At 31.8% G+C, this 144,179-nt stretch overlaps 5 protein-coding genes across 6 annotated transcripts in view; all 5 read right to left on the bottom strand.

Moving 5' to 3' along the window:
- The window catches only part of LOC140044017 (uncharacterized), a 10,612-nt gene extending 6,023 nt beyond the window's left edge, over positions 1-4,589 (bottom strand). The window contains exons 1-4 of the mRNA XM_072088498.1: positions 4,415-4,589; positions 3,650-3,825; positions 1,326-1,470; positions 178-519 (exon numbers count right to left, since the gene is read on the bottom strand). Coding sequence (XP_071944599.1) covers positions 178-519; positions 1,326-1,470; positions 3,650-3,825; positions 4,415-4,589 — 838 coding nt within the window. The remainder of the gene's footprint in view (positions 1-177; positions 520-1,325; positions 1,471-3,649; positions 3,826-4,414) is intronic.
- A 12,779-nt stretch (positions 4,590-17,368) lies between these two features.
- On the bottom strand, positions 17,369-20,157 carry LOC140044016 (histamine N-methyltransferase-like). Its single transcript, XM_072088497.1, has 4 exons — positions 19,983-20,157; positions 19,477-19,652; positions 18,209-18,350; positions 17,369-17,733 (listed from the first exon to the last, which is right to left on the bottom strand). The coding sequence occupies exons 1-4, from the start codon at positions 20,155-20,157 to the stop codon at positions 17,369-17,371; spliced, it is 858 nt and encodes a 285-aa protein (XP_071944598.1).
- A 7,579-nt stretch (positions 20,158-27,736) lies between these two features.
- Positions 27,737-30,719, bottom strand: LOC140044015 (histamine N-methyltransferase-like). The gene is made up of 4 exons (XM_072088496.1): positions 30,545-30,719; positions 29,760-29,935; positions 28,647-28,788; positions 27,737-27,990 (listed from the first exon to the last, which is right to left on the bottom strand). The coding sequence occupies exons 1-4, from the start codon at positions 30,717-30,719 to the stop codon at positions 27,737-27,739; spliced, it is 747 nt and encodes a 248-aa protein (XP_071944597.1).
- Positions 30,720-31,169: 450 nt separating this feature from the next.
- LOC140044013 (piggyBac transposable element-derived protein 2-like) lies at positions 31,170-31,676 on the bottom strand. The gene has a single exon (XM_072088495.1). The coding sequence runs from the start codon at positions 31,674-31,676 to the stop codon at positions 31,170-31,172; it is 507 nt and encodes a 168-aa protein (XP_071944596.1).
- A 6,747-nt stretch (positions 31,677-38,423) lies between these two features.
- LOC140044830 (neuronal acetylcholine receptor subunit alpha-9-like) lies at positions 38,424-133,934 on the bottom strand. Of its 2 annotated transcripts, none has more exons than XM_072089507.1 (6): positions 133,300-133,934; positions 58,366-58,502; positions 43,980-44,024; positions 43,437-43,546; positions 42,171-42,718; positions 38,424-41,463 (listed from the first exon to the last, which is right to left on the bottom strand). In XM_072089507.1, exons 1-6 carry the CDS (start codon positions 133,502-133,504, stop codon positions 40,802-40,804), a joined length of 1,707 nt encoding a protein of 568 aa, XP_071945608.1. In that variant the 5' UTR covers positions 133,505-133,934; the 3' UTR covers positions 38,424-40,801. The 2 variants fall into 2 exon arrangements, with proteins under 2 accessions (XP_071945608.1, XP_071945609.1); XM_072089508.1 differs by lacking the exon at positions 133,300-133,934 and adding an exon at positions 63,370-63,722.
- Positions 133,935-144,179: the final 10,245 nt, after the last annotated feature.

Raw genomic sequence — 144,179 nt, 5'->3', positions numbered from 1 at the left:
ATTGCGGAAGAACATTGGTTGGTTTTAATTAAACCATAACAAGTGTCATGAATTCTGTTCTTAAAAATATGAATGGAGTTATTCAATACCCGTAACAAATATAGCGCTTGCGTTATTATAACTCATTATAAAACAAATATGTAATAATATTAGATTATAGATGTGTGTTCCGTATACTAATTCCAATTGAATCTACAGGAATATAAGTTTTATCCTTATACACAGCCCGCTGTTCGGTTGTTGTCAGCATATTTCGTATTTTAAGAATCAAATTATGAGACGACCTCTCAACAAACATCTGAACGCTGGTTATAAAGTCCCACAGAAGACCTCCCGATTCAGACGTAAGGTCTAAGCATTGGCTCACATCCAATGACGCCCGTATGTTATTGCTATGGTACTTGTATCCGAGTCTGTTCATTTTGAAGAGTAAATGCTCACCAGAGATTGTGTTAAGTGTTCCTTGTAAACACAGTTCATTTGCGAATGCGTTTCGTATACATACAACTCTGTTTGAAGCTAGTGGGGTGTAATAGAAATAATTAGTGTCTTATAATAATGCATAATGATACAAATGAAATCCTAATTAACACAAAGTTCAGGGTTCAATCATGACCTGCTGCAAGTTTTGTACAGCGTGGTTCCCACTAGGACGCAACGCAACGACGTATTGACGCAAAGTGCTGTATTGCATAATCATGACAAGTGGGAACCGACGACGAAACAATGCTGCAAACTCACTCCCTTAAGCTTGGTTCCCACTTGCGACGCAACTTAACGCAATTTACGCAACGTAAGAAAACCTGCGATGTTTCCAGCACTGTTGCATCGTCGGTCCCACTTGTGATTACGCAATACAGCACCTTGCGTCGATACGTCGCTGCGTTACGTTGTAGTGGGAACCACGCTAGCCTTAAACTCAAAGCACGCTGCTGCACGTAAGAAATAAGGATACTCATAAAAAAAATGATTAATTATAATTATAATTATACTACTACTAATACTACTATTACTACTACTGGTGTATCGAGATCTAGTTGGCATGGGTGAGTTTATTACTAAAGCGTGGTTCCCACTGGCGACGCAACACAAGGACGTAACGCAACGCAAGTGAATTGACCAATCACAAGCGATGGCTTATTCGCTTGTGATTGCTAACTGTCTATAACTTCGCTTGTCATTGGTTAAAACGCTTGCGTTGCGTTTACGTCGTTGCGTTTACGTCCTTGCGTTACGTTCTAGTGGGAACCAAGCTTTAAGGGTGTGATTGTTCAAGTTGTGGGAGTCTTTTTGATACGGTTATATACATGGAAGCAAACTTATACCTGATCCTTGGATTATTAGAAGACGTCCACCCACTTCTAACTGGTTGAAACATTGATGAATGACGTCATCGATTTCATTTTCCTCAAAATAGTAGAGTACATGTAATAAATGTATGATGTGAAATCGTTTATCTGGAGTTTCTTTCTGTAAAGCAATAATTGATAGTACAAATTTTCCAACAGCAATAGTTATTAGCTATATAATAAGACTTATTGTAGAAGTAAAGGTCAGTTAATATTTCTAGAAAACATTTTTGAACAATCGTGTGTATATTTAAAAAAACTGAATTGTTTGTTAACCAGAATTAGTGTCCAACCATAATTATTTTTAATTTTATATTTAGACATTTATTTTACAAGCATTATGTAGGCCGATTTATTTAAGATGTTTTGTAATCAAATTTACCAGAGTGTTCCTTTAATGAAAACGGATGTAAATGAGGGTCTAAGTTTATGTTTGTGAATAGCTTAAGATATTTGTGAATAAGTACGTTCATGTTTATTTGTAAGTTCCTGGTATTAATAATTAAAAAAAACCATGATAATTGTTATTAAAAACTAGTTTTTAATGTTATGTTTAAGTCACATCACCCTGTCCTATCAATTCAGAGTTAGTTACCGACCCTAATTGTTTATTTCTTCAATAAAAATACACAGATATAGCGGTTGTTTAGGATTCAACATGTAGTTTATTATACACTTTAGTTTTAGTTTATTTTCAGTACCAGTAAACATATGATAGCGTGAATATTAATATTGACCCATCGGTTCCGTTCATGTCACCTAATAGATTGATTCAGATTAGTGACCGACCCTTTATTTTTATGACTGCTTGAGAAGTAGTAGATAGATAATAAATAAAAAATACCTCATAGTAAAATGATACAATTATAATGGGCCAGTAAATACAAATAATGACGATTTTACAAAGTTTATATCAATATTAAAATATTGATATAAACTTTGTAAATTACTTGCATTAGACTTTGAACGGCATCTGACCATATCTCTTTCAGATTTAATGATCATGCTTTATCAATAAATCGAAAAGTTTCTGAATATAATCGTTAGGGGCGCTATTTATATGTCCACAATAAAGTACTTGTTTCTAGGTTGTTCTTATAATAATAATACAGGAAATTTATGTTTTCGGGCCGGGGCTTTAGCCAGCTAAAACCCCAGAGGACATAATCAATAAGAAACTGTATTAACACGATGCTATATATATAATAAGGCCGACAGTTTAAAATTTTGTAAACTCGAATAATTCATAGGTCCAAGCTGCTGGACCAAAAAAGAAGGACTGCTGCAAACACTCTTTTTATTTAATAAACATGTAATATTACATTTGATTGAATTTTACAATGTTGATATACAAAATATATTACTAAAAACCGTAATTTTAAAGTTCATACAATTGCCTACTGAGGGCGCAAGTTATTTACTTCGTTCGTGGCTAAAAAAGATTATTTTCGGCGATGTTTTGGACATTATATATTTCGAAAACTACAAGTCAAATTGTCATAATTCTTTCTTTATTTTAATATTGATACAAAATATTTACAGGCAATGAATGCTATTAACTTCTAATGTTGCATCGTTATCCCTAGGTAGTAGGCCTATATACTAGTAGTAGTTTGTGTGTGAGCCGGGTCAATAGGGAGTTAATGCTCCTACTTTGGAATATGTACATATACTGTAGCTTAGTTTATGATTATATTTTTGTTCTGTACAGTAAGCCAGGCTATATTTACACAAAATGTTTACTACTGATTGTTAAACAAAAATAATAAATCATTATATCTGAAGAAAGAACAATGAGTAAAAAAGTCGAGTGGCGGTTTTTGTAAGAAATAATTTTTTTTTAACAAAGGTTGATATTGATAGTGATATGACCCAGGCCATAACCTGTAGTATTACACTCTTTATTTAAAACAATCAATACAAATCAATAATTTGCGAATATAATTTGAAATATAAACTGAAATATTACATTTACTACATTCACAGAAAAGGTACTCATGCCGGAGAGCAAACGGCAAAATGCCAAAAAACAAGTCCTGCAATTTGGCAGTCGACTTGTGCATGTATACGGTATATCATTAAAATTACGGTATATCATTAAAATTACGTCATAGGGCAGCAGTCGACATAGTGGACGTAAAAATCTAAAAGTCACTATTATTATTTTCAGTGATAACAATCATTTTTAGGATTATCGAACATAAGTTGGTTGCTGAAAAGTTTATTTTTCAATATTAGTATCAATATGTTGTTAAATGTCATAAACGATCTTAAAACAATAAAAACTACTTTATACATACAAAGTAATCGATAGCATCTTCTTGACGCCAGTCAAATCTAACCACATCAAAATTTGTGTTAGAGCACACCTTTGCTTTGAAACGATCCATTTCAATGGCATTTGGTTCCAATACACGAACAAAAATATTCTTCTGTTTTTTCTGGAGATTTTCAAGCATAAAATAGTCCATCTCACCTGATAGCAAGAAAAAAACTGAACCTAAATTAATTGAAAAAGTATAGGCCTAAACATTAAAAATTACCTTTAACAAAGTTTTAAATTCAAATTAAATATACCGTACTTTGTTTATGCCATTTGTATAAGTTAATCAATGTTTAAGTTAAATATGTAATAAATAACAAAACAGTTTACATTTCTGTTTTTTGTTCAGTTTTTCATAAATATTGAATTGGATTATAATGTAGACATTCCTATTCAAAATACTGGTACTATAACTTTCAATATAGCAAAATGTTGCCAAAATCAGAACAACAATACGTAGCTCTAGAATGGAAACACATTTTGATATCAAGGCAACTTCCTACTACTCTTTTAAGAGTAGTAGGAAAAGGTCTATGTTAAAACATCTTTTGCATAGTATTTTATAAAGTTGTGTTGATCTGGACCTCTGTGAATAAATAAATTTAAATTTTTTAATTTATTGTAGCCCTAGTTTTCTTTTTATCTAAATGTTTCCGAGATGTATGTCAGTTACACTAAAAACGAAGAAATGTGAAGTAACATAACCTGATTAACACATCTGAACAAAGTGAAGTTGACTTACCAACGCCACTGCCAACTCCAAGAATCCTACACTCATCTTCGCTTTGTAAGCTGTCGTTTTCCACAAATTCATCCAATTTTTCTTTTAACCAACTTTTCATTTTGTCATTTTGATCTGACATTCGTCGAAACTCTAGAAACGACGATGCGTACCTGTCCGTACAAAAAATAGACATTTTGCAATAATTTAAATGATTACAAAGACGGTTGTCTTTTAAAAACAAGAAATCGTGTTGCGATTGATGTCAAATATAGTTATGCATGCTTCTTTAATAGTACTACTACTATACCGTACTACTTAGTACTACTTTAAATGGTTTGATAGAGGACGCTCTCTACCGTCAATCATGCAAATATTCAACCAAAAGCTTAGGAATTTGACTTTAGTAAAACATTACTAAACTGAAGGAATGATTACAATTAGGTTTAACTGTAAAAAGATATGCTCCTTGTTTTGTTTTCAAGTGCAATTATTCTATAACAGTCACCAATACTCGCAATCGCTTTAAGTAGTGTTATTACTATGGGTATTAGTCTGTGTAAAATAATTACTACAATCTCAAGCAACGTAAATTGTTTTGAATAGTCAATACAATGCTACAGTAATACGTCAATCAAACCGTATGAAATAACTTGTAGTACATACTAGGTTATCGTGCTGTGTCAAAGAAATAATTGGCCTAAAACGTTATAATACAGAGGTGCAGAGAATTGCTCAATAAACTTTGACCGATCGTGTTAAGACTACGATACAAAATAAAAATGCATTTTCGTCTTCGTTAATATCCCGCCATGTTCACTGAGAGATAGTAAATTTTAATTTCCTGTTGAAGCCCTATTTAATCTATTTCAATAAATCATAAAACAAATCGATCTTTAATGAAACAAACCTGTCATTTGCTATTATCGACGCTTTCAGATCTGTGTGCTGTAAGGGGGAAACTTAGTTTCTACTAGGCGAATTTGAACGTCAGCTTATACGCACGCATATTTATTATAGTTTCCATATTCCAAAAATCCCTTTCTGTTGCAAATTCTATTTCTTTGAGTTTCTCTTCAGTAAAATTGGTAGGTCAAATACTTTTCTACTTTGTGCGAAGCGAAAAAATGACAAGCAATTAGAGTTGTCACGCTATTCACTCTTGTAATGAAAAGTGTAGGTTTTTAGTCGCGATAATCGCGTGCAACGTTACACTCCATGTCGGTTGGTCGGTCGGTAAACACTAACTTGAGCACGCGACTGCAGCCATCCATATGGCTGAAAATTCGCTTTAGTGGAAAACAGGCTTAGAGAACGGGTTAAATATAGCACCAAGGAAAAAAATGACACTGCTGTAATTTCAATGATAGACTATGAACGGTAACTATGTTACAATCACCAAACGAAGAATTAGCGGCGGTTGCGTTCGTTTACCTGCATGATACAGTATTATGTAAATAGCTACGTAAAACGTTATGTCTGAAACGTTACGTTTGTTACATTCAGATCTGTTGTAAAGAACGATTCATTCAGAACGCACAGAACAATCGACAACACGTACTGTCGTCTCGGCTTACATTAAAGCAATTTACTAGCATTATCCTCAGTTGAATCTACCGTTTTAAACAGTTTTTGTACACCATTCTACAGAAGTAAAGTAAATGAGTCTCAGTTTTACGTATGTCTCTACGTAACGCATGCAAGAGAAATATTTTATGGCGATCCTGCTATTTATGGCGATCCTGTTATTTTATGGCGATCCTGTTATTTTATGGCGATCCTGTTGTTTTATGGCGATCCTGTTGTTTTATGGCGATCCTGTCTAATGGTGATCCTGTTTTGATATTTTTCTCTTTACACTGTTGGATCTTGAATAAATAAGAAATAAATAAAAAAATATTCACTTTTTTCGAAGCCGCACAAACTTGAAAAGCCACCCTAAGTCAGACAAGCAATACACGGGACAGATAATCGTCGTCCATTGTTTTATCCAACGTCTGTTGTATTGTGACAATGACAATTACATTGTGTTGCTTTGAATTTGTGTGTGTTCGTTTTATAACTTACATGTTTGAATCTTTTCCAATTTTAATCACGTACCTAGACTACCGTTCTAAGAAAAAAGAAATCAAACTTTACGATTTCTTGACAGACTCTGAAGCTTAAATATAAAGCTACATTCAATCATTTTATTTTTTATTTTTATTTTATTCAGTCAAAACCAACAGCGATAAATACTGCCACTAACAGGTTTGAAACATAAAACAATACAACATAAAAAACGGTTAACAATAAAATACAGATAATATATATATATATATATATATAAATCCAAAACATATCACCTGTAAATGCTAATTCTACAAGTAAATGTGCTTATAAGCAACGTTGTAATTGATTGTTGTCATTATAGTCTCCTATATATATATATATATATATATATATATATATATATATATATATATATATATATATATATATATCATATATATATATATATATATCATATATATATATATATATCCAATATATCCAATATATATCCAATCTGCAGACAGTACTGTTTCGATCTTATTAGATCTCGTCAGTGCAGCTCAGGTTTCGAAATGAAATGTACCGCAGAACTGGCACAATATATAGGCTGAGCCAGGTATGCGGGACATGGTACACCGATTATGAACTATATATAACATAGATCGGCATGCCATAAACAATTTCAATTTAAAATTTATATTAATCAAACAGACTATGCAGGCTGTTCAAGAAGTGAACACATAATCGTCCTCTTAAAATAACCAAGTCTATCATTAAAAATATCAATATGATTGCTATTTAGATTATTAAATGTATATGGTAGTCTATGAAAAATTCGCCTCTTAATACAGTCGACACGGCTAAAAGGAATATGCAATAAATGTCTATTTCGTGTACGACCAGGGACATTTAAACTAAATAGTGAAATTAATGAACAGTCATATTTAGAATTTAAAATATTATATAAAAAAACCATATTAGATATCGTTCGACGATTGCTGACAGAATCAATGGAAAAGGCAAAATTAACACAGTTATAAGACAGGAATCGTACAAACTTCCGTTGAACAGTGTCGATTCGACGGGCCTGACGGAACAATATTCAAGATAATAGATTTGTATAAAGATAAAAGTGCCCTGCCGTCGTTCATAAACCTACAATTTCTCCATATCAAGCCCATCATTCTATTAGCTTTTGACAACACATGATTAATATGTGAACACAAATTTAATTTACTATCAATACAAATACCTAAATCTTTCTGTACATAAACCATCTCAAGATCATGTCCATTCAAATTATAATTGAAGAGCACAGGCCTTTTTTTAAGTGTTATAGATAAATATTTGCATTTAGGCCTATTAGCATTAAGTTTTAGCCCCCACTTCTCCGTCCATTCCACGAGACCATCCCGATCCTCCTGAAGTAAAAAAGCATCCTGTGGAGTGGTAATCACTTTAAACAATTTCAGATCGTCAGCAAATAAAAGAGACTCGGAATGATTAAATTTTAAAGAAAGATCGTTGATAAATAAATAAAATCGGGCCAAGGATTGAGCCCTGCGGAACGCCCGATAACACAGGGAGCCAATCAGATGTCTCTCCCCCAATGACAACAAGCTGTTGTCTATTAGTTAAATAGCTTTTAAACCAACTTGAAAGTGAACCGGATAAACCAAATTTTGAAAGTTTAAAAATAAGCAAATCGTGGGAAACGGAATCAAAAGCCTTAGAGAAATCACATCGCACTGCTTCTTGCTGTTAATTGCATCGTATGATGTAGCAAGAAGCAGTGCGATGTTGGTTTGACATGATCTCCAAGAGACAATTCCATGCTGCCTAGGACTTAAAGCATTAGAAACATGTGATGACAAACCATCATGCACAATGCGCTCATAGTAGGCAATAACGAAATAGGACGATAGTTACAAATTAGTTTTTTGGGACCACTCTTGTGAATTGGGACAATATTAGCGTGTTTCAAAGATGACGGGAAAACCCCAGAATTAATAGATAGCTGAAACAATTTGCAAAGCGGATAAGAGAGTGAGGAGGAGGCACCCTTTAAGACAACGTTACTAATCTGATCAATGCCAGTAGCTTTATTTATCAATGTTACCAAGTGCCTTTTCCACAGAATGCTGATTCACAGACAGAGAACTCAAGTTATCCACCGCATAGTCAGGAAGACCTGGATAGTCCCGGGGAACGTCCGGAGAAGGCTCACTGAAAAAAGAATGAAAATAAGAATTAAAATTTAATGTGGTAGCTTTATCATAATTAGACTGGAATGAAATGTTATCGTGACTCATGATAGAAGGAAGATTATTTGACTTGTATTTAGTTTTCATCCAGCTCCAAAATCTTTTATTGTTAGTGACAATTTGCTTAGCCAAAGAGTCCAAGTAATCTTTATACTTTTTATTGCGCATTTTTTTAAAGGACGCGCGAGCAAATTTGAAATTACTTTGGGCTAACCGATTATTATGTTTTTTCAGATATCTATAATACTTTTCTTTGAGTTGAAGCGCACTTCTCAACTCATTGTCAAACCACGGAGGAAGCTTTCTGCGCTTTCTAATTTTAGGCACTGTGTCATTGACGGCAGCATTTAACAAATTATAAAACATATCCAAAGCTTCATTTAAATCACCTTCAAAATCAATTAAGACACTCCATGGAACACAGTTAAGAGTATTACATAGATTATTGACATCAAGTGCTTTAAAATTATAAATTTACGATTCAAATTATCATTACTACAATTACCATCAAAATTTAAACGGAAATCAATTCTCACACAGCAAAATTTGAAATTCTAAGCAAGAAAAAAAAATCTTGTTTTAAGAAAAAATTCTTAAAATAAGTATTTTTTTTCTTGTCAAGATTTAAAATTACTTAAAACAAGAGATAATTTTCTAGAAAAGACACATTTTCTTAAATTAAGTTTTGCAATTTTCTTGAAAATGCTTATTACAAGAAATATTTTACTTAAAATAAGAAGTCAATATCATTCTCTTCTTATTAAGAATAGTTTTGCTTAAAACAAGATTTGAAAATACTTAATTTGAAAAGTATTTTACTTAAAATAAGAAATCTATATTATATTTATCCCTATCAAGAATAATTTTTCTTAAATCAAGATTGATGAATTATAAAAATTACTTAAAACAATAAATATTTTTCTAGGTAAGACAAAGTTTCTTAAATTAGGTTTCGCAATAGTCTTGAAAATACTTGTTTTGAGAAATATTTTACTTAAAATAAGAAGTCAATTTCACACTACCCTTATCAAGATTATTTTTACTTGAATCAAGATTCGCAATATTCTTGAAAATGCTTATTACAAGAAATATTTTACTTAAAATAAGAAGTCAATATCATTCTCTTCTTATTAAGAATAGTTTTGCTTAAAACAAGATTTGAAAATACTTAATTTGAAAAGTATTTTACTTAAAATAAGAAATCAATATTATATTTATCCCTATCAAGAATAATTTTTCTTAAATCAAGATTGATGAATTCTAAAAATTACTTAAAACAATAAATATTTTTCTAGGTAAGACAAAGTTTCTTAAATTAGGTTTCGCAATATTCTTAAAAATACTTGTTTTGAGAAATGTTTTACTTAAAATAAGAAGTCAATATCATATTATCTTATCAAGACTATTTTTGCTTAAATTGAGATTCGCAATATTTTAAAAAATACTTATTTTGAGAAATGTTTTACTTAAAATAAGAAGTCAATATCATACTATCTTATCAAGACTATTTTTACTTGAATCAAGATTCGCAATATTCTTAGAAATACTTATTTCGAGAAATGTTTTACTTAAAATAAGAAGTCAATATCATACTATCTTATCAAGACTATTTTTGCTTAAATTGAGATTCGCAATATTTAAAAAAATACTTATTTTGAAAAATGTTTTACTTAAAATAAGAAGTCAATATCATACTATCCTATCAAGACTATTTTTGCTTGAATTCAGATTCGCAATTTTCTGATTTTGAGAAATGTTTTACTTAAAATAAGAAGTCAATATCATACTATCTTATCAAGACTATTTTTACTTGAATCAAGATTCGCAATATTCTTTAAAATACTTATTTTGAGAAATGTTTTACTTAAAATAAGAAGTCAATATCATACTATCTTATCAAGACTATTTTTGCTTAAATTGAGATTCGCAATATTTTTAAAAATACTTATTTTGAGAAATGTTTTACTTAAGATAAGAAGTCAATATCATACTATATCCTATCAAGACTATTATTGCTTGAATTGAAGTCAATTCTATTTTAATATTCTTAAAAATACTTATTTTGAGAAATGTTTTACTTAAAATAGATTGTCAATATCCTTATATTCACACAACGGTAGAGCAGTTAGCACTTCAGTTTCAAGTGATGAAAGAATCTGGGTAATCAAACTGTTTGTGCTTTGAATAATCGATTGCACTGCAACCTAAAGAAAATAATATTGATTTAATATTTTTTATATTCAAGTTTTAATATGTTTAAAAACTAAGTTGTGCTTTAGTTGGGGAGCTATGCAGCCTAACAAAAAAAATGTTATTTGTAACAATGAAATTGGTCACAAAAAAATGCAACATAAACTTAGCGTGTATAATGCCTAGGCCTAGGCCTAGTACCCAAGTCCTATAGTTACTATAGCTAATAGTCCTGTATAATAACAGTACCAGCAAGGCCTAGGAAATCGACGTATTTCTCTAATAAAAAATAGTTTAAAATGCATAATTGTTGTAATTTTAAAGCAAAATGGCTTACCTGCGGAATCTTGTTTCTCTCCTTTAATTTTAGTAGAAAGACATCAGCATTTTTTATACTATTATCTGCTTGTTCATCCTCTAATTAGTAGGCCTTCTTGCTAGCTGAGCATCAACAAGATCATTAATATTAAACAATCATTAACAGTATAACAATACTAGAATTATCACTACTACTATCGTCAGTTGATAAATCATCCCCATTATAATAGTTTTTTTCTTCATTAACTTCGTCAGTCTCCTAGTCTAGGCCTAGTTCTACTTCATCCTCAATTGGCATCCTCGTTTTCTCCAGGCATACTTATACTGATGATGTTTCCATCGTCAACTGCAGGAGGTTGCCGATTGTTATACTCGTCCTTAAAATGGCGTCTTATGACATGCTTGTAAAACGAATTGTAAATTCCAAAGCTTGCCGGGCAGCGAACCACCAATTCCACATGTTACTCGAAAATTCGGAGTATTTCCATGAATTGAATTATAATGCCTTAGCAAATAGGGTAGCAAATACTGTACCTACTTCAGTTTACTGGCACCAACTTATCGCTTTTTTTCGGACTGCAACAAACATGTGTCATTATTATTGTCTGTCGTATTACTGTTGGTCCAGACGTTTTATAGATTTGCTTTAACCACCATGGAGGTTTATACCTCCATGCTTTAACGTTGAGCAGTATAATGACCTTATACATTCTGGGTAAAAGGCCAGCGATAAATTGTTGGTTATAGTTGAAAAACAACACTGTGTGTGGTCGATGACCTAGCTCCCGGCGGGATCATGGCCAACGGTTTTTTAAAGTAATCATTCAAAATCTAGAGTTTGTAAGTAAAAGACACCTTTCATCGCAATTTATATATTAAATGCTTCAATAGGCCTAGTAAGATTAGTCTAATATAATGTCGAAGGAAGACGCTTTGTTGAAGAAATAGATGAAGAAGTGGCCAACATTTTAACAGGTTCGTAGGCCTAATAATTATATTTTAATCTGCCAGCAGTCTAGGCCTAGCCTAGGCTCCTTCCTAGTAAGTAATACTGTAGGCCTGGAACTAGTAGGTCTAGGCTAGCCTACTATGCCTGTACTGACGGACCAGGTGTATAGGTTTAGCTTAGCATTTTAGTTCAGACATTGACAGAGGGGACAAATATTGTCGGACCTATTTCAGCTAGGTATAAGGAAGGCCTAATAATAGATAATACAATTATAATGTAACAGTTATTTTGTAATGTAGCCATGAAATATCTACGAAGGATTATATTATATACACATATTCCAATGAGAAATGTAATGACATTTAAAAACACTTCTTTATATTTAATTAATTGTACACACTAAGTAATCCCCGAAGTGATCACATCGATATTGAAACTTAACGTTTTTAACTCTAAATTAAAAAAAAACATACTAAAAAAACAAACAAAAAACATACGTACTGCATAACTAAAATTGTTATATTAAATTTCTTTTTAAAAAACTGTGTTATTTACAATATCTTAAATTATTTGTTAGGTAATTGAAGAAGTTCGAAGGATACTAATTATTACTAGGCAAAGAGGAATGAAATACAAAAGAAAGCTTTTTAAACAAGTGCTTAGCAAATTTTTCCAAAGAAGAGAATAATATAGTTTATTTTGGTATTTTAAAGAGAAACACCAGTCCTCCATCTGGTAAGTACAGTGTATGTTTTTGTACTTTTATCTATTCATAAATAGTTTTATAATGGACCAATGGTAGTGAGGAAATATATTGTGTACGTATTTTTAACAGCTTGGTTCGACTCAAGCTAGTGTCATGCACTCCTCCCTTTGACAACTAAAATTAAATAAATGACTTATGAATATTAATTTTTGACATATTAATGCTCTCCTGGCCAGCCCACCCTTTCCCCTTCCTTTTACATTGACCACCTACAAAACTGTAGGCTACATTATTAAAAATTTGAGCTACAGTATATCAAGTTTATGTCCATACATTATTCCACTCATTTAAATAAATTTATATAATATAATGTTTTCAATTTGTTATTTTTGGTTAGGTTCAAAGATAACCCATAATATGTTGTCAAATCTGTCAAACATATTTGTTGGGAAAAACTCATCAAAAAAAGTCTGCCGACCTTGAAGGTATTTTAAATTTAAAATACAAGTAACATTATGTACATTAAAAAAAAATATCTTAAAGTGTTTTTTTAAAATCAAATTTATCTTAGCTTAAAATTCGAGGTATATACTATGTTTACAATAATTTATTAAAATCAAACAATTAAACAAAATTTACATTTAATTGTATGATTGTTATTATAAACATTGATACGGAATAAAAACATCAATCAGGATTGAGCACCGTTTTGCGTATTGTCTTCCTAAATAGTAATATTAAAAATAAATTTAGACCCTAATAATTTAACTAAAAATAATAGATACAGCCATGCCTGTCTTTGGGATCGGTATAAACAGGGCAAAGTTTGCGATTAAAAAGTTCAAATGCATATTCCACCCACCTTATAATGTAAAATTATTCTTACCACCGTTCTAATATTGCGTCATGTTTTTGTGTTTACCGCCCCAGATATAGGACTCTAAAACCACACCGTACCAAATTAGTTGATGATGTTACACATATTTTAAATACAGTAATAACTAAAACTATATTAATCTCTTTTCATTTTTAGGAACATGAATAAAGATCCAGAATCCTGGTCTTCACGCCGATCAGGTAATATGCCGGTATTGCTTTTGGACACAGAAATGGCCTACATTAAAGTTTAGCAAACAATTCTAACTACAAAGAAAGCAAAATTAGATGAGGCTCTAGTTACTCTCCTCTCCACTTTTTACCTTCTGGATTTCGATTATCCAAAATGAAAAGAAGTAGGCCTCACTATCCTTTAACAGTTAGTGATTTGTGATGAAAACACACCTGTACACTTGACAAAGGCTGTTGAATCATCATTAGTATACATTAATAAATTTAAAGACACCTCTAATAGTTTAAAGCCCAGGTGCGGGAGAAGAATTTTACGAAATTTGTATTTTACCATTTTAATGTTTTTAAGTTTTCTTTTGATGGCATTTTATTATTAATAAAAACAAGTTTGTTTTAAAGAAGTTGTATATATTATTGTACCTAATGTCATGTAAATTGTAGTTCTTAATGAAAATAACAGTATTGTTAATATTATGTTTTATAACATTCTTGAATTTATTTGTTTAAGTAAAATATTTCTTAAAATGAGTATTCATTTATCGTTCTTAAAATAAATTTTTAATGATTTATATTTTATAGAATTCTTGTTTCAAGCAATTTTTTTCCCAATATAAGTAAGAATTTACGAATTTTAATTTGATAGAATTCTTGTTTCAAGCAATACTTTTCTTAAAATAAGTAAACATTTACTGGTTTTTATTTGATAGACTTCTTGTTTACTTATTTTTAAAAAAGTTTTGCTTGAAACAAGAATTCTACAAATAAAAATCGGAATATTCTTACTTATTTTAAGAAAAATATTGCTTAAAACAAGAATTTTAAAAAATACAAACCGGAATATTCTTACTTATTTTAAGAAAAATATTGCTTGAAACAAGAATTCTACAAATAAAAATCGGAATATTCTTACTTATTTTAAGAAATATATTGCTTGAAACAAGAATTCAAAAAATACAAATCGGAATATTCTTACTTATTTTAAGAAAAATATTGCTTGAAACAAGAATTCAAAAAATACAAATCGGAATATTCTTACTTATTTTAAGAAAAATATTGCTTGAAACAAGAATTCAAAAAATACAAATCGGAATATTCTTACTTATTTTAAGAAATATATTGCTTGAAACAAGAATATTAAAATTAAAAATCGGAATATTCTTACTTATTTTAAGAAAAATATTGCTTAAAACAAGAATTCTAAAAAATACAAATCGGAATATTCTTACTTATTTTAAGAAAAATATTGCTTGAAACAAGAATTCTACAAATAAAAATCGGAATATTCTTACTTATTTTAAGAAATATTTTGCTTGAAACAAGAATTCAAAAAATACAAATCGGAATATTCTTACTTATTTTAAGAAAAAAATTGCTTGAAACAAGAATTCAAAAAATACAAATCGGAATATTCTTACTTATTTTAAGAAAAATATTGCTTGAAACAAGAATTCAAAAAATACAAATCGGAATATTCTTACTTATTTTAAGAAAAATATTGCTTGAAACAAGAATATTAAAATTAAAAATCGGAATATTCTTACTTATTTTAAGAAAAATATTGCTTAAAACAAGAATTCTAAAAAATACAAATCGGAATATTCTTACTTATTTTAAGAAAAATATTGCTTGAAACAAGAATTCTACAAATAAAAATCGGAATATTCTTACTTATTTTAAGAAATATTTTGCTTGAAACAAGAATTCAAAAAATACAAATCGGAATATTCTTACTTATTTTAAGAAAAAAATTGCTTGAAACAAGAATTCAAAAAATACAAATCGGAATATTCGTACTTATTTTAAGAAAAATATTGCTTGAAACAAGAATTCAAAAAATACAAATCGGAATATTCTTACTTATTTTAAGAAAAATATTGCTTGAAACAAGAATTCAAAAAATACAAATCGGAATATTCGTACTTATTTTAAGAAAAATATTGCTTGAAACAAGAATTCAAAAAATAAAAATCGGAATATTCTTACTTATTTTAAGGAAGATACTGCTTAAAACAAGAATGAAAAAAGCAATTAAATTCTTGGTAAGAATATTGTTCTTAAAGTATTATTTCTTGGTAAGAATAATTTTCTTGATAAGAATTTGTGTGATTCTTGTTAAGAATTTTACGATTCTTGGTAAGCCAAAAAGTATTGAAATACGGACAAGTCAAAATTTACTTGTTTCAAGAAATATTTTGCTTGAAACAAGTTTTTTTTTTCTTAAAACAAGAATCAGAATTTTGCTGTGCAAAGATGAGTGGTCAGATAAAAAAATATCGTTAGCAGTATAGACTTTGTCGGAAATGTTTTTACTACAAATAACAAGATCAAGCATTTTATCCAGTACAATACGTATTGCATTGAAATAGGCCACAGTTAGAAAGCAATACATCAAGTAAGTGTTCTCCCATGGACTGAGCTGGAGCAGAATGAGGGTTGCCACTCCAATTAATTTCGGGCAGGTTGAAATCTCCAAGAATGAGGAATTCACTGTTTTTATAGTAGAGCATAGCGATTTCCACAGACGAAGTATAACGACGGAGGACATCGAGTGTAGCGTTCGGTGGTCTATAAAATAATCCAACAAGAGGCTTTTACGCCGCTTTAGCTGAATCTCTATCCACATGAACTCTGTTGAATCACTTTCTAGGCGTTCCACTCGGTTACAGGTAAATTTGTTGTTCACTAGCATCAGGATACCACCACCACGTTTATCAGTATATCTTATACTTTATTTACAATTGCAACGAACCTGACTCCCCATCTTACTACCAATGCATTACGTCATTCATTGCACACTCATAACGGAGTGTAACTAGCGCCATCAAAGTATATTAAATGCAGTGCTACCAATTATTATACTTACTGATAGCGTAATTTAAACAAATTATACTTTTACTATTATTATAAAACAATGAAATACTTCACATAATCACATATCATATCACATAACACATATCTATACACTTATTTTATATATAAAGAGATTATTATGTGACGAAGGCCGTGTTTCGCAACCAAAACAAAAATTATCGGTTAATTGTTTAACCATTTACGTAATATTAACAAATAAAATGCGCATGATCAGTCATTACCGAAGAACGAAGTGGCCAATCACAACACAAATATTTTTCCTTTAGGTCAAAGGTTAAAAATTATCGCGTGTATCCGATAATTATCCGATTTGAATTGTTTTAGTTTTTCTCGAGTGGAATCAGTTAAACTCCGTTCCCACAAGCTATTTATCGATTGGTTATCGGTTAATTTTTATCGGTTAATTTTTATCGGTTATCGGTTAGTTTTTGGATGCGTAAACACGGCCCGAGTTTAGTAGGCGGTATAGGCATTCAGTACGTTATATATGATTGTTACTTTTATTGTCAATTAGTATTCGTCACCCAGAGTTTATGATAAAATATTGGTATGGCAATAATCACGTTTAATGTGAATCATAGATGTGTTTTCTGAATACTAATTCCAATTGAATCCATGGGAATGCAAGTTTTATCCCCAATCACAGGACGTTCGAGAGTCAACATGTTTCGTATTTGAAGAACCAAATTAGGAGATGTTTCAACAAACTTATCAACTCCAGTTAAAAAGTCCCACAGAAGGCTTCCTGTTTTAGATTTTGGGTCTGCTAAACATTGACTGACATCCAGCGATGAACGAATGTTGTCACTATGGTACTTGTATCTAAGTCTGTTAATTATGAACAGCAAATCTTCACCAGAGACCCGGTTAAATTTGTCATCTTCTAAAGAACACAGTTCTTTAGCGAATGCTTTTCGGATACTTAGAAGTCCATTTGAAGCTATGGGAATGTATGTAATATAGAGTGTAAGTAGGTTACATATAATATTATTTTCACATTATTACACATTTATATGAAAATTAACCAGCAAATATATTATATACTTATATTTTGACATGGAATAAATAAACTTGTTCATGTTTTTTGTATTATTATTTTTTATTTCATACGCATTCAACAGCGAGCAATTCGCCAATTACAGGATAGATAAACTGTTTTATAACTGATCGTGCTCATAAGTCCCGTTTGAGGTTTAAGGAGTGAAGTTAATAAAAGTCGTAAGTTACAACCCTGGCACTAGGTCATGAGGATTGGATTGGAAAGCAGGCACTTAATCACCTTATATTGTTAGTTAGAAATATCTCCAAGTGCCCATAAAACTACATTGTTGTCGTCGTTGTTGTTGTGAATATTATTTATTCAGGGTGGTGTGATTGATCATAGCTTAACTGTCTGGTTATATATTACATTGTACCTGATGCTTGTATAATTAGAAGACGTCCGCCCACTTCTAATTGGTTGAAGCATTGCTGAATGACGTTCATTTCATTTCCTTTGAAGTAGTATAGTACGTGGAATAAATGTATGATGTGAAACCGTTTATCTCGAGTTTCTTTCTGTAATGAAATATACATTAGTATTATTCCTATGTTGACTTGGTTCCTATAATACTAACACTTTTTGTCTTTTCTTCTTTCTTTCTGGCAACATTTTAAACGACAAATAGTATATACCCCCACTACCACTTTTTTTAAAAATAAATTGTGCCTCCTTACTGTACTTTATAGCCACAGGGTGAGAAAATAACTGTGTTCATATAATATTATACATAATTAGTTACAGTAATGTTAAAACAAGTTGTCAAAAAATGTATATAATATATTAGCAAGTAAAAATACTTTGGTAACCAATTGTTTTTTTCTTTAATAAAAGTTTGACCGATATATTATTACAATAATTGGTTTGTTTATTAAAATTAATTTTAAAAGTATAGTAAGTTTAGGTTATTTTCGCTACCAGTAATTATATTACATAGGTTTGTTTCGCACAACCTTGTCCACAAAAAAAATAAAGAATTAACGACCGACCATATTTGTTTATGTCTGTAATAAAATAAAAAATAAACGTATTAGAAGATAATGGTTGTAAAATAAAATTAAAGTCACGATGTCAGTTTAGGATAAATGCAATTAAATACCAGTAATTCTAAAATATAAATAGCGCCGATTCACGAGTAATATAAAGTTGGCACTAAGGTTTATATTAATAAACTTGACATTAATGCTGATGAATTATGTGAGCTTATATTATTATGTTGTTGCTAATGTTGATAATATTATGAATATAACTGTAGGCCTATTTACCGGTACTACTCTTTAATACAAAAATGGAGTGACCTGCTGGGAGATTGAAGCTTTTCTTTATACATCTGTACCATGGAGGGAGTGGGGATATTTTCCTCCATGTGTGAAAGTAGGGTGTTGAAAGGGTTTTTTTTTAGTGAAGGAGGGGCGTTTCTTCGAGTAGGTTTAGTTTATTTTGTTGGATGTAATATGGTAACAAAAAGATCCCTTCTTGCTAAGTTAACATGGTCCGCTAATATTATATGCAGATTAACCTGCTGCGAGGTTGAAGCTTTTCTTCATACATCTGTGCCATGGTCGAATTTCCTTCAATGTATGTAATTAAGTACTGTGTATTTTGTTGAATTATCTAAGATATCTAATAAAAAGTTACACATACAAAGTAATCGAGAGCATCAACTTGACGCCAGTAAAATTTCACGACATCCAAACATTTGTTAGAACACACATTTGCATTGAAATGATTCATTTCAACAGCGTTTGGTTCCAATACACGAACAAAAATATTCTTCTGCTTTTTCTGAAGGTTTTCACAAATGAAACAGTCGATCTCACCTAAAAGCAATACAAAAATAATACATTTAATTTGTTTACAGGCCGGATGCCGATTCTAAAATAATATTTAATCTATTCTAGCCTCAGGTAGATGTTTTTGTTGAAAGCGTTCTGTCTCATTCATTCTAATCTGTTCATCCAATTTCGTACTTTCTACCGTTGATTTTATTAGTTCACTCTTCCCTGGTTTTATAAAAGAAATGTCTATATTCATCATTTGTTTTTTTTTCAACTATAGTCAATTCATACTACTGGACGTAGTAGAAAGATTTACAATGATATATGTCAATAACACAAAAAAAACAGACATTAAAAAAGAAGTTGACTTACCAACGCCACTGCCCACTCCAAGAATCCGGCACTCCTCTTTGCCTGTTAAACTGTCTCCTTCTATACATTCATCCAACTTTTCTTTTAACCAGCTTTTCATTTTGTCATTTTGATCTGACATTCGTCGAAATTCCATAAATGATGATGCAAAGTTCTCAGTGGATGAAATAGACATTTTGAAGTAGTTTAACTACTACCGAATTGAAAGAGGAAAATTGTGTTGTGTCATATAAAGACCCGACATTGGATTATAGTCAGGTGATAGTCAGGCAGCATTTGTATTTTACTTCATATATTTAGCCAAGTTTGATTTTTCACTTTTAAGTGATCAAGGACATCACAACGAACAACTTCCAACTTGTTGTCCAAATTCTAAACGCGTTTTTCATTCGCTGGGGGCGCTTTTTCAAAATGGCCGCTTATGCTATCAAGTACTTATATCTCGGCAACCACTAATCGTAAAGACTTGGTTTTAATCTTAAAATGTTTGTAATGTACATATTTCTATTTACTCTAATGGAATATTTTGACCAGAAATGACGGAAAATGCCATTTCTGACCATTTGACCTTTGACCTTCTATCATCATATCTCGGTAACAAATGGTCACACAGACTTGAAATTTGTTTCAAATTGTTCGCAGTATGCCTTTTTATATTTACTGTAATTAAATGTTTTGTTTTAAAGCAAACAGAAATGCCATATCTGACCTCTTGCCCTAATGCATGTAACATCCACAACTGAGAGACTATAGATTTGTCTAGTATTGTTTATAACTTGTACCTGTACTTGTGGTTTTGTTGATGATATTCCTTGTTCCAAAATCAATATTTCAAATCACCAATGGAACTGTTATAATACTAAATAAATACATACAATAAAGTTCATCGATATCGTCTACTAGCTCTACATTCCAGTCCTTTGTATTCTCACATCCATCACCACACTCACATGCATCAGTACAGAGCAAGTTGTTTTTCTTACAACTACAGCGATTTATTGAACATGAACCATTGCAGGTCCATCGACGAATTTCTAGAAGAGCTTCTGTTGCTGGTGGATTGTTGCAAAATACCGGCTTCAAGTGACCATCTTCTAGTTGCCAGGAGTAGTCAGTTGCTGGCGGAATAGATGGTGTTGGCTTGCATGATGAATTCCATACAATAGACATGTAGTATGCTCTTTCCACGTGTGATCTAAGAGTTCCCATGGTTGGAGGTAACTGTTGTCCTTCCTTGCCTTTCTGTGCAAATAACATCCATCTCAAGTCTGTGACATAATCTGCCTTGATCTTAGAAGTACTGTATAATATGCAAACATATCTTTCCATTTGCCTGAAAATCCAATTTGGTATTTCAGAGGTCAGTCCATATACAGCAAATGCATCTAGTATTTCATCGTCACATTTCATAAGTGCTGGGAAATGGGCGGACACTCCTTTTCCAGCAAATGTACCTGTGTTATCTGCACCTTTAAATGCGTACCATCCAATCAGTGCTGCTGATATTTGTTTTCAAAGTCGGTAATAGCATTCCCATATAGGTATTTTTCCCCTCTTTTCCTACAAAATGTGGTCATTGGAGGAAGTAGAGGATAGCTTCCTGTTAAAAAGATAAAGACATCAGTATCTACAGAAAATATGTCAACATTGGCACTTGGGTCTTTGTTCATACAATCAAAGGCATACAATAAGACCAGTTGGTCCCCTTCTTCCAATGTGTGTTGTCCGTGCGTCATCTCTGGCATCATGGTAACTTCTGAGAGATTGCAGTTTGCCATGGACGTGTGATGTGTTACTAGGACCTTCTTCGTGTTGTTCTTGAAGTGATTAGGTATCTTCTCTGACAGATTTTGTAAGTTCAGTTTTGGTCTCTTTGTGCGATAAAAATGTCTTAATGTTCTTAATCTCAGTGTTGTCATTGACATGGTAGTGAATGGTAACTGTTTTCTGTGTTCTCTTATCTCGTGTAGATTCTTTTAAAGATCCTGATAGATATTGATCAAATAAAAGACGAACTTCATCATATGGTTTGCTCATACCAACAATCAGGTTAACAAATTCAGATGCAAAGTCAGAAGCATTGAACTTATCAGACACCTTCTTTACCATATTGACGACACACATTCCATCAATAATGCTGCTTTTTATCAGGCCTGCTGACATTATCTGGTAGAGGGAGTTCTGTTATTGACTGCAATACCTTGGATTTTCCAGAAAGCATTATCATTTTTCCATCTGGATGGAAATTTGATGGTGGAGTGCAATTGAACTCATAGTTGCCTATGACATCCTTTAGAGTGAACTCTGGCCTGCTCTTCACCACAACTAACAATCTAGACAGCAGCTTTCTCTCTTGCTTAATTGAAACTAGTTGACCTTTAATTTTGGTTTTCACCACTGCTCCTACATGCTTGAAATAAGAGAAGTTGTTTTTCTTTTGAGGGTCCCAAAATGTTACGGTTTTTTCAACCATTCGTGAAGTCACAAATTTATCCAATGCTTCTTTTCCTAATTGGTCTCGCTTTTCAATCGTTTGACTAACATCATCGGAGGTTACCATGCCAGGCACTGAGTTGGCTTGTCACTGAGTTCCACGGGGATCTCACCAGGCTAGCATTGTTTGCTAGGTGTTAGCGACAAGGCCTAGGCTGGAACTATAGTTTATAACTATTTAACTAAGGCCTCTCTGTACAACATTTATATCAGCATAGGTACATTATTATACAAGTAAATGTATATGTACTAATAATAAGTATGATTTCCCAGCAAACACTGTTTAAATCGGTTTAAAAAACACTTACCATTTAAACTAATGAAATCTAATCTGCTTGAACTTTCAGCCAATCACAGGCTAGGATTATGTATGGAGATAATGAGTGGCTTTTATTTATTTTAAAACTTTAATTTCCAAGCTTAAGTGAATGTTTTAAAGCATCAATAATTGAAAAATCAATAATGTGTTACAAATATGGATGTTCTGAGCAATCTGTCGAAAAATGTTATCTATAAGTAACCAACATGTTGTGGATATCACACATGTTATGGTCAAAGGTCAGATATGGTTTTTCCGGCCATCTTGAAACAAACCTTTGCATTAAAGCAAATAGAAACATGTATTTTCTGAACAATTTGGGATACATATCAACTCTTTCTGACCAATAGTTATTGAGATATGATAAGATCAGGTCAAAGGTCAAATGGTCAGAAATAGTATTTCCGGTCATTTTAGGGCAAAATGTTCGATTATAGTGAATAGAATTATGTACCTTACGAACATTTTAAGACTAAAACCAAGTCTCTACGATTAGTGGTTGCCGAGATATAAGTACTTGATAGCATAGGCGGCCATTTTGAAAAAGCGCCCCCAGCGAATGAAAAACGCGTTTAGAATTTGGACAACAAGTTGGAAGTTGTTTCTTGTGATGTCCTTGATCACTTAAAAGTGAAAAATCAAACTTGGCTAAATATATGAAGTAAAGTTAATATAGTGACAAATGCTGCCTGACTATGATATACACATAAAACTGTGTCAACAATAGACACGTTTCTCGCTCGCGATCAATTAGAAATAGTGGGTATAGATTTGTAAACAAACCGAACACCTCTCGCCTAGTGCGTGTTGAAGCATAGCGAAATGGCGACTGCCGAATGCTTTTGTTGCAAGGTGCATCATAAATGTTGTATATGTTGGATAAATCGTGAATTTAACTACACAAAATCACTGAATAATATTCCTGTTTTTAATTTTCAAACACTTGCTGAGTGGTTTGCGTCGGCTCCAAAGGATAGTGGCGCAAAATCTTGGAAATTTTTCAAGGAAAGGTACGTCCACGATGTGCTCGTGTCTCTCCGCCCGCCCGGTGGCGTTGCCTGATGCGGTACTTCGTCTACTAGGCCTAGGAGGCTTGGGTGTCTGTTTAAGCGCCGAAGAACATCACATAATACATGGAAGATGCAATAGGAGCATGAAGAAGAATGAAAGATAATAATTACTATATTTACGCAACATTTGTAAATAAAATCAACAGTTAACATGTATTAAATGCACCGTAATATATATGTGTCAAACCAAAAATGACAATACATAAATAAAGTGATGATTCCGAACCAAATGCCCAAATAATTCTACAGTGAATATAAAACATAAGTTTAGAAAATAAATAACATCCTTACCATGCCATTCCATCAAAAGGCTAGTTTTGACGATTGCTTTTTAAGATGATCATCTCTCAGTTCTCCCATGCTTTAACATACCTCTCGCTGTACTGTGTTTGTTTACCATTGTATATACCCACTAAAAGGTCAAACTGACGGTGACCTCGCGAGCGCGAAACGTGTCTATTGTCTCTGTTAATGCATTTAAAGTATAGGAGCAACAAACTACTTTCTACGTTTTCTAATATTTAAAACAAAAATGTAACATTACGGTGATTTATCGATGTGCAAAGCGTACATAAGTACTTGCGGCAAAGCATAGTTGCGCGCGTGTTCTGTACGCTAATACATTATAAAATTCGATTGACTTTGGAACGAAACTTCTCATAACTAAGAGTAAGAATTAGAGTGCAATTTCACCCATCCCTGGTCAAAATCAGCAGATTAATATAAGCAATATACTCAGAATTAGTTTCCAACCATAACTGTTTTTTACTAGCATAGATGCAGGCCGAATTATTTATGATGTTTTGTAATCAGATTTGCTTGAGTATTCCTTTAATTAAAACGGATATAGGCCTAAATGAGGATCTAAGTTTATGTTGGTTATTAGCTTCAGATATCTGTGAATAAGTCCATGTGTAAGTTCATGTTATTAATAAAATATATTATTAAAAAATCAACATGATAATTGTGATTTTATTAAAACAAGTATAATATTGTTGAAGTCATAAAATTCAGAGTTAGTGACCAACCCTAATTGTTTATTTCTTTAATAAAAATACACTGATATAGCGGTTGTTTAGGATTCAACTTTTACGTTTATTTTCAGTACCAGTAAACATATAATAACGTGTATATTAATATTGACCCATCGGTTCGGTTCATGTCACCTAATAGAGTGACTCAAAATTAGTGACCGACCCTTCATTTTTGTTTTGTTAGTGCAAACACACTAATGGAGAAGTAATAGTTATAATAAATAATAGTAAAATGATAACATTATAATGAACCATTCATTAAAAATAATGACGATTTACTATTGATATAAACTTTGTAAAGTATTACTTGAATTAGATTTTGAACGGCATCTGATCATATCTCTTTCTGATTTGATGATAATGTTTTATCACAAAATCGACAAGTTTCTGAATGTTATCGTTTGGGGCGCTATTTATATGTCCACAATACCGTACAGTAGAGAACTCATGAATCGGCTTTACTATTATCATCAGTTAAATATACTGGTTTAAACAGTCATTTTACACGTGTTATTCTACAGAAGTAGAGTAAACTGGTCTCAGTATGCGTATCCGATAATTATCCGATTTGAATGAGATTATTTTAACTTTTTTTCGAGTGGAATCTGAAAAACCTCGTCTCCACAGGCAATGTATCGGTTAATTTTTATCGGTTAGCTTTGCATGCGGAAACATGACCCGAGTTTTGTAGGCGATGTAGGCAAAAGGCCGAGCGGTTAAGGCAGCACCTTTTTTTTTTGATAGGACAGTGATAAATTTACTATTGCTAATCATTGGCCACATTGCCTAAAGACAGTAAACAATAAAATAAAAACAATAAAATAAATACAGTACGTCATTTAGGATTGCTAATTTTATTGTCAATTGGTCTTCATCACCCAGCGTTTATAATAACATATTTGTATTGCAATATGTTATATCGTACATACAAATTGTAAGTAGTAGTTGTACTAAGATGACATCGGGTATGAAACGTCTCATACGCACATAGCTAAAATCGCATCTTGGACTTCTACAGTGTATGGACTCTAACCTTACGGTTGTCATTAAGTATATCAATTCATTGTTTGTAACTACTGTGAAGTAACTTTGCGCCAGGGTGTTTAGTAAGTGGTCAGATGTTTTGCCCTACTCTGACGTAATTTGTACTTCATACTAAGTACATTGAGAATACTTGCGAAAAAATACGCAAATAATTCTCGGGTGGGACTCGAACCCACGACCTCCAGATCATTAGCCTGGCGTTCTTACCTCTAGAGGCGCTATTTATATGTCCACAATACCGTACAGTAGAGAACTCATGAATCGGCTTTACTATTATCATCAGTTAAATATACTGGTTTAAACAGTCATTTTACACGTGTTATTCTACAGAAGTAGAGTAAACTGGTCTCAGTATGCGTATCCGATAATTATCCGATTTGTATGAGATTATTTTAACTTTTTTTCGAGTGGAATCTGAAAAACCTCGTCTCCACAGGCAATGTATCGGTTAATTTTTATCGGTTAGCTTTGCATGCGGAAACATGACCCGAGTTTTGTAGGCGATGTAGGCAAAAGGCCGAGCGGTTAAGGCAGCACCTTTTTTTTGATAGGACAGTAATAAATTTACTATTGCTAATCATTGGCCACATTGCCTAAAGATAGTAAACAATAAAATAAAAACAATAAAATAAATACAGTACGTCATTTAGGATTGCTAATTTTATTGTCAATTGGTCTTCATCACCCAGCGTTTATAATAACATATTTGTATTGCAATATGTTATATCGTACATACAAATTGTAAGTAGTAGTTGTACTAAGATGACATCGGGTATGAAACGTCTCATACGCACATAGCTAAAATCGCATATTGGACTTCTACAGTGTATGGACTCTAACCTTACGGTTGTCATTAAGTATATCAATTCATTGTTTGTAACTACTGTGAAGTAACTTTGCGCCAGGGTGTTTAGTAAGTGGTCAGATGTTTTGCTCTACTCTGACGTAATTTTTACTTCATACTAAGTACATTGAGAATACTTGCGAAAAAATACGCAAATAATTCTCGGGTGGGACTCGAACCCACGACCTCCAGATCATTAGCCTGGCGTTCTTACCTCTAGACCACCGAGCTTGCTCTGATGGCTAGGGATTAGATTCGAGCCCAATTAATCAGCGCGTACTGCACCAACAGGATTTTAATTGTTTGTAACTACTGTAGAGTAGCTTTGCGTTAGGATATTGGCTAACAGAAGTATTCTCAATATACTTAGTATGAAGTAGAAATTACGTCAGAGTAGGGCAAAACATCTGACCAATATCAATTCTAAATATCTAACTTTCAAACTTTTGCATTCCTCTTTTTTCATTTCATCCCTTTTGTCTTGGTGAAAATGGAGATTCCTCTCCTGAGTTTATAGCCTCTCTACTAGAACACATTAATAAGAACACAAATAAGATAGTTTAACAAGAATTATTTTACCGCCATCTTTAATTTGTTACATTTTAATTAACATCGTATCTAACATTTTTTGATGAAAACAAATATGGTTAATACTGAAATCAAGTATCTTATTATGTAAATATACCTGTATTTTAAATACTTTAAACACTTATTTTAATTGTCACAAATGCACTTATATGTATACAATATATTCATCACTGAGAATTTTAATAAACGTGAGATGAACTCACAAAAGACAAAACAAAATAGTGTTATGGCAACAATCACATTTAATGTGCAGAATCATAGATGTGTTTTCTGAATAGTAATTCCAATTGAATCCACGGGAATGTAAGTTTTATCCCCAGGCACAGCACGTTCGGAAGTCATCATATTTCGTATTTGAAGAACTAAATGAGGAGATGTTTCAACACACTTGTCAACACAGTTATAAAATCCCACAAAAGACTCCCTGATTCAGATTTTGGGTCTGCTAAACATTGACTGACGTCCAGCGATGAACGAATGCTGTCACTATGGTACTTGTACCCAAATCTGTTAATTCTGAACAGCAAATCTTCACCAGAGATCCGGTTAAATTTTCCCTTTAAGGAACACAATTCTTTAGCGAATGCGTTTCGGATACATTCAAGTCTACTTGAAGCTATTGGAATGTAAGTAATATAGATAATTAGTGTAAGCCGGCCTATATTACATATGCTGTGATATGTGAATATTTTGACATGGATTAAATAAACTTGTTCATGTTTTTTTATTATTATTATTTTTTATTTCATACGCATCCAAGAGCGAGAAACTCACAAATTCCAGGATTGATAAACCTTTTATTATGTATCGTGTTAATAAGTCCCCATTCGAGGCTTATTGTATTATACTAGATAGTAGGCTCACTTTTCTCGCGTACCATCTAGGTCGTGCCCACAGATGGTTCTCGATTACACAATGATTTCAGCCTTTAAAAAATGGCGATTTCAAATGTACGTACCGCAAGACTATAATACATTGTCGTTTACAGAAACGAATAAATACACGATGAGTTATGTAGTCAACTAAAATTAGTACCCTGAGAATTATTCAAAAAGGAGAAACCTGTCACAAAATGATTCCATTTTTTTTCTTTTCTTTGGACTCATTTAAACAAACCCAATGTGTTTTTTTCAGGGATGAGGAAGAGGATGGTACATCGAGGAATAATTTTTAAATATATTCTTTATCCACTCAGTAACGAAATATATGTTTCTTTTGTATAGGCATAACAAGAATACACCAATGAATTCAGTAGAACTGTACAACTTTTACCTGATGCTTGTATAATTAGAAGACGTCCGCCCACTTCTAATTGGTTGAAGCATTGCTGAATGACGTTCATTTCATTTCCTTTGAAGTAGTAGAGTACGTGGAATAAATGTATGATGTGAAACCGTTTATCTGGAGTTTCTTTCTGTAATGAAATATACATTAGTGTTATTCCTATGTTGACTTGGTTCCTATACCAAATTTACTTTTTGTCTTACACAGCTACCCTTTCTTCTTTTTTTCTGGCAACGTTTTAAACGTTACTTAGTGACAAATAGTACATCCTCACTACCACTTTTATTATAAATTGTGCCTCTTTACTGTACTTTATGGCCACAGGGTGAGAAAATGATTGTATTCATTTAATATTACACATAGTTACAGTAATGTTACAACAAGTTGTCAACAATAAAAAATTAATTTGGTAACCAATGGTTTATTTCTTTCATACAAATTTGACCGGTATATCATTAATATTAAGATTGTTAAAATTAATGTAAAAGTATAGTAAGTTTAAAGATTACACAGTATTAACGTCCGACCATATTTTATTTATGTCTGTAGTTAAACATTCACGAGTAATATAAAGTTGGCATTAAGGTTTATATAAATAAACTTGACGTTAATGCTGATGAATAAGTGAGCTTATTATTGATTAATTAATTTATTAATGTGTTGCTAAAGTTGATAATATTATGAATATATACTGTATACCGGTACTCTACTCTTTAATACAAAAATGACCTGTTGGGAGGTTTAAGCTTTTCTTCATACATCTGTACCAAGATGGAATTTCCATCCACGTGTTTACTGTAAGTACTATGTAACGGTTTTTTAGTGGAGGAGCGGAGTTTATCCGAGTATGCTTTTATTTTGTTGGAATTAATATGGTAACAAAAATATCCATTATTAGTAAGTAAAAATGGTTCACTAATATTATATGTAGAGGTCACGTTCCAGCTTGGACCAAGCTTTGATACAAACACAAAGTAACCTGCTGGTAGGTTGAAGATTTTCTTTAAACTTCTGTGCCATGGTCGAATTTCCCTTCATATGTGTAAATACTTTAGTATTTTGTTGAATTACCTAAAATATTTAATAATAAGTTACACATACAAAGTAATCGAGAGCATCAACTTGACGCCAGTCAAATTTCACGAAATCCAAACATTTGTTAGAACACACATTTGCTTTGAAATGATTCATTTCAATAGCGTTTGGTTCCAATACACGAACACAGATATTCTTCTGCTTTTTCTGAAGATTTTCACAAATGAAACAGTCGATCTCACCTAAAAGCAATAACCAAATAACCCATTTTAATTTGTATACAAGCCGGATGCTGATTCTAAAATAATATTTAAACAAACGGGTGAATTTGAAAAGAAATAGGTTTTTTAAAACTACTCGTATCAAAAAACCTGTACAATAAATAAAATTTTGTTTTGAAAATTACAAATCACAATTTATAACTCTTGCCACTTGTTCAAAAATAAGGTTTTTAGTAGTTCTCGAGAAAATGAGAAAATGCAATTTTCAGTTACTTTAAGACTGCTCTTGGCTTTTGATAATTGTCTCCTATCTTTTAACACTAGCCGGTCTGAAAATATATCATTTTTGTTATTTGTGAAGTTATTAATAAACCAATTTGTTTTATTTTCAGTAGGCATGATCTGAAAGTAAATAAATATCTACATAAAAAAAAATCAGAATGATAACGTTAAAACTGTAGGCGCTACCGTGCTAAAAATCAAACAAACATACAAACAAAGTAAATACTATACTTAGTAACATTTTATTTTTGCCAAGTAACAAAGTAAATTATATACTTGGTAAAATGTTATTTTTGCCAATTAACAACGTAGATTGTGTGCAACAGACAGCAAAAAAAGTTGACTTACCAACGCCACTGCCCACTCCAAGAATCCGGCACTCATCTTTTCTTTTTAAACTGTCTTCTTCTATGCATTCATCCAACTTTTCTTTTAACCAGCTTTTCATTTTGTCATTTTGATCTGACATTCGTCGAAATTCCATAAACGATGATGCGTAGCTCTCAGTAGATGAAATAGACATGTTGGAGTAGATTAATGATTACCGAATTGAAAGAAGACAATTGTGTTGTGTCATATAAAGAGTTACGATATTGTTTTGGATTCAACTTTTACGATTATTTTCAGTACCAGTAAACATATATAAATCCCATCAAGGCCCAAACATAATTTTATTGTTAATAAAAAATATTTACCAAGTTTGTATTACTTATTACACATACAAGAATCAGTTCCATATGTTAATTTGAGCCCTTTTGAACTTTGATCCTGTTTTGGGTAATGGGTCATATATGTCCTAATGGGTTATAATAGAAAACAAATCATTTTTTAAACAGCAAAATATTTATTGACATTAAAAAAAAAAAGATCAGAAAATCACATCATAAGCTTTAGTAAAAAGATTTGTTATGCTATTTACAATTTTACACATCCAAATTCTGATTAATAAACAAAAATTGTGATTGTTCTATTGTTATAATTGTATTGATACAATTATGAAAAGTCTATTTTTGTGGTATTCTCTAAAGCAATTCCTCTTCTCTGTAAAGCAAAGAGCTACTTTGCATTTTTCAAATGTTGTATCTGTCTTGTTGACTTTACAGATAGCACAACGACGGCGTTTTTCATCTTTTAGTGGCCAATGGGCAACTTTATCCAACCCTACATCGTCGTTTGCAAGTGGGCGTTTTTGTTGACGCTTTACAGGTTGAATATTAGCTGCAACTGGAGTTGATGGTCTGCCTGGTTTTTTAGTGTTTATTTGAATGAGTGTTTGTGCAACTATTGCTTGAAACTTCCTTTGATTCAAAATTGAGTTCTTTGCAACGCCTACTTCTTTGCATTCCCGGCGATATAGAAGCCAAGCATTCACAAGGGCTATGTACACACCTTGCCAAAACAAATACAGATACCAACGCTTTGAAATGATGTGATATTTGTATCTGGCAATGCAAGCATCCATTACGTCAACTCCTCCCATATGGGTATTATACCGGCTTACAATAGATGGTCTTGTAACCCTTGTAACCTCTACAAATTCTTTTTTCCCTTTGTCCCAGCAACGCGCCTTGTCTGTTGGTTCAACGCCAGCATAACTTGAAATTAAAGTTACTCGTTTTGTGTCCAACCAGCTAACAACTACATTACTCGACTCTTCTACTCTTCAGTCACATGCTCCCCTTCCTTTTTTCTGCATTTCCTTTTCTGACATGAGATTGCTACCGGCAAGACGATTTCCGCGCAAAATTATGTTGGCGATTACTATAAAAAAAAAATATAATAAAAAATGACAATTATAAATTAGACACAATAAAAATAATAATTTTATAAGAAAATAATACTTTTTGAAAATGAATAATATGGTGTAGTATTTTTAAAGTCATAATAAGATCTAACATTCTATAAATTATTGACATATGAACTTGGATAATAATAACACAATACAAGCATGGTGACCCATTGGGACATATGACCCATGTTCTACAACATAGAGGGCCATAGGGACATATATGTCCCCATTTTTTAAAACGCCTACCAAATAAAAAATTAAAGTAATATAACTTATTTTTTGTAATAATCATGATCTATAAACTCTATTGATAATATCTATCTAGTTTTTAAAACAAATAACACAATATTGTAGGTGTTATAGGCTTTAGAAGATCCAAAGACAACAAAGCATGCTTACCTGCTTGAAGAAGCCATTGTGTAAACACTGTAACTAATTCTAGGCTCAATTGACTTCCTGTTGATCTCAAACTGTGCCTTATCTGTCCCTATGGGTGTTGCAGTGATTTTTTTTGTTAAAACCTTTGCCTAGTAAAATCACATGACTAAGACATGTGACGGGTCAAATATGACCCCATGGGTCAGTACCAGTAAACATATATAATAACGTGTATATTAATATTGACCCATCGGTTCGGTTCATGTCACTTAATAGATTGACTCAAAATTATTGACCGACCCTTTATTTTTGTTTTGTTAGTGCAAACACACTAATGGAGAAGTAATAGTTATAATAATAATAGTAAAATGATAACATTATAATGAGCCATTCATTAAAAATAATGACGATTTACTATTGATATAAACTTTGTAAAGTATTACTTGAATTAGACTTAGAACGGCATCTGACCATCTCTCTTGCTTGATGATCATTTTTTATCACAAAATCGACAAGTTTCTGAATAGAATCGTCCACAATACTGAGTAGAACGTAAGGTCAAAAATCGCGCGTTATGTTTACTCGATGGTATATAAAGTTGGTTCGTACTTTCGGTACTGATTTTAACAACCTGAAGCAAGGGTGTCTAGAAAACTCAGATCTCAGATATATCTGAGTTTTCTAGATCTAGAAAACTCAGATCATCAAATGGTTGGTTGGTAGGTCATTTGGATCATTCCATTATTAATCAGAAGGTAGGTCATTTTATACTAGAGTATTATTAAAACTGATTACTGTGTACGTTTTTTTTACTAATATTGTAACATTTAGAAGCGGCTTAATGATAGTAACCAGTTATGTCAAAAAATAATAGGATCGAAAATTAAATGTTTTTCGAAAATTGTCCTGTACAAGTACAAGGATTATTTTTAAAAATGGACACATTTTGACCTTTTTAATTTTTATAAAACTGGTTACTATAGCATAATAAACGTGCACAGAACCCAATATTCGAATCTACGATTATTTATTGTACTATAGTAACCATTTTTATCTAAAAATAAAAAGGTCGAAATTTGTTTATGTTTATTATGCTGTAAGTGACCAGTTACGTCAAAAACACATTTCGACCTTTTCATTTTTACAATAGTAAAATTGACATGCGCATGATACATTATTCGACTCTGCGCATGTGTGTTACTTTCCTGTACTATATTACTTTTTATTTTTCGATAAAACTGGTTACTATAGCATAATTGACATGCGCAGAACAGGTTATTCGACTCTGCTTTACAATAGCATAATTGACATGCTCATAACTCATTATTCGACACTCCGCATGTTTGTTATGCTATAGTAACCATTTTTATCAAAAACTAAAAAAGTCGAAATTTGACCATTTTTCGAAAATTTTCCTGTACTATACTACAGGGTTTTTTTATATAAAAATGGCCAAATAACGACCCTTTTGTTTTTCGATAAAACTGGTTACTCTAGTATTATTGAAATGCGCAGAACAAAGTGGTTACTTTTGACATAAATGGTTACTATAGCATAATAAACATGCGCAGAGTCGACTAATGGCGCATGTTAATTCTGCTATAGTAACCAGTTTTATCTAAAAATAAAAAGGTCGAAAATTTGCAATTTCCGAAAAATGACCGATTTTTTACCCTTTAATTTTTTGACATAAGTGGTTACTATTGCATAATAAACAAGCGCAGAGACGAATAATGGGTTCTGCGCATGTCAATTGTGCTATGGTAACCAGTTTTGACATAAATGGTTACTATAGCATAATAAACATGCGCAGAGTCGACTAATGGGTTCTGCGCATGTTAATTGTGCTATAGGAACCAGTTTTATCTAAAAATAAAACGGTCGAAAATTGGCCATTTTTTCCCTGTACTATAGTAGAGGAAAATTTCCGAAAATTGGCCGATTTTCGACCCTTTTATTTTTTGACATAAATGGTTACTATAGCATAATAAACATGCGCAGAGTCGACTAATGGGTTCTGCGCATGTTAATTGTGCTATAGTAACCAGTTTTATCGAAAAATAAAAAGATCGAAAATTGGCCATTTTTTTGAAAAAAATCCCTGTACTATATAGTACAGGAAAATTTCCAAAAAATGACCGATTTTTGACCCTTTAATATTTTGACATAAGTGGTTACTATTGCATAATAAACAAGCGCAGAGACGAATAATGGGTTCTGCGCATGTCAATTGTGCTATGGTAACCAGTTTTGACATAAATAGTTACTATAGCATAATAAACATGCGCAGAGTCGACTAATGGGTTCTCCGCATGTTAATTGTGCTATAGTAACCAGTTTTATCGAAAAATAAACAGGTCGAAAATTGTCCATTTTTTGGAAGAAATCCATGTACTATAGTACAGGAAAATTTAAAAAAATGGCCGATTTTCAACCCTTTAATTTTTTGACATAAATGGTTACTATTGCATAATAAACAAGCGCAGAGACGAATAATGGTTTCTGCGCATGTCAATTGTGCTATAGTAACCACTTTTGACATAAATATATAAATATATGTTATACAGAATAAAGACACCTTTTAAGAAATGATATATTATAATTAATTCATTTTTGGAATTGTTTTTGTAGGCGCGCCTACAGACACTACCGTATATACATTGTAGTAATCACATTTCCCACATTTCTGTATATATTTAGTGTGTACATAGATTTGTAACTAAAAATAAGTTTAAAATATTGTTTTTCATGTTCCTTGTATGTTTACTTTAGTTTTAAGTATTAATTTAAGAGGGAGAATATTCAATAATAATATCATTACGGTGTTCACATAGTCTCTCCTGGGTATTTAATTCTAAAAATTCCAGAAATAAAATGACTAAACAAGTTTAAGTGAGTATTGAATAAAATAATTATTGACAATTATTCGTAGGGCAGTACCAAATTATTTTATGTTTAAAACAACAACATTACACAGCTTGCTGTGCAATTAACACCATTGTTGTGCACTTGAATGGGTTTCCTTTGACATAATAGGTGTTAACATGTCAATTGAGTGAATCTTTCATGACATTTGTAGTTGAGTTAGTCTTTGGTGAATAGTAACACACACTTGTAATTGAGTGGTATTTTGATTTTTAAATTTCATATTTCTAAAAATTTGAATAAAATTTTGAATATCTGAATATACCACAAGGTGTATCATTCCCTAAATATCCTAAAAGAGCTAAAAAAGTGATTTTTGAAAAAAAAGTTGAGTCGTTCTTTCATAACAGGGCAGTATTATAGTACGGGGATTTTTTGAACAAATGGCCTAATTTCGACCTTTTTATTTTTCGATAAAACTGTTTACTTTAGCATAATTTATTATGCATAGTAACCAGTAATGTAAAAAAATAATAGTGTCGAAAATTGACTATATTTTAAAAAGCGCAACATTTCGACCTTTTTATTTTTCGATAAAACTGTTTACTTTAGCATAATTGACACATTATTCGACTCCGCGCATGTTTGTTTTTTCCCTGAGTACTTTTTGATTTTCTATAACTGGTTACTATAGCATAATTGTCATGCACAGAACCCATTATTCGACTCTGCCCATGTATACTATGCTATACTAACCAGTTTAATCGAGAAAAAAAAAAGGTCGAAATTGGCCATTTTTCGAAAAATTTCCTGTATTATAGTACAGTACAAATTTCTCACTTTTAATTTTCGATAAAACTTATTACTATAACAAAATTGACATGCGCAGAACCCATTTTCGGACTCTGTGCATGTTTAAAAAATCCCTGTATTATAGTAAAAACATTTTTCGAAAAATGGGCAAATTTCGATCATTTTATTTGTAGACATAACTAGTTACTATGGCTATATAAGATGATGATAATATGCACATATATGCCAATATTATCGCATAATTATTGAATTTTAGACAGTGTATATTTTGGTTATTTAAAAAGAAATCCCTGTTCTTAATAATATAAGGATTATCAAGGAAAATTGCCAACTTTCGAATATTTATTTGTTGACATAACTGGTAATTATATCAATTCAATACATCTTAAATTTGACCTGCGTAGACGATTAATGCTTTGTATTATTTTTTATTGTATTTATATGTTTCATATGGACAGTTTGTCTGAAATAAAGTTGAATTGATTGATTGATTGATTGATTGATTGATTGATTGATACAATAACCTATTTCAAAAGTCGATATTGTTGATATCTTTTTTAAAATAACTTTAGTATGAACTATTACAGGGATTTTTAAGTAAAATAGCCAAATTTTGACCTTTTTATTTTTTCGACATACATTTTTCGTTGACACAATAAGCAATTCGGCGATATACATGCACAATAATTATTGCATATTATTTGAATTTTATATACAGGGATTTTGTCGAACAATTACAACATTTGATGATAATAATATTAGTACATATTAATTAAATGGTAAAAACCTAATATTTTTGGTGATTTGCGAAACAAAAAAAAGTGGTCCTGTGACACCATAGTATGTTATGGTAAGATAATTATTAGTTTGGAAACTATTAGGATACTTTGGACGATTAATGCAACGTATTATTGTTTTTTGTTAGGAGTATTTAAACGCAATCTATTATAAAAAAAGTTTTGTCACAATTGGTAAGTCAGAAAAAACAGTTATTCAAGTCAACGTTATTATTTAAGATAAAAGGAAATTTACAATTTTACACAGCACTTAACTAAATATGAATAGTTATGATTATTATAAATCAGTAGGCCTACTATAGCACTACCAATTTATCCGAACAAGTGATAATTTCATTACTGTATCAACAACAGATAATTGGATTCTAAACTGTCGTGATAATGTTTATGCATTTATTTTATAATCCTCTTTTTAGAAACAAAAACCCAAACAGTTATTCTTCCATATAGGCCTAATATTAATAACGCGCATTGATTAAATAATTCATGGTATTGGGAGTACAGTATATGCAATTAACACTTTGAAAGAAATAATGCGCGACAGTTTAGTTCGAGAAAAAAGATTCGCATGTAGACGGTCAGTAACAGGACTGCCAGCTATTTACAATATAAATATATGTTTAGTTTTGTTTTTGTTTGGAGGACGGACCAAAACAAATCATTGATTACTTTGCTAAATCTTAAATTGCATCACAAATTATATTGAACTATTTATGGAATAAATTCGCATGCGCATACACCGATTCTTTCGATTATGGTAAACAAATTAGTTTAGTGAAAAATGTACTTATTATTCCCGATCACTGTTTAATTCAATTTCCATTAATAGACACAATTATTAATCTTTACTTGTTCATAGATTAAATACTATTTAATTTACTTTAAATTGTGTTGGCTAATTGGGAAGACATGGGTAATCTTGATTAGGATGATCTTTAGCTCATGATTTGTTATTGGAGATTGTAAGGGAATTATTCACAGACGTTCAATTTGTTCCATCATTCAAAACAACCTCCGATTGAATAGTTACGCCAATTTAAAATGAGAAATGCATTTTTCATAGTTAGCATTGTTTTCAGCTTGTTTATAAATAAGTTTAGCAATTTGTTAGAATTAAAAAAAAAATGTTAAAAATTGACGTTTGAAATTAAAAATACGTCTCTTCCTCTATTTTTAAGGAGCAAACTTCATAGTTGGAGGCTACTTCTCCACTAAGGGTCCCATTGTGACATCGTCAGCCAACTACGGCGCCAATACGTCTGTCCACGACAGTGTGTGTGTGTGTATGAATGAACTAGTACATCAGGGTAACCCCCTACTCGTCTCGAAAGATGTACTAGGTTCTTTAAAGTGCACATAAGCTATGTGTACACTGGACCTACGGTTTATAGTCCTCATCCGAGAAGACGTCTAGCATTATTAGTTTTATAACATAAACATTGAGAGAACATTGTGTATTAGGATAGGCAGAACATGCAGCGCCCCAAACTTGATGCACAGTTTTAAAAACGATTTTTCTCTATTCTTCAAACTTAATTTTTGATCACAAACAAAAACAATAATATCGGCACATTATATTACAATATTCAATTTTCTCTACTATATTTTAACCTGGTTTAATGTAATACACAAGGCTACTTAACTAAATTCCATGAGTAATAGAAAACAAACGAAATAACCATCTCTACGCATTGAACAATAAAACATAGTACAATTAATAGTCACCATAAGTAAGTTTCAACTTGTCTAGATATTAAGATAATATGCCTATACTTAACTTAATATTAATTCAAGTCATGCTTGAATGACATTAATGAATATACTTTGCATAATTATACTCTCTCAGGCATGGTTGTTAAACATAAATAAAGAATTATCATTGGCCGTTGATTAACTGTTCTCAAAATTAAGTTGATTATTAATATTTACAAGATGACAGGAGTATCGAAACTGCCACCATACCTTATAGCCTACCGCAATATAGCAATCTCAAACTGTAGCAATCGGAGAAGCTAACAATTATTAACTTCAGAAAAACTTTTCTGCGTTCATCAAGCACATTATATTTTTCAATATAAACTTATAGAGGACGCTTATTTGTACTTATTCTGAAAATCGTATTTTAAAAACACGAAAATGTTGACTTGTATATTTTTAAATAATTGTAAACTATTATTATGACGGTTATTATTCCCGAAATATTAATATTGATTTACATGTAATACATACAGTAGTAGTTGTTTTAATGACGACCGATTCAAAGAAAACAACATCAAGAAACCTCTGAATTGTATAAACTAATAGTATACTAAAAGAGCAAAATCGTACACGATTAAAAACAAAAAGCTGTACCATGATTTACAATATTAACTGTTCGATCATGTTGCTAAGAATTATTGATTACCAATCAATATATCGATTACCATTCAATATAATAACAGCTCGTTCACATACTCAGACACGATGTCATTAAATGAACAATTTGGTAATAATTTAAACATATTTTTAAGTAAATATTAATGCTACATATATATGAATAAAAACAAATAGTTTATTTATATATTTTCGTTCAACGAAATCATAATAATGTGCAGTGTACACAAACGATAACGACCAGTACATAGAAACCCTCCTTTGCGGCGATACTCCTATTACGGAGACACCAATGTCTCGTTAAGGGAACGAATGGTAATTTATGTCTGAATACCTACGGCTAAGGGTCCAGAAGATGTCCCCTCGAGGGTTCTATTGCATTTAATCTAATCTAGTTACAAGACTATGAAACATTTATTAGCGAATGTATGTTGGAAGATATCAATTAAGCATTACGTAACCATGTACGATATTATAAACCAAAATATCACATTATTACGCCACTTTGAGGTGGGATTATTTACAGGAATTACTTCACAACGAATGACGTAAGACCCTTACAAAATAAACTTTATAAAGACATGTGTTATGTAGACTTTAACAGGCTCTAAGTTTATGTTAAAGAACACAAATTGAAACAATTTTCCGCTAATGTATATACAGTTATTTAGCAAAAATATTTAATATTGCTAGTGATTTACAGGCATTAAGCACGAGTATTTGTTATATATTTACTCATGGTACTATTGCCCTACTAATACTTGGTTGATATTCTAATTAAACTATTAGTCATGCATGACGTATACTTTGATATCAACATGCGCATGTGCAGTTGTGTCATCACTCTAGCTGGCAAGAATCACAGGGTTAATACATGTATGATAGAGTGTGCGTTTTTCTTCAGCTGCACAATTACTTGGAAAAAACAAAAATAGCTAAACATAGCCATTTGATTAAAACTATACTATTATTTAAATCTAAAACATTACATTACGGTATGTTGATACAGAAAGTTCATAATTGGCACAGTTATCGCTGTGTTGGTAGCAACCAACTTACCCGGGAAAATAAATATTCTTGAACAGGCCCTATGTGTGTATGAACACTTTGTTTGGTCATATTCATAGGAAAAAAGTCATGTAAACAGTTATCCCGAAGGTGCAGATACGTCTATGATCATTCGACGTAATGTCGCTAGCTTGTCTGCGTTTTCCGGGCTGCATACAGCCATTCAATATTTCCAATCATTTTACCCAACAAACATATATACTTTTTAATTTAATAAAAAAAATAAACACAGGTGCTACTTCGACAGGCGTTGACCTTTCACACAATAAAAACTGAGCACATTCAAAACAGTAATAAAAGAATACATACCAATAATAGGCCTATGTATTATTAGCATTATAAGCATTAGTTAAGTCCATAGTTTAAAAATGCATAGTTTTTGTTGATTTTTTTTCAATTATCTATTGAAGTTCTTATACTAGCAGAGGAGATCATAAAATAATCAGAATGTCACCTCTTTTGCGTAACGATTAATGTGTATATCCGTCTATTTTAATCTATAATATTGATAGATGCCATAATCTAGCCCAATTCTTCTATCGTTGTGTCATTGGATGATGGTCTTTCTCTGTCCGGTATGCCTTGTGTAAGAAGAATAATTGAAGTAACAACGGAACTCGTGAGGAATAGTATGAGAAGAAAGCGATCGAGAACTCTTGCAACCGCGCTCCATTCCTGTCGCAAATGACTGCTTTTATCCTTCTTACGTTGTGCGTTTTTCATGTGTTTTAAAATACCATCTACTGACCTCTCGAGCTTAATTAATCGATTATCTCCATGATCCTCTCCTCCGACACCCCCAAATGGTCCTCTACCTCCTGGACTTCCATTCTTATCTTCTAGTAGAATTTCATGTTCTGGGATTAAATTGCCGAATCGAATATTTCTACTGGCCATACTATGAGAACTTCCATCGCGTTTTACAATTTGGCTCGTACTTCCACGATGATGCTCAACATACGAATTTCGAAAATCAGATTCTGGAGGACTTTGCTGGTTACGTTTACGGCACCCGGGTGGATCACATTGAATACACAGTGCCGAACCAAGGAAGTCTACAACAATGACTTTGAGCCAATGCGGAACAGGTGCGGTGCCATTTCCACGTCCGTTTATGTTGAGAACCACCACGTTCATGGCAGTGGAGAATGCAATGAGGAACATTGTCGCTGCGTAGTATTGGCCTGTTGGAAAAACACACATATGTATTACTAATAGCTTAAGTCCAAATGTCCATGTATTATTTTCTGTTGCAACGTCCATATTTTCATCTACGTGGAAAAAAACATAATACAATGCAATATTGTATATTGGTTTATGATAGACCATAATTATGATTATACATCTGTTTACTAGTGGAAAATGAGTAAACATATTCCAGCGTTTTCAATGTTTATGGGTACGTATACAATATATTCGAATTTATAAGTTTAATCATTGGTGGAAAACCGTGCAATTGTTGTTTATGATCATATGTTTATTGTATGTTGATTGGTGGAAACCATATTGTAACGTATCTATTAATTAGGTTAATACAGTATATGTTTAATTATTGTATTATAACATATTGCAAATATATTATAATGTTATGTTAAAATGAAACTAAAGGTACAGTTGATGTATGATGTATCGTTAACGATAAGTTATTTAGTATCCATGTTTCATGAGACACATTTCTTCTCTTTTCATTCGATTAAATGGTGATAATAAAGTTATTACCGAAAATCTACCTACAAAATCGTTTTTTAATTGGCATAACTTTGATGAAAAAGAGTTTTGGCACTACTATTCTAATATATGTTATTGTTTCTTTTATGTAGGCTATATTAATGTAATGCTGGTCTTAATAAATGAAATATATATTCACGTCGTTTAAATGAAATAAACTTACTAATAACTGGAACGATTTCCGACGTCCGCGGCATCATTTCTGCTACTAACAATAGGAACACGGTTAACGATAATATCAAAGTAACACTGAGAGATACTTTTACAACTCCCACGGCATACGGCATACAGAACCCTAAAAGTGACAAACTTGATAGAAGCATACACGGCATTAATAAATTATAAATGTAGTACAACGGCTTCCGTTTGAGACCAAAATAATATGTGACATCCGGGTAGGTGTACGAACAACATGGGTACCTGACGATATTGCGACGAGCGACTGTGTATTTTAGGTCCCATTGTTCGTTCTGTATGTAGCCGGACATATCTGGCAACTGTTTCTTTTTCAGTAGATTCATCTCGTAGCTTGTGTAAGTCCATGAACCGAATTTCATTTTACATTCTTGCATATCGAATGGGAAGTATTTAATGTCAATTTTGCAGACACTACGCACTAAAGTTGGCTTTGACCAAAGTGAAACACTTCCGGTGAAGTTTACTAGTGCGTTAGATCCTCGACTATTCGAAACATAGTCCGCAGAATCGGCACTGAAAAATACAATAGGTCATGATTACTAAAACTAAATATATGGATAAAAAAAAACATCTGTATAATATTAAAACACATAAGTAACTAATCTTTGATTTAGAAATCTTATTTTAAAAAATGTAAATAAAAATAAAACGTAATGTGGGGAAATAACATGCGACTCGAAGCCTGGTGTGTCGTGTCGTTTTAAATTCAATTCAATTCAATTCAATAAATTTTATTGTTAAACTCATGAATGGCTTGATACTTTGGTTGAATTCTGCCACTAAACGGTAGGAACAATCAACTAACTAACTAGTTTTTTAAGACAATTGAGGCTACGTAGGATAATTATATTTATAGACTGAATCTTCGGCCGTTGTTGAGTACACATGTACTGGTAAACTTTATCATAGACTTCAATTCTATACCCTTAACTTAATCTATGTTTTACGTTACGTTATTATGTGTACCGCTTAACCTAGATAAACCGAAATTAGCCTATACTCTATAAAGAGCAATATAACTCAGAAAGAACACCCCTCATTCATAAATGGTAAATCAAAGCCATTATAGGAAATAATTGTGTGAAATAAATGTGTGAAATATTATGTGAACCACGCCACCAAGTGGCAGCATTCTAACACACAACATTCAGACAGGTCTGTGTTACCACACGCCACTCACATTACTACGTATACGCACGCAAATATGTAAACAAACCCAGTCGTCACTTACTTGTTATAAAGAGTAATGTCAGGCATCCACAGCTCCGTTGCAGGAATGCGTAGAATTTCAATACCATCGTAGTCAACGGGGTCCCATGTTAGTTTTAAATCATCCCAATGCTATACATGAATACAATAAAATGAACACATTTTTTTTAATGCATTATAATGATGTATTGTTAATACACAACGTTTATGGTGTATAGTGCAAGATGTGAAATCAAATGTTCGTTACAAAAAGAATTCAAACGTCTCAATTTTTATTCGTTTTCTGTTGATTGTAAAGGGCGTTTTTCAAAAATAAATGTGAGGCATATTCATTGTTATTAGTAAGTCTAACAGTATGATACTGGCCCTGTAAAACGATCCTAACAATATATGGGATTTGAGGCCATTTTGCTTGGTGAAACCACACTTCTGAACGCCGTAAAAAGTTTTACTATATAGTGTTATATACTTGGTTGTCTTATTTGAAGTAATATGACAGCGGTTAGATAATGTATTTGTAGCACGTTATGACATTGAAAACAGAGTTGTGAATACATCTAATTACCTGTTCTATCCATACATTTGTCGTCAAAACTTGATTTCGTTCATCCTGAAAGATAACAAAAAAATCATGATCCAAAATGTGAACACATCAAGAATGTATTCTGTGTAGGCTCTCCCTATTGAATCCCTAAGAACGTATTCACACGACACGTTTCCTATAACATAGCGATACTAACACTATTATCTCTATTTTACAACAATCTTGGGAACACAAGAAAAGTCATATGTGAATAAGAAATTATTTGTAAGTAGTTATAACTTAACGGACGTAATTTTCATGTCATTTATATAATAAAGATATGTTTGTTAAGGGATTGAAAGAAAATTGAAAATATCAAATAAAGTTCGCTACTGTAAATTTAATTTTGTTTTCCAAGAACTGACGTAACTATTACTTCAGTTCAGATCCAATTTTGTATCTCTTTTTTTTTTATTAAGATCTACTTACAAACCTAACTCAGTGGTAAAGTATGAGGTGTAAATCCCCTGAACACCAACAGCACCGCTTCCCTACAACAAATTACAATTAATACAACAAACAGGCAGTTTGTAATATTGTTACTCTTTAGTCTGAAAATTTAACATGGTTAAAGTGTTGATACCATCATCATAGGTTACTCATTTCTATTTTATATCTTGTTACGAGTCTATATAATACGATTGTCTTTAATTCTCCAGAGTGTAATTCGTTAAAAAAATCAATTAATAGCTGAGATTGTGTTGAATTAAAATACAAATTAAATGCAATAACTCGCTCAGTTCCCGCAATTCAATGCCAATTTAAGCACTTTAAATTCTATTAAAGTCATAAATCAAAATAGACTTCAAAATATGATTAAATGTAAGTGATCTGAATAGCAGAACGATTTTTCCTAGTGTGTAATATTCTATACACTGTTCTTTTTTTTCTTTGGAAACACATTAATGTTCGGTCCACGTTTATTCCATAATATCAATAATATTCCATTTAATCTGCAGTGACTACTATGCATACGATTTGTTTTATTGATGTATACTATTATTGAGAAAAAAAACTAAATATTTAGAACATTAAAAAAAAATAGAGGTTACAATGGACTAAACATATATTTTTTAAGTGTCCGTACAAGAATCAATCAAGAATGGAATGAAAATACCTCAAAGCTAGTTATTTAATCTAAGTAAGTACCACCTGTAAACTTTAACAACTCTCTCTTAATCAGCTGTACAATTCAACACGTTTGGAAAAGTAGGATGCAGGTATTTTAAAGTAGTTTGATTGATATCTTAGATAAAAAACAGCGCCCCCTAACACAATTATTATTATTTTCCCCTTTTTTTTCAGAAGTTATGGCCAAAACCGATATTTTATTTCTTAAATGAGCTAATACAGACATTGTTTAATATGTACCTGCACCATATGAGGATTTGACAAATATTTTATTAGGTAGGCCTAAATAGGTTAAATTAATAACTGCAATTCACAGCATCTGATATTTGGTGTATATTTAAATACAGTATTTTTTAAATGTGTATGTCTGAATGCAATCGATCAAGGCCAAAGTAAAGCCGCTGACAACAATCACTGGTTGTTTCAAAAGGATTTAAACATTCAGACTTAGCCGACCGAGGATTTGGTAAGTTCAGTGGCCATACAGTTAAAGAACGATAAAAGTGCACCTTTGGAATAGTTAGCATATTATATCTAAAATAAACTTACTATACATCGGTTTAAGTATGTGATAGAGATATTATAGCGATATTAATAATATTCTTTATGTGTTTTTTAAACTAAAAAAGAACAGTTAATGTACCATTAATCCAACAAATATACAAAACGGATCTGAATGTGAGGGCCTATTTGACTGTGGTTTTATCGCAACACGTTCAAAATAAAGCCCTCTGTACTGTGATCTGAAGACTGCATTGTATCATCCCTCGTCTTCATTTTGGAATATAATTATTATCTCTAGATTACCCCTCACCCGGGTAAACAATTACCGTATATATCGACATAATGGAACAAAATTGAAAAGGTTATAAACAAATTGTCATTGAATTATAAATTAATTCCATAACTTCTACACTTCTACTAACAACATTCATCTCATTAGTCCCTTACAACAACTAATTAACAACATATCTCTTTCGTTTCTAACAGCATTTAATCAATTAATGCCCTTTCGAAGCATTGTTAAGCTTATTACTCTTCTAAACAATGTGTTAACAGGCAACCAACGTAACATCTTAACAACATTTAATAAAATATTCTCATCAAGAACGTGTTATCTCACAGTCATAATGTTAAATAATTGTATTATATATTCATAAAATATTGTTATACAATATTCAACAACCTATTTTTTTTTTCATTTTATGTCCATCCTGCCCGAGAATCAAATCTATATTAATGTGTTAATTGTTCATTGTTTCGTCTTGCGAAGAGATGAAATGAAAACATGAATTTTGTCGCGACGGAACTGAAACTCAATTTTTAACTGAACACAAACTAAATTCGATCAATGATTGGTATAATAATTCAATAAATCGGCGACAAAATCAATAACGAAATAAATTTAAAGTAACAGGATCTTCATTTCGTTTATATATTTGTTTATGAGTTCGTTCTTTTCTTCGTACACGTATGTTCTTCATTAAATGCTTATATTGTTATTTCTATTGAATACATTTCATTATTATTTCCTATATGTTGTTTAGTACATCGACCCACTTATTCATTAACTAATGTATTACTGCTTTCACCTATCACTAGAATATTCGCAACTTATCACATTACCCTTCGATTAGCATACATGCACAAGTCAGTCACTAAACTAGTACTGAAGAAATTATAACAACTTTGATATTATTAAAACTAGTCATCATGCTTAATATACGCAGAAACGTGCGCTGAAAAATTGGGTGAACGTTATCGTATGACCCGAAGTTAATGTATGTACACAGGGAAAAGTGCTCTTACCTGATATACCGTAACTATTGTATTTTATCTATTAATGTGATACGATAAAAGTAATAATATTGATAATACGTTATTAGTATTATTAATTTTAAGAATAATCGATTTCTCACTATTATCAACAAACCAACGGCATTTCTTTTAAAACTAACAAACTGGTTGAATGCGTATTATAATACTCATTAGTTTTACGGTACTTAAATAAATTGAGACAGATGGACATATGAAGTAAATGATGACAAATACGAAAGTAATGTGACAATAATTAAGTGAATAACGGAGACTGTTTAAAGAAGGCATATTTATTTTTCCATCCATCATTTTCTACCAACCACATAGCGATTTCTTTTTCCTGTTACATACATCGGTCATTAGTCCGTACTGTAAAGATAAGCTAAGAAATAAAAATGAAAAACGAGTGACAGAGCTCAATCAATGTATTGACAGTAAAACGACAAGCATAATTCAATGCTCTTGTCAAAAAGGCCTCTATCAAAGTAATACGTACGTACTCAAGATAGTATATATGTTAGTCTTTTCTAAACTTCCTGCATCGTGACTGAATTTCAAAACAGAATTTGCAGAACAAACATTGTCACTTTAGTACACTTGCATGTGTGTGCTCTCATTATATCGTTATATTTAATAAAACATTAAAAACTATAATTATTTTAGATTAATATTATTATCTATTTTAATACCTCTATTAATTTTAGTTTAAAGATTGCAGAAAGTCATATACCATCTCCTGCACTAATGAATACAACTTTTAATATGACCTGAACACAGAATATACAAATCCAAAAAGTTGGTCTTAATGTAATACTTAATGTATAATATAAAATACTTTCTTCGTTGTTCCTATACGGTTTTGTTAGTTGTGTTTGTTATTGTTGTTCGTACATACAGTATCTTACACATATGGCTAACCTAACAAATGTCACGTACAATTGGTAAAACCCATAGGCTATAATTGTTTTATTGCTACTCTCTAAAACTGCGTTTATGACCAATATTCATTTTGTCAATACTAATAAAATAAAAGATCTCATTAAAATGATCTTGTAATGAATTTTACAGATACCATCAAATTGTCTTGCTAAAGTTTTTACAATATTGTAATGATTATGTGTTTGAAAAAAAAATATAATAAAGTACAACACGACTTTGAAAAAAAAAACAGTTTGCGCTTTTAATAAATTGAAAACAAATAAAAATCATGTATTGTATGGCAATTATATTTAGAAACCATGACGAGTAATATTAATTAGAACAACTAAAGCAGATTACGTGTTGTTTTTTTGTACAGTGCCCATGGATCGTATTTTAATCAGGCATTGAAGAGTCTTACTTCAAATTGATGCATAAATAAACTATACGTAAAATATTTTAGGGAATTTACTGTATACTGAAACCATAATATAATGAATATTAATTAAAATAAGTAAAATTATAAACGACCATTTTTATTTTAGGCATAAAATTAAATTGAAAATAAAAGCATAAAATTACATTGAAACCATACGGTAACGATTATTATTAATGAGTTATAGCATTAAACGATTTTACTATTACATAAATGTCTTCGTCTTTATATCCATTATGCTAGAGGCCTACTGTCACGCCTATACATTTTTAATATTGATAATAGATACTAAATGATATGTAGGACCCGAACAGTCTGAAATAAAACCTATAAATATTTATATTTATTTACATAATGCCAAAAGCATTGTTTAGCAATTATAGAATTGCTACAAGTAAGATTGTGCGTGTTCTTATAATGGATGTTCATTCACAACATTTCCATCAATCATCCTTTTGTTGAAACGTACTTTTAATAATATAACTTATACTGATCAAGTAATTAAAGAGTTTTATAAAGTTAGTATAGCAGTATGATATCAGTACGTGAACAATACTTATTTTTAACTTATTTAGATAATTTATAAACAAAAGAAAACTTGAATGCACGATAGTAATATATTTTACAATATGAAAGGTGCCGGATGCATTATTTTTTTTCTATTAGGTTAAGGCAGAAACTATAGAGGGCGTATCGGATACCATTGTTTGTTGACCGAAATAATTGATACATAATTATGTTTCTTTATTATTAACAAAAATGATTAAGTCAGTAACCGGTTGAATTTATATTTAAGTAAAAATTAAAACATTTAAATATTTCAAACATATTCAGGGCAAATAAAAAAAAACAAACGCTGCAGCAGATGCAGTAGTTGATAATTATTATGGAAAAAATGAAAGTATATAATTACCATTTTTGCCTTTAATTCTATGTACTATTGATCCGCTTACATTAAATAAGTGCCCTAAAGCATTTTAAGTTTATCGACATCGTACACGAATATGTTTTTTTTATTGCTGCACTGAATAATTTCATAATTCGTATATACACAATTATTGTTGTTTTATTATTTTAATTAGCCGATAACCACGGCGTTGGTTATCGTTGTAATACAAAGCGTATGGTTATTATCATTTTTTACGATGCGTTACGTGTTAGTGATGGTTGGTTACAACAATAACGTGTTTTTATCGTTCGTTGGTAAAATAATGGTAATACATGTAGTTGGTTATAATGTATTAGTGAGTTACAAAACTCATTGGTTACAATACATAACTCATTGATTACAATACATAACGCGTTGGTTACAATTCATAACGTGTTGGTTATCGTTGTTAGAATTGGTGACCGGTGGTTACAATGTATTGGCGATCGTTCATGGTTACAATTTTAAACGCGATGGTTACAGTACATATGTGTTGGTTATCATTGTCAACATAAAATGTTGTTGATCGGTGGTTACAGATTCACAATGCGTTGGAAATACATATACACGGCGTCCGATTTACTTAGTAATACGCACGTAGTAATAACATTATTTTAATGTTACGTTATAACAAAACATTATATGACTTTAATTAATGTGGCATAAAAATAGGAAATCAAACCATGGGGAAATATAATGTTATTATTATAACACTACAACCACCACAATGCAAAGAAAACCCATATTATATACACGGGGTTTACTTTAAATAAAACATAGATCATCATTTGAATTTTAATGGAATTTCAATGTATCACTGTATTTTCTGTCAGGGGGTTTTCTATCTCTTTATTCTATTATATAATAATGATAATTTATTCGGAAAACGCTTTCAAAACAGCGGCACACATAGTAATGGTACATCCACACGTGGCTTGCCAGCAGTATAACATATCAATGCAATAGAATTATGAATGACAATTCACAAATATACAACAGAAACATGTATGTACAGATGGTGGTAAATAAATATTAGTACTGTTCATAATAATAATAATATTGTGTTTCTCCATAAGCGGCCGGTTCTGCTAAAGTTATTTACTGAAACTACTATAATGAGAGGAAGGTAAATATAACGCGAAGAAAATTTGCATTTGAATTTAGAATAATCTCTTATTTAACAGAGTGTGTTGAAATTATTCGTCTTGGTTGAGTGTTTCTAAACTGATCAACTCAACAGCTCATACGTTTGGCCATTAAAAATTCATTTTCTATTTCAATTTTAACACCCTGAATCTGAAACTGAAATGCATTCCTGTATTGCTCCACATTGAATGCCCTTTACGCTTCACAGAAAATATCCACGTAAGGCTGGATTGCTGAAGTTGATAACATTTAGTCGTTGAATATGTATGTCAACGCTACCGGTGCATTACAATTTACATAATTCGAATAATAAACGCAGTAGAGGTCTATCGTAAAATAAAAATAATATGATGAATTGGTCGTCGGTAGAATTTATGACTTCAACATAACAATGACTGTATACACGTTAAAACGGCTCTTTCTGTTCTTAGAATAACGTCAAAATGGAATAAATCAGTTAACACGGTGGTTTCCCGGAGAAAATCAATTAACTTGTTTTAAATACAAGAAACGTTAATTCGGACAGAATCTTGGCTAACAGAAGTCACTCTGAATAAAAAAAAGTAATGACTTGCGTTGTGAAAAGAGTACATCTTTGGATTGAGGTGATGCTGCGGCTAACATCGGTGGTTACAGTTATCTTTGAAACCAAAGAAATGATTGTAAGGATGATGGATAACTGCAGACATAGTTGAAGTTCGGCTAACATATTATACAGATAGGAAAGAATTGTTGTGACGACAATAAAACAAAATAGGCTGTTCTTCGTTAGAACGTTCTTTTTCAAAAGAAGAAAGATTAAACATTTAATCATGAAGGATAGTGTGGGATGGAAGAAAACTAGAGAGTAAGCTTGGAAACCAGGATGAAGAAGAAGTGAGCTCATTACACCAAAAACGTTCCAAACCAGGAAAAAATAAGATCAATGAAAATGAAAACTTATGAAAGAGGTTATTACAAACAAGGGAGGAGTAAAAATAAGTCAGGGAACATGGGTCACACACCAGCAAAAGAAGGATTACACGACAGAGAAGATGGTTATATTCACACCTAAGTGAGATATTTCCCTTAATTTTAAGTATTTTCCTTAAATTTCATTCACTTAGGTAGGAGATTTTTTCTTAATTTTAAGAAAAAATGTTTCTCTTACTCTAAAGTGTGATTGGTAAATACGGCCACAGGGCTTTAGCCAATACCAGTTTGTGATAGTGACTTTTAACTTTTTTTTAAAGTATTGAATTTCATCAAAACTGATAAGAAGTTATCTTACATACATGATTGTTTAAAAAAAAGTACCGACCGTGCCATAATTAGTAGCTTTCTAAAATCGCATAAATTGTTCAATATTATCTATGTAAATTACTCATATATATCCTTATTAACCATAATGTTGGTTTTGTATGTGGTAGATAAATATATCATAGAAGAACTTTAATCTTTATTATTAATGCATGCACAGTGCACATTACCTACTGCAAAATTAAATTGTAACTTATGTCTAACATTAATGTTTTAGCAAAAAGAAGAAAGAAATTACGCTTAGTTAATAAATGAATAATTTCCTAACAATTTGATTTTATTAACATTATGAACAATTATGTTTAAATTACTTGTTAACGATCGATTTTTAATTGTAAAAAAGGTTTATTAGTTGTCAATAATAGTATGTGATTGCTAATAAGTCTGGATAATCGTTTTGTAATGTCTTTGTACGGTTTAAAGAATCACAAAATGAATATCTATAAATAATAATTTTACATCTTTAAGTGGACACTTTCCAGTAAAACGAACAAGGAGAATATGCATTTTAACACTTAGAAAACTACAGAAAACCTTTATTCAGTGTATACCACCTATACTATAGAGATATTTTACTGTGAAATAAATAAGAAGAAATACATTATTTTAACACTACGGACAACCCTTATTTTGTGAAAAACTCTCTCTGGTTCCGAAGGCCTTCCTTTATTACTGTATAGCAAAATCAAGATACCGCAGTCATACCAAATATCTACATTCAAACATTCAGTTCTCTCAGTTGTACACACGACTAGGCCTACAAAATAAATCTTACTTAAAGACACCTTCCCTACAATTTGTGAAGTTTTGTAAAATAATACATATATATTACTTTTATAGATAAAACATTAAACCAGGTCATTCCTTGTCTTAAATGTACGTTTTATGGTAAATTATGATAAAAAAGTGATAAACAATGCACTACCTAAGTAGCTCGCGGCAACTGACCTCTCGTGGACGGTCTTTAGGCCTAGCCTAGCTAGGCTTAGTTTTGTAGGCCTAGCTGGTAAACATCGGTAACGTACGAACATCGTACACGAGCTATATATCTAGCCTGACGTTGTATAGTTACTGCATTAATTGTCTTTCTATTTTTGCCAGACTCCTTTGATACAAATTGGGGAAAACCCGGTATTTTCTCTGAAAAGTTAGGAGTCTTCCATTTGATTTGGCCTCACGACCGATCGAAAAGTGGGTGAATTACAGAAGAAAAATATCAATGCGCGCGCAATGCATTTTGGGATTTATAGCGGGCCGCTATAATTATTATAATCAACTTATTTTTTACATTTTTAACCATTTAAAGACGAAAAAGTTATCGCAATAGGACCATATAGTATTATTTTTAGATTAAATATAGTTTGTGATCTTAAATTAGATCTAAACGGTGTCTTTAAATACATATTTATAAAAACATTGTTCGTGTTCATTGGTTTATATTTCTTGCTCCAACAGCGTACCCGCCCTTTACCGTTATGTTTACAGAACGATGATAAAAATATATTAATCGAGTAAAAATCGATTTCTAGAAAATGTATTTAAATGCTGAATACCCGGGGCGGAGCCCAGGGGTATCATCTATAGTGAACGAGACGAACACGTACTAGATTTCAGCGCGTTTTCTAATTGCGCATAATGTACTCGGCTTGCGGTTTATGTAATATGTGAAAGTTAATTCACTTGCAATGTCCTGAAGCAGTGGCAACAGATCATTACGGATTACGTGTAAACGTACAGTAGCTTTTTGAGTAACAAGTTGCGTAATACAAATCCCATCAAGGCCTCGCATAATAATATATTAGAATTTTGAATGTGATGTAGATCATGATAGTATATTGGATGAACGATTTATTGTGTTAGTATGTGCGTTTCTTTTTACTTATTGACTGTTGGAATATACAAAAAAAAAACAACTAACATATTGAAATAAAGAGTTAAACATCACACATACATCAACTACAAAACAAAGAAGCAACAATAATAACATAAATTTGGAATTTAGAAAATTACAATTCATTTATGTACCTACAGTTTACCGATTACAAACTACAAACTATTATACCTGTACTATAAAATCGTATAATAAAGTAATTTAATGTATAAAATATGAACAAAATATAAAAAAAGTTACCAAACATTTAATCATATTAAAAATTCCTGACCAACAAATACAGATTTACAACATTATTAAATCAACACAAAAAAAGAGAGCTTATTTGTTTTTTAATTCATTTTCTAAGAAAAGGAAAGGAAAAAAATGAAGACGATTCAAACTGTAATAAACTCAAAGTAAAGTAACAGTGAAATCACGTAGAAGATTATGTAACACAATCATAAGTGTTGACACCCTTTTCCACTTTTGCGCCCACCGCACATGTGAAATGTGTGGCTACAGACACTTGTCCAGACACTAATGCTCGCCTCAGTAAGATTTTCTTTAATAGTTATTCCATAATTATGTTTTTCAACCAATTTAACCCATGCATCAGATACTTTCCTCGTAACGTCCATCCATCTAATTAGGTACAACATTCAACACAGCAAATAAAAAATAGGAACACAAGTTGCCAGAGGGAATTTACGTGTATTATAATATTCATAATTATGATTTTAAAACTTCTTTAAAAAAAAACTCTTTTCTCAATGGACCACATCATCTTGGAAACTTAATTAAGGTTGGATGGATGTGTAATGTAAGGGTCTTACACAACATATTCTCAGTGCAAGTTCCTTTTATTTATATTATTCAAACATGCATGTTGAAAGTTTAATCAATGTGAATTGATCTAATATAAAATAATCAATTTCAATATTTCAAATACTATATATGCATACATTTATTATTTTACATACGACTAGTTTGGCTACCAATCCAAGGGCATTGGCTTCAATTGTCTGCTAATATCGCAATTTTTCTCACATGGCGCGACGCATAATTCATCACACCTCCAAGACGCATAAGAAAAATTTGTAAAGCATATTGTGTAGATGTTGGTTCTAAATAAAAATAATAGCATAGCATAGTGAAAAACAACAAGGCCATATACATGGCTGCAGTCGCGTGCTTAAGTTAGTGTTTACCGACCGACCGACCAACCGACTGATATAGTGAGTGTAAAAATATCGGGTAACTTCCATATACAACAACATTAATAAGCAAAAGTAGTATAAGAGTTCGGCAACATTTCGTTTTAGTCGTTGTTTTTGCTTTGTTTATACTCCGACAGACACGCGTTCAAAATACAATGGGAAACAATTCGATTCCCACAGTTTCTTGTATGTTAAATGTTAAAGTTTAGAAATAAAATCTATACACTTATGTGTTACGAAAAATGAAATAACATACATTTTAACTTTAATGGTCGTCCGGTACCGTATATTCCCATAGTGCCACTATTATAATTCCTTATATAATTATACTAATCTCACTCTCTCATTGAAATTATTTGCCGCTTATAATAGTGATATTATAATTTATACATTTCAATTAAAACATTTGTTTGCCGTCTTTATAGTATTAGTTACACTACGAAAGTAAATTTTACAATAATGGAAATCATAATAAATTGCTACTTAGATAAGCTTCATTTTTATCCAAGTTCCAATCCATTACGATAAAATTGTCTGCATTCCAAATAAAAAATTAACGATGACAAACACTTTTTGTAACTGTCAATAGCTGTTGGAATAAAATGATATTTTCCAATTCATCGATGACCTCGGATTGAACACGATCGCGGTTTTTCAATTTGATTTACCAGGCAAGAGTAAGAGAATGCTGTTTAAGATGATATGATACGATATCTAGGCATATTAGTCCAATTTGTTAAACAAATGAATATTGATTGGCATTGTAAAACGGTTTAAAACCGGTCAAACCATTCGAATATAAAAATAAATAAAAATTAAAAACACTATTGCATTATGAACATTATGGGAATACTAATGTTATGACGTATTATGCCATTGTAACCCAATTGTACCCTCTGTGGCATTTCTGACACTGGGTTACTTACTGGTCTGAATCTCTTTTGAATGTTTTTCATTTTAAGCAAGCTTTTTATCCTTTATAGGTATCGGAAAATACTTGGGGGTTAAAACCACGTCGATGTGTTTTTTAAGCTTGGTTCCCACTAGAACGTAACGCAAGGACGTAAACGCAACGCAAGCGTTTTAACCAATGACAAGCGAAGTTATAGACAGTTAGCAATCTCAAGCGAATAAGCCATCGTTTGTGATTGGTCAATTCACTTGCGTTGCGTTACGTCCTTGTGTTGCGTCGCTAGTGGGAACCACGTTTAAGTGCGTAAGGAGATTATTTATGGGAGGTAAGTTAGGAGTTACGGTACGGTTGCTTGCCATGAAACAGCCACGCAGTTTATTGTTATTAGACATGACACAGTAAGAAAATAGAGTTGTACAATAATATTTTACAACTCCCTGGTAAGAATTGGCTTCTATATGACATACATAATATTTCCTCTTGTATTGTTTATTTAATTGGTGACGTTTCAATAATTAAAATTTTATCATACAATAATAATGCGTCGATCTTATATAGCGCTTACTGTACAAAGTCTCCATAGTGCTTCGCATTACTACCCCATTCATTCAGTAATTTTTTTGGATCAAAACACGAATGGAAAAATAATCCCATAATGCAGCTAATAATCAGCGCAGTCGTATTTTGGTATATGTCAGGTACCCATTTGTATAACTGGGTGGAGAGAGGGAAATGAATGAATTCAAATGTGTTGAATTAACGTTCCGAGGTAAAAAAGCGTCAGAGGACATGTTTTGCATGAGTATGTTACATTCGTTTCGATAAAATATTATACCCAAACAGTATCGATTCCCTGAATCGGCGGAGTTCATCGACCGTCCGTTTTCATGACATACGAAATGGTTGGGTCGAACAGCCTTATTAATTTATACTTTCGAAAACCATGGTAAGAGAAGAATGATCAAATAGCTAGCTGCGTAGTGATCAACTTACACTATAGCTACTTGTTAAAGTAACTGGTGCGTTTTTGTTTTGCGTATTATTTCTCCTGTTTACCATCTTGACCAGAATGTCAGAATTTAACTTTTATACAATCAGAATTTTTAACTTTTATACATTTATAATTTTTAACTTTTATACAATCAGAATTTTTAACTTTTATACAATCAGAATTTTTAACTTTTACACAATCAGATTGTTAGATAGCAATTGCATTTTTATAACACTTTTGTTGACATTTTATTATACCATATTTTTCTATGTATTTTTCTAAATTTGTTAAATGTCGGTTTTATTGTATCGTTCAAGTTGACAGGGGCTGGTCAAGCACATCACAAGATGACAGTTTTATACTTTTGCTTTTCCGCTACTCCCCCCTGTTATACTTATATGTTTGTTTTTTTGCTATGTAGAAAGATTGAAAATAAAAAAAATAAAATAAATCTTCACTGCCATTTGAAAGAACATTTTCGTCTCATCAGGATTCACTTCCACCTGATCCCATTTATTTATTCGATACAAGCGGTAAAGGGGTTCCGACAACAATACGTGTCATTCGTAAGTGTCCGCAACCATATTAAGTAATATCAAATATTGTTGTTCAATATAAACTAAACAAAGGTTATTATTCAGACAAAAAAAATATCATTCTTCATATTTTAAGTTGAATGAACAGTAACATATTTTGGCTACATTAAAAAACATATCTCAAATACTTATTTATAATTTATTATAACTTAGGTTATTGATGAATACGAACACTAACGTAGTTTATTATAATATAATAAAATTAATTTTCTTGGAGGATTATACACTATTAATCATTATAGTCGCTTGTGTGGAATACTGTAGATACAATTAATAGAACATTAATTTGATAAAGTCACACTGACTGATATTATTAAATTACTGGGTGTCAATAAGGATAATTGTAAATAATTGTTATTAATATCTATTATATTATTAGTCCAAAGGCAAATTACTGAAAAAAATGACAATGCTGTGGGTATCAGTGGCTGGATCTCAATGGAGATACAAAAATAAAAAGCAAAAAGCTAAATCAACACGATAAAGTAAACAGCCAGAAAAGTTAGCAGAGCTTTCGGGCAACACTAGCCCTTCATCAGTGCAAGTGATTATATTATTAGTCTATAGATAACTCGACATCTGACAGTGTCAATGGAATAATTAATATGTGCAATTAAACAATAATCTTAGTGTATTCAATTCTTTATTTTGCTTATAATAACCAAACCCAAATTGATACTTGGTAGTTATGCCCGCTTGTCCAGAGACGACCGGGCGCTCAACGTATATTTGGCAATGATAACAATAGATACAGGACTAAATTCTATGTTGCAGAAGAATTGCTTTGCAACATATGTTCACATTTAATTTTCTTATAATTACATTGAACGGACTAGCCCATTTTACGTGGATATGAAGAAGGTGTTTGTTGGAGATTTAAAGGGTAGCTCTAACAACATTGATAATTACTCTACTTATTTTTCGTCAGCAGTAAAAGAGAACGAGCATCGTAAAATAAAAGTGGTGCTTTATAACTACTTATCTTATATCTTTCGAAAAACAGTGGGGTAATTATCAGTGTTTGTTGGCAAGGTTTAAAATGATTAAACACATTCATACCCGGAGCTACCCTTTAAGTGAAAAAAGTAAATGATTTACTTACCATCTCTACGATTTGGTAGATAGACAGGTCCATAGAAACAGTGATTGGGTGTGATGAGTTCCAGACTGGCCTAACTTTTTTGTTGTAATCCCGGAACAGATCATCGTACAGTTTCTGTTCATTCCCGCCATACATTGCTGAAGACAAAAAGAAAGACATTCGGTAAAATGATGATTCTTTTTTCTTATTATTATTTGTTTATATTAAACAAAAATAAACAAGATATTACACATAATGTAAGTGCTTAACTGTAATTATTAATTTGTGTTAAAGTTATTTCAACTGGTAATGTTATTATTATTCTAAAATTCTGAATTATTGCTAAAAAATTATTCCCTCTCCTTCTCAACAAGTTGTTCACGTGAAAAACAAGTAGGCATATGATTTCTTTTTCATTGATCATTATTATATTTGAATATTAAACAAATATTATTAGAAAATAAACATAGTGTGTGCTGAACTGTACTTATTAATTTGTGGTAAAGTTAGTTTAACTGGTAATGTTATTATTTTTCTAAAATTCTGAATTATATTGCACAAAATATTCCCTTTCCTTCTCAACAAGTTGGCATCGGGCCCTGTTCACGTGAAAAACATAATTTTCTACACAAACAAGCCTGAGCTAAATCGCATAGGATAGGACGATAGTACCCTGTCATCTAAAAAATCAAGTTATGCATTCAATATAGCATTCAAGCGATGCTTTAAACTAAGTTACTGACTCTACAAGATCGAGTGACATTTCTTTTTATTTTTTTTATCTCTGTGTTTTGCTATCATTTATTGGCATTTTAATTATAACCTTTTTTAAAACAGCTGTCTGAAATTCAGAAGATACAATATAATTGAAAGTAAAATGTATCTCGATAAATTCGTTTTGTGAAATCACTTTATAGAAATTGAATTATCGCTAGGTATTATCCGGTGGTCTAGATTTTTGCTTGACAGAAATAATTTTCTTGAAAGAAAAATTCTTGAAATGATAAATGATGTCATAATTCGGAAGAACTGACGATAAACGATAAATTATATATCATACATAAGCATTTTCTACCTTTCTCTTTTGATACAAAACTTAGAAGTTAGAAATATTTTCTAGACTTTCTTTTGACAACTTAATTCCTAAAAATAAAAGATCACGTGGTTAAAGTTACTGAATCTTTTCTGTACAGTACATATGCATTATCAAGATTATGAATCTTATTAAACTGTAAAAAAAAAAATTAAATTTACTTATTCTGTCAATATATAATATTTTGTAATAATTTAAACGATGATTGGTCAATAGAAAAAGACATCTTTGAACCAAATATTCCACATTCTGACGTTTTAATATTTAACAAAATATTTGTAAAAAAAAAGAAAAACACTACAAAGTATACAATATTACCAGGGAGAGGTAAAATTACACACAAAAAAAAGTTTTTTTTTCTTGATATAGCCTAAAGTACAGTAATTATAGTTGTTAACAGCAAAATACAACGTAGTGGGTTGACATTTTATTGTACTGTCAATCCTTCCACTCTTACATGTTTCTTTTCTTTTCCTTTCGAAATTAGTAATTGTGATACGAAGTGAGAAAGTCATTCAGTACTGCTTATGCAGGGATTTTAGATACTGATCAGTTATTCTGATTGATTTTTGTTTTTGATGCTGTTAATTGATTGTACTTGCCATGTTATTTCATTTTTTCTGAATAAATTAACACTATAGTAATTTTCAAACGGGATTAAACTTTAAGTTTGCGGTAAACCGTCAAAAACAGAAATGTTTTCTCTTTTGTAAGGATTTCCCCCAGTTTTATTTTTTTGATAAATACTTATATCCCTTTTTATCATACTTAATAACAGTTTAACTAGAATATATCTTCCATGTCTTATACTTTCTTTTTGACATTCCTTTGCCATTATACATATTTATACAATAGTTAAAACTGACATCTAACAGAAGTCATTCTGAATAAACGGGATCAGAATACGCACTCATTGGTGTTAAGATCTGTCTACACTATCAAACTAGTTTGATAAAAAAGTATGATGTACCCAAACAAGGCCATATACATGGTTGCAGTCGCGTGCACAAATTTAACATAGTGTTTACTGACCGACTAACGGACTGACCGACTAACCGACTGACCGACAACCGACCGACATAGTGAGCTGTAGAGTCGCGTTTACACGCGACTAATAATGGTAAGGATATGCCAAAATATGGTAGTTATATGATGACATCACCATGTTCATATATGGGCACATCACATTTTTTTTTTTGTCACATAAAGTTTGATAGTGTATTTAGCTTTAACACTGTATATACTATGTGAGAGTGTTGTGTTATACCGTTCTAAACAAGTAACTATTCGATAGAAGCCATTGCCATAGCTGGTGATTTAGAACCACAGGAAAGTCCAATTGTCGCATAAGCATCACGTCTACGTACATACTTTGTTCAATGTTAACATTACCCAGGAGAACATAAGTGTGCATCAGGGAGGTTTCAAATGAAAATGCATTGATTACTATCTATGCAAAATTATTTTGTATCTCTTTGCTGCAGCACATGTGTTCGTATTTATGTGTGTGCGTAATTCACTAAACTTTAGACACAGTACTAAACGTTTTTATTTTGCATAAACTTTCTTTTTCATCAAAAGCATGCTTTAATCTGGTACACAATTCCATAACAAATATCAGACATATTACTAAACATAATTAAGATGGCATTCTGTATTATATTACTATTAATCAAATTAAATATTACTTTGTTTACAAGTTTTAATCAAGAAAACAATCTGGTATTACGGGAAACTTTCACCTAAAATTAACAAAACAAAAAGAAGGTGGAAAGAAATCTGAAAATTGTCTCCGTGTGCATGTATCATACATTTCGATTTAATTTCGTGTTTCAAATCTAATTCTCAAAATGAATGCTCATATCACTTTCTGACCTTTTGCATGGGACAGATAAGTAGCCCATGTAAACATAATACAACAGCGCTATCCAACATTTACTTCGATACACATTACACAGACAGTATGATTCCTCTGAACGCTCTGTGAACATAGGCCTACATAGTGTATTACATTCCTTATGAAACCCTATAATTTTAAGCTCTAGAAGCGTCTGTGTACTTATCTTTACTTTTAATTACTTGTATAATGATGTCAACAAGTATTTGATGCGTGATGTACACTGTGTTATATAATAGAATAAATCTATAACACTAACAATTCCCTCTGCGCCACAATAATTTAAACATAAATATTATTCACGGGACAGAACTGCCGCAATGATTAAAATGGGAACGATTGTTATTTTGTAGGTCACTGTCCAATGTATAATGGAATGTTGTTATATTCTACTAAACAACATGTGTTGTTTTGTTTTGTTGTTAAAGAAATACATAACAGTGAGAAATGTTATTATAAAAATCTTACTTTGAATTGCAATTTTCTAGTTTTTATAAAGTTGAACTTAATCAAAAACAATTAAAAAAAATGTCCAGTCCAGTGGGACAATATATCAGATACGTTAAAATTCCCCGAGAACAATGATGTACTCAGGTGGTAATTAAATTGTTTATTGCAGATTTTGTTTTGTCTTAACGCTGCGTAGGTTCTTATTTTGGTATACTAAGAAATAAAAAAATAAAAAAAGTGAGAATGGTTAGGTATATACAGAATTATATATTATTTAAAATGTTCGGGTGGCTTCCATGCATGCGGCTTTTGGCCTTAATGGAAGTCTCCCTGATCCTTTTGTATATTTTTTGCTTTGTATTTTTGTTTTTTTATGGATCAAAATAAACTGATTTGTGATTTGTGTGTGACTTGTGTGTGTAACATTTTTTTATAGAAAACATTATTATCCAATTTGTTCCTGATATTTTATGTGAGCTATATAAACCATGGGTTAATGAATAGATTTATTCATTAACCCATGTATAAACGTAATCATATTTTCTCCCGTTCACGTTGACAATATTCCGGTGACACACATTAATGGGCCTAAACGAAGAAGACATTATATTCTTGTATTCTGTGTTCGAAGATTGATGTTTGTATGAGGTTGATTTTTTGCAAAAGGCATCCGTCACTGGGTCTACTCTTTAATACCTTACCGTACAAATATAAATTAAATGCATTTAACGTAACGTTATAAGAAACTATACGCCTAGAATTAAACAGAATAAAATAAACTAGACGAAACTGTCTTGATACACGTACGTTTTACACTGGATTATAATGTATGAATTCTTGTTATTGTATTACATAAAACCAAGTATCAATAGCAATATACAAAATCATAGTAATAATCATATAACAAATATCATTATATAAAATAAGCTTTCATATTAATAGTCATAAACTTATCATACTACTAATGAGGTATCTTGCAAGAATAAATATTACCATCAATGACTAAACATCAACGTTACTATGGTAACTATTCAAATTCAATTTTGAACTCAATTGTATTTTTTTAATTTGAATTTAATGTTCAAATCGTCAATAATATCTAGGAAAATAACAAAGGCATAAATATAATAGCTTACACACGTATGTCGGTTATAATAGTGGTGTGTTCACAGGGTATACAACTTGCGTAAGCATACATTATTCACGTCTACACGATGTAATACGTAAACGTGCTAGCCATGCACTAATGCATTTAGAGCATAGAACGCGTAATGTGTGAACGTGTTATTACGTCCAACTTTAAACGAGTTTATTTCTAGTTCGCAACATCCTTGCTTCTTCATTAAATCATAAGTATGGCCATATCAAGCGCCTAATTTTCAATATTTTGAATTATTACATAAGCTGTGGTAATATTACACACAAATATCAATGCAAATTGAACATTTAAAATATTATCTAGGCCTAATAGTTCGATAGATACATTTTTTACTAAACATATCGAGTGACTTACGGCACTATCTTGAAAGAATACTTTTGCAAAGTAATTATTCGACGTGGAAACTTATAAATAAAAAATACTAACCAAATTCATTGGATTCGTTTAACGAAGATACTTGGCCGAGTATCACAAAGACAAGTGTAAAAACACCCACGTTCCGTACCGACACGGGAGCCATATCTTCGGCCTTTGCAACTACGGACCACCAGTTGGCAACAGCTTATTATTGTAACAACAATAGAAAGTCGTAGTAGATATGATAGTCATAAGCCTCAATGTGTTGGTTTATACCGGCCTGGCATATACCATGAAACTCAGTGATTGAGTGATGCACACGAACGAAAGATAAAATATTTGTAAACACATAGAGAGCGCCGCTACTACAAAAAAATCATGAACATAGGGAATCCTTCACCAGACGGAGCGCGACGAATAAGCATAGACCACGTGCTATACAAAACTAATATTGATTTAAGAAGTTTGCATCAAAATAGAAGAGTCACGTGTTGTCAATTCATTACAATTGGACGACGTTTCCTAATTGGGGAAAACGTATTAGCTAGGAATACTATTAAAGATTCATTTATTGAAAACTATCTGTTCCAATTAATGAAAAGTACTTTGATATTGACCTTTTATTGTTCTCATTGCATCAATATGGAATTCATTATTATTTTATAAAATTGTAATTTACGGTATCTATAGTAATAATTTCACCTGGGAATGGGAGAATGTCAATGCATCTAAACATAACAAGTGGTGTTAACTGTAGGCTCAAAGAAATATAATCATCATGGATGGATCAAAATAGTGTACGGCATGTGATACGTAATCAACCCACAGACTAGGTGTGTTATTAAATAATATTGTTTATTAATATGACATTATAGGTTATTGATATTAAAAAGTGGTGTTTTGTTCATGGTAAAAAAGAACCCGCAATTCTGACATCTAGTTCTACAGCGATTTGTTGACAAATCATCGTCGATAAACACGTAATTAATATCTATTTCGACAGTTCTATGATTAATTTACAGCTAACAGGGAAAAACACTCGACAAACGATTTAATTTAGCAATAATAATTTCCTCTAGAAATGATAACCTTAATTTATAGTCACACCTTGGGCAAATATAATTAAATTGGTAGCCTAACTGTAATTAATTGTGTATAGCTAAAGGGACACATTTGATGCTCAGTACATCTATTGATTGGACTACATCAATTATTTCAAAAGTTTCGTATTTTTTAAATCCGTAGAAAAAGTTTACGACGACCAGGACATTCATTGACGCCATGTATAGACACTTGGCACACATGATGAATTTAGGATTACACACTAAATTTAGCAACCAAGTATCGATCTCATACCACCATAAAGATACTGCTTTGTTATCATAAACATATATGTCTATATCAACTACACTCTCTCCATCAACTGATCTGTCTCCGACATTATCTTTCTCCATTAACTGCTATATCTCCATCAACCACTATTTCTCCATCAACTGCTCTGTCTACATCTACTCTTTCTTAGTCAACTGCTCTGTTTCAATCGACTGCTCTCTCTCTCTCCCTCTTTCTCCATTAACTGATCTTTCTACATCAACCGCTATTTCTTCATCAACTGCTCTGTCTACATCTATTCTTTCTCAGTCAATTTCTCTGCTCTATTTCTCTCTTTTTCTATCAACTGTGGTCTGACTCCATCAACTACATTTTCTCCATGACTGATCTTTCTCAACTTCTCTTTCTTCATCACGTTCCGTGACTCCGTCAACTGCAGTTTCTCATCATCCACGGCTCTGTATGCATACTACTGTATTCGTTCTCAATTAATTGATCTGTTTCTATCAATTTCTCTTCTCCACCAACTGCCCTGACTCCACCAACTAAAATGTCAAGTTTCTCCATTAAGAGCTCTGTCTCTATCAAGTGCTCTTCGTTACATCTGTTCTTCGTCTATCAACTGATCTGTCTCCATTACCTGTTTTGTTTCCACCAACTACTCTTCCTTTCTCACTGCTCAGCTCTTTGAACAAACTTTATTTTAAATTTGAAATATATTTACTCCACTACAACTGTATTGCAAGTTCATAAACGGGTCTTTACTTCAAAATATCACATGCATAAATATACGTTTACATTAAAATAAAATATTATGAGAATGTTAAAAATAATTGGAGTAGAATGAAAAGTAGTGAATCTGCGTAACAAATCAACGATCCCAATATCAATAAAACAAATCTGAACGTCACAGAAATATAAGACATCTAGAATAATATTTTGAAGGACCATTAAAACATCTTGCTTATGTTTCTAATACCACTATGATAATAATTGAATTGGTTATTACCAAAAATACCATGTATATTAGGAGAGTTTTAGTTAAAGAGATTCTTCGTTTCATTATGTAAGATAGCCACACTTACTATTACTATTCGTAGTGCATACACTATTGACAACCATTATTATTCATTTTGATTAATGATCAGCGTGAAGAATTAAATTTAATACAATGAAATGAATTTCAATTTATAAAGAAATTAGAAAATAATTTATCATTTAGACTGTTTGCATTTACTACCATACGTTTTTTTTTTCTGATAATGGTATACGTATTATCTCATAGAAGGTAACATCAACAATTACTATGTTAAAAACGTGCAGAATAGTTTAAATTATATACAATATTATCAACAGGCAGAACTAGAACAACTCAAAGTTAAATGCATAATTATTTATCAGAGTAATGATTTGAATATGACATGCTTTCTTCATTTTAATGGACTATGGTATGGGACCAAGAAGAGTTGTTGTTGTATTAAAATGATATAAACATTAGGTGCACATGTATTTATATGGTAAAGTAAGTATGTCAATAGACTTCATACTATTCGGTTTTTTTCTATATCCATACAAATATAAAACTAGATAACTGATGGGATTCGATAATCCGCAGTTAAAACAACTGAATACGGTCGTATAATACGTTCATTTACGTAGGTTTATCCGATAGCTGATGTGATGATAAGCCACGATTGAATGTATATCAGAAATTATGCTGGAAACTAGTTTATAAATCTACTGACTGTAAACGTTTTATGTTAGGTTCTCGTAGCGGTAATATTTGTTAGGTTACTGACATAAGGATTTGTTGGAAGACGACCATGATAACGTTGACAATAGGTTACGTTCCAAATACTGCCAAAATGTGTTAGTTGTTACAGTAGGTATGGGTCAGAGTGTTAGGAAATGGTACTCACTTGATAGTTTATTCTTATTTGTACAAAAACTAAATGCTTTTATTGTTGGAAACCCTTTTGGCAAATTGATAATGTAAAAAAAAATAGTAAAGTAAAATATAATCAAATAGAATAAATAGAAAGTAATGAAACCAAACCACTCTAGCGATTTACAAAGATAATTTATATTATTTATTAGTTAACTATCACAGAGTTTTCTCATTTTTATTAGAAATAATAAAGAAGAAGAAACGCATTCAGAAACAAGAAAGATGTCATTAAATACAACATTGTTGGTAATGATTTTTTAAATAATAACGGAAGGGAACATGGTTAAATAATATCTCCTGTCAAGATTTATATTCTTATACATTTTAGTAGATGTAGATCCGGTAGAGTGGAAGGACATTTATCACAGTCTTAAACCTCTGTATGATATTCCAATATATTAATACTGTGTACAAAGAAACTCACGTGATGTTGGAATGATTTCCGGATTAAATATAGACACCGAATGGAAAAGCGTACAAAGGAAAATAGGTTTATCTGGGTTGAAAGTCTTGAGAAGTGTGGATCATTGATTATAGTGAGAATATGCTCCGACCAAAGAGGTAATATTTAGCCTACATTTCTGCTTAAACTATGGAGGAAATACTTATTTCCTCAATTCTTAAACTGACAATCCCGAAACAACACAATGAATTGTTGTTTCAGGACAAACTATAACCGTCGAAATGTGTGCACTTCTCAATTGCTGTTAGGTCGATCCTAGACCAATATTTATTTTACCTAGTGTTTTATCCGAATGTTATTCAATGCTTTCAAAAAAACTTAAAAAACAAACGATTATTGACAAAAAAAAACTTTCGATAAATAACCATCACATCAAAAATATAAAGTAAAAAAACTACATATCAATCAGACTCGACAGCAAAAGAGGAACTTGACACATTTCCATGTTAAATGATTGAACGCCTCGCATTAGAGATAGTCGTTATTGATTACAAGATACGAATTAAGGAATGTTGAAGATATATATCCAGACAAATTTAAAGAAAAGGAAAAGTATTATCGTTGAGGGATACATACAGTAATGTGGGGTTTTTATTCTAAATACATAAACATAAGGCAACGATACCCGTGGGTATTAATTCAAATAGGTCGTCAACGAATTAATAAACTCAATATAAACTCAAACATATTTGTTATTCAGTAAGCGAGATAACATAACCCAAAATTCATATAATATACGGTACATTTCTATAATATATGAATACTATTTTCATACCGTGCAAGCTTAAATATATACTTGTCCTGTGTGAACAAAAACATTTAAACAATTTTTTGTTGAATATGCCATTTAATCACATACTCATTCTGACCAAAATTGGATAGAAAAAAAAAGAATTACTGTATTTCTAAAAAAAAATCTGTAATATTGAAGCAAAAAAATAGTAAATTGTCTGTCAGACAATGAGGTTTTGTTTGAATTTAAAAGTTTATTATTATGTATTTTTAGTGTTGCTTTTTTCGCTTTAAACCATACCGAATACGGTCGTGTAACGCGTTAGGTTACGCGGGTTTATCCGATGGCTGCTGTGAAGATAAACTACGATTGAATCAGAAACGATGTTGGAAATTAGTTTATAATTTTACTAACGTTTTATGTGAGGTTCTCGTGTGGGTAATATTTTTGTGAGGTTACTGATATAAGGATGTTTTTAAGACGACCATGATACGATGTTGGCAATGTGTGACAGTTCCAAAGTACTGCCTAATGTTTTTGTTGTTAAAGATATATTAGGTAGGGTTGTTATTCGCAGCCAAACTAAATGGGAATGCCTTTTGGAAAACCATGTTGGAAAACCCTTTTTTTTCTACGGAAGTGAATAACTTTATTTAAACCACAAAATGGCCTATTCATGTTTCATGTGATATATCTATCAATGTTACAAGTATACTAAGCCTCACACTAATGACCCTTCTCAGTCAGTCAAGTGCAAACTTAAACACACGCAAAACACGCTCTTAACGCCATTATATGAAAGTGTGCTAATAGTTTATAAATATAATGTAGTCATCTATCTTTCTATCTATCAGCACATTACATCATAGACACATATATTACTAAATGATAATGTATCTATTGAGTCAAGATTTAAGCAACATACATTTGTATCTTTTTAGATACAAGTTACAGATAAAAGCTATTTTATTATTTCTATTTCTTCAAACAGTTTGTTTGTATATGAAAAAAAATGTTTTGATAGCAGCAGCGCAGATCAGTTTTACTGGTATCAAAAAACATTCTGAAATTGCAATAATATCAATCTAAAATAAAAATGTTTTTCATTGAGTTGAGTTTATTTTAACTTTCAATCTAAGTCTGTATTAATGTTTACGATGCAGAAAGTGTTATTATGCGATTAATTAAACTTATTTCAACCAATGGAATTCATCGATATAAGTGAAATGCCATATATATAAAAGTTAAGATGACATCAACTTTTTTTTCAAATTTATTTAAGAGATATAAGCTTATGCACATTAATTAAACTGGTTTCTACCAATGGGATTAGTTGATAAAGGTAAACATTAAACGAAATTGTATCACACCATTTTTGCATTACATTTAAATACCCATCTAAATATTAATAACCAATTTAATAACCCAGTTCTAAATGTATATGACTGATTGAAATATTTATAACCACGTATAAGACATTTATTGTGCGGTTAATGAACATAAAGCATTTGTTCATGATGTATTATTTATACAGATAGTGCAAACTCATTTCTGAGTTTAATGTCATTTTTTTTTTCCAAAACAGCGTAATTGAAGTGTCAGATGTTTCTTAATGATATGTATAAGAAGGCTCAATAAGACAGTGTAATTAAACGGTGGAGTTTCGAATTATGTTGTTCATCTACCGGAACACATCACATGGGTGCATGTTATCAATAGTTTATGTTTATGTTCGTAAATAATACCTTTCTTTGCAAGTTTACTAGTGTAGAAACTCTTTTTTTCATGGGACACCCTTATTAAGCTTGGTTCCCACTAGGATGCAAGCGACACGCGGGACACCCTTATTAAGCTTGGTTCCCACTAGGATGCAAGCGACACGCGGGACACCCTTATTAAGCTTGGTTCCCACTAGGATGCAAGCGACACGCGGGACACCCTTATTAAGCTTGGTTCCCACTAGGATGCAAGCGACACGCAAGTACACCCTTATTAAGCTTGGTTCCCACTAGGATGCAAGCGACACGCAAGTACTTTGACGTAGACCACACCATGCATCCACCGCGTCGTGATTGGTCAAATTATTTGCGTGTCTTTGTGAGTACCTCCTAGTTGGATCTTTAACGGTAATATTTTCTCGTAAGACGAACGAAGGGATATTATACAAGTTCTAAGAGTATTGAAAACCAGAAGGTTCCAGAAATGTTCCCTTAATATGGGCTTTAGATATAAACAATAATATATCAATCGACGTGATGTACTAATTTCGATGATTCTTGATTAAAATATGTATGCATTGTAATATTATGATTGAGTTTGTTTATTGTTTAATTTAATCAATTAACACAAATCCCATCCCTTCCATCTTCATTGAATATCAACGCTCATTCACTCACACTCTCTGATCGTTGATTAGTACCATTGTATATCTCTTTTACAATTGAATGAAACGACACCAAACATTAAATTATAGTAATCAATTGACTAGGTATGTTGGTTTTCAGTGTCTCATTCTTTAAACAGAAATCTAGCCGTTGATTAAAACCATTATCACCTTAACAGTTGAATGTAGTAAAAAATCAACCAATCAATTGACCTCAGATATACCTAGGCGTGTCATAATATTTAGTGTACATTTAATAAAAACTGTTTATCTTTGCGGTATAAGAAATCATCATTATACACCAGCAGAAAAAAAAACAAAATCATGTTGTATGTAAGCTGAATAAAAACAGAAACTAATTTATACTAGTGCTTCAAACACAGGCCGATGTGATTATACTGCCTGATCTCGTACTTATGAGTGACTTGCATTACGTGCACACATGTATGCGCATAAATTGGAATTCATGAATTCAGAAAGTATATTGAGGTCCCTATGTTTTTATCTCGTAAGTTCTTGAATATACAAATGTCAACAGTAGCGATACCTGTAAGGCATTCTGTGGAACGAGGAATAAAGCTGTCGATGTCTGATGAGCGTCGTCCTTCTGGTGGAATTCTGTATACGCACGTCGTCAGCTTTGGATGTGGTACGGTCGGACCTAGTTTACTTCACTATAATGTAAAGGACAGCTTTATAACTCAACTTTATAATTTGACAGGGCAACTTCTGACATGACTTTTTAAAATCGTATTCAAATACCGTGTATCTCAATAACATTCCACATCATTTTTTTTACTTAGCTTTACTTCGTTACTAAAATGTAATATGTTCATAAATGATTTCTTTAATATAAATAGACAGACTATCTTCAACTCTACTTAAAGATAACTACATAGTTATTTAACTCAATTTAAAGGAATATGCCTACAGTACAATATTTAAAACATTTTTTTTTTTAGTAAGATTCACAAACTCTTCATGCATATCTAATTGCGATAAAAATGGTAAATAACCCCCTGAATTACGTAAATTAACCATATTCGGATACACCTTTTCATGTGTAACCTTATTAGTAACTGTACTAGCTTCAACTCATCACGTGTTGCCATTAATATTACATAGTATTAGTATTATACATTTTATCAAATGTTAGTTTGATTACAAGAAGGCATATTGCAAAAGTGTTTTATAACGTTTATATAAATATATTTTCACAACATGCTTTTAGACACGACATTATAGATATATCAATATATTCAAATTGAGTTGAAGTGGAAAGGCATTGAATCGAATCAAATCCGTAGAGAAATAATATGCTGTAATTTGAAAGTGATGTGGGGGTTTTGACGTCTTCCGTAGCGTACGCAGACACACGGCAAAATTATACTATATCAGATATGAACACTGGTTTTCTATTAACACAAACGTATTGCAGAAATCTCTAGTGAAATTATTCATCATCATTGTCACCATAAACCAAAGTTAATTTTGTCATGAAGAAAATGTTGCATTCAGATATTTTGAATGAGGTTTTTTACTTATGCTCTGTCTACACTATTAAACTGTATGTGAAAACAAAATGATGATCTCATATCACTACTATATTTGGGTATACCACTACCGTATTTGGGCACATCACACCTTTTTTGTCAAACTTGTTTGATAATGTAGACAGAGCTTTATAAAGGCTAGCCAAAAGTCATAATGTTTGTAAAAATAACCATAGCCAAATTTAGCTACGTGCTGACTGGCACCGTTAATTATTAATTTGTTAACTATTGCTTTCAACAAATGGAAATATTATTGTCTTTTCAACTAGTACAAAAACACATTAATTATATATCTCTCCGTAATTTTGTATTAATTTATTTCAATCTTTAGGCCTAATCAATAAGAAAGTCTATGTGAGCTATTAAGACAGGCATCTTTTAAATTTTGGCCACGGACCGGAATAGAATTGATATTTGAGCGTTGCACACTTTTTTGTCGTGTTAACCTAACCAATTGTAATTGACATTTGTTTTTATAGTTTATTTGTATTTTTGAAGGGTTTAGACAGTCATTTTCTAGCTGTATTGGCCTCCTTTATACCGAAAACTATAATACCTTGAGAGGCCACTCCAACTTTATACAAATCAATGGCGGTGAAGTATTTCTGAATAACCGTCAGCTTAAAAAAATCCAATTGAGTATGTTAAAATTCTCCACTCAATGTCATTAGCATTAGTATACGACATTATGGTCTGTTAATTACTAAGCGTTCTTTGTAATCTGCGCGTCATTAATGCTCATTGAGATTACGTTTTTGAAGAGTATATGTTATTAATCCATAAAAAATTAAATGTTAAACGTACGTATAATATAATTTAATAATAATTCTGTGTGGTATCATGTCTAGCGACAATACACAGTGTGTAGTATCTTGTACGCTGACGGCATGTAACAGGCGTACCATGTCACATACAGGTAACTCCTGAATAAACTTTTCATTCATTCAAATTAACTCAAATTCTGTAAAGCCCTCTCTACACTATCAAACTTCATGTGACAAAAAAGTGTGATGTGCCCAAATATGGTAGTGATATGCTTAGATATGGTTGTGATATGATATGTCCATATATGGCCACATAACATTTTTGTCACATAACGTTTGATAGTGTAGACAGAATTTGAGAAACGACCATGCCGATGTCCAAACCATGGTATACCGTTTGGAAAGTCAAAGCACAAACTAATCCTGTAGATTGTCTCAGTACCTGATGCCGATTATGTACGTTACGTACAAAAAAAAAACAAGTAGGCCTACGTATACTCTTTCAGAAACCTTAAATCATACATTCATCTCACGCAACTAAAGTTTCTTTATAGCACTCCAGTATTTTTGAAAAAAAGCAATTAAATATCAGTCAATCGGCATCTTAATCACAGACACCTAAAGCTATGCAATCATGTTTAACATTTAATTTCAAATATCAATGACCTTTAAGAAACTATCGGTACTTTTAATTGCGCGTAGACTACACAGAAACAAAATAACCTTAATTGCCTTTTTTACTGTCGGCTTCAACAGACACACAGTTTAAATTAAATTATTCATATCTCATTTTAAGTAATTTATAATTATATAATATAACTGCTGTAAGCGTATCATTAAGTCACGTAATTCGCCTCATTAAATTCGTCTTTCTAAACAATATTACAATCGTTTTATATACATTGTTAGCATACAAAATGAATATTTGAGTTGACTAGGGCTAATATTTTCACGAGTTTAAGGATTGGCTATTATGTTTAAGAAATACAACACATGTATGCTTTGTTTTAGAACACATGACTATTCCACTAAGTGACCGTATGCTATTCAAAAGGGCAGCGCTATGATTTTGATCTCGGAGTAGAACGAAGAATTATAGCCGGTACACAGGTCGATTTTCAAACGGTCAACAATCTTGCTAGTTTTGCACACAATTTCAGAAAGATGCCGTGTAATAGAACCACCGTACAATAGAAATTATATTGAACGGCACGTGGTACAAAATAGAGAAAATTGCACCTGAAAAATCATCATTTTATAATAGAAATAGAACATGCTTTTAGTTCAGTTTAAGTTGTTTAAGTGCTCAATCTTTCGTATGGCCACTCGGAAGAACAGTGGTATAACAAAAGGAGAACGAAATTAATAAATACTAACTGGACAGAATAAAAAGTTAAACATAGTATTGTTCTATTAAAAAATTATCTTAAACTAAATTAAAGTTAAACTATGATATCAAACCAATGCAGATATGTTAAAGTACGTTGCAGCACGTACATTGACTGAATTTAAACTACGTATTCTGGCGTTGATGTAGCCTTTCCAGCTACATATGCAAAATGTCAGTTTCAATTTAACAACCCCTTCAAGCTGTAGTGTATAATTAGGTAAAGGTGATAAAGTGGTGCTTCTTTTAAAAGGTCTTGGAGTTTTTTCTTTTTAGATAGCAAATACCCGGCAACCAAGAGCCAGTCTATGGAAAACATTTTTTTTTTAGTTGAGTGTAGGCCTAGTTCGATTAATTATTACGTCACACGATCGACATGTATATTCATAAAGCTATAAAATGGAAGAGTAAATAATGAATAATTCATCGCCTTCCTACATAAAATTAAGTGTATTCACAACCCATTGTATGTTCACATTAAAGTTACAATACTTAATAAAAGTAGTAGGCCAGTGCTTAATGTATTATGATACATAATACTCTAGAAATGTAACCTTAAAATAAGAAAGTGAAAAGTTGCAGTTTGATTGAAAATAATAGGCATGGGTAACACAAAAGCAGGAAGATTACATTTTGACAGGGAATACTTTACATGTATGATATCACCGATTTAATTGACAACTTATTGATTATTGATTTACAAGACAAGATGTTACAAACTTTGTATTTATTTTGAAATACTACTATCATAACCGTGTTAGGTGTTTAAGACATCTTGGTTATGGGTCCATATCTCATCGTTATTAATCATATTTAATTTTATATATAGACTTGTTAAACACGACGTCTGTTACAAAGTAGATTACATAAAGAAAGAAATCATATTTATTTGATTTTGTTGAAGTCATAGTCAAAGTAAATATACATCAACCAGATGGGAATGTAGTTATCATTCTGATAGTGTTGTTGTTTATCGTACGGTACCGATTATGAAACACATGACTGGATAGGAAAACAAAATCATAATGAGATGATTGTTCATATTGTACTACGATGACAGATTCGTAATGACGAAATTCGAAGTAAAATACAACATTTTGTGAAATGGTAAATCTGCGTTTCTGTTTCAAGCAAGATTAACTAGGTCACATAAGGTCTGAGTTGCCATAAACCTTATAGCTGTTTTTATAAAATGAAAATATGTGCTATCATGGAAGAGTACAACACTCTTCCCTGTTGCTTATGAAACACAGACCAAGCAGGGAGCTGTACTCTCTGGACCAATGATTCAAGTACACATTGTTATTCGTGAGAGGGCGCGCCTCCTGTACACATTACAATACGCAGATTTCGTTGACCCGTCACGCTTAAAATAATCACAGTATTGTTAACAGAACCGTACTGACTGTTTTTATTTGAGGAACTCATAACTTTTAAATTCATGTTATATTTGCTCTAAAAAACGGTAAATAATGTACTTTACCTTACGGAGGCCTATACATGTCAAAACACATCATTACGGAAATCGAATAGCATAATATGGCATATTGGGTGCACATACACTTACGAAAGCAGCCTCCGATTAGTATTGGTAAACGTATAATAAACACATCTTTAATATTTACGATTAAAATCACTTATCTTATGTTTTAAATCTAAGTTTCTTTTCACAAAATATGCCTTTATAATAATACAAAACAGTAAAAAGTGTTTCAGAGTAATAATTTATGTTTATGATTATATTATTGATGCAACATACTTTCATTTTATTATAAAACAATAAATACTCAAGAAATGTTTCACGAGTGACGAGAAATGGTAATGCGTTTTAGTCTTGTGGGAGATGCTCATTCTGGTAACTATCTGTTGTTAAAATCAATATCCAGTACACTGAGTGATACAAGTGTCTTGACAAGAATGCTTCAAATATAGAGGGCGTAAGACACGAAAGCTTACTATTTTGTTGTTTGTTGTTTGTGCGTTCAGCGTATTTATTTAGCTAAAGAGTAACATGAATTCATTGACCGACATATTTTTTTTTATACATCACAATTGAGAAGCATGAGCGCGATGATTTGTCTTTGAAGACATTACAATAAATTCGTTTAACGCTACATGATATTCTTCGAGATGTCGAGACAAAAGTTTACCCGCGCACCTTAAATAACTGCGCATTCTTCTTCTTGAAACGAAATATCGCAATATCAATACATCAATCAAACATTTTTACATGGATTAAACTTTTTTTCTCAAAAAGTCTTGTTTTCTACTCTAAACATTGATCAAATCTCGTAAAAAATTATTCAGACATATACTTTCGTTATTTTGCATAGTATTTTTTTTTGTATTGCCTTAAAAATGCTGTCTTTTTCATAAAACCTTTTTTTTTCGGCAGTTTGAAAGTAGAAGTAAAATTGTTATGATGCGTTACCGTTATTGTATAGGTTAACTGATTTAAATTATTGTACATTTATTTATTTTTGTAAGTATTTTTCACTTTCCCTCGTTTATAATCTGTCTGATTATTTTGATTGAGCCCAACATTAAAGCTACACAGGTGCCTGCAACGGGTTACTTTTTCTTTATTTATTTATTTTTTATTTATAAGTCTGTTTAAAGAACGAGGCCATATACATGGCTGCAGTCGCGTGCGCACAATTGAGTTAGGGTTTACCAACCGACCGACATAGTGAGCTGTAGAAAAAACGACACTGTAGATACCATTATGCCATATAAAAAGTCTTGTTCATTATAGTAAGACTCAGAACATGTTGCTCCATTGGCTAAATGACGAACTTAGTTAACTTATAGACATAATGATGACAGTCCATTTAATAAACATTATTTAGTTTAATTACGTCATTAACTATTACAATCCATTTCCAATGTTAAGAAACTTCGTACTTTAGTAATATCAACCACATCAAGCCTACATATTGCCGTATACAAAAACTATAATTAAATCTACTTTACTGCGTATTGTTAACAAATTAACAAGTAACAAGGCCATATACATGGAGTTGAGTTAGTGTTTACCATACCGACCGAGCGACCGACCAACCGACCGACATGGCGAGCTGTAGAGTCACGTAGCACGCGACTAAAAATCCCTGTTTTATTAAAATTATCCAAACATACAGTGCAATACCATAACCGTCAATTACAACAATTTACTCGTTGGCACACGGCCCGGGAAGCGTGAGAAATCACTGTCCTGTTTGCATGTTAAAGAAACACAACATTTTCTAAAAAAATCGTACACACGTCTTTTGAATGGTGTTGAACACAACACCGTGACATAATTTGAACCCAGGTCTCAACTCCACTTGAAGTATGTTTATTCAGAATCGTGGACATTTTCAACATGTTAAAATGTCATCAAACGTTTAAAACGCATTAAAGGCAGTTGGAAAAATTCTAATCCTGCCTCAAGAACCAATAAGTTTTTTACTGATTCTTTAATGTCATGTCTGTTTCACTTTGTGTATACATTACAGCATAAGGCGTTCATTACCATTGCTCATATCCGTTACTTTGACGAACGATGAATATAAACCGTTTCGTCATGAATTTTCGCCAGAAGTTAGTATACAAAAAGAAGGGTGTTTTAATTAAACATGAAAAGTCATCAAATTTCATAATTACTGGTAAGGTTAATATATAATAATCTTAATGACAAACCATACCCTATAAGTTAGATAGGTTAACTTAAATGTAAATTTGAATATCGAACATTGGCATATTACGAAATTAGAAAAAAATATACTAAATAATTAAATTACTACCGGTACAAATTAAAATTAATTGCGTTTGGAATAATAGTTATTTTGATAAGCCGATTTATTATTTATAAAATAATGGTTTTTTTCTTCGATTTGTTTTTTCATAATTTTAGGCCTAAAACAATAGTTTTTAAGTTTCTTTAATTTCAAGGTTTTCATAATAAATACATATCATATATACGGATTTGTTAGGATTTATTTTCTTTTCTAAATGAATTGGTAATGAATGGTAATATGTTTTCAACTTTCAAAACGAGGTAGTGTATTACTTAATAATATATACAATATCACCGCAATGCTCTCCTTTAGCATTCCAGTTCAACTAAAAGCAATAAATGAAATGTTCGTATGTAACATACTTTATTTCGATTAATAACAGCCAAGAAGGCTGTTCACCGTTCCATTACTTTATCATTACTGTTAAACATCAGTTTACCCAAACGCAATAATCACATGTTGATGTTTGTTACAGAACAATTTTGCCAATAAACACTATTATTAGATTGTATCATACGATTTATAAAATAATAATATTGCAGTCACAAAGAGTCACACTTCTTTCTTGAAAATAAAAACTGTAAACCGTTGCCAAATAAAGGATCTTTTTTTTAATATTTCTGAATTAATTCAAATTACATTCTTAAGCTTTTAATATTATTTTAACTCTAATTTATTTATTTGTTGGGGTATAACATACTAAAATTACAAGAATTAGCCGTACGGCTAAACACGTTGTACTCGCAAAAAAAAAGAGAACAAGGTACGATAGATATTAAATACAACATAAGCAGTTAAGTAAAAATGTAATGATTTTGCCCATACATAATTTAAATCATCTACCGTTATCGTTTTCGTACCGTGTGCGTACTGATACTTCACATATCAAAGTATATCAAAGACCATAACCTCTAAGACCTAACCATGATACATGCAACATGTCATATACATTACATTCTGTATATATATATTTTTTCATTATTATTTGTTTTCAACCAAAAACAACAGCAGAAACACATCTGCCACTTACAGCATGGTTAACAGAAACAAAGGCAAATGCAATAACTCAGAAACACTTAAATTACGAGGAATAATTTAAAATGATAACCATAATAGGTCAAATATACTGGGTAAATATTGTCGTCTTATGGAGATACAGCTTTTCACTAAAACAAATACAATATGTTTAACCTTTTCTACACCGAACTCAGCAGAATTAAAAGCTAAAAAACTGTGAAATATCTCATTCTCGTATACAGCATCGAGGTGGACGCTTCTTTTCTTTTGCTGCATCTTCCATTGAGGTGGACGCTTCTTTTCTTTGCTGCATCTTCCATCGAGGTGGACGCTTCTTTTCTTTGCTGCATCTTCCATCGAGGTGGACGCTTCTTTTCTTTGCTGCATCTTCCATCGAGGTGGACGCTTCTATTCTTTGCTGCATCTTCCATCGAGGTGGACGCTTCTTTTCTTTGCTGCATCTTCCATCGAGGTGGACGCTTCTTTTCTTTGCTGCATCTTCTATTTGGTACGAACTTCAACCTTTTGTAAAACTTTCACCCACTTTTTACTCATTTAACATTCATTTAAAAACTCATTCATTTTGTTAGCAAATTTCAGGATACAATGGGTCTTTGATCATCTTTTTGGAATTTGCGCTATATTTTTTATTTTTTTTCTTAAAGACGTCCACCTCCCCGGATGCGTTGGAATAATAATTCAACAATCTATCTTTTTCTCTATGAAAATGTGATATCAAGCTCCAAATTCCAAATGTATATGATAACGTAGCTTGAACATTCAGCACATTACAAATATCATTTTATGGTTAATTATTTTCCCTTGAGGTAAACTGATTCTCTTTAAAGAAATACATCTGAATTTCAACATAATTTTAGACGTAATAATACTTATCAATTGACATTTGCAATACTTAATTGAAGTTAATAGTCTTTAGTTAGCGAATTATATTAGTACAATTATAATCTAAAAGCGACCGACATTTGCAAATTTTAATTTTATTAAGGAGATTACACAGTTGTATCAACTGGTTGTATGTATCATTTGGTTGATTTTTGTTTTTGTTGTTGTTTTTGTTTCTTTTTTAATGAAATCGATAGAAGATTTTCGGACATGGCAATGAGCCAGACAAGTGTTGCTAATTTCAATAATTTGCTTTAATAGGAATCACGAGTCATTAGTCAAATAATATAAAAAGGTATTAAGAAATTGGGGTAGACCGAGAAGTTACAATTCGATGTACCCACATATGGTAGTAATGACATCCTCATGTCCATGGGCACATCAGATTTGTCACATAAAGTTAGATCGTTTAGAAATAGATTAAGCATACACATTGCTTCAAATTGTAGTCGCTAGTCTTTGGTTCTATCTGAAGCAATACGTGTAGGCCTAAATTTTCAGTCCGCAATAATGATATTATATAATACGTCTGCACAGTTTTCGATACTACTTCCATTTTCAATTAGCCAATTGACATGAAGTACATGAATTTTTTTCATTATTTAATTAGTTTTTTATTTACTTGATCATCAATAAAATACTAAGTTTTATTCAGTACGGTTATGAATTCTGCAAAACAAACTAATCATGGACCTATAAATTAGGGGTCCGTGCACTAATATTAAAAAATAGTAGTTTTGTTTTTCCTTTTTTAAAGTTATGATAATTTAACAAGACGTTTTATTACAGTGTGCTAATTTATGTAAATAAATTGCTAAGTTCTGGTTTTAATTTATCCAATTAGTTTGTATTAATTAATTAAACCTCATTCAATGTGGTTTATTTTAATTAAACAAAAATAGGTTTATTTGGAACTAATGGTTCTATAAAATCACCTTATTAACAGGAAGATAGTTTAGTTTGACAGGCGTAAACTTTAACGAAAAGAAAATATATTCAATGTGAAAAAGACATGACATGATTGATGTAATTAAATGCCAGGCGTTACACTCGGACATATTCTTGAAATTTAAAGACATAATATTACCATAAATGTCAAAAGTTTTGGCAATGTGGACATATAACTGATATACGTCAATATCTAAACCAATCACATATACTTCACAATATACATCGATGAAATAAAAAAAAATATTAGGAAAATGGCAATACCCTAACTTGACCAAACACATGCATTTGTCCTATATCCAAGGTTTCAAAGGGTCATAGTAAATTTCAGGTAAGATTTGTTGGTAATCTAGATAGACTTGTGTAATAATAAAAAACATACACGTACAACTTAGATATTTTATGTTACGTTATGTACGTGATGTGAGAGCAAAATGGACAGAAATTTGAAGTCACTGTCGATTGAGGGCGTCATCAAGAAAAACATTATGACCATCGCGCGTGCAGGTGATATTGGTGAGTAATTATTAGAGGGCGCTATGGAAAGTTTATAAACAATATAGAAAACATACATTAGCATTGTTATAATAACGTTACATGTCTTTTACTTTTTCAAACTTTTGATCAATGATTTTATTGGCGAAATGACTGACAAAAACAATTTACAACATGTACTAATACTTAATCGTAGAAAATAAAAATTCAGGGATATGATAATTCATTCCATTTTTAACGTGAGATTTAGATATGTTTCTTTCTAATCTCCTAAATTCCGAACGATAAATTGGATTGTTTGCCAGTAAATGTGAAGTAATCCTGTTATTATTAACTTAATTAATGAACGTGTAATTTTGGAAGGTATATCGATCCCCATAGGAATATATCATAAGTGAAATGCTTTTCCATGTTTTCAACTCATGCACCGCCAACGGTTCGATATGAATTTCTTTTCTAGGGATGACACGAAATTAGAAATATTTCAAGATGCTGTGCGTACATAAGGGTTGCTACAACACATTTCAATCATGTTTACGACCGCACAAACATAGGCACATCTAACAATACTAAGCTTGGTCTCCGCGCAACGCAACGACGTAGGCGCAACGCAAGTAAAGCTTGGTTCCCACTAGAACGTACCGCAAGGACGTAAACGCAACGTAAACGTTTTAACCAATGACAAGCGAAGTTATAGACAGTTAGCAATCACAAGCGAATAAGCCATCGCTTGTGATTGGTCAATTCACTTGCGTTGCGTTACGTCCTTGTGTTGCGTCGCTAGTGGGAACCACGCTTAAGTTAAAACTATTCACAAGCGACAGTTTGGATGATTCGTCGTGTCGTGATTGATCAAATTGCTTACTTTGCGCTTACATCATTACATTGCTCCCAAATGGGAACCAACTTAAATCCATCAATCCATAATAGGCCTACACACACCGACGTATCTTAAGCGGCGATGTGGAGGCATGTCGGAGTTCTTACTGCGAGGGGGACACAAAAGTTCAATAAAATTGTAATTAAAAAGATACACATACCGAAGTTGTGAATCTATTTGTATAATAAGTAATGAAATATTTACGTTACGTAAATAATCATTAAGTGTAAACTTCTGTTTAAACTTTGTCGGATTTCATTTCAATTATATGTATCTTAATAAAATTTATTCTATACGGATCAAGTGAAATTACGATACACTAGATAGATGCTTTCACTTTCAAGCATTGTCAATATAATTGCATGTATCGGGTTACATGCCTATTTGCACGGCAAGCATTTGAGTCAATTTAAGTTCCTTACGGGTGTATAGTGTATCAGGTAAGTATCGATTATCTCTGGTAGGATGAGTGTTTATTTCTCTTGATAAACGTATTTGTAAGTCGTTCGCCTATCGTATTACAGTACAGAATTAATTTGTATGAATTTTCTCAATTGCCAGTCTACACTTAGCATATAAGCATTTTGCTGTAGTTCGATTGTATGGAGTTGTGAAAACATTGATAAATTACAACAACTGAACTGAAACAACGTAATGTAAGCAGAAACCTTTCGCATATTTATCATAAAATGTGTCATTTGGACGAATATATAGCAATATAATAGAAAGATCCCCAACGGAATAAAATGCAAAAAGCAGAAGCAGGCAATATAAATACTGAATTGCAGGAACCGGCTAAAAACATTGATAGCATAACTTGTCATTCGAAAACGTATTAAATTGTAATATCGCCCTCAACATTCCAAATAATCCAAGTGAAAATTTATACTTAGAAATGTTTCTTGATAACACGATGCGTTAATATAAGTCTGTATATTTGAGCTCCTTTTTTACCGTTTGGATTATTTTTATTGATAATAAAGGCACTCGCTTTGACGCTTGTCTGAAACTATTGGAACTAAAGAATATTTACATCACACGCATACATTTAAATTATATTTCTAAATGTAACATGAAAAAAATTCATATGATTTGAAATACCTGATGCATTAATCTTATTATAAATCTTATTACTACAGTAAAAAGGGAACTTACAAAACGAAATTGTGATTTCGTTTTGCGAGATATGATTATCTGTTTTGCCTTTGATTCTGAACCTAACCATTTGTTTATCGTCTACTTAAAGGAAAACTTTACCGAGAACCATATTATTTTAATAACGTATTAGGGATGTACAAATGATTTCAGAACAATTGCGAGATTTGCGATATCGCCGAACGCGCTTGCCGTAAAGCCGTCGCCGTAAATTGATGTGACCTCACAAGTGCATGGCAAAATCTACCTCATGAGTTTTCACTGTTGTTAACATACAAGAGGTAGGTACTGTCACTTCAATTGCTAATTTGACTTGTATTAGGCCTAAATATTTCAAAATGTATTTTGAAAAACACTTCAATATCCAGAAAGGCAAAAGAAACAATTATATTGTTAACGATTTATTTAAAAAGTGTGTTTACTAGAAATTCGTAAATCTCGTGTGTCCTTTAACGCACGGGCAAACATTTTTGAAAACTTGATTGTTCCTAGTAATCGAGTAATCACACTGCCTTAGTTATGGACGGTGGACGTACGTTTGTATAGCCTAATACAAATGAGTACATGGGTTCATCGCGTGTAACTTCACGGCGCGCCCGCTTGGTACCGTTGAGGGCTGAATTACTGAGGTCATGTAATGTCCTTGCTATATCATACGTTATCATGGCATATCATAACATAAACGTTCTATCAATATTTACATAACTAAGAAGCAACAGAACCCAGCAGCAAAATATAGAAAGTACTGGCATAATGGCGTTAAATGTGGTATTTAAAGTACGATGTATATATTACGTCCAATTGTTAACAACAATCAACGTAACATATCTGCTTAAATAATGAATTATATTAACGAGTATTCATGTAAATGAAGTTACTTATAGTTAATAAACAATAATGCACAAGTAAAGATGATCTTTGTGAATGTATTATTCTATTTAAAAGAAACTTTCAATCCAACATACATTAAAGGTGAATTTAAATAATAGCCTCGCGCCATATGTAATTGAAGAATCACTTATAGTTTGAATATTTGGATCGATATAGTGGAATAATGAAGTTTGTAGCTTAATAACACCTTTGGGTTAGATTCGTACCGAAAAAAAGAGCATGCTTTCTTAATTAATTTACAGTTAAAGGAATAGATATAGAAACGGCGAACATTATGTCTATGTGGGGAGTATAGAATCCTAATTAAACGTTGGGGGCGCTTATTTTTGTAATGTCTATACAGCGGAAACTATATCACAAAGCAAATCATTCCTGATATTTTTATTTTAAAGGCAAATTAAATTTTCGAAAAGTTTTGTTAAATATTTCGCAATTATTCTTGACATATTTTCGATTATCGTAGATTTGGAGAGAAGTGGAGAATTTAAAACAGTTTGTGCAAGATGTTGGCTTTCTCTCCACCTGCACGGTGTTACTTTAATACACACATGTTCTCTTCATTTAAGTTCAGTTTTTAATTGAAATAAAATGTGTTCATATGTACAATACTTTATGGGGATTGTAAGTTTTTTACACGGGTTTGTAACTGTATTGCATATTAAAACAAGGGGCAATGAAATGAAAAGTTTACAATTTAGAGACGACGTCGCGGTTAATTATTTGCCTCGTATAGAGGGCGGTTTAGTTAAACAATGGAGGTAAAAATAAACAATTATGTTATTATAGAAATTATAATTTCAATTAAGGTTTCCCATTATCACTGTTTACCAGTAACTTTTTTTGTTAAACTAAAGTTAATAATTTTGTTTGTGTGAATTGTTAATTTTGCCAATTGCTTTTCCCTTCTTAAATCGTTACATTTAACATTTTACACAGTTTTCTTTCTGTTCCAGGAAACATTTTTATGTTATTATGATTGATCCACTATATTAGGCTTTCCTTGTCGTTTAGAGTAACGAATGTTATTCTAAAGAATTAACAGCACACTTTCATTTGTTAATGGAAGTTTACATTGAAGAGATGTAGGACACGCCGTAACATCATGAAACGCCAACGTGGACATAATCATTATATTTCCAATGACGGAACAAATACATAGATAACTTCTGGCGGTATTAATGTCCGTCGGAGCGTGTCATACATCAATACAATTAACCAGAGACACAGTGAGATAATTGCGTTAACGAGTGCCAGGGGAACATGTATACAGTAAAGTGTGAAGATGGTAGTTGACTCTGACACGTTTCACAGCCTGTCTACAGTGTGTAGACGCTTATTATCGACATTATCATTAAGTCTATTTTACCATCTTTCAATAGACAATTACTGTTTAAAACTCAGCAGCAATTACATAAATTTACAATCCTCAACTAGTTTATTTCCTGTGGTTAACAATCATTTACGTATAATAGCTGTATTTATTCCAAATAAAGCAGATTACATTAAAATAGGTATTTTCCTAACTTTCTCTCAGTTGGTATTATATTTACAGATCATTATATATACCTATTGATAACTGCTATCTGCGCATATTACACACAAAACGCGCGCGTATTTTTTAATATGCAAATCAAAATGTAGGCTAAATCTATTTTTTATAAACATTTATTTACGTTAATTAGTGACTCGATAACTTTCAATTCCCAAGAAGGCAAATGACTGTATATAAATCGATTAGTCGAAATACGATGGGATGTTTTTAATCAAATATAATGAATAAAATTTTAAATGGAATATAAATAGTATGTTTAAAAAAAAAAATTAATGAATTAATTAATTAATGTCCATATTAGACACGATATGAAAACCATTGTATATTTAACCTATCTTTTTAAAGATAATTTTTAATTGATATTGTTTAAAAAAAATAAAAGAAAAAAGGGGTGGGTTATTCCCGTAAGATAAAACACTCATTTCCGACAAATGAGACTAACAATATTACGATACTTTATATTATCAGAGAAGAGTTAACTTATTACTAGGCCTATTGTGTAAAATAATAACAAATCATGCCCTATTCCAGTACGTTAGTACTTGATGACGCTAACCATAAATCAAAATAAATTAAGTATAATAAAAATGATGTTATAAAAGGCAATATAATTTAATAAAACCTGTTTTTTATCTATAAATATTATTTAATTCATTTAATATACGTTAATGTTCACTATACCATAATTCGCAATACGATAGTTTGACGCTTTTTAAAAGTTAATGATGTATTATTGACAAAGAAGACAAGTCATTCTTGCACTGTGATCACACAGTTGCATTAAAGGTCTAAAAATATCCATACATGACATAATAGTTTCAACAGAGAATCTAAATAGGCCTACACATCACATTAATGACACAACGGCTCACCAATAGAAATCGAATTTAGTCACAAGTGAAGTTCAATGTTAATCATTCCAAAAATCGTCATTTTCAGTTTTTTTTTATTAAAAGACGTCACTGATGACATAAGATAAATGTATTGATTATACCTATTTCCTAAAATAAACAACAATTTCACCTAATTCATAATGAGTAATTGGATAGCAGAGAGGTGTATTATTATGTAAAGTTGAGACGTAAACAATTCTACCAGTTTTCGCGCTTATTATGTCATAAGTTCATGGATTTTACCAAATTCAATCAATGATACCTTTAAGTACGGGGCGCCGTTTGCACATGTATAATTATGTTACAATCGAGTTGTTGTGTATACACAAGTTTTACTTTGCAGAAATTCTGTAGTTTGAGAAGCAATTATGTTATGAAATAATTATAATAGACAGAATGTTTACTTTTAAATAGTTCTGTAAGCATAGACAATTATTTACAAGATACAATTCTATAGGCAAACATCCAACATAAATTATACATTTCTCAAAACGGCGCCCCGTACGTAAGAAAACAAAATGTTTCTATCGTCGACACACGATTTTCTGGCAACAGCTGCCTCACAACCTTCCGACAACATAATAATTATGAGCCAATAACTTTTTGAGTTTTAGTGTTCTTGTTTCAACCACATAATCATATCATAAATGTACTAAGAACAAACTGTATAGTCTATAATCATGTCCTCTTCTTTGGTATATCTTCATTGAACAATATTTGGATAAGTATCGATTTATTAAGTGAGAATTAAGTGAGATAGTATGAACGTGTGCTAAAATATCTACCATTTAAGTCTTTTAAGTTTGCATCTACAGTATAGAGGGGGTAAACTGATCAATTACCATTTTCTCTGAAAACTTCCATTCAAACACCATTATTGTTCACATTATCCTATACATATAATTAATTACATATTAACTTATAGAAATCACTGTTCATATTAACAGTTCGACCATTTCTAAATTAACTTGATAAACTAATGGGTTTGTTCTGTAAAATGTTAATTTTACAACTTGCATCGCCAACGTCGCTAACATAACATACTACGACAAACACGTCGTGCGTACACACATCACGTAGCACCAAATGGCAGTAACACACTACACATGTATTCATTCGTTATTTCATACGAACAGTTGAGCATATCAATTTTGAATTAATGCGAGTTCAAAGGTTAATATAAAAAACAAGTCAACTGACGACTCGCTTCATAAAACGGTTACTCTTTAAAATAATGAATTGCATGTGAAATAAATCATAATAGAGTTAGAGAGTATATGAAATTCCTGTATCAGGCATGTTAATCAATGATTTAGCATTTCAGCAGATATGCTAATGCGTTTATGCGAATTACTTACCAGAGGCCAGGTACAAACTGTGGTTTTCATTATATTATTAACTATTTTGGGCGTATTTTGTTTGATATGAACCAAAGTAAACAGTGTTTTAAGCTCAGCTTTAACACATAATATCCTTACGTGGAATTTAACACCGCATGTATCAAATTCTATACGCAGATACAAATATCGATATAATGTGTATAATAACGTGATACTATATTGAAAATAAAAAACAAGATATTATGCAATAAAGTTTACAACTACAACAGCAGAGTTTTAACAGATTTTGTTTTGTATTTTTCCAGGTTTTAGGTAACATAACAATGGTGGCGCTATCATGCCAACTTGTAATGGATTTACGAATACATGAACTGTATCCAAAGATTTAATAAAATACAAATAATGAATGCCTATGAGTGTAATGGTACAAATAATGAATGCCTATGAGTGTAATGGTACAAATAATGAATGCCTATGAGTGTAATGGTACAATAATGGCATGAGGTGAATGACGAATGGTTACAAATAATGAATACCTATGAGTGTAATGGTACAATAATGGCATGAGGTGAATGACGAATGGTTACAAATAATGAATGCCTATGAGTGTAATGGTACAATAATGGCATGAGGTGTATGATGAATGGTTACAAATAATGAATGCCTATGAATGCAATGGTACAATAATGGCATGAGGTGAATGATGAATGGTTACAAATAATGAATGCCTATGAGTGTAATGGTACAATAATGGCATGAGGTGAATGACGAATGGTATACAAATAATGAATGTTTATGAGTGCAATGGTACAAATAATGGCACGAGGTGAATGATGAAAGGTTATATCAACGAGGCAAAGCCGAGTTGATATAACCTTTCATCATTCACCAAGTGCCATTATTTGTACCATTACACGAATACAAAACATTCATTATTTGTTTTATATAACATCTAAATAACAAACAAAAATGTTTCAAAAAGTACTATTTAACGATCGTTGAATAGTGCGTACTATTGCACGCCATGTGACCCACATTCGTCCAATCAAATGACAGGAATTTATATAGGTGTTATATAATTACAAATAATGAATGCCTATGAATGCAATGGTACAATAATGGCATGCGGTGAATGATGAATGGTTACAAATAATGAATGCCTATGAATGCAATGGTACAATAATGGCATGAGGTGAATGACGAATGGTTACAAATAATGAATGCCTATGAGCGTAATGGTACAATAATGGCATGAGGTGAATGCTGAATGGTTACAAATAATGAATGCCTATGAATGCAATGGTACAATAATGGCATGAGGTGAATGATGAATGGTTACAAATAATGAATGCCTATGAGTGTAATGGTACAATAATGGCATGAGGTGAATGACGAATGGTTACTAATAATGAATGCCTATGAGTGTAATGGTACAATAATGGCATGAGGTGAATGATGAATGGTTACAAATAATGAATGCCTATGAATGCAATGGTACAATAATGGCATGAGGTGAATGATGAATGGTTACAAATAATGAATGCCTATGAATGCAATGGTACAATAATGGCATGAGGTGAATGATGAATGGTTACAAATAATGAATGCCTATGAGTGTAATGGTACAATAATGGCATGAGGTGAATGATGAATGGTTACAAATAATGAATGCCTATGAGTGTAATGGTACAATAATGGCATGAGGTGAATGATGAATGGTTACAAATAATGCATGCCTATGAATGCAATGGTACAATAATGGCATGAGGTGAATGATGAATGGTTACAAATAATGAATGCCTATGAGTGTAATGGTACAATAATGGCATGAGGTGAATGATGAATGGTTTCAAATAATGAATGCCTATGAGTGTAATGGTACAATAATGGCATGAGGTGAATGATGAATGGTTACAAATAATGAATGCCTATGAGTGCAATGGTACAATAATGGCATGAGGTGAATGATGAATGGTTACAAATAATGGATGCCTATGAGTGTAATGGTACAATAATGGTGGTGAATGATGAATGGTTACAAATAATGAATGCCTATGAATGCAATGGTACAATAATGGCATGAGGTGAATGATGAATGGTTACAAATAATGAATACCTATGAATGTAATGGTACAATAATGGCATGAGGTGAATGATGCTAGCAAGGATAAAACGTCTAGGCCTAGCCTAATATTAACAGACCCATGCCTAGGAATACTAGCTAGGCTGAAATGCAGCAGAAACTTCGACAGGCAACTGGAACTCATCTAGGCTAATTTTGTTTTTTTCGATTCCACGTCTTGTAGAGATCAAAATCCTACAAACGATCTAAAGCTAATTAAAATGCCTTTTTAATCTAAATTAGTTCATATATCTCTCCAAAAATGTACTTCCATCGCGATACCAGTCATTTTACGGCAAAAGTTCAAAATAGGTGGCGCTATTTTATTTCAAAAGCAATAGTATAAACAAATATATTCTAAACGCGAAAAAATTGTTTTTGTACACGAAAGAAGTTACTATTAAATATCGTTTAATAGTGCGCAATGTACTATTGCACGTCATGTAACCCGCAATCGTGCAATCAAATGACAGGAATTTATTTAGGTGTTATATAAATGTGGTTAATGATGACTGGATAATCGCGGTTCATACAAGGAGGAAACACAGGTGTCTGCACCTAACCACCTACTGTACATATGCGTGGTGATGGTATTGAAGCATATTTTTAGCCTAGGTGATTGTCTTTCATTTATCACCAACACTACAACTTAAACATGCTGTGCAAACGATATTGAATAATGGTGAAAAGACGTCTACAATAAGTATAAAGTCATAATAAACCATTGAGAGCGCTAAATTTCCTACGTTAATACCAGGGAATACTTATTGTTAAGAGGAAAACATTATGGTATCAGAAAAAGACACATTAAACGGGAAACAATGGTGGTAAGGATATTGCCCAAATATGGAAAAATATTTTAATGTTCTGTTATTATTAACATAGCAATTTTTTTTGTTTACTACTGGAATAAAATTGAAGATGAAAATATAAAAAACTGTTGTTGTTAAAAGAATAACAATACTAGAATTAACCCAGCGCCTGGCATATTATTCATTTGAATTGTCTAAGATAAACATAAACCTGTTTACGATGGGGGTTGTAACTTAACTCTCAAGTTATGTAAATTCTATCTATCGCATCGTCAGTGTTCTTTCAACTGCATCAAATAGGAGATATTGAATCCGTTCATTATTATTAAGAAATATCAAGTGGTGAGTCGTATAATATAATATCACACCGTCATGCTTTGTTCCAGCAACGATAAATAGTATGGTTCGAGTAAAGCTCTGTCTACACTATCAAACTGTATGTGACAAAGAAATGTGATGTGCCCATATATGGACAACATGATGATGGCATATCACTGCCGTATTTTGGAATATCACTACCATATTTGGACACATCACAGTTTTGATGTCAAACTAGTTTGATCGTGTATACAGAGCTTAAGACACTGTCTACACTATCAAGCATGTGATGTGCCCACATATGGACATGACGATGTCATATCACTACCATATGTGGGCATATCATCTACCGTATTTGGACACATCACATTTTTTGTCAATCTAGTTTGATAGTGTAGACAGGGCTTAAGGCAAGTTATTGGTTTGAAACGAGCAAACTGTCTCATGTGCTTGTAACTTCAGTTGACAAAAAAAAAATACAAGTTTACAGCCTTAATGTAATAATAACTATGAAAATACAAGAACGTACATGCGCGTTAGGCCATTTTTTAGAATCGAAAAGCACAAGCTTCTTATTAATCTGAAAGCACTGTAAACCCTAACGGGTGATACCTTGAATCAAATTTCCTACAAAAAATCATTAGGCCTACTACTGAGCATTAATAGTAAGTATTTAATTTGTTAAAGTGTCTTTTTAATCACTGATGTTGTTTCACGATTCGCGTCGTCATCCGGACGTCTACCGTTTCAAACGATAATTACCGATTTGTTTTCAACGTTCTGTTCATATAGCCGAACCGATATACAGCAATAACGAGAATCTATCAAGACATGTATCACGTGTATAGACGCTATACTCGTGCTTCAATAGATTAATAATCACGTGACTAAATTATTATTGGCATGTTGATTATCCAGTAATGCAGAACATTATAGTATTGCAGTGTTTCCATTGGTTAGAAGTTATTGATGTGGGAGTTGCTAAAAAAGTTCTATTTAAATTCAAATTAAATATACTTAGTCGTCAATGTTTAAATAACAAGCAAATTAAATTGAAATGAAAAATTGAGTTTTATTTTCTAAATCTACTCATAATAATGATGTCTGAACTCACCCGATTCTTGCATTTCTCGTCAGAAATAAGAAAGTATTTTACTGCAGAAGAGGGGATAACGTGCATAGACCTCGTTTTAGAATTAAATTTAAAATTATCATTTTATAGCACACATTTCTATATAAAGGTTAGCAGTGTTTTACATAACATTGCTTATTATAAATGTCTCCACTACACCTACAGAAGAATAATACATTAAGTCGACATTAATTGTATGAAAAGGTAATCTCGTTATCCATTTTAGGCAACATACTGCATAAACACAGTTACCGTAAATATGTAAGCACCAGGGAAGTTGCTTGCAGAGTGAGTTTAAATACTAATAAAAACAAAACATAATGATCGTTTTATGACCCATTGACTTGCTGTCCAGCAGAGAAATCCTCCGAAATCTTCAGCTTTTTTGCTTAATATTCATTGATGAGTTTTTTTTTATCGCAAGTATTTTGGACATTATTTATGCCTAATTTAAACTGCTACCGTGCTATATCGCTACATTGATTTAGTGCAGTAAAAAATAGAGACTTATTTCCAAATCGTATGGTGTGTCTACCTCACAAGTCGCCATCTTGATTTCTCCATTACTATGATTTAAACTTTGAGAACCTATTTTAGCTAGTGGGAATACGAAGCGCTTGTTTAAGAGAACATAGTGTTTTATTTAGTAGGTTAATAATATGAATACTTCTACTATATAGTAGTTTTATAGGACATAGTGTATTCGTATTTTACAGTCTGTTCTATCATATGTCAATCTTCTGTCTGCATTTTACTGTAGAAAGAATATGTTCTTTTTAGAAAGAATTCTTAAAAAATTGTCATACTGCTGATTATATGTATCACATCCATTATGATATTACCCTACTCTACAATTATACATTTTTTGCTCATTTCTGTGGGTGATTATCGATATGGTACAACTTTTTAGAATATAAATAAAGACATCTTCCATTGCACCAGTAGGCCTATTGCATAAGCATGCAAACTGTGCTTGTTTCATAATACCAATGTCAATGTGACGCTGTTAACTACAATAAATAATTCCATAGTAGGCCAAGGAATACATGGAACTTTTTGGTCAAACAATTTCGTATTTTAGATGCAGTACAGAGAAACGGATAGTATTATTACTGCTAATACTCTTCAAAAGAAAACGACTCAGAATCCCTTATAATATTTCTGTCGTTACTGGTTTTCCTTTTCATTTCATTTATGTTATAGGCTTATTAACAGAAAATGATAACTGGAACTTTATCATCGTCCACGAGTGGTGAATTGATAGATAGAATGATAATCTGGTTCAAACATTCATGACCGGAGCAATTTTCAGATATCCTCTTTCAGAAACAGCTTTTAAACAACTCGATTATGAGCATTTAAAGGAATGCCGATTACCCAGTGATTGTTACGTCCACGAGTTGCCAGCGTACAAAGTAATCTAATAGTCAAAATTGAAACATGATTCAAGCACTTTACTTTTCAAAAGTAGTATTTGCATGTTTTGTTGCATAATCCAATGAGGACGGGAATAACACTAGCAGGTAGGCGCTTCATCAACTCTGATTTCATTTATTTTATATTAATATCATGTAATAAGTCGTGTTATAATTAATAACTTGCACGGTATAATCTAGACTTGCCCATAAGTCTGTAATTATTATCTATGTTTATGCAGGGAGATGTTATGCTGGTTTATGTTAGTCCACCAGTCGGCTTTTCGATTTTAATCTGAACACACCCTGTGTAGAACCTAGACTAGGAAGAATCAACTGATTGGTAATGACAAATAATACCAAAGTAGCCATCTGCGCACATGCGCATAGAACAACAGAAGGAAATTTGTCACAATGACGTCACAAACAATGATCGAGCTGGGTAGTGATGGAGTTAATAAGTATGTAGTACTTAATTTAACTTAATTAAATCAAAAAACGGCGTTTTTTTTTAGCCTTAAGTATGGGCCTAGCGAGTACACATACTGTCCACACTGTGTGGACATGAGGTTAAACTATAATCATTCAGAAGGCACTGTGTATAACACACATAAATTAGCGCCCCCAAGCTGTTTGTTATGGTTCTATACCCATTTATGTTCGCCTGTTCTTTGCAATTACCTAATAATGTTGATTATAAAGTTTTGTGTATGTACCCGATTCTGCTATTGCTGTCTCTAAGTAGTTGTAACTGACTATTGACAGTCATCTAGATAAAAGTCTGGTGTATTATTAGTTACTTTGTATGCATGTTATTGGTAACGGTTCGTGTAGAGTGTTTAGATGTACAGAGGTGGTGGTGATGGTCATATAATGAAAATAGTCATAATGCTATGATTACTAGTGGTAGTATACTATGGTAGATGAGCTTTATTTCGTTTCTCCTAAAATTTAAACAATGCGCATTCAGCAACATGCAAGAGTGGCATATCAACAAAGTTGGTATTCAGTTGCCTATTAACACATTTGCTCACTATAACAGTTGTAAAATCTGTGCAAATTGGATATCAAGACCAATTATCATACACACTATGATGGAAGAATATGGCCTATATAACATAGGTCTTCTTAATGTCAGAGCAATTATAAAGATGATGAATCGGATAGAATTATAATAATGCAATTAGATATAGTTTAACGAATAAACATGGAAAGTGTCAGAGAACCTCTGAGGCACTTAATAAACAGCATGCTATAGGGTATTTAGTACTACCGCTACAAAGTCAGCACTCCTGATTATTACGTTGATCTCTCGTTGAATGCAAGTGGTGAGAAAGTGACAAGGCACACTCTGATTATGTAGGCCTACCTTAAAATATTAAACGTGTTTGAATTTCCTTACGCGAGTTCCACGATTTTAAAACTTGTAAGAACCACTTACAAGTTTGTGTGCCATATAATGTTGTTTGCTTTAAACACAGAGGGCTTTATTAATTGTAATTCATAATTTATTTGTAATTATTATTTCATAACGTATTTTTTAATACAATATTTTTGTATTGAAAGCTATTTACTCGAACTAGGTTTTACCCCTGGAATGACAGCTAACGTTATTAAAATAATTAAATATGACACATTATTATAATAATTGTGGTCAGGCTGTCTATAATGTTGGTAAGGTCGAGCACCGTCTAGGTTCTGTTAACTTCATTTCTGTTAAGTTCATTAGGAGCCGCCTCTGGACTATCGCTAAATCCGTTTAAATTTCTCCACGAGTTGTAGATGACTTGGAGCGATTGAATATGCTTAAACTTAATTACTGTACTAGGTTATTAGTTGTTAGGAGTGGCAACCTGTCTGACGGACAATTATTAATACACAATTTGACGCAACGCAAAGACGTGAGCGCACCAAACAGTCGCTTGCGATCGATAAACTCACTTGAGTTGCGTCGTTGTGTTGCGTACGTCCAAATGGGAAGCACGCTTAAAGCTTGGTTTCTACTGGGACTCAACTCAACGACGTAAAGGCCAATTCACACTAGGACGATAACGATCGAATATAAATAGATAAACATACATTGTTCTTACATGAAACAAAATAAATTGGAAAAGTTTTCGTTTTAGAACTACATGAAAATCATTTATGCTGCCATTGATAAAAATAATATTTTTTTAAATCCAATCAAATGACGTCATGATCTATAAAAACAATAACATCGTTGTATTGCCACGATAGTATTGCTCTTACTGATCATGACGTCATTTTATTATACAGCATAGGCTATTATGGTTCTCCAATAGTTCTAGATTTCATTTGTTTTATGTATGAAAAATGTATATCTATCTATTTATCGTCGATCGTTAGCGTCCTAGTGTAAATTGGCCTTTAAAGCGCAACGCAAGTGTTTGCTGTGTAAGATTATTTTACCTGCTTATTCCTCTTTCATTAAATCATTTCTTAAAGAATCGCGTAGGTAGCCTATAGCCTATATTGTGATAGATTTCCTCATCGTTTATAAATTAATTAATGTCCAGTATATCATATAGTTCCTTATGCCTGTCCAAATATATATTTCTTTCAATAGAAGTATTAATATGTTTTATACTGTTGGAAATACCGGTACAGCTTGTGTATCTGTTTATATAGCTGCACAAGTCCTTTTGTTAGATACAATTTTACATGCATAAGTTTTCAGGTAAAAATAAATTGAAATTTAAGTTGAAACTGATCTATTCAAATTAAAACGAAGTTACATGTATGCGTTACCGCAATGATGTTTCATGAAACGAGCAGAAGCAGCCTGTAGCTAGCCGGGATAACCCACTTAGCTTGCACCTGTGAATCTCTATCAACCCCACCTGAAATTTAGCGTTGGGGGAGGGATATGTCATTGATTCTAATCACTGCGATGTTTAATTACTATATAATAGCATGTAGCTCTATTATGATTACCAGCACATACTGATATTTATATTCATTCGCTATGGATGTAGGGAGTAAAGACCGGTTTGAGATTCATCAATAATTAATGAAACCACGGGATAAACTGAACCTACCGTGTAGTTTGGAGGACACAAATGATAGGACTAACTAAACAGTATGGAGAAGCTTACATGATGACAAACCACACTTGATGGATACACGTGTCATTTTACCTGAAAAAGTGACCAGACTTTAAAACGGTATTGACCACTGAGAATTCTTCAGCATTCTATAGAATTCTAAATAATTTTTATATAATCTATCGAATATTTTGATAATGGTATATTATAAGATAGACATTCAGTTGCCAAGTCATTATTTTATCAACTATTGCCTACGACTATTCTCATAGGCTACTTGTACTTAACGACAACCAACAATAACAATGATATAATTACGGTACAAGTGTAAAATAAACTGAAACTATTTCTTCGTTCTATCGGTCCAAGCATATAGTAGTCTAGGACAATTACCAATTTCTTATTCATTTTAAATGTTATTAATTTAAAGAAACAATAAATAGTAAGAATTCTGAATATGCTTGCCAAATTATTTGTTTGTTGTGAGGAATCGTAGACCTGATAGAAGTGGATTTTGTTTTCCAATAAGAAAGAGAAGTTGGCAACACAAGTTTGTAACCAGAATATTAACAGTCAAACCAATTATAAACACAAGGCCAAGCAAAATTCAAGCTGTTTTATAATTAAAGTCAAGTGAATGGTCAGGTTGCATACTATCTTCCAAATTAGTATAATCCGCTAGAGTTATATCAATTGAATGTGATAAGCAAATTGTAAATTGGTCGGTAAATACTCGAAATAAATCGAAACAAGGAGCATTTGAGAATGTTAGTATAGAATGACAAGCAGATTAAAGGTGTAAGGTGTCGAGTGGGTTCGTGGGATTAAAGAAGAAAATGGGCTTAGCCTAATCAATTCAAAAATTGTCATTTCATTGTTCATGTTGAATCTCGAAACATAGAGAAACGGATAATATATTATTATTATTATTGCTAAACAGATGGAATCGGAAAATATAAGAATAATGTTTATTAGTGCAAATGGTAGGCTACAAATAATGTCATGGATGGAATTAAGTAAAATGTAAACCATAGACACGACTGACGTAGTGACGACCTCGCAAGACATTGCTATTCTTAAGTGCGAAAAGGATCAATATCATACACCATTGATTCAGTGAAGCTTGGAAATTAAAAGCATACTCGTTGATCGTCTTCTATTAAGCTATCATCAATGATACTGTACACTGTGGACACGACGGCTTAAGAGCCTTGTTTCACATCACGTTTTTACCGCCTATTGACTTTTGACGTATTAATCAACGCTGTAAATATGACGAATTAGGAGCGATATTTCATTTAGTAGAATAATGTGTAGTTTGAAACTTAATACTAAATGTAATCAAGACGTAACAGTAATTCATTTCAATAATTACAAAACTTACTTTAATATTTATAAAACTTCAATTTCTAATTGAAATTGTCGGTTATAATACACAGTAATAATTCTATTCACTTTCTGAGTACGACTTAAGTATTACTTATAAAACTCGAGTTTTATCAATAAAGCGCCCTCTATCGAAAATGAATTTTGTAACAACAAAATATACTTTTAAAAAAAATGATGATCGTGATATAAATAAAGTATTAAATAAAATAGATAAAAAAAATATATACCATGTATAAACTGTGTGCGGAAATAATATTGAATTTAATATTAAAATATGATAAAGGCCTATTCACATAATTATTATGATACACATTTTTCCCGACAACGTGTGAAATTCCCTATCTGACAATAAACACGATAGTAAAGTACATTAGCTCTACCTAACAACCAATTTACACTTATGCAAATGCCTTTAGGCGAAACTCATTACATTAATATTCATCCGCGATCATGATATAATAGCGTGGGTTCTGCTGAAATATTGAAATTATGAATGATGGAAGCAAAATATATATGATTATGATGTTGGGGTTTTTGAGAAAAATTTGTATTTTGTTTTGCAATGAAAGTACAGTACGCCTTAAGTGTATATAATTAGTATAGAAAACGATGGCGCATGTATGTTGCTTACCCAGAAGGAATGCTTTTTCTGTGGTGACTGAATTAATATAATTTCTAAAATCGTTGTTAAATACCGCTCTATTTGATTTTGGGCAGTTTGTACTATTCAATGTCTGTTAGAACGACAACATAGTGTTTTCTAATTTCCAATTCCGTCGCGTACACTAATCGCTCCATGGAAGAATTAATCGCTAAAAGTACCGTTATTCTGTTCATAATCACTTCCGGATTCGCCGTCGTCACTTCCGGATTTGAGCCTTCTCGCGGCAACCCAAGTAATATAATTTTAAAATATTAAACGTACTTCGTATGTATTTTTATACTATCAATTAACGTTGCGTTTAGAGTGGTTCAATTTTATTGTATTGATTATACAGGTGGTTATTTGAAATTCACTTGTATTCCCGAGGTTAAGTTAACTCGAGACAATATTACAATTATGTGCACACTTAAACGAACGAAGCGAGTGTGCCCTCTTGTTTAAGTAATAAGAAAAACACGTTAAACTATATTTTGGCAAGCTTCTCGTTCAGTTTAAGTTATTTCTTAAAGGAGATGATGTGGATTAAACTAGGTCAGTTTAAAAAATGACATCGACTCCTTCGACGCCTTGACTTGGATGAGCAAACTAATAATAAATGATTGGTATTATATTAGAATGTGATAAATGTTGTCATGCGTTCATTCGAATTTGCCATAACGGCTATAATTTTAATCATTGGCTACGGTATCAAATAGGTGTTAAACGTATACTTATAGTAACTTTATAATACTGTGTGAATATTTAAAGAAATATACCACGTGGTCATAACATTCACCTGTGGCAATTAAATCCAACACTGACATTTTCTAGGTGAGGGTAGATCTTGGTTTCATCTTTGAGGCAACGCAACGACGTGACGCCACGCAATGTCGCAATTCTGATGTCAATTGCATCCTTTTTTATATTATAATTACCATTGGTTTTATTCTTTTACACACATTGGAATATTGAGAATATGTAAATATCTTTGTAATTCAGCTAAGGCTGCGATGACGATATTAAAATAAATGAAAATGAAAAAATGTCAAGCGAAAGTTCAGATTCATCTAGTCGTTATTGGTCAAATCACTTACTCATTGAATGATGTTGAAAAAAGCTCATTATCACCAAAAGATGTCTATTACAATGTACATGTTATGAAAATGGCAATTCTTTATAATAGGCTTATTAATGTGACTAACACATTCCATGGTGTGCTGAAGACGTTTACTTTAAGGAAAAGGTTCAACGCCAGTAGAGGCCTAACCAATTATATTATAATTACTGTAAACGGCCAATGACTGAGACAAATATTAAACCACACTACTTTACATTTTGTAAATTAGACTTCAAAATGTCTATTGCAATGTAATAATGACCTCATTTCTGTAATGATGACGCCAGGATACTAGCTAAGTAGTAAATAAACGGTAAGCGTACACAATATTACTATGGAAACTGTACAGCCGACGCTAATGTATAATATACTGTACAAAAACGATGACACTCGTCAACTTTTGAACTTATTGCTATTGGTAACAATCGCACATACAATAATTATGCGCGCGTCATGATTGTATCTGTCCAACGCATTAAGGTCGTTTATAACGCGATTTATGTATGTGGATTTAAAATGCCGGATGCACTAATCAATAGAAACAATGTAAGTTTGTTGTTTATTATGTTGGCACTATTACATTTTCTCAATATGTAATAAAACACCCGCTTTTGGAACATATAATTAATATACTTTCCTTGGAAAATATAAGAATAATGTCTGTTAGTGCAAATTGTAGGCTACAAATAATTTCATGAGGTGTGAAAGATAAAAGGTTATATTTATATATTTTATTGGCACAAAAATTGACTAATTTGCCAAGATTATATCCAACTTGGTAAAGAAACTCCTAATCTGCAAACGCCCCCTCAGAAAAACACACCAAATCGTAGAGTACAAGGACCTTGATCTTAAAAATAAACGTTGAATCATCCAAAGACGTTGGTGGTTGGCGAATATAGTCTAACGTAATGTGGATTGTTACTATTATAATCAATGAAGAATAAACTGGCATTAAGGTATAGTTGTATAACAATCATGCCTAATGAATCACTACACTAAGTAAAATAGTGGCAACTAGATATTTCTGTCACGTTTGAAACTGGCTTATTGCGATTTGTATACAACGGCATGGGGTGCTTAAGACACGGTGAATAGTGATTGAATTGTGGGTAAAAATGAAACAATCTAGAGTACAGACGATTGTTTTAAGGATAATCACCAATAACAGTCAGAAGCAACGTTATTTTATTATGGATTATAAAATACACCATACAGAAATGTATGGTCTACTTACGAGCCCGACAAGACAGGTGAATGAAACGTCACAACATAAACATGAATATTCATTAGTCATATTCATAGGGTGTGACGTAAGAACTGACACGGACCCAAAGTATGTGTACTAATAATAGCTCTGGTGTTAGTGTAATGTCTTTCGCTAAGCCTACTTTCGCGGAATAGTGTCCCCTCAATATAGATGTGTCACCTGAACATGGGTATCTAACAGGAGGGGTTTACTCTATGTTTAAATATAGCCATTGTAATGAGTACACCAAAGTATAATAATAAAATGTTCAATTTTGTCTGATCGGCTATTTGAAGTATTTTCTTTAGTTTTTAATCAAATAGTTGATCTAAAACTTCATAGAATTAAAAAAAAATGTTTATGAATGATATAATAGAAATGATATACTGTATCGATTCGATTTTCACAATATACAGTGTGCTAGCTATTAAAACGAAAAATACTATTCCATAATTTATACAGTAACATAGATAGGCCTACATCGTCGTGTCCCATATTTCGTATCCATAGGGGATATACATTGATAGAGAGAATATTGGCGACAGTTAATATACAATAATATATATGGCATCAAAATTGATACGGTTGGAGAGAAATGGGAGTAGATATAAAGTCGGGTTAATCGGTGCTCATGACAGGAAACAAGAAAAATGAGAGAATTTCAGCTACAGTACTGCAGGGTATCTGGGTTACTCGATCGGTGGAAGCTAGAGGCGCTGTTCCTAAAAAAATACCACTTTATCATTTTAAGCATCCCATTTAGAGTAATCTGCTTATTGCAATTCACCAAAGAAGCTTAGAGAACAAAACTGGAATACGTTAATACATGTGATTGTATTTGTTACAGAAAAGACGTAAACAAAATGCACCCTGTGTGTACAGGATGATTTTAAAAAGTAAACATGAGATGATGTAAACAATCTAGATTAGTTTATGATCAGTAATAGAAAAACATCCAAGTTTAAGTGTAGTTATTACAATGTTAGTCTATGATCTAGACGGCGATTCCACATAATATTTTTTTTTAAATAAAAAAATTGGCACACATGGCATTTCATACGTATAATACTTGAGCTGGAATCTAGTTTAAATAACAGAGACTATACAGTATTTGTAAAATATCAAGTCTGAAATAATCTTAAGTTCTGTCTCCTCTATCAAAATAGTTTGAAAAAAAAGTGCGATGTGCCCAAATGCGGAAGTGATATGACGTCATCGTGTCCATATATGGTCACATCACATTTTGTTGTCACATAAAAATCATAGCAGCCAATATTCTGTACAGAATCTACAATTTGTCTAGTACGGTATCACATTTCACGATACAGCATCACATGTCCATCACATATGATGGACCAGTATCCAAAGCCTTAATTTATCTTAACATTAATCCCATATAAAACTGAATCTTTATGACACCGTTGCATGAGACACATGTTTTGCCGTATCACATAATTTGACTATGATACTGAACATAATAATGTCATTTTCTATATACTGCCTCAGGTCTCAAATAGCTTACTATTTACTTACAGTATTGCTTCAATATGATTTAATAGCAATAACATAATATGCATAGGCATTATTGTATTCTAAATTATGTTTTTTTAAACTACAACATTGTAGCCTATACTTGATTTACTGCAATAACTTTAATCAACATCTTATAGCATGAACATGCTTAATGTCAGTGAGCTTGTAGGTATATGTTAATCTAAACATTTATCATTATTTAACTTTCTATTATGAATCGATGAAATTACAACGTTCATCAGGTAGGCCTACATCTGGATTTATCACATAGTTTATGTGATAGTAAAGTGGAGCTACACTCAGACTTTCTCAGCTTATATTATGTTTAAGTATATTTAATTGAAAGTGATTACATTAAAAAACAGGGAAAATACGGAAATATTTTCCAAAAATTCATTTCTAAAAAATCGGTCAGAAAATAGTGTTTTTTAATACATTACACTTTTTCAGTAACTTAGGGGTTATTAGTTTACAATACGTCGCAAAACGCGTTACACTTAGCAACTGACGCGTTTTAGTCACCGTTGAACGCATGGGTGAAATGTCTCCCCTTTGGTAAATTATGTGTCGAAAAATGGGGAATAAATTTTATACACACACTTAATACGATTTGTTTAGGCCTAAGTAATATTTGCGATAAAAATGTATATGTATAATTTACATGTATTGTAACCTCATGATCCCAACAACAGCATAATAATCTTATCAGATTGCTTATTTATTAACTTTAAGCTAGGCCTAGGCCTAGCTAAGCCGTCTGCTCAGCCTAGCTAGCCTTGAATTTTTGTCTAGGCCTATATGCATTCATGGGTTTGAAAATTCTTGGTCGTTTCGCCCCATTTATCATTCCTGGGTTTTCTCGCACATTAAGAATTGTGAAACACAAAATCATATACAGAACAAGAGTAGTAAAGTGTAGTAAAGCGATGTGGAAGCTTAGGCCTGACTGAAAAGCAACTTTTCAGGCACCCTATCATGACCCATGGGTAGGCCGAGGTTGGGTGCCAGCAGAACAAACTTCACTGCTGAATGTCAGCCTAGCTAGAAGCCAAGCAGCATCGGTACATACCTACACTCTAGTAGGCCTAGGCCTAGCTTTATTGAATATATAGCCACATCTTTCTCAAATCTCGTTAAATTTGACATTTTAGTAATAGTCTCATAATCACATTATTACACTGTGAAACATGATAGGGTCACATTCAGAATGTTTTAATATACTTTTTGCCCGTCAAAAATAACATCGCGACAAAATAACAGATCGCCAGCTGCAGTAGTGTGATTGTGAAAAATGTCACGTGATCATACTCCCTAGCAAAATAAAAAACCCAATTGGACCCGAACGGGGGAAAGTGTCTATTTACGCAAAATTGCGCAATGTATACGCGATAACAATACCAGAAATAGAAAGATCTGGAAAAATTACATAAAACTACATTTTAAATTTTTTTTTTAGTGAAGAAATTAATTTTTTTTTATTATTTTAATATACCCCCCTTTTGCATGTAAAAGAATAGGAAATTACAAGGTATCCCCCCAAAACGCAAAAAGGCGTGATTTTCAAGAAACTCGTACTCATTGAAAAAAATTTCAAAAAAATATGAAGTATGGGGGATGATATTTTTAAATAATAGTTGAAATGTATGAGAAATAGTAATTTTCTGGGTGGAGCTCTATATACATAGGTATATTCCAAAGTAATTGTATTGTGTTACAACCAAACCTTTTCTCTATTTAGCAATAAATCCAATCTCTGGTTCAATATCTTAATATTGTATATCCAACATATAAACCAGATGATTTTTTTACAAAATCGTGTCTTAGTAATTTCCTTATGAAATATTTAATTTAAAAAATGAAATAATTAATTAAAAACAGTTTTGTCTGTTGGTATAATCATAATATACTGTAGATAACTTAACATTGTAGTGAATTGTAATGATTACAACCAAATCATAAACATTTTTTATTATGCAATTTATAAAACCATGCATTCTGTAATATTATTATGAAACATTGTAATATGCCATTCAAACCCTTTGTCTGTAGTATCATTAAAACCATACGTTGATTAATTTTTTTCTTCAAAATCAATAATATCTAAAAACATAAAATAGGTCATATTATTTATTAAACCATGCATTGAATTTCTAAAACATTGTATTATTTTTACTTAACGATTTTGTCTGTATATTACACAAATAAGTTAAGGTACATCCATTGATATTTGTCTCGAGATGTTCGTCTTTCTGTCAGGGAGACTTCATGAAGAAGTGACCTCATCTGTGTGTGAAGCCAGAGGTTTGATGTTTTATTTGTCCAGTATAACTCTCAGTTTCGACCATGTCGCGGCAGTGCGCGGATTCCAGCCGTAGCATGCAACTTATTTACCGTTTCGCATTACGTAACTGTTTTTAAAATATTTGAATCATGAATAACAAAGAATTGCACAGAAGCCCATATTATGTCACCTCTATTCATTTATATTTTAGTCTTGTCTAAATAACAAATATTACCTCAAAATTAAATATTTGTATAGGCCTACAACTGAATCAAATGTTTTCACGACTTTTTATCAATACATCTATAATATCAAGAACTATTTTAATGAAAAACATAACAAAATCAAAGTTCGTTCCATCGTTGATTGTGAACGTTCAGTGGAACAAAAAGTATTATGTGTCTATATTAAGGATGTTTAAGGGTATTGAGATGAGAAACTGATTGGATACATCGACGAAGCCGAGTGAAAAAAAAATTCAGAATCGACGATGGAACGAAATTTGTCAGATACAAATACAAAAATTGTCGGATACAATATTTAAGTAGTTATCCTTGCATGTATTTTTATAAATTTGTCTCGATAACTAATTTCAAAATATTATATCAAAATATGCCCAATGTAGCAAGTTTAAATAATGTGAATACAATTTATTTGTAGGCCTATATGATCGGTTAGATATAATCCATTTGTATAGGATCGGTTAGACCTAATCCATTTGTATAGGATCGGTTATACCGAATCCATTTGTATAGAATCGGATAGACCTAATCAATTTTGTACAAATTGTCATTTACGTTATATGTTATTTATTTCAGGAAGTTCTTTACTGCAGATTCAAGTTCTTTGAATCATGCAAACAGCCTTGCTCTCGTTTAGCATCGGCTTTAATGCCAAACGCCAAACAAGGCATAATAACAGAAACAATCTAGGTAAATGTGCGCGTATGTGACGTCATGATCTCAGAAGTCTAAAGAGCTGTTCATATTATCTTATAAGCAAATGACTTTCCAAAATATATGTATACTGAGTTCATTAACATGACGTCATGTTAATGCAGACACAGGCAACATACTACTAACCGTCTACTACTGATCTGAATTGCATGTAACGTTTTTTTTTAAATGTTACAAATTTAGATAAATAGTAGATTACATAAGAATACACATTTTATTCTTATATAATCTATATGATCTTATTTCCATAGTTGTTGATCAATTGACAATTGTGTTTCTTCGAGTTTAATTACTGAATACAATTAGTACTTGTGTACTATTTTTAGTCATGAATATTATCTTCTCTATGTGATATTACTTTCTTGTGCCAATTATTACCTTAATGATGGAATTGACTGACTGCAGTGACATCATACTATTGATTTTTAGCAATTGGCATCCGGAGTCTTTTCGATTTCAACTTAACTATATAAGCTACTCAACTCGGTTCAATGTGTTACATGTGGTGTCATATATAAGCGGATTACTATTTTCAATTACTTAATTAAACTGTGTTTCATAGTTTTCATCTTTCAATCAAACCAAATCAATCTTAATTGAAATAGTGTTACTGTTCCTACATGTTTTTAAACACAAGTTTAAACGCACATACACCATGTAATAGTAATTCAATAGAACCATGATGTATGCCGAGGTTCCCAAAAACACTGCCCAACTAACTAATGAATTACTTTAGAAGACTGAATTTCAAATTTTTTGAAAAACCTGTCTCTACTATTATAAGTTTAATTGTTATGCCTATTGTATGGTGAAGATTTTCAACATTTATTTTTGTATAATTTTAGTTTCATTAAAATTAACTATTTTCTCCTCTTTTATCGTAACTTTATTACATATATTATGTTGCTTGGACAGCATAATGAATGCTTTGCATACAGTTAGAGCAGCGTTTCCCTCAAGAATATAACTGGAAATGTTTTCTTCAATGCACTCGACATTTCGTTCTTTAGTTTATTTATTATATTGTTTACAAAGGCGCTATATAGTATTTTTGTAAAGAAAATAATAAGGATGCAACCATAGTTAGTATGCACAAAATTAAGTTAGAAAACAAACAAAAAATAGACAAAAACTAGGAAAAAATCTATATTGACAACAATACTTACTTTTTACTTATTTTATATCCGGTTAAAGAAAGAACGTTTTAATTTATGCATTCTATAGTATACATCAAAACATAAAAATAACTTGGAATTGATTGATAGTTTGATAAATGAATTGTAATTTCTTGAAAATGTACCGTACATATAGTTCAATTTCCATGTCGTTTAAAAGATGTATGATACACAATTGACATCTATTGTTTTCAAACCACTTTGATGATAATACTTTCATATTAGAACATACGAATACGTCATGAAAAAAGAACTAGTGATATTCTTCTTTATTGTATCAAACAAAACAATTTCAATACAAAAGGTAGCCAAGGTATAGCCGAAGCTAATCAAGCTTGGTACCTTTTATCTTAACTAACTTAAGCTACGAAATTAACAAATAAATAACAGAACTTTAAAAAAATAAAAATTTGATAACGTCAAAAACAAAACAAAAAATGTTGAATAATAAATAAATAACATAACATAACATAAAGTGCTGTATGTACTATACTATAGTTTTCTTTTTAATAAAAGTAGTATCATTCCAATAAATGCTCTTTTAATGTAATATTAGGGATAAATAAATAATCAATAATGTAGGCCTATTGTTATGTTGTCAACAAGTTTGATTTTTTGTAGAAGAGGAATCATAAATGTACTGTACTTTTGTACTTCTCTAGGCTTACTTATGTCATATGAATGGCGGTTGATGACACATTGAATACATATTACATGGAGTGAATGTTGTTGAACTGGAGGATGTTAATTATGACTTACATTGGTAACATACTCGTTAAAGTACGGTGAATTGTTTCAAAGAAGAAAGTCTAGTGAAATAAACTAGCATGATTTTGTTTTAGTGAAGAAATGTTCATTTTTTAAAATTTCCCTAATTATGCCTTTACAACCAAATATTGCTATATTATTGCCACCTTTGGTTAAAACAAATCCTTAACTATATTTATCTGGGGGTCGGAGAGGGAGAATTAACTTAGTAATTCAATTGATGTCTAAAAATAAATTATGATAATATTTTTATACGTTTTTGAACTGATTGACTGATTTCTGAGATACACAATTACAACTTTTGTAATTCATTATACATTTTTTATTACGTGGTTTCGTAGAAATAATACAAACATTAAGCTACATTGGGATTGGATGGTTACACTAAATTGGTAAATTAAATATTTACAAGAACGTCTAATGCCATGCCATTACTATTTGTCATATTTCTCAAAGGCCCACTTTCATCAAGTCATTAGTTAACAAAATTTAAAACGATTAAGATGTTTTGAACGTCAAATTGATGTTAACAATTGTAAATTTAGCATATTAGATTGTAAGCTTCAGTGGCAATTGATGCCAGTTCTACACCTTTTTAGTATTGCTTTTACCTGATCTGTGAAGCGTAAGGTGGCAGGTTCTACACGTTTATATCATTTTGTCAAGAAACAAATTACACTAATATTCTTGTCGTCTCGTGGGATGATGTAAAATACTCGATTGCCTGTGCTTCATTTGTCTTAGCGGGCAATTGTATGTTATTTTTTTGTCTGTGTTATAAGATAGGAGACCAATTTCAGAAATACGCACAATGACCATCTCATTGGTCAATGATTCGTAATCCTAACACTTTGAAATGTTTGAAACAAAAACTAAAGAATATATTTATACTTTGCCTTTTAAGTTCGTTTTTTGTTTTTCATGCTTTATTATTTTAAAGGAAAACTAAAAATATATAGAAGGATAAGTAGCATATTTGCACAATGGTTAATGATGTCTTATTTCAAAATTATAAATGATTTCATAGTAACAATGGCTTTCTGTTGTTTGTCAAAGCATGTGGTTATAAAACTGATGGTAATTTTGGGAGACAAAAAGAAAATGTGGCAATGTATAGGAAACACATAATAACACGCTTCTCCTTTGCTTGGAAATTCAGTTAATACGTTAATACTAGTAGTGTTGACTTTACAAATAATATAGAGTGACTTTACGCCGTAAAGCACAAGTGATTATTTTTAACCGCGTTATATTGAACTCTAATACTGGGAGAATACCCGGATAATTTATAGTTTTAATTAAACGTATACATTTATTTGACATTGAATTATTGTATGCTTGTCAGTTCACTGTGATGTATCTGTCCAATGCATAGAAGTAATGAGTAATTTAGACAAGAATTTGACACTAATGGATTTGTTGTTTATATATTAAGGCAATCATTGATTGAATGGCGCCCTCATTTTGCTGTGGGTTCTTCGATCGGGATTTCCTAAACCAAGTGGGACTTTTCTTTCAATGACTCTGGGGGTTCTCCGGGTTATTATCACACTGCTTTTATTCGTCAACTAATGAATATTCAAATTAACACCTGAAGGCTGTTCTATTATTAAGTTTTCAAAAGAAATTAAACGTACATTGGTTGTTGTAAAATTCTATTAATGTTGTGTAATGACGACGAATGAAACAACGACCAAAATACAGTCCTCTGGGATTACGCATGCGCAGATTAATATTTTGCATAAAATAGTCTACGTTATTCTTCAGTTTGTCGTTCCGAAAAGAAACCTCCATATTTAGGGTTGTATGTAACCAGTATATAAATGTTTCTTTCTTTCACAAACTTACCAAGACTTTCAACTAATTCAATTTGTAATAATACTAAAATACAGTTTTTATATCCTGATGTTTGATTCATGTGAAAAATATGAAGCGTATTTTGTTCGGATTGTCGGTTTTTTTTTACTCAATAAATGTTAGCTAGCTACAAGGCTAAAAGTTTCTAACACCCACAAAGAATGTCCTCAGCAGCTGTCATTATGTTTTACATTTACATTAGTCTTCCGTGTGCATAATTGATTACCTTGATAGAATAACCGATCAATATCAAACAATAAACCGGTGATAACTGGTGTGCGCCATGTCCCGATAATGCAGTCCAAAATAAGTATTTTGTTAGTGTAATTAAAACTATGACGTAATAATTTGTGCTAATTAGAGGCCAATTCCCGCGCTTTTACTACAACGCAACTTATGTCATTTGAAATTCCTATTTTCTATGTTTAAAAATCATAAGCCTACAAATTTACTTTGATTTTAGGTTAGGGTTGGGCTAGGCCCATGAAGTTTTTGAGAAGGAAAGCGTTGGGTGTTATACAACGCGTGTACGACTTTCTACATGCACATGAACATGTAATTATCGCGTGTCATTACGAGTATTATGATAGGCCTAGACGTTTGTTACACTAAATATTTTGTTCAATTCAAATTAATTACTGCTACTCATGTTTGGGTTCTTTTTATTCAATTCATGATATAGCTTCCGAGTAAATGCCACATATGCCATTAAATGCCTTCAATCTATTCACATTTCACGTTTATTCTATGTCATTTCGATCATTAAGGCTACCCTATTAGAATCAATATATTCTGTGACAACGCAAATAGTTAGTTCGATTACACTACGAATTTTCACACAATTCCTTTAAAAAGATTGGTTACATATACATACAGTTCGTGCAACAACCTCACCACCGTAGACAATGTAACCAATCTCCACATTTACCGGTGTTTTAAATGCTATTTTAAGTTTAAAAAATCAGAATGTCCATCCATTCATTATAACATTTTTTCAGGTTTAATGGAATGTTTTTAGACACAATTGTCCTGAAAGATACTGTAGTATGTAGTTGCCTATATCATGACATTTTGTATGATACGCAAACATCATCTTTCTTCTACACCGTCAACGTTGTGCCACGTATCTACAAACCGATCATATCAATGTATGTCATACAGTCAAATTAGCATAAAAAATATATTCAAGTATATAACATACGGAATTATTTAGTCGAATAGAGAAAGGGAATTAACATACAGAATTATTTAGTCGAATACATAAATGGCATTACTGAATTACAAAATTCCTAAATTAGAATTGATCTTTTTATATTACGGTCATAATTTGTTAGTAATGAATGATCTCAATATATACTATTGGTATTAAATGCATATTTGCCAAAGTATGATTAACTGTTCATACCATTTACATACCAATTCCATCAAGTGCAGCTAATTTCAAAACCATTAGCCGATATTAATGCTAACGATGTATTCACATTGGTGTACTTCCTAGTGTTAAAAGGAAAACGTTACTATGTTAAGGGTGTCAATTCTATCCCAAATGTGTAGTTGTCCGTATATATTAACATACAAATAGTATAATGCCGATGAACTGTTATAATGCAACATACTGTTTGTCACACACTTTATTTTCTATTGACTCCTTCAGGAGAACGGATCGATGTCGCTGTGTACACTGGTAATTGCACAAGGCCAGAAATGAAACTTATACGTAGAGTATATTGAAATAAACAAAGGAAACAAACACACATATCAATCAAGAACAGTCTAAACTAATGAATAAATAATAAGAATGTTGATTGACGTAACACAAGATTGGCGACACAAATCTCCAAAATAATCTCTACGCACTACAATGGAAGAGGCTTAAATGGAATGACTAAGTATCGAGATGTAGGCCTACTTCTTTTTTAAATTGCTTCAGTAATTTTGTTAGCATCTTTGGTATCGAAATGTTTACTTTAAAACAAGCCATTATAGTGATTAAACTCCTATTCAGGATTCAAAATTATGTATATCCTCAGTTATATTTATTTATGATTCATATATTTTATGAATCCTTTATAATGATTTAAATGATTTTGCAAATCTTAGAACATGATGTATAATTAAATTTTAAATTTCACATAAGAAATCAGATCAATCCTATGGAAATTTGCAAGATATTTTGTATTCACTTAATATAGTAATCCAACATCTAAAGAAATAATATATATATATAATAGATCCAAAGTTGGATATTATATTTTTACAATCATTTTAATTGGTAGATTTTTATTTTAAATGTTATGCAATGTTTGTTCTAAAATGTGTTTGTATCTACTGTAGGAACCATTGGAAACAGTTTGTTACGGAATAGTGTGGTGTTTGCTGGTGTTTTTAAAATATGTTTGCCAAAATGTTAGAAAAGAAACAAACATACAAATAAGAAGACCCGTTGTTGGTGCCGGATATTGATGTAAGCACAGCAAAAGATTCTATTTATATGATTTAAGAGGTTCCTAAGCATAATATTATTGTGAATTACAGTATTAATATAATTAATTAGAGTACTGACCTATTTAAATAACGATTATTGTAACGAAGCGGTCTTCCATATAAGGAATACTGGTGGAAAATACAAATCTGAAGTTATTTTTATACACCGGACAGCTATTATCCAGTTTTAAGTGCTTACAAATATTAACACGTGTACAGAGAAAGTAGACATAGACAACAACATTGGCGCGATTATTCAGGCAATTGACCTGATTGCTATACTTTTAGATTGCTTTATTAATAGTGATTACTTTAGATATCCAATCGTTTACGTAAACATTCAAACCAATTTGAAAGAAAACATTAGTGGAAACGACCTATAGCCACTACACCTTCATAGCTTCAACAATACCCTAGCTGTTATTATTATTCAGTTACATACTGTAAACAAATAATCTAACTTTAATAATGCTAACATCTTATCTGATGTCTGTAATTGGCCCAAGTTTGTTTTGTGAACGAAGACCGACGACCAAACAACGTCATGTTAGTTCATTGTGCGCATTCGGGAATATTAGGACGTGCGTCTTCAGTCCTTACTCACATCGACACGACACACGTTTTTGATAGTTTCTAAGAACCTTAATTGTTGTGGTGCTATAAGACAATAATACAATCATTGTTCGATTTGCGACGACCGAGGAATGACGACCCGCCTAGGTCAGGTCAATTGATGTGTCGTCGCAAATCTAAAGTTCCTTATTTTCTTTTTCCTGTTAGTATTCTTTCACACGAAAGCCACACATGGATCATCCATTTTTATGACTGTACATTATAATTATCAGTTATTTTCTATGACAGTAAAAAATCAAGTTCATGTAGATGAACTGTTTATTGCATACATCATACGAAACATAATAAATACTCGAGAGGGCGTGAAACTGGAAGTAAATTCGAGCAAATCGATACCGGAAATGAATGTTTAACTTTAAGCGCTAAAGACAATCGACAACCCTTAATTTTGTTGGTGCTTATGTGACAAAAATACAATCATGGCTCGATTATACTGTTAATCAACACTATTGTTTCGAGAGATATGTTGTTATCCAAGACAGTTATTTCCACAAGTGTTTATGTCCGCCTGAATTAAGAATAATCTATTAATATATAGATATACCACTAAAAAATAATTCTTATTCAATCCATCCGTTTTTGCCGAAATCATCTCTAGAAACAATCAAACTTTAAGGATTATTTTTTTGGCCAAACTGGGTTGTTTTAATAATGCTTTAGCGCTAAATATATGCTTGGCGCGCATTTATTAGAGCAATACGTGTTTAAACGAAATATATAGATCTAAAAATAGGCTAGTAATAATGATTACGTAAGTGGGCCACAAAGCCACTTTAACGTGAATCAGAAATGAACATTCCCGTCGGAGAAATACAGTAAATTGGAGAGATCCAAATTACCGTACATGACAGTAGAAATAAATGATTGAAATGCAAAGGCACGTTCTGGATGAAATGCGTTCAAGACATGGTGTTAGGACCTTACTGTTTAAAATACTGACCAGCATATGCTTTGAATTTTAAGTATCATTTTAAATTGTGCAGTCGGATGTAGACAGTGTACACACAATACAACGCCAAGCATTACATATTAATGCTGCAAAAAAACAATAGAAACAAGTTTTAGCTTGGATGCCTGTTATATTCATTCATTCATTCATCTTTTATTTCGGAAAAAAAAAATTCTCCATAGCTCAAGAACAAATTAGTGTCTACATTATTATAAATATAAAGGAAACAACCCCATGATGTATTTAATGACATAAACATAAATGTGGGTATTCTGCATAATTTGAAACTAAACTGAAGTTTCAATGTCTACCGTTTATTGAGATGAATCCCATTTAAAAGTCCTACTTCCTATAATTTTATACGAAAAACTTTCATTAGAGGGTATACAAACATACATATTCTGAGTACTTCAATACACAAATTGTATTTATACGACCCCTGGTTCTTGAGAATTGCAAAAAAAGGTTAATTTGTTAAATACACATGGCCGTCAAAACAACCCCATGGGACACGATTTGAAAATGTTATATAAAAAAAAAAAACTTAAAAAAATATACCTCAGGGGTGCATTGGAAGTCTCATTTCCTATTCTACTATTAGTAGTGATGATGTAAATCTTCCCCTCTAGGAAGTGTAGACGATGGTTCTCGGAATGATAATGACCCGGGTAAAAAGTACGTTCTCCTTGTACGTTTTCTGTCGGTTACCATTATTGAAAGTTGTTGACATTCGTAAAACTTAACCTACTCTGTTTCAAATAACATTTTAAAGTAGGCCTATAGTGTGTATATTGTTTGATAGGGTCCTTGGGCTGAGGTTGGGAGGTGGAGTTCATTTGAGGGAGGTGCTTATTCAAGGGATATGTTTAATTTTTTAGTTTTAATAATATGGTAACATTTATAATCAAATAAAATCCTCTAATAGATATATGAAAAGTGGTAAAAAAGAATAACAAATTCTTGGTAAATTGTAAATAACCGTGCGATGAATTCGACTACAAATAGTATCATTGTGTTACTATAAATATATTTAGAATACAATTGTGTGTGTATAAATGTGGATGGCCGTTTATTAGATAGTTGGGTTTTGGGGGTGGGGAAATTATTATTCAAAGTGATGTTTTATTTGGGAGGCGTTTACTAAAATAAATGTCAAAAATGCTTGGTAAATTGTAGATAACAGTGCGATGAATTCTACTACAAATAGTATGATTGTGTTACTATAAATATATAATACAATATTGTGTGTATAATTGTGGATGGGCGTTTAGTAGATAGATTATTATTTAAAGTAATGTTTTATTGGGGAGGCGTTTATTAAAATACATGTTATCCTAATAATGAATACATTATTTAATTTAAACATCTTTTGAAACTAACTTCCGCGGCAAGAAGACGTTTTAGACTGCTTGCAACATAGGCAGACATCCCGGTCCTAGCGGGACACGGACAGCCTACAGTTATTCCTGCCAGCTTACTCAATAAAACTCGGCTATCGGGATTTCACTCCATTTTAAACAAAATGTCTTATCATCAAATCTCCCTATGTCAATTTATAATACTATTCCCCACAATATATTCTGATGCTGTATTGCGTATATTTAATTTGATCTTTATTAATCTGCAGTGTATTTTTTATGTTTTAAATACCGAACCTCCACACGCGCGGTCCGATCCGAAAATAAACACAAAACTAAAATGGCTATAGCCACTAACGGCCAACTTAGTTGAAACCAGGAAGTTGCAAGGTGAACATGTGAACTTATCACGAACCCGGAAATTACTTCGACCCGCGTACAATTGAAATTGAATTGAAAATATACTGATGAAATAAAAAATGTTGTTATAAAACCATTTATAATATCTTCCTAAGATAGAAATATGAAACAATAGCGTAGTACTGAAAACTAATCTTATCAAATCTACGTTTCGCGGTACATCTAAGATAGATCAGGTATAGGTATCCAAGGCCGAGATTTTTACCGAAGTTTTTCAATTGTGCTTGTCTATGTCAGAATTAACCATAATTTATATATAGATACATGAGTATAATAATAATGATGATATTGTGAAGAACTACATATCAATGATGATATTAACGGCAAAATAACGGTGGTGATAACTTGGAAATCATAATCGTTTTCGTGATGATATCTATCAATAAAGTATCTGATTCAACGCGTTAAATAATATAATGTATTGATATACAAAACATGCAATAGCGGCCATCATTCAACCAGTCAAAACTGACAACATAATTATAAAATATTTGAAATTAAACACGGACATAATTTCTTGTCGATTATGCTACTGGACATGCATTTATACATCGATTATGTTTATTTATCATCACAAGAGCGAATACCGACATGAATGCACATGCGCATAACATATGAAAAGGTGGTTGACATTTTGATGTCTTGGTGAATGTATAAAGTAATAAAATATGATTATTATATTTCATGTAGGCTTGAACGTAATGCTATGTGTAATTGAGTTGATTTCAGACATTTGGTTTAACAGCACTATATGAAGCATCACTCCTCGTACCACGTGTATAGTAATAACAAAAAACTATCGTACATAAATAGTACGCCGCCTACGTGACGTCACGGCTCAGTGATCTTACACATCATTTATATAGTCAGCTGCTTAAAGAAATGTCATCAATCTATTTTTTTGCTGAAAAAAATAATAACACTATTTACTCTGGAGACAAAAATTGCTACAGTTGGTGGGCGCATTAATTTTTCAGAGATTTGGAATCTTGTTCTGCTTGTTTGAGTTACACAATGTACATACTGCAGTATCCCGTATTCATTACATACGTACGGAAGCTTATTCGTGACACTAACATTATTATCAAATTACTATAATATAATTTCGACAAATTACTTCAGTAAGTTAAAATTTTGAATTGAATTTATAATTTCGAAGTATAGACTTAGTAAGACAAAATTCCAACATGTTGTGTCGACATTTCGACATAGTAAATCGACATTTTGCTATAACACGCAAGTGTCCGTATTAGGCTTCCGTCCACAGCCAAGATCACGTTACATTAGATAGAGTGTGTCTATAAGAAAACTACGCCTAAAATGAACATTTTTGTGTAACTTGTGTTGTTGTGCGCATGATTGATGGAACGGGATAGTTAGATATACATACTATATTGTGACACGTTGCGACGTTCGTTTTAATCGTAGGACTTGATTGTGTTAAGAAGATGATGGAGAAATATAACCTTACATTAACATCCTATAGAATTGTGAAACAGTAGAATGTCTTATATATTCTGCTATAATTTTTAATTAACCCTTACATTATTGAGTATTGAGTCTGTATTAAGGCTCAGCTACAAACATGAATTTGAATAGAACATTTGGAATACATTTTTAAAATGTGTAACAAAAATCACGATGAAAAAAACATGATGAAAAAAGATCAAAATCAGAATTTAGCAAATTCCTGCTATATAAACTTGTGATGAAAATATTTTTACTATAATCAGCTAATGTTTGATATAGCGAAAAATAGATATCTATAATTTAATAAAAACACAAACATCCAAATTATATTACCTATAATGTCATCTGATTTACCATATTATTAATTTAATACCTCAATCATTACAGTATTTATGTAAAAAGGAATATGATAATTACTGGAGAATTTTCCCATCCCATTACATATATGAATGAATTAAAAAATAAAGCTATCGATTGATATTAATTTATTTGAATGTGTGATCAATAGAAAATTGCTGGTTGCACCTGGCGATACAATCGGTTATGTTTGCGAGCAGCATTAAATTACGTTTCAATTTTAACTTTCGACGTCATATGATGAGTAAATGGTTATTATATATCTAATGCCATATTTTATGTATCATCATAATGTAATGTCATAATACGTTCCAATAAATGTTTTAATATTATACTTTTCCGCAATATAAATCCATCAGTAACAATAATTTAATTATTTTTAAAGTTGAGTGTTATTCTATATAAGCCTATATAATTCATACAATTGCTAAATGGTAATTCATTGGTAATTAACTAAAGCTTGGTTCCCACTAGAACGTAACGCAAGGACGTAACCGCAGCGCAAGCGTTTTAACCAATGACAAGCGAAGTTATAGACAGTTAGCAATCACAAGCGAATAAGCCATCGCTTGTGATTGGTCAAATCACTTGCGTTGCGTTACGTCCTTTGCCTTGCGTCGCTAGTGGGAACCACGCTTTAGCATGTATCATACGTAAAGAAGGGGCTATAGACGGAGGCTAGGTTGGTTTAGGAACACTAGAATATATTAGAATCGTGACCGTATTTTCTAACTTCGGAGAGAAGATTTAACAACAAATTGTGTTCCTACTCCTCAACAGATATAGGTTAACAACCCTAACAAGCTCAATCATAAAATACATGCACCATTCATTTTGCAAATTATAATTCTGTTTCGGAATGCAATCCGACATTTCGCCAATTTACGACGTAACTATTGAGACTAAAGGTCAATCTAAATACGCTCGTGAACATTATGGTCATACAACGATTGACAGTTAGACTCAATAGCTGGCACGTAAGTGAAAACTAAATGTCACTAATAAGACGTTAAACATGTTTTTCTTTAGATACACTAAACACATTAAAAAAGAATATAGAAAGTCTTTATTAAAAGGTCATCTTTCCAACATCGACATACTACCCACTACAGCATTAAAAACTAAAAGGTCTATCAATACTAACACATAAATGTAACATTCCCTGGTTGTTTGAATTACGTTTTGACGTAGCGTGAATACGCACTGAACAGGGTGTCAAGTGAAGTAACGTGGCTGCGTGGCATGAATATATACGGATTGCATATCACTTATTATAGCATGCAATATTCAATTTTGTGTCGTTGTTAGTGTCAGTAACAGCATTTTAAATTGTAATGCTAGAACACAACGGAAATTAGACTTTTATATATGTTTATATTATACAAATCTTATAAATTACTCTTATACGAATATGTTACTTGTAGAAATGAAAACAGTCAAACATGACGGTTTTGATTAAATTTGATACGTTTAATATGTTGTAGTACTCATTTATGAATAAAACAAGAGATAGCACGTACACATATTGAATATACAAATTAACATCATGTATAGAAATTGTTCAATATATAGATGTAACCAGCGTCGTCTAAAATAGTACATCTATTTTTTACCTCATAAGCAGGCGCCATCTTGTAACAGAACATCTTGTAACACTATCAATATTTATAGTGTGCAAAAAACCTGTTCACCACTGAATTATACCGAAATGACGTCAGTAAACTTTGTTCAATAGTATTTTCTAAAACCGATGTGTGTTTTATAAGCTGAACTTAACATTTTTGCTCGTATACGTTATACCATGGAGAAATGAAGCTAGCTAACTTATTTCTTCATGTTTAAACTTAACGTTTTTTACGTATTTCATTTGATGATAACAGATAACGCGCAAACAAAAGCTAGGCCTACATCTCCTATCGCTGACTTTGTAAGTCAGACCGTAATGGTTAACCAAGTTTTCCAAACTATTTTTGCTGTACACGATTCTGGCTAACTTAATTTTCAATACTAATTTAGAACACGCGTATTCGACTGTAAAAGTTACATGCGGTTTCATTTTACACGTCATGCTGTATTGTACACCAAGACACAAATTTAGAAATCACACGAAATGAGTTGATGAAATATATATTGATGTGATGTTACCTTATCATACTATTATATATGCGTCGTCAATAAAACTTGATAGCTTTATTAACGCATATTGTATCAGCGTAGCGATACAATATAATGGTATTTTACAACAGTGATACTGTACTATACTCTAGGCTCAATGAATCTAATTACGCATAGTACAATACCATGTAAGATAGTTAGGATGGTGCACGTTAGACCTTAGCATTTTCTTTAATCAGCAGATCTACCCTATATATCAATGTCGATACTTTCAGAATATTGACAATTAAAGTTAATCAGTTAATTAAAGCTGGTCGTATAAAGCCTATTTTCCAGTAGACGTTATTCGACAGTATCGTTAAGCCTGTTTTCCTGTCGACGTTAGTCGACCCTATCATCGTTAATCGTTAAAAGTTCAATGACGATCGTTTGAAAACGATCAAGTTGAAATGTTAACGATAGCGCGAACATTTGATTTCTAGCGTTGAACGTTAGAGTTGAAACTCCTGTCTTCTTTCTCGACGTCGTCGTAACGCGCAAAAATGAATAGAGGACTCCCTTGCCTCTAGCAGTAGGCTCACAGTGTAGGACGTGGGCCTAGGCATACTAATATCTCTATACTGATAGTTCTTCGTTTCCAGTAGGCCTATCCTAGTCCAAATAGCATTTTGGACTAGGCTGAAGACTTTGACCTACCTAATATCCTCGCGCCTACTTTCCGGAACATCATTTTATAGTAACTTTGGTAAGGCTAGGCCTAGCTTTGACCGCGCCACGATGCAACAAAAATAAATGTAGTCAGCAGAATTTTCCATCAATTATGTGACGTCATGTGCTGTATCGCCATGATGATTGGTCAGTTCTTACGTTTTAGCGTTGCGATATCGCTAGATAGATAGAACTGGATTCAACTCTTGCGATTGTCAACGATCGCGACTTGTAGCGTCGATTACCGTCGATTATTACACCTTTTCCTGTAAATCGCCGACATTTTGTATCGTCATCGTTAGTTAAAAAAGTCCCTTTTCCTGTAAATCGTTAAAATTTCTATGTTTACGTTGAAGATCGCCGATTTTTGTTAACGATAGCGTCGAATAACGTCGACAGGAAAACAGGCTTAACAATCATCGGCGATCTTCTACGTGAACATGTAACGATTTACTGCGGGAAAAGTTACTTTTTTAACTAACGACGACGACAAAAAACTATAGCAATTTACAGAAAAATGTGTAACAATCGACGGTAATCGATGATAGAAGTAGCGATCGTTGACAATGGCAAGAGTTGAGTCTAGTTCAACTCTAGCGATATCGCAACGTTAAAACGTGAGAACTGACCAATCATCTTGGCGATACAGTACATGACGTCACATAATTGATGGAAATATCCTGATGGCTACATTTATTTGTGCTGCATCGCAACGCTATCAAGTCTAGGCTTAAGCCCAGACAGAGACTATACAATGATGTTCCGGAAAGTAGATGTGGTATTAGGTAAGCCTAAGTCTTCAGCTTAGTCAGTCCAAAATTCTATTAGGACTAGGCTATAGGCTTCCTAAGAACAAAGAATCATTAGTATGGAGATCAGTGTAGGGCTAGGCTACGTATCCTACACTTATGTGAGCCCTAGGCAGGGATTCATTATCTATTAGCTAAGGTCTACATAAGGAAAATGTTTATGTTTATTTATGATGCTGGTACTTGAATTTGTAGGAAATTGGTATCTTCTTCTGAGATTCAATAAAAAAAGTTATTTTGTCTTTTTCATTTTTTGCTTTACGAATATATGTCAAGGAAGGATACAGGAGTTTCAACTCTACTGTTCAAAGCTAGACATGCTCGCACTATCGTAAAGTCTGTTTTCCTGTCGACGTTATTCGACGCTATAGTTAACAATAATCGGCGATCTTCTACGTAAACATCGCTATCGTTATCATTTCAACTTGATCGTTTTCAAACGATCGTCGTTGAACTTTCAACGATCAACGACGATAACGTCGAATAACGTCAACAGGAAAACATGCTTAATGTACAGATCGTAATTATAAACACAATCAGCACTCATTTTACAAACGGCCAGCCAAAATACAAACTTTCCGCTCTCCATGTTCTGTGCGTCCGCTGATTTATCGATTAAAATTATAAAAAAAACTTTCATATTAAAAGTGATTTTCTTTTGCCTTGGTTTATTTAATCTGAACATCAATTTAATCAACGGAAGTCTTTAAGTTTTCTTGATAGACATTTTAATAGATATTGATAGAAGATTACTTTATATGTCAGACATGACAATCTCGTCAGATGGATACTGTTGAACTAATGCAAATCACGAAATGTTTTTATGTTTTATACATGATGCAAGCGTCCATGTATTTAAATTATTGAATAAAGTTCAGACTGCTTGAAATCTATAGAAATGACAATGCAGTGTTTTAGTGAATTTGAAAGGTGAACTCGTGTGATTATCTGAGCAGTGTAATTTTCTTAATCGATAAAATGTGATATATAAGTATCAATTTAGTTATCAAATATCTGAAAATCCTCAATTGAATTACAGTACCTGTCACAACTCCACATTCTACCAGTTTTTTCTTTTTCTTTTGAGATCACCGTGAGATTTTTTATAGTAATTTACTTGATGTTGAAAAGAGTGAAATTACAAAGTTATCTTCCTGTGATTCTAAAGTCAGACTTTATTCTAAACTTCTTTTGATTGCAATCAATAACCTACAAAAATACATTTGTTTTAACAGATTATTTTACAGCATCTCACTAAAGAGGACATAGTAACGAATACTTTTTAGACCGATACTAAACCAAATAACATAATTAAGATGCTGTTTGGCTATAGAGTCGTAATTTCTATTTTTAGTCGCGTGGACGCTTTCTGACCTTATCTTGATATCAGTTTAATCTAGCTAAGTCATTTTTTCACAGTATATTCCTTATGGCCAGGAATCGATGTGGTTATGTTTTCACGGTGCGCAATACAAAATTACGCGGTCTACGCACGATTTAACGAAATCACGTTTGTAATCATATCTTCACAACCATGAATCACAATTAAATAAAATTTGGTACTCACAAATTTCAGGGCATAAATCATCATATGGCAATACAATTACGTGCGTAGCGCATGTAACGCATGTATACGCGCGCTTAAAATTTATTTTCGATGAAATAAGAGTACGTTTCAGGCAATTTTAAGCGTTTACAAAATTGCCATGAGTGCGCAGATTTTTGCGCGCGCACTGCGCGTTAAATGTTGTTTCGCACTCTTTTTGTCCGATTTCTGTTTTCTTGACTTACTTTTCAACTCAAAATTACGTTATACGAGCACGTCAAAAGTGACAGGCTACGCACGTGTAAATTAAAAAAATATAAATGTTTTTAAACATTTCAACATTTTTAAACATGTTCAGTAATTTCGGTCAGTTGGTAGGTCGGTCGGTAAACACTAATGAGCACACGACTGCAGCCATCTATATGGCCTTGTTTTAAATGGATTTAAATTTTATTTAAATATGTGCGGGTTTACTTGCGGAAACAATGCATTACGGTATATATATTCTATTGTAGTAGCAGTTTATATCCATAGACCTACATCTATGTTTATAAAAACAATAGTGGACAGCTGACAGGCAGATAAGTACTCTTTTGAATCGGCACATTCGTCTTAGAACATATAAATAATCTGGTCGATGTTACTAAAATATATATAACCATAACATGCAAAATCTTCTTTTATCAGAAATTTTGTTTTTTTAATCTAAAATATAAATAAAATATGAACAGATCAGGTTTTGAATTCACAGCTATTTGGTTTTTTTTTTTTATTTGTTGGTTAGGATTAATAAGAACAAATCGGGATTGTTCTCTCTGTATTCATTAAATAAACCAAATGCTAGGTACATGCTATTGAATGTATAATTACGTTAAGTAAAACTGTGCAATGAGTATAATTAATAATCGACGTCAAATTTAATCACTTATAAGCGAAGTCAAAACCAAACGACATCCACAAATCTAGGCTAATCTGGACTATATTGTCAATCATTTTAACAACCAAACCAAAACTGACAAATCTGAAAACGTAAAACATAACGGAAATATTCAGACAAGATCTGCTACAATAAATTGTCAAAGCCATCGAGAACAAGTAATTTCAATCGACATAAAGTTGCCAATCTTGCAGATGTAATATACGTATTACAGATTTATTATCAGACGATCTGGGGTTTCGCGGGGTGTGACAACAACCTTCAAATGTGATTTTTTTTTACAGAATTCCTAGTTTTAAAACAGTACAATTGATGTTTATCTATGGGATTTCAGCTTCACTCTAATTTTAACGGACTGTCACAATCAATGTATTAAGTAAAAGAAAGATTAGTACTGCTGATAATGGTAATGCACACCAAGTGATTGTAATGATTAAAAAGACAGAAACACATGCTAACATGTACAAATTGACAAATTCATGCATATGAAAATCACTTATCAGAAATAATGATTTATTGGACGAGGCGAGGCAATACTGTATCACTGTAAATTCAACATCTCATATTATTTCAATAGTAATAGAATCTTCATTATTAATGTTTTACAATATTTTTTTTGAAATCAACATAATTTTATTATAATTTCTTATGATTTGTCTAAAACCTGAACATAGACTCAAAAATATTATTAAAATTATATTAATTAATTGTCAATTATTATATTAATTAATTGTTAATTATTATATCAATTAATTGTAGAATTAAACATAAACAAAAATAATCAATACTGGAAATTAGGCTTATACATTTTTGATAATGGTAAATTATTATGAAAATGGAGAAAAAAAAAGATGAACAAATGATATAAAAACTTACGGTGAATAATAATTTGTGTTTAAACTCATTTATTTATTTCTTTAATTTCGGATAGTAGGCCTACATCAAATAACGAAACATACAAAACAAAGAAAAAATCAACCAGAAAATGAGCAAGAACATCTTCCACATTCACAACCAATAGAATAATTTGCACCAATGCTGTCATCAGGTTAAGATTGTGGAGGAAGACAAAAATGTAACAATTTTAAAGAAATACTCAGAATACACAATACAGAGTAGATAATAATCGTTCACATTTAAGGCATATCGTAATAGAACACGTGACGATATCAAGTTCTGAAATAACTACAATAGCAAATTGACATTTGATTTTAGTAATATTGTTAATAATTAATATTCATATTTTTAGGGATTTAACGTCTTCAGTTTTTAAGTAAAGCACTTTGTGTGTTTATATAAGTACAGTTAACATTAAAATAAAAGTAAATGCTTGTTTTTGGTTTTATGTTTTGTTTAAATCACACTAAAGGTCCGATCATCTTGTGTTCAATATTTCAGTTTAATTTGATGAAAGATAGAAAACAAAAACAGAGCTAATTATTCAAGAGAGTGCAACAACTTTCATGAAAATCATTATGAATGCAAATCCTAGAAATGATCTTTTGGCGTTTTGTGTTTGGTTTGACATAAATTAAGCACAGGTCTTCCTCTGTACTGTATCATTATCCTAAACTAATTATGTTTTGTTTTGTGGGTTTATAAAAAAAATGGTATTGATTAAAGATGCTTTGTCTCCCAAAAAAACATGAAAATGAAGATAAATAAAATACTTCAGACTTTGAATAGGTCATTGTGTAATTTTAATCAAGTTATTCACTTTTGTAGAACAACAAACATAATGCTTTCACTTAAAAACAAACACATATAACTGTTTTAACCAAAAAGCCATTGCCTGATAAAGAATTTGACTATCTTTTGCTTTAGCCTAAATTACATTTTTTCAGGTATAATTTGTTTTGATAAATATCAACAAACAATAAAAATATGGGTTTTTCAGACCTTTAAGGCCAAACCTTCATTTTAGTACAGTTCAATTTGAACATGTAATAATGACACATTTTTAAAACGTTCGGATAGATTTGAGATTTCCAGCTTTTAGAAGTAAATAATGAAATGTTTGATTTAACAATGAATCATGTTAGGAACAGAGAGGAACGAGATGTTTGCAACAAATATGACAGTTAGTCTCACGGGATTATTTCAAACTTGTCAGGTAATTGTATAATAAATTATAACAAGATTGTGAAGTACATGGATTTTAATTAATTTCACGGTAATAGTAGATTTGTTTTTTTACCAAGCTATTTAAGAGATGTTTATAAGTTGAATACTGGACATGTACGGAATTGTCAGTGGTAGAGTTAGCTAGTTTACCCCGCATATCAGCCTTTTTATAGACACCTTTATGTCTCTTCATTATCTTGAATCAAACGGTGATGTTTTTTTGTACAAGTCAATGTACATGGATTGTTATGGCTAAATGTTGTAAAATAAACTTGGTTGTTAAAGAATAACACTATTTCTAAGATCTAGTGTCATTTAATAATAATGTACGTAATCTGCTTATAATTATTTAAAATACCTTGAAATAGTATAAAAAATTACCTTCATTCTAAAAAGTATTACAAGAATAACTTAAATAAATAAAGATATCAAAGTCTTAAAACTACGGAATCAAACTTTAGGACATAGAATGTAGAATATCATATGTAGCAATGCATATAACTAGAAATCTTCTTTAAAAATCAGAATACCATTCTGTGTTGTTTACATTATATGGTTGTGTTCTCCATTTCTGACGTCCTTTCATTTTCTTTAGCTGTGGAAATTCAACTGAACGGACAGAAATCCCTTAATTCAATTGATTAATTAGTGCATTGGTCGCTGGCAATTCTAATCAGTGAAATCCGTTTGTAAATCAATACTGTTTGGATTCAGAGTTGCGTATCTAGAACTCCAAGAAAAGTAGGCCTAATGCTAAAGACAGGACATTATTCTACTACAATTTTAACATTTTTCAATACTTTTAATTTTTTTTTAGTGTAGAACTGCAACAAACAACATGCTTACCCAGCGTGCTAAGAAGTGTGTACATAAATATAGTTACTGCAGTAACTGCAGTAGATTAAAGTTGGCATACTACATACTATTAGTCCAGTCGTTTTAGCCTAAAATGTTGCTAAACTTGGAACTAATTGCAACAGAAATTTTTCGATGCAATGCATTTCTTTGTCCTCAGAAAACTATACTGAAAGTCCCAACAATATAATAATATACTTGCAGGCCTATCTACTCTTTCAGAAAACGCGATTGCTGTGAAACTAATTTGACACGGTAACAACAAACATGAATAATAATACAAAGAATAATGTATCGGTAATAACATTTCTATTTCAACGGAAACTCACAAAATATGCTGCAGCTAGTACAACATAATTATTATAGTAATAAAATATATATGATTTTCTCATTATTATTTATTAAAAGAAAGCCGGCACCGAGTGAATAATATCAATATAGTATAACGTAACAAGTGTTGGCTGGATTGTATATATATCTATCTAACACTGAAAAAAAATAATGATAAAAAATAACGAATTGAACAAAAAAATAATAAATGTAATGATACTGTCAAACAATCGTAAGCTATCAAGTTTCATTAATTTGAAAAGAAATAATTTTGTTTTTGCTGATCGTTAAAATATTCTTGAATTTAAATTGAAAAAAAAATAATATTGCATTCGTTAGAATGCCGATAAATGTTAATCTTTTAATTTACTTTACTTTTGAATTGAAATAATTTGATATATTACATAGGCCTATTGAGACATGAAAACTATACTTTTAAAACTATGAAGTAAAACCATGTAGATAGTGAAAACTGTTTAGTTCAATATTTATTTCCAATTGTGATTCCATTTCAACATTATTATTATTATTATTATTATTATAAAGATATAAAAATTACAATTATATAAATATCGTTAAGAAAAATTTTGGGAAAATTGAAAACTTCCAAAACGTTTTTAACACAAATAGTTATATACTATTTTTGTATTATACGCTGTTATCCTAATTGTTTGGTTGTATACAAGATTTGGATCCAAAAACATCTACTAATAATTATGTCTATTACAACTGGATTAACTTAATTTTATTATTATAGTAAGAATAGCAAAATTACTGCCGCTACAGATAATTACTTTTGAATGACGCTGCAAACGCACGACTAATTTGGAATAAATGAAATTAACTATAAGAATTCCTCGTACTTCAGAAACACTCTATTAAACACTATTAAAACGACTGACAATAAAATAAGACACATAAATCATACATGCTAGAATATGACAATGCAGATAGAAATGACGAACTATGAAGAAGGAAGACAAGTATTCATAAAACAATTAATGCAACACATTTCAAACTAAAACATGTCAAAACTGAAGTTATAATTTATAGCTTTAGCCCAGATTTTAAATGTCGCACATAATCATGGAAATACTGTTATTTTCTATCCAAAAAAGTATTGTAAAAGCATCGGTGCAACGGAATAGGTAGTAAATATAAACAACTGACAGTTCCCGTCCTGTATACGGCCACCATAGCGATTTTTAAATCACTATGGTGGCCGTATTAAAATAATAAACTCTCTGTGATTGTTTAGGCCTATGTTAAAAAAATGTTCGCAAACAATTGCAGTGCTAACATATATAACCGAATGGGGGATTTAAGAGGTGGCCCGTCTCAAACGGTGGAAGTGTTGGTCAAGGGGAGATAGCTAAACACATTTCGGGTAAGTGATATAACACCGATCATAATAAGTGGGGAATCAAGTAGGCCTATTTTGTTTAATTAAATCGTACTCAACGAATCCAATATAAGCAACTAAATATAGTGTTCCAATTAGATAAAAAAATAAATTCAAATAAGTGTAGATTTTGCATAAGCTTATGGGCCTGTTGACGACATGGAGACGGAATACCGCAAGATATTTTTGATAATGATACCTTATGAGGAGTTGTACAATTAGTAGCCAAATAATTGAATACGAAGCTATGGTAACCATAATATACTTCCGTTTAAACACGCAATTGCTTGGGCATGTTTACCGAATCAACCAACAACTATTTTATAAAGAAACGATCGATAAATTATCTCTACAAATCAGGTATTTAATTTGTGGTCATTGATCACTAATTAGTAATAGGACTTACACTCAATGCAATTACCATGACAACAGTTTAGTATAACCAATTAGTTACCATGACAACACGACTAACAGTTTACGACGAGTCCATCATGCCGGATCGTAAGTATCTTTGCAGTGGCTTAACCCAAGTAAAACGAATGACACAATCAGAACACACTATAAATCAATATAAAGTAAATTCAATCAGAATTTTTTTTTTCATATGGCAAATCATTTTATATCTACTGAATGTTTTTTTTTCTATTACTGTAATTTGTATTTGGGTAAAACTAATTAAGGAGAGATGGTACTTTAAAACTTGATGCAACGTAAGGAAGTTGACCAATGGCAAGCGACAGTTCGGATAATTCATCGCTTGTGATTGGTGAAATTACTTGCGTTACGTTCTTTAATGTGGAAACCACGCATAATACTCATATATCGTTATTTTAATTGATTGAGATGAAATATAGGTCTAATCAATTTCATAGCTATTGTAATACCAGGGAATATTCCATGATGACACTATACATACATACATCTTAAAAATCGTATAAAAAATGTGTAGGCCACCGAGGAAAGCTACCCACATTGCATTTTGAATAATAGGTGAGAAGCATCTCTACATACATAGGCCTATACAGTATATCTACATTTAGGTTAACCAACAAAGAAAACTATTATCAGTTACGGTATGTCCAGGGCGTATCAGATACTGATGCCGTCCTGGATAAGTCGTGAAAGTCTAGTTGAACAGATTTAATTGAATAGCTTAAACATATATCCATTTCTTATGTTATTATAATATTTATTGGGGATAAGATGCACTTTTAACTAAATGCAATGCAATTATGAGCAAATCACATGGATTTTTTGGGTTACAATAGAAACGTCATAATGGTGCATAATGCCACACCTTCATAAATAGCTTGCTAACAGAAACGTAACAGGTCAATACTGCAGGAATTAAATTGGATAATAAAAACACCTCTTCTTCCCATTTGATTAGTTTCGTTCTATTTAATGGGCAAGTGATATCCAATGATTTTGAACATTTGAGAATGCAGCGACTGGACATCCATGACTTGTTCTACTGTACCAGCTACTAAACTCGAAGCCGGTGAGAATTATTGTATACGACGGAGGTTGTATTCCTGGTACAGTAAAACGGTTTAACCATGCGTTGTCAACATGACAGGCGAGTTACTTGGTAAACATACGCTGCATGAGTACAAGTAGGTGGTCCATAATGTTATGGTTTGTTCGCCTACGATACTACAGTGGGGTTGATATGATTTTGATCAGCACCTAGGCCTAGAATATTACATCTAGTTGACTTGTGTTATATATAATAATTGAACATAAATTGGATGTCAGAGTATGCCTCTGACAATCTGATTTACAGTTAAAATAAAATGTCTACAATATCCATGGTGAGATCGATCGAATCGATCATTCATTCATTTGAAAATTCGCTTACATAAAAATCATATACCATGTAGTACGGTATGCGATTAATATAATATGGCGCCTATTTTAAGATGAATACAAACATTCCACCAGTTCAAATGCAGGCCATATGGGTGTCATCAGTGTACTCGTCCACAACATTTTATTTAAAAAAAATTAAATTACTATCAATGTCATAATGCACATGATCAAGTCATGCGCATTTAAACTTTGTATTTATTCAGTATTTTATTTTTAAAATCACTGTAAATACACGTCATGACGGTTACAATTATAATACCAATACCAAAAATGTACGATTGATTGAATAAAGTTCACATATACAGAAGTCATCGTCGCTTTGCGCAAACGAGAAACTAAAAGACATATTTTAAGTTGTAGAGCCATATTGAATAAGATAATTATGCTGTATGTCCACGACTGTGCTATCGAACGTCTAGATTAAAAACTAGTTATTATAAAGTGTAATCGATAATTATATATGTTTTATCAACTCGTGTGCTCTTAATTATTTATAATGTAGCTGCAAGGTAGATTTGAATTCAAAATCATGACCATTGAATACGAGTTGTGTAATAGGATTGTATTGTACTCGTGGGATTTCATCACTACGTTATGACATTCAGATATTAATCAATAATATACAAATGCGTATTGATGGCAATTAGTATAAGTCAGCTATTAAGACATTAAGAAAGTAACAATGTTATCGTATATCGGGAAATACACTGAAACTGGGTGAGTCTGCGTGACCACACCCTTTCCGTTACGTCAATACTTTATTTACTAAAACCAATTCTAATAGATCATAGGTTTTAATTTTAGAATGATATTTTCAATCAATTTTTTTTATAAATTCGATTTTTACACACTCCAACATGTATTCTAATCTTCTTTTTTTAAATTTATTTTTATCTAGACCTACATACGGTAAAAGTAAGTTATATTTTAATAATGATTGTTAGGGCCTGTCCTATAACTAACGATTTATTTCACATTTCTCTGTTGCTGGTCTTTTAGGATAGGACTAGGATACGTACAAAATCATTTAAACTGTGCCTTGCTATTTCGGATTTAGTCAACATTTAATGTGTTTTAATCCCAGTATTACCCTTATTGAGGGACACGTTCAGTGTCCTCTCAGAATATCTTGTTAACATTATAAATACTCACACAACACCCCACGTCCATTGCACAGCAACATCATCCGTAGTTGGAGTGTCCCGAAGGAGAGGTTTATATTCACAGATTATTCTGTGTCACTCACTGTTCATTTGTATTCTTTCCTTATTTTAAATAAACTGTGAGGGGATCGGTCAACGTCAAGGTCATTTATTGTGTCTACATCCGCGTTTTACTAATTACTATCTTAATATCGTGATAATGTAGGTTTATGCAGGGAGTTGTTACTCCCTGGTTTATGCATCTAAACCTGAAACATTATTACAGACCATCTGACCTCTGACCACTCATGATACGCTATATAGAGATATACAATATGTATAATCGCACGTTCTTCGCTTTACCCGGATTAGTTTGACAATGATGAATGTGAACTAAACGTGGATATATACTTTATCGATGTTGGAAAATACAAGAAAATGAATATTATGCTATGCGTGTCGTATATGAAATACGTGTCTAAAATATCATCATAGACGTTTATAATCAGTGTAAAATGACTTAAATTAAGTCAAAGACCGATAAAATGTGATATTTTAAATCGGTAACGAATGAATAATGGTAAACATTGAGTCAAAAAATGCATTTATAATGTAGGCCTATGGATTTCTAAAGGGACAACTGTATATTTTGACACGTGTGAACACAGATGTAATACAATGCATACTTTACGATATTCTAGCATCGATTTAACGTTAAAATGCATCGAAACTAATAATAACAGTTCTATGCAATATGCAATATCAAGTTGACCTATATATTACATTGTTTTACCAAAGCAGAACAATAGCTCTTTAGTATAGTATAAAACATCAGCGAAGTATCATTAACGTACATGATATAATAATGATAATTTATTTTTAAATATACATACGTTTTACATTTATTTCGGCCTCAGTATGTAAAACAGTGGGGGAAATGACATAAGTATGGGTCAATTAAAAGGCCTCCATGGGGAATAATCCGATTTTGACGAGCGGATAACTATAGGTCTGAACGTGACAAATAAAGAATGGTCAGGTTTATTTAATTAACAATCAGCCCTCATTACAAGTTATTTTACAACACCTTCATTCATACAGTAACAAACGGTACTGTACATCTTCCAAAGATCGATTAAGTTCTTAATTTTTGCAGTTTCGTGTGCAATAAACATTCTAATCTCAATTTGATCTTTTCCTTTGCCATTTCTACGACTTATCCCAAGTATAATTGGACATTTTGTCATGGTTACATCATCAATGCTGATTGTATCTATGTACACAAACCGCCATAAAAAATAGTTATTAATAGCATGTTTCCAATTAATTCTCTGCACACAAAAAATGAACCAATATATGAATATTACTCGTTTGGGCTGAGAATTAAAACACACAAGGATAAACCAAATCTTATATATAATATAACCATACATTAATATATTAAATTCATCAATTGACAAGAACTATTATTTTGAATTACTACATGTATATATTTCATATTAATTTAGATACGTTAAAGCTTCATAACAAAAGACTATTCCAGAACTGTATAATCGTTGATCCGTTTTTTATCTCTGCTAGGAAGCAATATATGTTATACAGGCTGAGCTTATTTGCTTTCGGGGACAATCGTTTACGAACTGATGGCGCCTCATTGCATAATTGCTAACAAAACTTTACCGCCAATGAAAAATACAAACTTAAAAAACATGAACATAATACATGCATAGAAGGAATGTATATGTTTACCGTTAATACTCGAGTCCTATACAGTTAAGATAATATCTTATATGGAAAAAAACAATCGTAAAATGTTCATTACTTTACTATACTAGGCTACTTGGCTTGCACTTAGGTTCGGTATTCAAAATAATCTGATACGTTTACTTACACATTAAACTAAGATATGCTTTGTTCCGTTGATATCCAATAATAAACTACACTTTATTTAAAGCTAATCTTAAAAGAACGCGTGCAATGTGTAAACTTACAGTATGCAAAGTGCGCAAGTTACGTAACGTGGGTATAATGTATTAGGCTAATAAGTGCAGTATGCGCGCGGTTACATAGGTAAGACATAATATAGGCGAGTATTTCAATTTTATTAAAAAGTTGTAACGGTATTTCATTAGGCCCGTACAGGCTTAGTTATTTACGCGGGTAAATTGGTTTCAGCACCACAGCTATCACTAACTTTGGTGACTTAATAACTAAGCCTCAGTTGAGAATGTTCTACTTACCAAAACTATTGCATTTTTCACAGGCAGCTTCATCCGGGTGCTCCACACAGATGTTACAATCAACACAAGCACGAATATTACTATCGTAAACTTCATTATCGCCACATACGTGCTGCTTTTTAGCAGAGTAACCACTAAACAAGCACAGAGTAAGTATAAAAACCACAGCGCACATCCGACGATAGACATACATTTTAAATTCCATGTGCTACTTTAAAAGCGCTAATAATTCCAGGTTCAGGAAAATACTGTCCAAATCCGGCATGTGTACGTAAAGGTAACTAAAACCACAGACACGTCTTGTAATTGTGCTTCATAAAAATACGTTTATTCACGAAATAACTAACTATCCAGTAAACAACGTCAAATGTCAAATAAACCGGCGCTTAAGATTTATCATCGTAAAGAACAAAACCAACTTTGTTTTCGAAAATATACCCAGTCGCTTTTGGTGAATTAACACCTACACTGATAAACTTGTAATTCGGTGCTAAGGATCGACGTCGGAGTGCCCGTTAGGTTGTTATGCAAATGGCAGGTCTTCCAGATCGATCGATTTAAACACACATTTATAAAGAACGCTCTCTCATTCTTATCCATTCTAAGCCCCTCGTAGTGGACTAAGATCGAGTCCTGCTTGTGTTTCACTATCAGCTGTCTCGCAGTTTAAAACAACCTCATTATCTTTTGCCAGTGTCGTCTGCTATGGCAAAACTAACAATAGAGGGCGCTCATTAGTTTGAAAGATAAAATAATTACTTTAATTGCAAATCATGCTTGAAGGCAAACACCCTCTTCAAGGTTTTAATGCCAAATATTGAATACCGTTAGTTGATTTTTTAAGTATATCATTTAATAGGTAATGATTTGACAAGAAGTTTAAAATTAGCATGCGATTTGTGTGGATAATGTTAGGAGTGATTATAGGTTCGTTTGCAAACTTATCAGTAGACACTTAGCTAGTTGTGATATCAAGGGCCGATTTGGCGCAAAATGCCATTAGATGTTGAGCAGGTGAGTGCCGTGACGTATGATGCCAAAACAAATTGCTCTCTTTGCTTTCACTGGATCTAACCTGAGCAATGGGAATGGACATGAATATCAAAACCGAAACAGCTAAAAGTCTACCTACGCATATTATATTATCATGTATGAATGTATAACACGAGAGAGTGTATCGTTTATATCGAAATGAAATACAAAAAAAAACACACATTACATTAATGTTTTTTTTTTCTTCAATTTATACTTCTAATTTAATTGATACAATATGTAATCATAATACACAAAGATAATTTGTTTAATGTATTAATACGATTCGTTTAGGTATAAATTTCAATTCATCATCAAACAAATGCTATCTTAACCTATGCATATTTTAACTTACAGAAGCCCGTAGGCCTGCTTACATAATAGTTTAACAAATTGTAATCTTTGTCATATTATTTTCTTAGAATTACTCGAAACAGATCGCATCGTATGTATTTATATCGTATAAACTTCAATTTATCAAATCATTAAGAGTGTTGCGGCGAAATAAACGGGTCACACGTCGCGCGGGATTTTTGAACGATGATTTTGATAGCCAACGTATATCTTTGTTTTAATTTTTAATTAATTACATTTGCCTTGTACCCTATTTTCTTCTGCTATTTTGTGGTTTTTACATATTTTTATAAACTTGTTTTAACTCCACCACATACAAAAAAAAACATGAGCTCTGCTTTTTAACAATCTATACCCAAATCGACGGTTCACCTTTTCCTTCTATTTAAACTATTGTTAAGCTTTCTTTCAACCAGACTTTTCATTTGTTTATATATCTATTTGTATCGCTTTTTTTTTTCTTTTGAAATTACATTGGTTGAGAGATAGCAGGACACAGATTATCTAGACAATACCGTCGGTGCGTATTCTGAAGTTAATTTATCTTTTCTTCTTATATTGTTGGTACTGAACAGTACGAAAATTCAACAAAGGCGAACAAAAAAATGTACTCGAACCAATGTTGTTGTTGACCCCAAATTGACCCATGTTGTTTATATATAAATACACAATTTCAAAACTTTGCAATCATATCTACCCAATAAAGTTATTTTAAATGTTAAAAACATAAAATTGTCTTACAGTAAAAGCTTGAAAAATAATATAAATGTTAAAAGGTAGGTGATATGCAACCGCGAAACGAAGTCACCCCAACCGGGATTCAAATGCTGGTCATCTAATAACGACATAATGAAATTCATCGTAGAATTATATTCCCTGTTTACCAACAACAACTGTGCAAATGAATATCGTTAACTTCTTGTCACTGATTCTGTTATTTATTATAATTTTTATGTAATCTTTTGTATCCATTTATCTATTTCCTTGAGTGCAGTAAGTCATAGGAATGAAACATTAACGAGAATTACTAAGAGAACAGTTGACATTAAAATGGACTATTTTTTGTACAGCTTGGACAGTTAGTAATAAATGATATTTAGTTTTTATGCGCTGTGTCACTTTATGCTTTAATAGTTTTACTTGAAAATTGGTTGCCTTGGAAATCATGTGATACAATAATATGTAAGGGCTTTTCAAGTTGATGATTTTACCCAGACCCTAATCGACATACATAAAAAAAAAACATTTTTAGTGTGTTAGAAATCCCATAGATCATGAGTAGATCTGGATATGGATTCAAACTATGATCTAGTCGATTGTACTGTCAGATATGTGATCAATGTTGGAGAATTTTTTATTTTAAAATGACTGACAATGCCTATGGGAAAACTAACCGACGCTGACAAAACTATAATTTTTTTTTCTCAAAGAGGTCAACTTTTTCAGTCAGTATTTGTGGGACACACATATTCTATTAAGTTAAACCAATTCAATTCAAAATATATTTAATTCTCAAAACAAAAACAGTGAAATTGTCTTCAATAATAATAACAATTACTAAAATCTTGATTTTTTAATTCGGATTGGCGACGTCGATTAAGGCTCAACGTTTTTAACATGGAAGGAAAATCACAGTATGTCGTATCTTTAAGGAATGTGTACTCTGCAGTCGGAATATTTGAACATTAGTTTAAATTGAATCTAACAGACTTAACCGAATAACGCCGTGATATGTAAGCATCCTAAGTAGTCCTCGTTTAAACTAATCAACAATCAGAGACGCGTACAAAAGCGAAGAAAATAATCAAGTAATGTAAAGTTTCCACATTGTGACGTCAACGACAACACACAAGAGGATTCGGTTAGAGCGCCATTTTAAAGCAATGTCTACACTTCAGTTGGATGGCACTATGGATTGACATTCCAGTTTCTGTTTAGGCCAAAACTAAATAGTATACCTACTTTCTATTGTTAGATATAACAAGATAAAGAAGAGAAAAAGATGAAGAAAAGAACAGGATGAAGAAAAGAACAAGATGAAGAAAAGAACAAGATGAAGAAAAGAACAAGATGAAGAAGAGAACAAGATTAAGAAAAAAAAGTGAAAAAAAATGAGGTACCGAACTACTGAGTTCAATAATAAGGTATAATGGTTCGATGTCACATATTATGTAAATTTAAATTATCGTTCATGTCGATTATCTTTAGTACTGTAGTAGTGTTATTGGTTATTGTTTTTATACAAATGCAAATACTGGGAACTCAATGGTTGTTCTGTAATTCAGGATATTTTTAAAAACGCGTCACTATAGCAGCACTGTTATACGGTATCTAACTATAAAAAGAACTGCGACTTGAGTGACCATCATGATGATATTACTCTGTCCGTTTCAATACACATTCCGGTGATTGTATCGAATCAATAACGACAAGAGATAACATATTTTAGAGCGACAACCACCAGTATAAATACATAGACATAAGCATCCCATGGGTCACTCTAAACAACATGTATCCTCCTGTAGATAGAATGATACGCGGTGACGTCAGACGCGTGTCGAGTTTTATAGGAATTATTTGATATTTCTTCAGCAATAAACACAAACTTGTCGATTTTTCATGGATAAAGTAATAAAAACAGGCAGTATTCATGTATAAACATATTATTTTGAAAAATAAAAATGATAATTGTACTCACAGACGTAAACAAATGTTTCTGAATGCTGTAAAAACATCGATACATCCTCGTTGCATGCTTCTACTTTTGCAATGTTAGTGAAAACACTGGGACTTCCATGTCAGTATTATTTTACAAGTTTAAGATTAATTTAAACAGAAAGAAAGCAAAATACATGTATCTTCATATTTGTATTGTTTATCTCATAGCCGTTAATGTTTGTTTCTTTCTATTCATTAAAAACAATTACCAATTTGGTAATTGTTACAAACAATTACCAATTGTTTTTAATGAATAGTTATTTATTTATGAGTTTGTAATGTACATTATTTTGTATACCGTATGTTTTTACGTATGTTTGTTTGTTTTTTATCTTTATACTGGGTGACCTCTTCAGTCAAAGACTGATCTCCCAGAGGGCCCAGTTGGTGATCAGTGGCAGTGATGTACTAATACACCGGGGTAATAACCCCCTACTCGTCTCGAAAGATGTACTAGGTTCTTTAAAGTGCACACGAGCAAGTTGTGTACACTGGACCTACGGTTTATAGTCCTTATCCGAGAAGACTCGTTCTACCACCAGAACCATGGAGTGAGTGAGCCTCGAACCCCTGCCGATGTTATGGCTACGTGATTACGGTTCCACTGTCTTAACCGCTCGGCCACTCACTCACATGTGAAAATTGTTTGTATTTTTATGTATTAATTATATTTTGTTCTGTTTACATTACTTAAATAAATACATTCTAACTCAATTTGTTATATAAATCCTATAACGAGAGAAATGTCAGTGAACTGAAATATAGTTAATATTATTTTACTTTTCTACTACAGAGAATATTATTTTTATCTCGATCGTTAAATAATAATAAAATAAGTAGGTCTATATAAAATAAAAACATATTTGGAAAATATTGCATGAAAGAATTACTTTACTTAACTTGCAATGTTATTACTTGGATTGGCATCATGTATGGAGTAAAACACGTTTATTGTGAACTGGTTAAGAAAAAGTGGTGTTATTTCATGATCGCGTGTATTAGGATATCGTAGAAGATGAATAAATAAAATATCAACTAGCAAAGAGTGAATAAAGAAGATTGCAAGATTCACATGATCAATTTAAAGACTCAATCCTCGTTCATTTTGCTGTTATGTCCATTCTAATAAATTACTCTCGCGTTTGATCATCGGCGGAGTTAATATTAGAAATCATAAATAAATCATCACCTTCGACTATATTTGCTAACGCTTTAAGAGTATCTCTAATACATGCAATGCCTTTGATTAGAAAAAAAATGCTGGCATTTTTAAATGTCGCTGGTTTAATAAGACGTGGAAAACTAATATAATATATGTTTATAAAGTATCACAATGCTTTGCAATTTATTAATCAAAGTCTAAAGTAGCTTTTAAAGGCTCCAAGTACGTCAACATCTATATAAACTATTGATTTTTCACATAAATTAGATAATTATGTTGTATCGGCGGAAACTTGGAGTGTATCAAAATAATTAATATATTATAATTATTAATTGTGTGTTTTAAAAGTGGATTTTGGTACAAATTAAATGTATCTCTTTTTTTTAATCAGAATTTGACCGAAATATCAATTTTTTATTTTTTTATTTTTTTTTTTTTCCTGGTAGCGCAAAATTTGATCCGGTTTCCGTCAGAGTGGGTCATGTATAACATAATTATTGCATTGTTCTACTTTGTAAACACCGATTTTAAACAAAGTCACTTGACAGCAACAATTTTGTGATTTCAATTATCTGCATACGGTCGGTGATGGAGTGCTTTTTGACTTTAACACATTATATGCCTCTAGGACTTCCTTGGTATGTAGGCCTAGGCTTATAACTTTTTTTTACAATTATGACCAACGTATATCCATCCATCTTCTGAAACTAATTGTAGGCCTAACTCTGATGCTGATATATGTTCAGCAACTCCTAATTATACAATAGAAAAACAAAAAGGCCGTTACCAGTATAATTATTTTAGTGTCTACTCATGTTGATGGTGATAAAATCCAGGGAAAAACAGAATGAAAACAGGAGAACTGCATTACGTGAATAACATATAATTATCACAAAAACGAAGTCACCTTGCTATCGATAATAACTAATGGTAATGTAATAAGAAAATGACTATTAATTTCAAATGCTTTCCACTTAATTTGTAATACTTACCTAGGTTTTAGATATTAAAGAATGTCGGGACACTGCTCAAATAACAACTACATCATTTACTCTCAACTCACGTGTTAAATTGATTTTCATTTTATATTTATGGCGGTAATATCTATGTACGATGTTCAAAATACCATTAATATTGAGTCTGCTGAAACTTCTAATCGAAGTAACATGATAACATATTGATTTTGTCACATCTCAAGAATTTTTCGACAAGGTGTTTTTTAAATATCATATAACGTAAAAAAGACATCATTTCACATGTGAAAAAAAATGACTATCAGACAGGCCTAACGTGTATTGAGTGACCGTCCTAAATGTTTCCTATATTTATACAAGTTTGTGTCTATAACATTAATAAATATATGAATATGTACAGAAAATGTTTCCTGTTAAGACTGTCTTATTGATAGAAGAAGATGTATTAGTTATTTTGAGGACGGTGTCGGTCAGAAGTAAAAACCATGACTTTAGACGTCTGCAGGAAGTGGTAAAAGGAGACATAAATGACCTTTACAGATGTCAATAAATGGAAGACTATTCGTATAATCAATCGATCTGGAGGGTGACTCTGACATAACGCTTTGGACAGATAGTCATACACAGTTGGTTGTCTCGGAATTTGAAGAAAAGAGTCACAGAAAAGACTGCCAAGTTTACAATAGCCTCATCCGTTTACAGACAACATTACAACATTTGCCCCATAATCACAGATCGACGAATATAATTCTTCCGTTTCTTTCAAGGCATTGTTGATTGACAAACGACGGATTATAGAAGAAATGGAAATAACTAAAAAAAATGTTAATTTTGATTTGGAAAATATTTTTTAATTTCCTCTTTACATTGCATTTATTTGTTATTTACCTTTTTTAATGTTAATTGTACCATAGAATTTAATATATAGAAGCTATATAAAATCCTAAAAAAAACAACTAATTAATATAGTTGTGAAAAAGTATAATTTGTATGTATCTTATTATAATAGTAACTCTGCAGGTCATAATGCATCTAAACTTAATTTGAATTTTTATTAGTTTAGTAGAAACAGAAATAAAGAGTAAAGTCGTACAACTCCACCGTAGCTGACGTGGAGACTGTTTGAACGTCAATTCCTCATGAGCTTGTCAGCGGAAAGCGTACCTCGGGCAAACGTGGACCTATAGCTACTGGAATAATGTTCAAATCCAACGTATTAACGAGCATTCTGTGGGTAATCACACGACTTGCCCGTTCAAGGTTACTTTGATGATATCTGTAGATAAACACAACGTTAGCTATAATTTACTCTTGTTTGAAATGATAAATCTACCGTTAAATGCCAAAAGCTAAGTTTCAGCAGCGATTTAAAAGAACCGCCTTTCGTATATGACTTTACTGCGCTTCTAAATAATACATAACATTTACAATTGGTATCGAAATTGCCTCAAAGCACAAACATAAATGACTCAATGACAACCGTTACCTTAAATCATTTGCTGATTCTTAAATCATTCATTCAACAGTAAAGAAGGAATCTATATTTGATTTTTCTACTTCGCTCAATGATTAAAACTGCTTGATTTTTGATGTTCAGATAAAATGATGGTGTAAAAAAGAAGGCCTAGTATTATGCCTAATGTTATCAACATTATGCAAAATATCATAATTTAAACAAATTTTTAGCTGTAGCGTAGTACAAAATATGATGATTGCATTTTTTCTAACCTATATGTAAGATATGCTTATTTAGGCCTTTGCTATATATACAGTGTGGAGTTGTGGCTTGGTGGTTATGATGCTTGGCTACCAATACAGGGTTCCTGGAGACACTAAGTCCTATCATGTCAGGATTTGACAAATTACAATTTCACTCCTTGTAATAAGACTTTGTTTATGTAGAGCGAGATCTTGTGAACAGGATTTCCTATTTTTTTTAGCAAGGATAGTGAATGAATTTGCTTATGGAAAATTTCCTAAATATATAAATTAAGGGACATGGTGAATCTAAAATCGAGTTGGTTATTAAATCATAATAAACCGTTAGGGGGCGCTAATTTTCATATGCTTCTTAAACCGTAGCAACAGGTCCATTTGCATAATTATTTGTTATTAATTTCAAAGTGTTACATTTCCTCAAATTATTGCAGATTATATTTAGAAAAAAGTAAACAATTACGGAAAATCGGTGGATACAAGATCTCGATATTAGATTTTGCACACGGTAGAAAATCTAGTCTGGGTCTGACACCTTCCGCGATATAGACCTAGTAGATAAAAGAAGACGCTATGATCAGTGTCGGCAAACCAAGCTGACACCACTACCTTGAGAAAGTGCGATGCTAACGCACGAAACGTTGGTAAGTTTCAACGTTTATTTTTCACCTTCATGAAAAACGAAAATTTGATTTAAAAAAAAAGAAGACGCTCTTTTTACGTTTTCAGTACAAACATATTTTAGATACTACATTATAATTTCGAGGCGTTGTAAACATTGTCTTATTTGATGAAGTTTGTACATATTTTTACATACATTTCGACTTTACCCTCATATAAAACATAGGGAGATCTGCTCTTATTTAGAATCTATGCACAATTTGATTTTTACTTTCACTGTCTACTTCTTTCTTATCACAGACATCTGTAAATCGGAAGATTAACAGATACATAACTTACATCGGTATATTATCATAGAAGCTTCTAAAACAATTCTAAAAATCAAAGTGTTTTTTAAACCGTATTTTTGTTCTATAATTAGAGTTAAATGGGGCATGCATCTCAACAGATTAGAATCCAATTTAAGGAGAAAAAAAAAACACATCGGGACGGATTTATGTTGATATAATCCCGATGATCTATAATATAATTGATTCCATTGAGTATACAAGATTTCACGTCAATATTTGGACACTGAAACAATACACTTTATAACCAGCACGATTTATTTACGTTATAAAATGTCGATATTCACACTCATGTATGCACTTCTAGATGATTTTAATTTTCATAATTTGTAAATTTCTTTTGAATCCCTCGAGAAGTATATTCATCAAAAGTGATGACAGTCGTCTCATAAGGTTACTGACAATTTCTTCCTTTCTCTAACCAAAATAAAACAAAAATGTCATACTGATATTCTGCCATATAACTATTATTTATATTTACGCTCATTGTCACGAAGATATGAAACAGCAAGCCAATTAATATAAAAGTCCCCTGGGTGCAACAACCTATCATTCTAGGATATGAGGTAGTATTTTCGACTGGATAAAGTTGATTAACCGCCGGTGAGGCATTGTACAGGTTAAGAAGACAACTTAGCAACACAAGTAACAACACAACACTAAACGCCATAGTGCGTCGCTATGTAAACGTCTTGATGCCCATATTCCGGAATCTATCGAATTTTTTTTTTAATTGCTTAATAAAAAGTAGATCATTATGTCAATTTAATTATGATATTGATTTTAACGGCTTCTTTAACAATTCTGGAATTTAACTGACGAAACAACATTTGTTTTTTTCTATATGTGGAATAATAAGCCTGATGCAACATATAATTACCAACGCCATAAATACACTGATTATAAAACGTAAAAAACGTATCGAAAAATAGCCCAAATGAATTACATTGTCATTAATATGCCTACTATGAACTGTTAGGTGCTAAGAAATGATAAACGAGGAGTTATGTGATTTTATATTATTCTTTCTTAAATATAAGACGTCGTAGTAGCTTAATCAAAGGTAATACTGCTTAGCTAACTATCGTTCTGCGCATGCGCAAATGTTTTGTGAATAATGAGTTATAGATAGCCATGGGGTGGTTGGTTGTAGTAGTGATCCGCTAAGAAATCATTAAAATCATAAAGTGGGGAGTAATGGCAAATTAATTGAAAATTATATTCTAGTCATTAGACTTGTCACCATGCTTAAAATGTGCCCAAAAGGCTATTTTTTTTATTCTGTAGGCCTACCGGTACTTCTGTTTTTAACGATAACAACAATTATTCTATTTGAATTGGAATAAATATTTCAATAACTCCGGAATTTTCAATTAAGTGGCCAAGCGATTGAAATGTCCATGTATAGGCAGAGAAAGCTAATATTTCTGTGATTTATGATATAATGAAGATTATGTCATTTTCATGTCACAATTTTTATTTTACTAAGCTTTGAAACAAATTAAATTCAATACCACAAGTCTCCCTCCTGGCAATTAAATTCCCATTTGAAGCAGTAGTTTACTTTGCAATTTCAATCGATAATCAAAAACATACATTAACAATGCCGTTAAATTGCCTTAGGTAGACAGAAATGATTAGAAAATGATATTTAAACAAAAGTTTTGGTAAAGTTTGTATAAAATAAGTAGAAAAAAAAATGCAATATAATTGTCCAAAACTACATTATCTTCTTGACTTTGGTAACCTCTTTGATACAATTACTAAATTGTTCTAGTACATGACTCTTTGGCTTGTTAAACTTATTTGATGGAACCTTTAAAAAGGTACCAATACATGGATGCAATGGCTAACTAAACATGAACGATGACATTGACAACATGGTTACAATGTATAATTTGGCTCATTGGCTTGCTGAACTTCTTTGATAAAACTTTCAAAATGGTCCAAATAAAT

The sequence above is a fragment of the Antedon mediterranea genome, chromosome 3, assembly GCF_964355755.1.
Source record: "Antedon mediterranea chromosome 3, ecAntMedi1.1, whole genome shotgun sequence".
NCBI classification, from domain to species: domain Eukaryota; kingdom Metazoa; phylum Echinodermata; class Crinoidea; order Comatulida; family Antedonidae; genus Antedon; species Antedon mediterranea.
This window is presented reverse-complemented; position numbering and strand designations above follow the sequence as displayed.

Excerpts from the sequence above, each read along its gene's own strand:
- LOC140044015 (XM_072088496.1), bottom strand. The coding sequence starts at position 30,719 with ATGTCTATTTCATCTACTGAGAGCTACGCATCATCGTTTATGGAATTT. Across the intron at positions 29,936-30,544 it reads TGGAGTGGGCAGTGGCGTTG|GTGAGATCGACTGTTTCATT; the intron begins GTAAGTCAACTT and ends TATTGCTTTTAG. Across the intron at positions 27,991-28,646 it reads TCTAATTATACAAGCATCAG|CTTCAAGTAGACTTGAATGT; the intron begins GTAAAAGTTGTA and ends ACATTCCAATAG.
- LOC140044016 (XM_072088497.1), bottom strand. The coding sequence starts at position 20,157 with ATGTCTATTTCATCCACTGAGAACTTTGCATCATCATTTATGGAATTT. Across the intron at positions 19,653-19,982 it reads TGGAGTGGGCAGTGGCGTTG|GTGAGATCGACTGTTTCATT; the intron begins GTAAGTCAACTT and ends TATTGCTTTTAG. Across the intron at positions 17,734-18,208 it reads TCTAATTATACAAGCATCAG|CTTCAAATGGACTTCTAAGT; the intron begins GTACAATGTAAT and ends ACATTCCCATAG.
- LOC140044013 (XM_072088495.1), bottom strand. The coding sequence starts at position 31,676 with ATGGGAGGAGTTGACGTAATGGATGCTTGCATTGCCAGATACAAATAT.
- LOC140044830 (XM_072089507.1), bottom strand. The coding sequence starts at position 133,504 with ATGGAATTTAAAATGTATGTCTATCGTCGGATGTGCGCTGTGGTTTTT. Across the intron at positions 44,025-58,365 it reads TCTACCAAATCGTAGAGATG|GATGAACGAAATCAAGTTTT; the intron begins GTAAGTAAATCA and ends GTTATCTTTCAG. Across the intron at positions 41,464-42,170 it reads GGAAATCGTTCCAGTTATTA|GCCAATACTACGCAGCGACA; the intron begins GTAAGTTTATTT and ends TTTTTCCAACAG.